The 144179-nt window shown below is 36.3% G+C and overlaps 1 long non-coding RNA gene across 1 annotated transcript; it reads left to right on the forward strand.

Annotated features, from left to right (window-relative positions):
* The first annotated feature begins 27728 nt into the window (after window positions 1-27728).
* On the forward strand, window positions 27729-78962 carry LOC146545520 (uncharacterized). Its single transcript, XR_014881245.1, has 3 exons — window positions 27729-27775; window positions 77446-77591; window positions 78929-78962. It is a non-coding gene; the product is annotated as an uncharacterized LOC146545520 (long non-coding RNA).
* Window positions 78963-144179: the final 65217 nt, after the last annotated feature.

Raw genomic sequence — 144179 nt, forward strand, 5'->3', positions numbered from 1 at the left:
AGACTCTGCTTTCTGACACACTCTCTTCTTTTTGTTAAGTTGTTTACCTCCCTAGCAATTTTCTCTTAACTACTTGTGTTCATTTCTAATTACTAGGAGCAATTAGAGTAATTCTCCTCCTTTCTACAGGTTCTGTTGTTTGACAAGGGAATGTGATCAGGATCTAATTCAGCTGCTGTTGTCTATTTGGCGAACTCTGTGACCTGTTTCCAGGTTGTATTAATATTATTGTTAGAAACAGTATTCAGCATTAAAAATATGCTGCAATATTTCATTAAGAAGTAATGCAATGACTGGAAAATTCACATTTTCACATCCTTTATTTTTGTTTGCGCAAAAACTGCACTAAAAATAACAAATGGTGTCCGGCCACAACACAAAATTTGGAATTGATTTATAGCAAATAATATCTGGAAGAAAAAGCAATTTGCCTTAGAATGATTATTGGAATAGCTGAATTTTAAGACACGGTAACCTTTTCAATTCCAAAGAGGGTATTTTGACAACTAAGCTATGTGTCCTAATGTTTCAAACCAAATACTAAATAATTAAGCCTGTGTGGGCTGCTTATTTCCATTTCAAATAAAATTCAAATCAAATATGACATTTAAAATTTTTCTCTAATGGTTAGAAAGAGTGGTAAGAAGAACTCAAACTTGTAAAAAAAAAAAAAAAAAAAGGCTTGTTCAGTGCTTATCATATTGACCTATCAGTAGTGGCAGTCACTAAGAATATAGATCTTCTATATGATGATTCAGTAGAACATTTGTGGTTTAAAATATTGAAAGGTTAATACTAGCAGTAAAGCTAATGGCTGTCTTGGTTTTTCCTGGCATCCATTCTCCAAATCTCTTTGGCCGGTGAACTCACTTCTGACATAACACCCGCTTGTATTGTTTCTGAGACATTTAACTTGATTATAATATTGTTAGGCCTAGGGGACTTGGATTTGCTGTCCCCATTCGCTGGAATGACAAGTTTCTCTCCTTTCTGTAACAAAAAGGAAATATGTGGTAAGAGTTCTGCTACAGGCCTTTATAACTAATAGAAGTTAATCTGCAATAAAGCAGTCGCTCAGCTTTTCTAGTTTGAGCTTGTTTGAATTGTGAAAAACTGGGAAGTAAGGTATGAGGGATCACATCTAAACACTATCATTGACTCAATGAGCACATATTCTGCATGCACTGTGATAAACAATGCAGATGTTCTGATCTCAACAGGGCTGGTATGAGGCAAGCATCATTTGTGCATTACAGGTTTTATAGAACACCTGGAAAAGTAGGACTACAGACTGCATTTGTACTGTACTAACCTAGATGTTCAGAGTGCCCTCTGGATGAAATTCTGCTGGCACTGGAGTCAGGACAGACTGACACTTTGTCATACCTAAAATAAATATGGCTGTCACAGTGCCTTAATTCTTATTATATAATGCACACACATTTCGTATTTCCAATTCAATTTTATTTTAAAACTTATAAAATTGATTCTTAAGAATATGTTTAACACTAGCTCTATATGCAAAATTTAGCAAAACTGCGATTTACATTTAATTATTATAAATTTATTATTACTTTCATTGAATTGATCAAGTATAGAAAACCACAACCAGTTAGACTAATGTACTGAAACAAGGAGAAAATGTTTTTCTGTTTTCTTCTTGTTTTATTTTATTTTGATTTATTTTTCTTTCTCCAATTTTTTTGTCTCACTTGAATCCCTAACTGCACATTTGTGTTGGATTTTTTTATGCCTAGTTTTTCTCTGCTCAAGCACATGTGCTCTCCATTCAACCCTGCATGAAATATAAATCACTGTAGATCATCTAGCAGGTGTGGCATTATTTTACCAGCTCTATCTGATTACAGCTAAAGAAATTCAACTTTGTTCCCAGTCCTTAGGAATATTTGCAAACCTTCTTTTGCAAAGAGGAAAAGAATAATTTGCTCAACATATCCATGGTGAATAAAATAAGAAGTTAATTAGACCAGATTGCAGAAAAAGAGAAATTAGATTAGATATTATGAAGAACATTGTGATGATAAAGATATTGAAAGTAAAGATAAATTGTTAGGGGAAAACTGCAGCTGTCATCATGGGACACCTTCATTAATGGGTTAGATAAACTTCAGTCAGGAATGACAAAGATAAAATTGACCTTGTCTGAGGCAAGTTGTCCAACTGCATTTTTTGAGTTACTTTTCAGACTGTTTCATGATTCTATCCCAGTAGCTGTATATATGCCATGAGCAGTTTCACATTTGTCAGTTGGGACAACTGAAAAAGCTAACCTCATGTGAAAGACTCTCCACGGTCAGAACATTTACATCTGCAGTATGTCACAATCAAAAAGATGAAAAAGATGAAAAAGTGTATATTTTTGTAACATTCTGTTTTCTGCTTTTTAGATTTCTTACCATCTGTTCTGTAGTATAAATTTCTTAACATGTAGTTTATTCTATGAAGAGAGAAATTATTCTAACTTGATATGGGAAGAAGTCAGATTAACTATACCTTGCAAATTTCTTTTGCTTTTAAAACTGTGTTTTTATAGTTTGAAAGTAATACTCAGGAGAAAGAAAGTATAAAAAATATATATTCTCAATCATTAAATATTATATTCTTGAAAAAAAAAGAAAAGAGAAAAAAGAAAAGAAAAGGAAAAGAAAAGAAAAGGAAAGAAAAGAAAAGAAAAGAAAAGAAAAGAAAAGAAAAGAAAAGAAAAGAAAAGAAAAGAAAAGAAAAGAAAAGAAAAGAAAAGAAAAGAAAAGAAAAGAAAAGAAAAGAAAAGAAAAGAAAAGAAAAAAAGAAAAGAAAAGAAAAGAAAAGAAAATAGAGAGGGCTTTAAAGTTTCTCAGGAATTCTGTTTTATTTTCCTTATACTTCTCTTAACTACTATGGAGCTGAAAGACTAAAACTTTAAAGAGACCCAAGGATTATCCAGCATTCTTGCAGCGTGGAAGGTAGTTCCACTTCATCAGGAAGTGGAGAAAACTGAAAGTTATTTTAACAATTCTAGGAAGCCCCTACTGCACCTGGGATTCCCATAGGCTTTCAACTCCAAAGTTTTCAAATCTAGTGATAAGAAGCCTTGAGATCCCTAGTACTAGCACAGTCCACAGTATTGAATTATTCTAATTGTTCTAATATAACTTAGAGAAAACTTGAAATCTGAGGCTCTGGTACAACATCACACAAAAATAGAGAGCTTGAAATACTGATAGTCTTTTGAGCCACTCTAAGCTGAGTCCTCTGTTCTCCACTCACCTGGTCTGACAAAAGTAGGCTTCTGGAACAACTACTTTCTTGCCTGTTATCACAAGGTTGTTGAATCTGTTTTCGTAATTTTCATAAGTTAGCATTTTTTAGTGAAAATCTGCTTTTACTTGGAAAATAGCCAATTCGGTTTATATTTAATGTTATTTAAAGTTCTGAGTGAAATCTGCTACAAGTAGTTTGTAAGGAAAAGGTGAAACAAAACAAAAAGTGAAATCTGGTTTCTTACAAAATCTAATTACTTCATATACTAGACCTCCATAGTTCTTCAGCTTCTGGGGGCTTGTGGATCTGGAGGTTTCAGATTTTGCTTCTTTGCTGCTGTGTGGAATAGTCATGTCAGCAACACATGAATTGACTAACACACTGAACATGTACTGGAAACAGTTGCTTCATCAATACATAATGTGCTGCCAAATGCAGAAATGTCAAACAAACTGAAAAACAGAAAAGAATTCTTGTGTAATCACTTATAGTATCTGTAGTTTCACTTACTCTGCAGAATTGCAGTTAAATAATTTTAGCAGAAATTAGTTTAATTGGCAGTCTCTCTTCAGTATTAGATAAATTTCAAAATTCAAAGTGGATCTTTATAATAAATAAAATAAAATGACTAGCTTTTTTTTTTTTAGTCCTGATATTTTCATACTAGGATTGTTGTTGTTAGGGCTTTTAATAGTTTGTTATTTGGGAATAATTGGATGGCATGAATATAAACTGCTTAAATATTTATGATGTGGGCCTTGATTAAGTTTAGCTCAGTTCCTTAAAAGTATATAAAATGTGAGAACTTAGTCCACTCTATTTTGTAAAGAGAGACCCCTGCAAAATTCTTTAAGCACCGAAGAAATGTTTTGGATGGGAGACCATCTAGAAACCTGCTCAGAAATAGAAGAGGAAGGAGATACGGAAAGGTCACAAAGCAGAAGACTAATTGTCCATAATTAAAAGAGAGAAAAAGAATCTGAAAATCCTCTACTCTATTGTATTCTAACTGTATGATTTGCAGGCATATTCTTAGTTTTTGCTTACAAAAGTAGCTCCCAGTCATTTCTTACCTCTATACTCAATACAGATCCTTCATTTTCTTCTCTCCAGTTTACACCTCAGTGACAGTGATTGTTAATTTTAGCTACTTTGCCACATTCTCATTGATTTCCTTATTTGCTTTATCTCTTGTGTTACAACTCAGACTTTTAGACCTACCAATTTTTAACTAGAAGCTGTTTGGTGTATGATTCAGGTCTTTTTATATGCACCATGAATTCCCATCTGCTTTTACACTGTTGAGATGATTTTTGAAAAGAGTATGCTTGGTTTCACTTTTAATGAGTTTATCTGCCTCAAAATCCTTATAGGAGGTTTTGCATAATATAGTATTTCTGTTCTCTTGTTCTCAGATTACAGCTACTGTTCTCACATGTTGGGCATTCACATGATGATGCCCATTTGTTCTACATCTTGGTATCTATGAATTTTCATTTTTCACTTAGATGCTTCAGGTGCCATTTTCCTTGATTTCTATTTTCTTTAGTGTTTTATGTTACATAGGTACTGATTTATTCACTAATGATTCATACTTACAGATCCTCTCAAGGGATGTCTACACTGTAATCTAACTGCATTTCAGCACATAATTTTTGGTATACCTATGCGGTCTATACGCACACCATACTTATATATTTCTTCCATGTTTTGACTCTATCTTTGCTTGTAAAAATGAAGAAGGAAAGGGAAATGAAAGGAGTTAAAATGGTTCTTAACATGCACTCAATTTGCAGACATATTAATTTGAATACTTAAATCTTTCTAACACCCTCTCTACAAAGGCATTTAGGGGGACAAGTTGTGGATATGTCCTCTTTTGATGGGCAAGGTTGTTAATGCAAGAGTTCTAGAGACTAAAATGACCCAATTCACAGGTCAGTGCAGAAACAGCCAGAATGTATAGGTACTGAACATTTGAAAAGCTTAGGATTGCTTGGCAGATAAGCCTCTGGTATTATCTTAGTGGCTCAGCTACCAGTTTCATTCCCAAGTCAATGTCTATCAAATTCATAATGTTGTATATGTTCTTGTAATTATTCAATCAATTAAACTCATTGCTCAAATATTTCAACCCAACTTCTTACTTATTTCAGTGGTGATGATCTCTTAATTGTGCGTTTTGTGTTTTTTTTTTTTCTTTGAAGACTCTACATCACCAGTTCTTACTGAGTGGTCTTCACTTAAGCTTGTGATACTGTTGTTTTCTTGGCTTAAATCCATGAATGAGTTTGTGTAAGGCCAAAAGTAGTTTTCTCTTGAAATTTGTTTCCCTTTATTACAGCAATTGAATTCTTCAAACCCTAGAATCTTGTTTTTCCCTTTTCTCCTGCTTGCTGACAGAATTACATGACAGACCTTTACCTCCATTTTAATTCATTGGTCTAAAGAGTATAGTGCTGCGGCCTTACATCCCAGATCAAGTAAGGAAACACTCAGAGAAAATAATCCAAAGGAAATGATTTTTGTAACTGTGTGCAGCAGATTGGAAAGTCTGAAGGAATCCAAGAGAGAATGATAGATTTGGACAATATTTAGAGCATATCCTTCTTATAATTGCTACGCATTCTAATTGTTTCATTATTGAGATAAACAACGTGCCACCTTTCTGTGAACATAGACAGGGTTTATGAAATATTTCTCATTAAAGACATGCTGTACTAATTGCTATACAATAACCACAGAGATTCATTTTTGGGAATGGGGCTGGCTTGGATCGCCACAGGAAATGTGTTGATATTAGTCATTCTTCCAATGTTCACAGCTTTGCTCAATTTATTGATTCTCTGCTGATGAGAAAAAAAAAAAAAAAAAGGCCAATCTATCTGTATTTTATGATGAAAATCAAAGAATAACATGAAAAAAATCTTTTTTTCTTTTTTTTTTTCCCTCTCTTAGTAGATTCATGTTATGCCTTTCTTCCCTGACACTTTTAATGACAAGAAATTCCAGTATGGTTTGACAGCTATAAGAGAAGCTAATTACAGAATCTGAGATCTTAGGTTTCTGTAAGTCAATATTCAGAACAATTTGGAATATATTTGAACAATGTAGACAGAAAGGTCAAGTTACAATATTAATTCTTTCTAGGTAGGCCCAATATATTAAAATATATTTCTCTCCCTGTTTGAAATGTTGGAGCATTCAAATACAATCGAGATACTTTTGTCAATTATCCATTTACATCAAATGAGAAAAGAGATAGATTTGTGCCGTGCAAATTTTCTTGCATTTTAATGATGTCAATTCAGAAATAAGAAATTCAGATAAGTGACCTCTCAGTAGTTTCTTTAAATGATGCTCAGTAATACATAATTTATCTGTAAGAATAAGGACCTTGACAGTCAGCACAGGAGTTTAATAAATAATGTCTGAATACTTTCACAGTACATTCTCATATCTGCTCTGAATGCACAGGCTGATATTTTATATTGAGTTCTAAACTGGGGAAATATTTTTCTATTTTTCCATAAAATTTTGGACATTCATTTGTGGGTTGGGAGGTGGCAAATTCAATTTTTTCTCTTCAAGAAACTGAATGCGGAATAAGATAAATTTCTGATAACAGACGCAAAAACATCTGCAGATATCTTATATCTAGTGTCATTCTTTCACCCATCTCTGCAGAATAATACTTTTATTGTTCTGCGTGTCAGTGTTCTGTTTGACAGCACTGGTGAATTTCCTGCGGTTGTTTGTCAGTTTTAGTACAAAGTAAATGTTGCTTAGATGCTCCAAATTGATTATATTCACCCTCAGGCAATTTCATAATAACCTATTGTGATTAAAAATCACAAAACACTATGTTACCTCCAGTCCTTATTAAGATAATTGACCCTCCTACTGAATTAATAATACAACCTGGTTGTTTAAATATGCTTACTACTAAATAGTTCTCCTAAAGTCTAAATGGTAACATATTTTGGTGAAATAATTGAGCTTGTTTGCCTTCTTATTCAGTTAAACATTGTGGGTGGATGAGAGCATATTGTTTAAAATTGATCCTGACAGAAAAATGTAGAAGACCTCAGATTTACCAAGGATTCTTTTCACAATTTTCTAGTTATTTTACTCATTCCTTTGCTATTCAATTGAAAAGATTACAAGAGAGAAGCTAAGCTATTCAAACTTAAAGTTATCAGTGCATGTAGAATTTCATATTACAAATTTATTGGCTCTGAAAAAACAAATTTTATATGGTAGAAGGAATACTTATATGTTTCTATTATTAATCCAGGTTTAATTGATTTGTTTAATTATTAGAAAAATTGTATAAATATGATTTAAAATTAAGCCATTATTTGACAATTTGTGATTAAAATTAAATTTCTTTCAGTGTTGAAATTCATGCATGTTGCTAACTAGATGTATGGAAAATAGAAGACATTGCTTTTATATTGACTAGTCTCTGTTCCCTTCCCAAATGAGTGCCAATGAAACCAACACATACGGGCAGTAATACATATGAAATCTTTGTTTCTCTCATTAACACAAATATTTGTCATTTTCTGTACCTCATTGTTACTTCCGCATTTTCCCTTCCTACCTACTTCTTTTCATGTTTCCCCTTTTCCCAGCATTTCAATACATACTTCTTTCAGACATTACAAAAAATTGCCTCATTCAAAAAGCTTGTAAAAAGTCTGCTTGAAAATATGATCCTATTCATGTATTACTTTTGTTTTGCTGTTGCTGTAGTTTTGCATTGTATTGTTTGTTTTTTATTTGTGCAGCTTTGTTTTAATTAAGTAGAAATCTTTTTCTTTCTTTTAAATCAATGGCAAACATTCGTAGTTCTTTAGTTCATAATATAGTAAATTGATATTATGAATGAGTTACTATTAACAAACTCACAAAGGTCTAATCAAGTTAGTACTTCTGTGGGAAACCTGAAAGGAGTTTTAGAATAAATATCTCTTTTACTTCATCATTTAAGTGCCAGCAAATACATCAGCATAAGTGCATTTCCACTTATTTAATGAGTAAGAAGAATTCTGGGTACATTCAAGTCCTGAATCTATGTTCCTTCTGTATATGACTAGACTATGTGGAATCGATTAATGAGGAAAGTTGTTGAAATCTGAACTTCAAATTTTAAAAGCTTTATAAGGCATACAGAAAGTAGAATATACAAACAAAACGAAGTAGTCAAGAAAAATATTTTAGATATAGATTTCTTCATTATTTAGTGTTTTTGCATTACTGATGCAGCACTGTGGTTTCTTTATCAGTCAGAGGATGATCTTACATTCCAGACATTGTATATGTTGACACATTGAGTAACTGAGCATATCAGACAATGCCTACTATCAATCTTCATTTCACTGTATTACACTTAGCACCTACACAAAAACATCTGGCTGTTATCATTGCTATTCTAAAGTTGTATCTTGTCAACATACTAAGTTTTATCATCTATACAACTGTACTGCATATTATTAAATTCTTGCACCAAACAGCTATACAGAGAAATTATCAACCAAAATAAACAAAAATGAAAGAACACACAATCAAAATTATATTAAAAAAATCCCTGAAATAGCCAAATTCATTGAAATAACTAAAATTATTTTTCTCAGTATTCAGCTGCTAAGTCCAGTATGCTAGTAACAATTCTTTATTCTTCCTGAATTAAAAACTTAATCTAATCTGGGATTGGTTCTTGAGAACTTTTTACTTTGAGTTCCAAAAGTAGTAATAAACTTAGCCTTCTATATTTGCTCTAATATGTAAAAACAATAATGCAGAAAATAAACAGACTATGAACAGGTCTGATAATGTTTATCTGGCTGAAATAGCTCCTGAAAAACTTCTGGTTTTCCTAAACTCTAGTTAGTGAAAATCACTATCACTTGAAAAAGTAGGAAGCTTTTCAAAGAGAATTTGCAATTAAATATTGGTTACAGTAGAAAACAGGTCAAGAAATCATTGTCCCATTGTAATCAATAGCATAGCTTCCCTTTATTTCACTCTTCGCTGGAGTCCAGAATTGCCATAACTTGTGTTAAATGGATATATATGTATATAAATAGATAGATAGATAGATAGATAGATAGATCCTTATATTTCTTTCCACTGAAGATTTACTACTACTTTTCCACATCTATTTGTCCAATGTAAATTCTTGACCTTAAGAATATGCTTCTACATAGGATAGGGAACTGCAATCTGTACAACCCGTCAACACTTAGGACATCATTTGCAAAATATAACTTTGATAAAGTAAGCAAGGGGATTCATCAGCCCCCTTTTAAATTGTAAACAAAGTGGTCTCAGGATATTTCTTCCTTATTTAAAAGTTATTCCTCAGAAAATTTTAAAATTTTAAACTCATTCCTATACCTATCATTCTTTTTTTTTTTTTTTTTTTTTTTTTAATATGAATCCAGATATATTTTTAACTTGTGTTGTCTCAGTTTTCTAACTGATAGGTTAGCTGTTGGCTTTTATGAAATTTTACCTGGATTCGGGAAGATATTGAGTTTCTAAATAATAGTATTATTTTGCCATTCTCATCAGCTAGCAAAATTCTAGATATCTCAGGCTTGACCCTATTCATGATTAATTCAAGACTGTCATTCCTTCCATGGAAATATATATACAGACAGAGAATGAGAAATTCCACAAGGTTTAGAAAATAAAAAATAAAAATAACAGAAATAATGTATTATTCCAGTCACTGACACCTTCTGTTTTCCTCAGGGTCCTTTTTAATATGTGCCCACAGAGCCTCCTATGTAAAATGTGAAAAGGTTGTGCTGCAAGCAAGATAAAATCCCCAAGGGGTAACTATTATTGTGCTTATTTTGCATATAGGTAAACAAAAGATAAACCTATTCAGTAACTTGCCAGAAATATTCCATGTTGGGACCACTTCTCCACCTGATTGAGAAAGCTGAGGTGCAAATGTCACGCTTACTTTATTATAGCTGTAAGCTCCTGCCAACTGAAGTATCCTCAGTCTTTTTGATCCTATCAATAAATCCACATGCCAAACATACGCTGGCCGTAGCTCAATTTCTTGCACAACAACAATAATTGTATTACCGTGGAATAAATCATTTTTAACACAATGGTCAGGCTGAAAATTAATCAATCTGAATGAATCCAGAAGGAGTTAACGACCTATTGTTACTCCATCACATACCGATCCAAAGATTAAGTAAGGAAGCAATGCCTTGCATGGTATATGACTGGGAGATTTCTAAGACAGAATTGCTCACAAAAATTTCTAATAGTCAAAAATAAGCATAAGTTAATGACAATTTTTTGTCAAAAGGGCTGTTATCTCATTTCTCTGAATGATGTAAATTAAGTTGACAAAGCTCTGTCCAACTGTTGTCTGTCTATAGCAGAATCCCATTTATTCTATCAATATTTCTGGTCCAGAGGTGCTGGCTAAACTGTGTTTTTAACATAATGACTGTAATACAGTTTTGTGAGCTTATTCAGTTAGTGTCATACGGTGTGGATCATGCCTAGTAGAACGAGGCTCAGGATTTCCAGTGGCCTATAGGTTCTGCTGTGAAATTCTGAAAATGATCTTCTAGGTGCCAGGGGACACAGGGAGAGGATCCTCAAAAGCATTCCAACTTCTTCATATTTAATGGTGCCTTTTTAGAGTTGGCATCATTTCAAAGTAATTGTTTGAGTTACACACCAAGTTCTTCTTGTGTAATTACTTTGGCTTCCAGTTAAAAAACAAAAGAAGGATTAATTCTAACACTAAAGATGGAGCAATGCAAACACTTCTTAACAGCAAATTCTGGCAATCCTTTCTCTTAGTCAGCAAGCAAGCAATTTCCCATTAAAATAGCATCTGCTTTGAACACGATTTACAAGCAGTACTACCTAGATACGAGGATATTAATATCCATATAAAAAGAATGCCTGCCGGTAAGAGGATACTTCTTGCTAACTGTTGGTCATTAGAGCCACATGTTATTACACTGAATCCTCATATGAGGAAATGTATGCATAATTCAGTGAAGATCTCAGTACATTAACAGATCTAAGCCCTGTTTTTGATTGTGTTTTGAGACCAGGTATGACTCAATAATAGTGAATTCACTTGATGGGAAATACTTTAGTTGTACTATTACTTCTTCATCAATGAATTATGCCTGTAGTATTTCAACCTACTAAGAAACAGTAGTAGAAATAACAAGAAATTGTTAGGATAGAACTGAATACTAAAATTGAGTATTATCATCTTTCATGTATAGTATCTAGGATGTAACAGAAAATACCTCACAATTTTTGGGTGGCAATAGAAACCCAAATAGAATAAAAGACCTACTGTTGCTATGTAGGTTCATGGATGATTTTCTCTGTGATTTAGATGAAGAATATTGCAGATGCTTAGGTACAGTTTACATCTCTGATAGCCTGTTAAGCTCTGGTTTGTGTAGGTTTCTTCTGAACTCAACCCTCTGAAATATTACAAATAAATAAATAAATGGGTTTCCCAACATAAATATTTAATCTATTCTAATCAATTTAAAAACACAGCTGCAGCATGCCCAAAGATGCAAGCCTTTCATTTTACACCTATGCTAATACAGTGTTATAACTAGAAAGATTGGCATGGATGGGGTGGTGCTACAATCAGAAAGATTAGAACAAATGAGATGGTATTACAAAAGGAAAGGTGGTCGCCCATCTCCAAAGACCTAGGCTCACAGGAAGGACACCAAAAGGGAGGGACCACCAACCAGAGATCCTTCCCCACTGCCAGTCAGCCCTTAAACGGGATCTGAGAGAGATGCAGCCAGGGTCTACCCTTTCTGGTCATACAGCTGAATTGCCTTCACCTGTGCTTCCAGAGCTGACCTGGTCCTTTCCCGAGGTTATCAATCAGTGGTTCAGGCTGTGACTCAGCAGTTCCCACACATACAGGAGTTGTTACGGTTTATTTAATTTGAATATTTTCAAACATTTAGTTCTGAAGGAGCTTTGAAAAATTATGTATTTGCTTTTTTTTCTTATAACATACCATAGATTTTTAACGAAGGACTGTTTTTCCTGTGTATATACACGACTGTATTATTTAGAAATTCAGATAACTGAAGTGCTTTTCTTCATAAGAACGCATTCTCCCTTCCTAAAGGCACCATTTATATTCTTTGGCTGTTTTTTTTCCCCACCAGATAATCTCTACATGGTTTTCAGTGCTGTCATATAAATGCTTCCAAATGTTTATTTCCCGTTATTATTTAAAAGTTTGCTATATAGTGCTAAGCATTTGTTTATTTCTCACTTTACTATGTGTGGAAAATGGAAGAAAAACATTTTAACACTTTTTTTTAAAATGATATGGTTTATGAAACTGAGTTTCTTGTAGGGTTTTGTATATGAGCTAACATTTAAAAAATTCTTTCCATAAGTCAGGTGTAGTCAGTATATAATCAATCTTGAAGTTTGTGTTTCACAAATCTGCTTACACTGAATAATTCAATATTTGAGCTTTAATGGCATTTGAATAGGAATCTATGAAGGCTGTAAAGTAGAGAGGTGAAAGGAGGCAGGTAGACTTGATTTCTGTCTGAATCATGAGCATCTGAGATTCTATGCCTGCTTGCTCCTAGGGTGCCAAGAAGCCAGTAAGCGGAGACCCAGAAGCAAAGCATTAGGAGACCTGGCAATGGGCTGGGTGGAGAGTTGCCTCCTTCCCTGAACAGCCTGTCCTACAATCCCAGAAAGGGGGTGTGCCAGGTTGGCCACAGCCCAGCTCTCCTATGCTGTAGCCACAGTCCCCAGTCCTGACCAGAAAAGCAGCTCCCCAGTCAGGATGTTGTTGGGCTAGCACAATAGATCCTAGGCAGGGAAAGGGCTGAATCTCAGCCAGAAATGATCCAGGGCAATGTATGAGGGCCTCAGGAACAGATCAATCTCCAAGCTGAGCAGAGAAACACTTGCTGAGGCTTCTGTTTCCCTTCTTCTATGTAGCATCTCTTGTAAGCCTGCTGGCTGCAGAAACTCTCTAGATTAGGACATTGAGAGAGCACCCTGGGCTACAGCAGCAGTATTTGCACCCAGGAACACAGACTTCAAGGGCATACTCAGTCCAGGCCCCTGTGTACTTAATAATAATAATAATAACATGGAATACATTGATGGGAATTAGCTGCCTTGAGATCAGACTTAATTGGAACCAGTGTGAGGCAAAAGCCATTTCAATGGTAACAAACAGCAGCAAAGATTTTAAGAATGAAAGGAAAGCATTCTCAGCTCCAAAAGATCTGTCCTCACCACCTCAACATACCTTGTCAGCATGTTTACCAACTCCATATAGAGACTAAGTTCACTTACAGTTCATACATCAGGTCACACTAGCAAATATCCTCAATCGTTCTTTCATAATAAATATTTTTTTCAGGCTGTCATGGGGCTTCAGTCTGGATTAACTTCCTATAAAGGTTCTTCTATTTTCCTTCAGATCTCAAGAGATGTAGATGTTTTTGGCAGAGGCTGTGCTGTGGCCTCAAAGTGTTAACATGAAAATTTTAGCTGGACTTTATCCAATGGGCAGAGGTGAAAAATGAAAGCTTTTCCTCCACTTGGGAAGAAAAATATATAAATTGATGCATTAAGCCTTTTCTCCAAATCTGAAATTTTAGATCAACTGTAAATTAAATAGCGTAATTTGACGGACCAAGATTGTTAAAAATAATACCTCATTCTTTTTATCTATTCTGTTTGCAAGCAGATGATAAATCCAAATTAAAGTTTGGAGGGGAAGAAATTTAGTTTTTTTCACCATACCTTTCCTCTTAAAATAGTTAATTGCTCAAACATAAAGGAAAATTTTTCTCCAATTCTCATAAAAATCTGTTTGTGTTTAAATAATTAAATATTTCTGATGAGCCCTAATGCCAAGATTCACACTTTTCATTCCAATATATATTTTTAAACTTTTAATTGAGTTGGTATTATGTTATCTCCTGGTTATGAAAGATTCAGGAAGAAATAAGAGGAACATAACTCCTGCAAACCAAATTCCTGCATTATCTAAAGTAAACCATACACTGAATTTCTAATGGATTTTCTCACTAAGGGACTTAATACCAGCTTCTTGCTAGAGTAACCTGAGTAGAGTGAGATAGAATCTGCTTATCACCCTTTCTCCTGAAAGTACAGAAAGGTAAACAAGAAAGGCAACTTGTCAGCATTGAGACAATTACTAACATCATAGCCTAAAACTGATAAGGGTTTTTTATGAGGAATTTTTGTACCCAGATTACAAGAAATCCACAAGTGTTTGGGTGTTCTGCTATCTAGATTTCATGTTGTTTCTTGTGCCCTTATTTATCTAAAAGCAAAGTTATTTTGCTTTAATTTCATTTAGCCTAAAAAAAAAAAAAAAACCTGCTGATTTATTCTAGGCTCTGTTATTTCACATAACCAAATGAAACTGTGGGAGGAGGTGCAGAGCTGTACTATTTCAATCCTAGCCATGGATGATAAAAGATTAAAGAAAGAACATCCCTTCTATACATATTCACAGATTGTGCCCATAGACAATTCCTTTGCAGAACACAGCTCTCTTGCACTACCGTGCTTGCAAGCTAGCATGAAAAGGTTAAATAATAGATCTTCTGTTCAGTGATTCTTCCTCAGAACAGAAGTGTGTGCTCTCATGAAGAGAAATCTGTTTTCTTTGGTAGCAGAAAGATAAAAGGAGAAGTAGTTATTAACCTTTTGTCCATAGAATGAACTTTATTTGCTTATTTCAGAAAGAATTTAATTTAATTTATTTTTTTTTTTTTCTGCTGTCATAATCTCCAAAGCATCTTCCTCCCATAGAAATCTAAATCTCACTGGAAGGTGATGGGATTTGGGTTCATAAATTACTCAGCAGTCTTTTCACTTAAGAGATTCCACTTAAGCAAGCATCAAATTAATCCAATATTGACTTTGCTTTTCACTAAGACTTGCTTCCTTTTGGAAGATGAGCATGGACAAAGATAACTCCCCAAAAATCTTGTTTTTCTTTCCCAGAATGAATCATTTGAAGAGCAGAGAAATTCTGGTAGGGATAGAGTGCTTTGCCTAGAAAAGCTAAGCTATTTTGGAATAATAATCCATGTGCAGGATGAAAATTTGAAAGGCAAAAGCCCAGCGTGAATTCCACTTGACCATTGGGATAAAAGTGAAAAAATTTTTTTACAAGTATATTAACAGTAAGAACAAAGCTAAGGAAAATTTCCATCCTATACTGGATAGGGCAGTGAATATGACCACTGAGGATAAGAAAAAGGCTGAGGTTCTCAATGTCTTTTTGACATCTGTCTTTATAAGTCAGACCAGCTATCCTCAGGGTAGTCTACTCACTGTCCTGGAAGTCTCAGGTGAGGAGCAGAATAAACTCCCCATGATTAAGGTGGAAACAGAGAGTTACTACTCCATCTGGAATACCACAATTCCACAAGGCTTGATGAGATCCATGCAAGGGTGCTGAGGGAGCTCATGGAGGTGATAGCCAAACCACTTTCCATCATCTTTCAGCATTCCCGGTCAACTGGAGAGGTCCCAGAGGACTGGAGTCCCCATGTGAGTCCCAGCTATAAGGGTTGTAAAGAGGATCTGGGAAACTACAACTTTGTCATCCTGACCTTGGTGCCAGCGAAGGTTATGGAGGAGATCATCTTGAGGGAGATCAGATGTCATTTGCAAGAAAACCAGGGGTTCAGGCCTAGCCAGCATGGTTACGTGAAAGACAGATCCTGCTTGATCAACCTGATCCCCTTCTATGACTGAGTGACTCACCTGGTAGATGAGGGAAAGGCTATTGACATAGTCTACTTAGACTTCAGCAAAGAATTTGATACTATCTCCCACAATATTCTCCTGGAGAAGCTGGCAGCCCAGGGCTTGGACAGACAGTCACTGCTTGGTTAAGAACTGGCTGAATGGTTGGGCACAGAGAATGGTGGTGAATGGATTTAAATCCAACTGGAGACCAGTTATGAGTGTTGTTCAAGGGGTTGGTATTGGGCTCTATCCTATTCAGTATCTTTGTTGATGACCTGGATGAGGGGATTGAGTACACCCTCTGTAAGTTTGCAGATGACATCAAGTTAGCTGGATGTGTCGATATGACTGGGAGTAGAAAGGCCCTACAGGGCAACGTGGACAGGCTGGATAGCTGGGCTGAGACCAGTGGGGTGATATTCAACAAGACCAAGTGCTGAGTCCTGCACGTTTGCCATAACAACTGCAGGCAACGCTACACTCTTGGGGCAAAGTGCCTGGAAGACTGTGCAGAGAAAACAGACCTGGGTGAAATTTCACTCAGCTAAACATGAGCCAGCAGTGTGCCCAAGTGGCCAAGAATGCCAACGGTAGCATTGCCAGCAGGACCAGGGAAGTGATCCAGGAAACTACAGGGCAGTCAGAACAGTGATTCCAAGAACAGTGATTTTGGAGAGTTTCAATAACAATAGACCATAGTAATACAAAATCACACTATTCTATGTTAGGAATAAAGGATTTGCTTATGTGTTTAAAGACGCATTGATACTACAATGAGACATAAGAAAAACAGAATCACAGAATCACAGAATTGTAGGGGTTGGAAGGGACCTCTAGAGATCATCGAGACCAACCCCCCTGCCAAAGCAGGTTCCCTACACCAGGTCGCACAGGTAGGCGTCCAGGCGAGACTTGAATATAAATTTAAATATAAATTTAAATATAAATTGAATAAGGAGACTCCACAACCTCCCTGGGCAGCCTGTTCCAGTGCTCCGTCACCCTCACCGTGAAGAAGTTCTTACGCACATTCGCGCAAAACTTCCTATGCTGCAACTTATGTCCGTTTCCCCTCGTCCTGTCTCCACGTACCACTGAAAAGAGACTGGCCTCACCACTATGGCCGCCACACCTCAGATATTTATAAACCTGGATCAGGTCCCCTCTCAGTCATCTTTTCTCAAGGCTAAACAGACCCAGTTCACTTAGCCTTTCTTCATAGGGGAGATGCTCCAGGCCCTTCACCATCTTTGTGGCCCTCCGCTGGACTCTTTCCAAGAGATCCCTGTCTTTTTTGTCCTGGGGAGCCCAGAACTGGACACAGTACTCCAGATGAGGCCTTACCAGGGCAGAGTAGAGGGGGAGGATCACCTCCCTCGACCTGCTGGACACGCTCTTCTTAATGCACCCCAGAATGCCATTGGCCTTTTTGGCTATGAGGGCACACTGCTGGCTCATGGCCAACCTGTCGTCCACCAGGACACCCAGGTCCCTCTCTGCAGAGCTCCTCTCCAGCAGCTCATCCCCCAGCCTGTATTGGTGCATGCAATTATTCCTCCCTAGGTGTAAGACCCTGCACTTGCTTTTGTTGAACCTCATCCGGTTTCTTACTGCCCAGCTCTCCAGCCTGTCCAGGTCTCGCTGAATGGCAGCACAGCCTTCAGGCGTGTCAGCCAATCCTCCCAACTTCGTATCGTCAGCAAACTTGCTGAGGGTGGCCACTATCCCCTCATCAAAGTCATTGATGAAGATGTTGAACAAGACCGGATCCAACACAGACCCCTGGGGGACACCACTGGTTACAGGTCTCCAGCCAGACTCTGCACCACCAACGACAACCCTCTGCGCTCTGCCAGTCAGCCAGTTCTCAACCCACCTCACTGTCCACTCGTCTATCCCACACTTCCTCAGCTTTATTATAAGGATGTCGTGGGAGACAGTATCAAATGCCTTTCTAAAATCAAGGTAGACTACATCTACCGCTCTTCCCCCATCCACCCAGCATGTGACAGCATCATAGAAGGCCACCAGGTTGGTCGAGCACGACCTTCCCTTGGTGAACCCATGCTGACTACTCCTGATAACCTCCTTTTCTCCCAGTTGTCTGGAGATGGTATCCAGCACAAGCTGTTCTATCACCTTTCCAGGGACAGAGGTAAGGCTGACAGGCCTATAATTACCCGGATCTTCCTTCTTGCCCTTTTTGAAGACCAGAGTGACATTGGCTATGCTCCAGTCTTCAGGGACCTCCCCTGTTATCCAAGACCTCTCAAAAATGATGGAGAGCGGTTCGGCAATGACCTCCGCCAGCTCCCTCAGCACACGTGGATGCACCCCATCAGGTCCCATGGACTTGTGGACCTTAGTACTACGTAGACTGACACATCAAACTAAATTCTGACTTCTACATTTGATTCCTTTGATACAGACCAGATAATACAACAGAGATAAGTCAGTGTAAGAGGAAATACACTGTAAACACTTAGAGCTATATCATTTTAAAAGACCAGCAATGAGGTTAAATAAAAAATTGTATTGCATGCAAATTATAATTGATACTGTATCTATTTTCCATAAGCTTTTCAAATAATCTTGTTGCTCATTTGTGTGTGCAAGTATGGGTATTCTGTGTGTTCCACATGAAAGTATATCTTACTCAAGCTTTTATTTGCCACCTTCTGTGTCTGCTTCACAAGACATTGCTTTTGTGGAGTGTAATCTACTCTGAATTTTTGTAAAATTTATGAATGCAAAAACAAGTTTCTGTACATTCATGAAAATTACCTGCATAAGGTTCAAGTTTACCTTCAAAGAGATTTCTAAGGAAGTCCATTTAAGCAGCAAAGATTTTTCATATTGAGTCACCAGTAGGCAGTACTTCTGAAAAACCAATCAGCTATTAAGATTTCTAAATTAGGAACGGATTTTTAAATGTCTCTGAAGTATGTTGGCAATCTGGGATGGGAGAGAAGTTTCTACATGTTGTTTGTGGGTGTTTTGATTCTTTGATTTAGGAACACAGTCTGCATTAGGATCAATTTGTATTGTGAAGTAGTTTAGATTTTACACTGAACTTACAAAATGGGGTTTTGAAACCAAAATGGCATTGACATCTGAGCTGAATCTGAGAGCTATGTTCCCCTCTGAGGATACAGATGTCAGACATCTCAGAACAGGGAGCTCCCCGAGATAACAAAAATAACTCACTGAGGACACACAGGGATTTATATCACACTCTGCTCTCTAGAGGCTTTGGTGCCACCTTACATGTAGCAGGAAGCAGCTCTTTATATTTCGGGAATTCTCTGCCCTGAATCCTCTCTTGCAAGCAGGGCCTTCAAAAACGATACAGCTGCTCTTATTTGTTTGTATGTCTGCTTTTATTTTTTTATTTGTATCCCCACCTCAGAGGAGAGGAAACTTACAGAGGATCTTCTCCATCTTCTCCAACCCCCTTTGATGCACCAGTGGTAAGAGCAGTCATCAAGAACATCACGTCTGAGTTCACCTCACTTGTCCATGCTCCAAACTTCTACATTGTTCAGCCTGGAAAGCTACCCTGCCTGTAAGGCATTGGACAGCTTTTGAACTGTGGCAATCTGCAGGTCTGTGAGAAGCTGTTTATTTTCTGTAATATTCAGTGAGCCAGAGAGACAAAAGAATCCAGAGATTAAGTCTGTAGGGAAGTTTCTGTCATCTAACTTAAAGAAGGAAATTATGTATTTTAACAATTCTTCGAGCACATTCTGTTTGTTCTACATTAAGCAGTCACTGGGTAAAATGCTGAAATACTTTTAAGAACACAGACTGGAGCACAGGCTGTATCCATACTATCAAGCAGAAAGGAAGAGTCAAAGGTGTGCCTCATTAGTGCATGTCAGCAATGCTTAGATGTGAAAAATCTGTTGAGCTGCTCAGCCTTGTCAAGTGCTGTTTCTGACCACTCAAGAAGAAAGCTCACAGGATCATGTACCATTTCTAGTATTGTAAATATCATGCACTGTGGTTTAATAACGTAATGTTTTCTATGAATTCTAGAGTTAGATTAAGGGATTTTGAAAATCTCAGCTCGGAACAGAGATGTCCTGTTTCACGGGTTTTGTTAGCAAGCATTTCTGAGAATACTTATGTATTAATATTATGACTTGGGGTTTCCATGTCTGAAAATGCTAGCTTTTGTGTCTTACAGCTCCTTTGCAAAATTTATTTTCCAAACTAACACCTGATCCTTAATGACAATAAGTAGGAAGTTCTATGAATTGCAGGTGGGTGCCTAGTCCCATTCCAAAGGTATTAAAACAAACAAAATTGTTGGCTTTGGATTGTGGGTTTTGTTTGTTTTCTAGTTTGGTCTGGCCAAGATATTTGGTGACAATATTGGCTTATAGCAGTTCAAAGAAATTTTGGTAATGATTTGAAATCAATTTTCTTTAAAACTGTTATTTGAAGCATGTTTGTGAACGTAAGCTGCCATAATGTAGAAACCCTCAAATCTTTGATGACATTAGGTAAGTTATATACACAGTTGTAAACAGTGCCTTAAATGTTAATCAGAGGAAGATAGTTACAAAATTTACAAGGTCATTTCTGCCAGAAAGGGCGACAGGAAAGAAATTATGTATGAAGTTACATTTCCTCACCCACGTGGAGTCAGGAAAGCTTTATCTACATTTGCCAGAAAAGGAGGATCACCTAGTTTCAACCCCCCTGCTATGTGCAGGGTTGCAAACCACTAGACCAGGCTGGATGTGACTCTGAGCAGCCTGGTCTAGAGATTTGCAACCCTGCGCATAGCAGGGGCGTTGAAACTAGAAGATCATTATGGTCCTTTTCAACCCAGGCTATTCTATGATTCTGTAATAATAAAAGCAGAAAAAAATGCTTTGGATGAATTAGGAAGTAATTCTAACTTCTCTTTTACTATGAAAGAGAAATTGCTTTAGGAAAAAAAAAAAAAAAAAGTACTTGAAAATAAATACCCTAACAATTTCTCAAGGAATTTTTAACTCAAAATATGTGATATTTAGGTATAACTTGAAATGAAATGTCATTTGTGAAACCCTTAATTGATTCAGTATATTTTAAAAAGTTCACAAAAATATTTTATCAGTTTTCTTTGTTTCTTTGTTTCTCTTAAATAGCTCTGTGATTAAATAAACTGTTTTGGTGGATTTCTTTAAGTTTGACTATTCTGCATAGAGGGAAGGAGGTACAGTGTGTGTATGAAAGTTTCCTGGAAAAGCCTGACCTGCTGCAGCTAGATCATAGTTTTTATCTGCACAAAGATTAAGGAATCTTTCCATACCACCTATCTGAAGTCATCTATAGAGAGGGAAGAAAATGTTAGGTTCTTCCTACTCACCAATAAGTAGATTAAAATAAAAAAAATCTCAAAGAATCCATCAATTATTCAAAGGAATTGCTGCTTTCACGTACTTAATACTTCCACCTGTGCTATGGGTGAAATTCAGCCTGAGGCAGGTGATCAGCAACAGACCCATGCTCTATCTAAATCCCACGTCAAATCCTCCACATGCATATATATATATATATATATATTCATTATCACTCCTTCTTCATCCCACAGCAGATAATATAGCACAAGTGGGGATAACTGAGTCATTTTCTCATTATAAACTACTTTACAATTCAATGCAAAAAGGAAAAAATATATATATACACATTAATATGTATAAGAGTTTTTAAAGTTGATAGATTTTCCACATAGAAGCTAAATCAATCCCCTTCACATATGTACTATTTTACTACAGAACTGCACTTGCTATTTAGCTTTGTGCTTTTGTATTCTTCCACATGCTTATAACATAGCAGAGATATTGTGGGTGTGGAAAATATATTTGAATTTGATGATCTGGGATACAAAAACTGTTGTTGGGCTGTATTGTTATTGATTTTTACCAATTAGAGACAATAAAACCAGAGATATTTCAATGCTCAATGATTAATTTCACATTCAAATTAAATATACTTAAGATTCAGTGTGAGATTCAAATGCATTTCATGCACAAGTGTATTTATTTCATCCCAGCATCACTACATGCTCAAATGAGCTATGTTCAGCTGCCTACATATCTGATGTAGAACTTGAATCAGTATTTTTGGATTCAGTGGAATTCTTCTACATCTGCAGAATCTGCTGCATTATAATCCAAATACATAACACTCAGGTGAATGCTTGCTTGTTTCCAGAAATCTGCTTTAACCTAAGAAATATTACAAAATATACTAGAAAGAAATAATACACAGTACATATAAAGTAAAATTCTCTCTCTGTTTAATTTGATGTTAAAACTTCAGCTGATTGAAAGGAGCCAGTACTCAACACCAACAGTGCTTTTTCTGTGTTATGTTGCCCTTTGCCAAGACTAGTAGAACAGATATTTTTTTAATTAGTAGTTCATTGTCTACCTTCAATAGTGCACTTAGTCAATAAAGAATCTAGTCTATATATGGCTACTTGTTTAAATTCAGATTACTAATTGTAGGGGAACTGTTGGATCATAGCCTGAACCTCTAATTGACCACCGGAGGCGAGCAGTAAGTCAGCCACAGGAACACAGGTGAAGGCAATTCACCTGTGTGATCAAAAGGGGTGTACCCTGGCTCCACCTCTCCTAGACCCCATTTAAGGGCTGACTGCCCCTGAGGAAGGGTTTCTCTCTGGAGATCACTCTTTGTGGAGTTTCTTGTGCTCTTATAACACTGGTCAGTATTTTCTGCTTATCTTTGATAATTTTTTCCAATGTGATAATCTTACTAATTTCTCTGTATACTTATTGATTATCCAACACTTCACAACATCTATATACCTATTGATCTTACACTAATATATGAGCTAAATGATCTACAAAGCACTAGGGAATGTGTCTTGTATAAAGCGTGAGTGAAGTTCATTCTCTATAGCAAAGCTGCTTGAAATGGTACTAGAAATTTCATAAATTGTTTTGCTCCCAGATAAGATGAAATTGCTGGGAAACCCAAGTGTTACTGTCTTTGTGTTTCAGCTCTGAGATGTCTCAGGCAAAATGTAATTTAGGTTTCCCATGTGCTCATTTCTATTCTCAGCATGACCCTTTAAGGCTAGGTCTCTCTGAGTGTATGAAGAGCACATGATTTCTGATGTACTGTGACTGCAAAGAATGCAGCATGAAACCCAGCCTACGCTTGCAGACAGACATACCTAGGAGGAACTAATCTGCTATAAGCAGGTGCATTATGAGCTCCTTTTAATAAATTGGCAAGCTGCATCTCAGAAGTGGTTACAGTTTTTCAGTCATTTGACAAACTGTGTCCAAATACCAATGCTCAAGTTGTTAGGGACTGTCAATCCCTGAGTTCTAAAGGAACATTACTTTAGGTAAATTTCCACAAGGAAACTGGGTGTCTTGCAGAAGCACTGTGCCTTGCTGCCAGCTGGTATCCTGATGGGCTCACAGGAAGCAGAAGGCCTCAGGAGTACCAGTTTTCAGATGTGCTGTACTCAGTTGCCTGGGATCAAAGTGTCTGTAGTTCTCAAGGAAATATCATAAGGGCTGTCTTGGTGCCAGTGGAGTTTGGGAAACGTGTTTTTGCAAGGGAATATAAAATTTACAAGACCTTGTTCCATGAAAATTAACCAGAATTTTGAAATATTTTACCTGCTATTTGAAAAAGCTATTATTTGTAGCCTGTAGGTATAGTGAAATAGAAACCTACACTTTCTTAAATAGAAAATTGTTTTTAGCTCTTTATGATTACTTTTTGGTAAGGATGTCTCTGGATGTGATAAAATATACTCACAAATTTTAAAAGTAGAGCTCAAACTAGTGGAATGACTACTGCAAAGTAGATAGATGCAGACTGCTCAAAGTGAGAAAGGCTTTTTAGTTTTGCTGTCTAAAGGATCTTAAAAAAACATTCAAGTGATCTCTTAATTTTTTCTGCTATGAGCATCTTTGCTCTGAGAAACACTGTAAGCTCAGGGCCTAGACTTCAGAAACTTGTTTTTTAAAGTATTGATTGCTATTTCTCACCATTAAGGCATATTGCTTCGTTGTTACGATGTTTGCATAGAGCCACACTTTGTCTCCGTACACCTAGATGCTACAGTCTCAAGGACTGAGGTAGGACATGACATGTAGAATCAGAGGATGGTACTGCAGCTTTCTATCAGCTGTTCAGCTCCTTTGGGTTTTCCAACTCTGTGTATCTACTTTATGCAGTGTTCTTGCAGAACACAACACTAGCATGTCATTCAGTGCCTACAAATACCACAAACCACTCCAGTGTTCAGCACTGCATGTATGCTGCTGTTACTTTTCCTCTTATCTCATGTATTTCCTTGTAGTTTTACTTCCAACACACAGTAGCATTTCTGTCAATATTTTGGATACCAGTGATTGGCAGTGGGGATGATTAATGTTTCTTCTATTGAAATGAAATGTGGCCTTTCATGAAAACTGATTAAAATACTTGCCAGCTCATGGCGTTTTTAAAAAGACTAGAACAGTATATCTCCAGCAGAACAATAAGACATGATTGATATGATTCACTGAAAATGTAGAGATATCTTGGCATCCATTTTGTAAATCAAACAGGAAGTTACCTCAGGGACTGATTGCTTGTTCCTTTTGTTCTGTGTTTAAAAACTAAGTATGTAGTGGTGCAGAAGACTAAACCATTTGATATATATTAGTCTGCTATTTGGTTTATTACATTTTATTAAAGCTATTTACTTAATTTTGTTATTTTGTGCTCATTGTTGACCTTTTTGTTAGATGTGCAGGGTAAAAAGCTTTTGAAATATCTGAATGGAGTAGAAATAAACAAAAATAGCATCTAGTATTTCCATAAGACAGACCTTCAAGTATTTAATTCTGGTTTTTATTCTGAATGGTAGAGCCATTGTGTTTTATTATACACAAATTCAGTGACTCTTTTGGAGTATTTGATTCAAAATGAAGTGAAACTGAATAATCCTAGACTGTGTTTTCCAGTGGTAATAATTCAGTTTTTCCATACACTCACGTGGTTTGATTTTTCCCTGCCTTCTTTTTCATAAGAAATCATTAAGAATAATTACTGAAAAAGTTCACTTTCACACTGCAGTGTGTGCCTATCACCGCAGAGACCCATTCTTATTTGTTCTCTGTTAATTTTGATTTTCTTCAGACCTCTCTGTCAGCTATTTGTAGGTAAACGCGTTCATGAGGAGGAGAACGAATCTCTACAGATAATTTCTATAACAAACCTTGATTTGGATGCATCTAAAAAGCAATTTAATCAATATTTAGAACATTTGAGTAATATACATTAATTTCCATTATATTTTTTGACATAACCAGTTAACAATGAGCCAGTACACATTTTTTGTCTCTATACCATTACTTTTAATTAGCTTAACAATCAACTTGTATCTTTCAGTGCATGCCTAGTATTAGTGCCATTCCATTTATAACTTCTTGGCTACCCTTGTGTTTTCTGTGCCAATTATTCTTTCCTCTGAGTGATCAGTAACGGAAATGACCAGGCACTGAGAAAACATGACCTATTGAAGAGTGGAAGATCTGTAGTTATTTTAAGAAGATGGAAGGATTACAGTTGTCTCTAGTCTCAGCTTGCGATCTTTTCAAGTAGTTGCAAACACAAAAGAGAATAAATTGTTGTTGCCTATTGCTTATCCTTAGTCGCTACCAACAAGGAAATTTTAGGTTAAAAATAGGAAAGCTAGCAGTGTTGCATTAGGTTCTCTCAGGAGATAATTGGATGTATATTAGGAGATTTAAGGGATGGACAAATATTGGCCAGAGATCATTTAAATGAAGTTGATCTTGACATTAGCAAAGATACAAAAGCATGTCAGGACACATAAAAGTATAGTTCATTAATTGTAGAGAAATCTATGAGAGGAGCAAGAGTAGTAGCTATTTAACCAAAATTAATAGCACTGATAGATATGAAATAACTTACACCACTGTTAATTTCAGTTTGCTTAAGTGTGTTGCTTCAATAAATGAAACTCAGCCATTTCAAAGCAGGCTAACCATTAAGGCATTTTTATGGGAAGATTCAAGTCCTTGTTATAGATCACAGAATATTAATTGTTCCAGTAAGTACGTCAGTTACTGAGTAATTTGTTTTTACCAGCTCACCCACTTGTTCTGGTTTAACCTGACAAGTAACTAGCTTATCACCTAACAGTCCTTTGCTCACTTCTCCCATCCCAGTGGGATGAGGGGAAGTATCAGGAAAAAAAAAAAAAAAAAAAGTAGAACTCGTGGGTTGCGATAAAACTATTTACTAAGATAGACAGAAGGAAAAGGATGTTATATACATTTGTATATGTATATAGTCATAACAAGTGATGCATAAGCAATTGTTCACCACCTTCCAACCAACACCCAGCTAGCTGCTAGAGCAGTAGAAGAGACAAACACCCATCCCCTTTAAAACTTCTTCCTCATGATGCCTTATGTATGGAATATCCCTTTGGCCAGTTGAAGTCAGCTGCCCTAATTCTGTTCCCTCCCAGCTCCTTGGGCCCTTTACTGCAAATGGCCTTGACTGTCCAACACTAGCAGCTATAAACATTGGTGTGTTATCAACCTTGTCTTTCTCCTAGAACCAAAACATAGCAACACACCAGGCACTCTGAAGAAAACAATTCTGTCCCAGCTGAAACTAAGACACTAGAAGTTACAGAATCAGTCACAGGATGATTTGATTAGAAAGGACCGTTAAAGATCATCTAGTTCCAACTCCTCTTCCCTCCTTGAGAGATGTAGAAAGTGTGATTATCAGAGGAAGCTGCTCATTCTAGAAAGAAGATCATTCCCTAACTGACAATTTAGGGAACTGAAGAGATTAAAAAAAAAAAAAGGCAAGGGTGATGCTTATAGAAGAGGGAATGAGGAAAGGATTGAGCAAGCATTCCTGAAGAACACAAAAATTCAGGTGAGGGCTAATACTGTTTTTGTGTAATGCATTAGTGAAAAATTTACAGTTTGTAGATGCAGAATCTGAGGAAACATAACCTCAAGGCCAATTAGAGTTAACTTAAGAAAAATCAAGACCTGTTCACTAATATCGAATGTATAGTCCTGTAAAAGAAGAAGAGGGGATGAAAACAGCAAATTAGGAATAGAAAAACCAGGCAATATCAGAAACACTAGCTATGAAATTGGCTCTTGTAGGCATGTTTAAAATGCAGGAAAAAAAAAGTAGAGAAGAAATGTCTAGTGTTCTTTGAAACTCTGAAATTTCTAAATTAGCTTAGTTGACATATTAGACACAACAAAGGGAGACACAGGGGCACATGACAGAATTCTGGAAAGACATACCACAGTCTTCAGAGCCTGCTGTGGTTATTGCTGAAGTGAATGTTGTGGGGACATATGGACTGCTGTGACATACAACAGGCTGTGATGTCACTGAGCAATGGATTGTGAACCCACCACCCTTACAGTTTAGCTTTGGGTGCTGGCAAAGCATGGCCCATTCTGTCTTATGCTTGGACTCCTATGAAGCAATGTTATATGCAAAGCTTGAGGGTGCAGAGTTTAATTGGTTTGGGTGCTGGGCTGTTCTTCAGAGTCTGCTGGAAACAGCTATTGGTGTACATCCCTATAGCCATTACCTGCACTTCCCTGGCCTATCTGGCTCAGGCAGCTGGGATCCCACGGGCACATATGCAGCATCAGAGGTGAGTTGTGTGAGAATGTGTCCCCCGGGGTGGCAATTGATGAGCACTGGAGTGCAAGGAGATGCCAGAGCAAAGCAGAACTGTGTCTGTCATGTGCACAATGCTGCTTTCTCTTCCTCTGCCAGTCTATCATCACAAAATCATTGTATTTATACAACTTATTTTGTCCTTAAGGATCAAAGAACATTCAAATGGCTTGGTTTTTCTGGGGAGAGGTTCTGAATACATTAATGGTGAACATTGTCTTCAACAAGAATAAGGAATATAAGCTGATTTTAGAAGTGCTCACAAAGATAGTCATTCTAATTGCAACTATCATTAGATACATATATTTGGACTGGACCCTGCGTTTTAAGATGTTATTCAAAGCACACAAAATGCATGTGAATACCGATTCATTCTGATATCATTCCAAAATGTAATGTAATAACTTTAAGTCAGTGATAGTAAACTTTCAAACAATCATTAAAAAAAAAAAAAAAAAAAAAGAAACATACAGATTTAAGATATGGAATGACACCTCAAATAAGTGTCAATTCTGAAACTGTTTCTGTTAAACAGGCATACTTTGATTTCTAAGAAAAAGAGAACAAGGTGGACAAAAGTGAAGCATTCAATCTTTACATGGACGTAAACAAAAACAAATGATTGTTGGTCAGACTCTGATTGCTTACTCGTATTTAATACTATTCTCTCCATGCAAAGTCCAATTCAGTAGCAGCACTTGTAGAATATGTAATTTATTGTGAGATCATCAAAACTCATTTTGAAAAACAAAACCTTTTGAAAGGTACACAAATTGCCAGTAAGGAAATTCTACTCTGAGCATCTTCTGTAGACTTCTCCCTGTGCACAGGAGCTGTTAATCTGCCAGAAGTATGCTGACACAGCAACAGGCAATACCTAACAAAAGATCAGGAAAGTCAAGAAAATGGCTTTCAACCTGTGAACCTAATTTACTGTGAATCCTGTGTTGACGTGTCTGAGGTGGAAAGAAATAGAGTTCTGGTTGCTTTTTCAACCAACTGCAAACCAGACCTAAAGGTTTGCGTACTACTTTGTGTTGGTTTCTAAACATTATGTATGTTCTTATGGAAGTCCGAATGGCTATCTTATTCTTTTCAGGCTCATCTAAGGAAAGCAAACTTAATATACGACTTAGATTTCTAAACACAGAAACAAGACTTACCTGGACTGTTTTTTCTCTTTTGGGGATTATACCCTACTTTTGCCTAATCTATCTAGAGGCTTTATCATTATATTCTTAGATGATCCTACATTGAATAGGCATGGCACAGTGAGAATTCAGACAAACGAGAAGAGTGCTGCAGCTCTCTGTATCTTGTGCCAGAGTCAGAACAGTAGCTCTGTACCTGGGTAGCCTGCTATGATTAGCCCTGGTTTACCATGTTATACAGAAATATTAAGTCTTCCACACATGCTTCTGTCATCCATCCAGCTCATCGGATGGATGAAGTAACTGAGAATTATTTTCTTACAATTACTGTGCTCTGTCTGATACTGCAGGCATAATAAAAAATTGACCAATTGGAGATTTGAGATCTTAAATGTTAACCTTTTTCCTTAACAATCAGTTCAAACTTTCATGAGATTGTCAGGAACCTCCTGAAAGTAGGTAACTTTGAAGCTTTTGAGGGCCTTAGCACTGCCTGAGTTGCTCCTTCAGTTTTGGAGTACAGTTTCTGGAAGAAATTTTGGCTGATAGACATACAGCAAACTGCTGGGGTAATAACATTTGTAACCCCTTTGTGAATTCAACTTGAGTTTTAGCAAAAGCTTAAAGTCTGGTCTTGTGAGTATGGCTTCGTGAGGAAAGAGCTGTTTAACTGGGAGGCTTGGAAAAGAAATAGGTGCTTACCAGAGTGGAGCAGCCTTATCTGCTAAAAATTACAGCTGAAAAAATGCTAATAATTGAGGAAAAAGTGGAATTGCATATAGTTATATTCAAAGCCCTATTTCATTTGACTTTTTTTTTTTGTTGTCTGGAGGAAAAAAAGGGAATGAAGAGCTCCTAATGGATGCTTCTATTTCAGTTACATTGGGCTGTTGATACACGCAGCATCAGTGACTTGTTTTCAGTTTGCTAAGCTGCCAGGTTCCAAGTCGTCAGGATATCTGAAGAATGATCACACAGATCAAATATTTGTAAATAAGAAAATATATGAATTTGAGAATTTATGACCAAACTGTTCCACTAAAAGTTTTTTAGAAGTTATTTTAGAATCGCCTTTCTTTCATTATAAGTATTTTATTTTCACACTAATTTATTTGTTAACTCAAAGGAATAGAGATTATTCGCACTGAACTCTGGAGAATAAAAATATCCATCATTCTTCTTTACTAGATTTTGTGTGGTTTTTTTTTTTTCTTTTCAGTGCTTTTCATCCTTCCTTCCTTGTTCATTATTGCTGCATTTCACATCACTGCCATATGTCTGCTACTCTCCTAGATACATCCAAGGAATTTTTCTATTTGCATAGCTTAAAACAGTGTCAAGGATTGCCATGCTACTGAAGCTTAGCATTTTCTTAGCAGTTAGAGCTACTTTATACAGCAAGGGACAGCTATGACAACTAACCATAAGCACTTATTGATCCACAAACTCCTATTGCTGTGTTTGGGGTAAAATAAGCATCATGTTGAAAGATTTTGTTATTTGTTACTGATGCACTATTGAAAAATGTATTGGGTATACTGGACCAAAGTAGTTGCTGGAGTATGATTTCGTTAAGGCATAAAAAATTAAAATTTGGTGTTTATGTATTTCCATAAACTTCATTTAACAATTTCACAAATGAGAAGTGATAGTTCTCATGTCAGTCTCACAATTATTTATATGTGGAGACAATAACCAAACCAAATTCTAACTCACTTTGAATTCATGTATAATTCTTGTGGGGATGAGCTGTTGAATTAGAACTGTGTTTAGGCTTGAAAAACAATTTATCTGTAAAGTCTTCTGTACAAGACTGATAGTGATACATATAGTAGAAAATGAGTTGCTTAGGAAAGAAGTATTCATGATTGATAGTATGAACATTAGCTGACTTTACTCGTAAATATTGAGATCTGAAATGCCCTGACCCCAGTAGAAATACACCTTATTAAAAATAATATTTTTATAGATTCTACTTGCAAAAGAGAAAGGAGACAGAAGGGAGTAAAAAACATCCTTCTGGTAGAATGCTTACCTATTTTCCCAGACAGAAGTGAAACAATGATAGGACAATATGCTCCTACTACTTTAGTGTGCTAGTCTGCAAAAAATAACTTCCTTTTTTTCCACTTTTAGCAAAAGTGGCTAAAAAAAAAAAAATGAGTGCTGTAAATATAAAGATGTTTCTTAGCTGACTGTTGCCTATGAAGTATTGACAGGAGCTCTTCTCAGCTGTCTACTGTACAATATAATAGACACCACATTCTTGGAAACAAGTAAAACTTTGACTGTGGCATAGTGCTATAAACATGATCTTCCCTGTTCTGTGAATGGCAGAAAATATCTAGGAAGTAAAATAGAGATACTTATATAATCTTTGTCATTCTGACAGGATCCTTTGTTGTAGTCAGTCTTCATGGTCCTCAGATGTTCCTGAGAAAATGTGAATGCTCAGATAAGAAGGTCAATATCATACATCAGCTCTGCAGTGAAAGGATAGAATACATTGTGTGTGCCTCTTCCTTCTAGTGCTATAAATGCTATAAAGTAGACTCAAACCATACTTGTTGCTCAAACCTTCCAGTTGGGTTATATGAGTCAGCTCACAGTCACATAGAAAAAAAAAAGATGGATTCCATCAAAACAGAATTTAGTGTAATTCATTTGCATGCATCAAGAATAGTGTCAGGAATTTTATTACAAAATTATGTTTGTAAGTGACTGCATTTGTGACTCATTCAAAGAAAAACCTGAAGACAAAGATCTCAATCAGTAGCTTCAGTATACTTTGTCTAAACAATTAGAATTTCAAAGAATAAGGTTATGTGCTAATCAGCATCAGACAAACAGTGGAATTATGTTGAAACATAGTGATCAATAATAAGTATGGTGACAAAATTCACCTTTCTTAGAGTTCTCACAAAAGTACATGCTGGAGATGAAAATATTAAGCTGCATATATAAAAGGTTAGTACTTCACAATGTCATCTGCAGAACTGCTGATATAAGCTTTGCTGTTTTATATTGCATTGTCCTGCTTCCTATGCTCTTCTAAGTTTATGAAGCACACATACAGTTAGTCATAATATGCTAGTCAGATATAAAATAGTTTTAAAAGTGTGTCCTCTCACTTAGGTTTTTACATTCAATATTGTGGTGGCCAGCTAAACTCCACCACACTGCTCTCCCACTCTTCTTTTTCAAAGGAAGGCAGAGGACAGGAAACTGATGAGAGGAGAAAAAAAAAAAAAAGACTTCTGAGTTGAAGTAAGGATAATTTAAAGCTAAAGGAGAGGGGAAAAAAAGAAAATTACCGAAAAAATAATAAAGGCTTTGCAGAAGCAGAGATGAAGAAAAAAAATTCCTTAATTCTTATCAGTAAATGATGTTTGACTGTGTCTTGGGAAGCAGGGTGTAAATACACATAGCAGTTGTTTGGAAAGACAAATGTTTCCATGAGAATCCTCCCTTCTCCTTCTTTCCCAGCTTTTATTGCTGACTGTGACATTATATGGTATGGGATATCGCTTTGGCTAGTTTATATCAACTGCCATGGCAAAGTCCCTTCCTCACCTCTTACCTGCTTGCAGCCTACTGGCTTTGTGGTGTTTGAATAGAGTTATAATACTGTGTTGATGCTGCTCAGCATTACACAAAACTTCGTTGTGATATCAAGGCTGTTATAGCTACAAGTGCAGACAGCCTTGTACAAACAATTGTGGAGAAAGTTAATTCTATCCCAGTAAGACCCAGTACAAATGTCCACCTTCTTATTTAGAGCTGGCAACTGATCTGTTCAGTCTGAGTTTACTAATCTGGTAGTAATAACTACCAGAGATATGCGATGTGGTTGCTTAACAGTGGCTGAGGGGGACAACTCAAAGTGTTTCACATCATCATATTTCAACAACTTGTTCACAAGCTGGATTTCACAGAATTGTAGGGGTTGGAAGGGGCCACAAAAGATCATCAAGTTCAACCCTGATGCTAAAGTAGATTCCATACAATAAGTTGCACAAGTAGGAGACTCAACAACCTCTCTGGGAAATCTGTTCCAGTGCTTTGTCACCCTTATTGTAAAGTTCTTCCACATATTTGTATGACATTTTCTGTGTTCAATTTTTAAACCATTGTTCTTTGTCTTGTCACTGGATGCCACCAAGAATAGCCTGGCCTCATCCATTTGCCTCCCACCTCCCTTTAGATATCTATAAACATTAATGAGATTTCCCCCCTCCCCCCCTCCCCCATCTTCTTTTCCACAGGCTGAACAGACACAGATTACTCAGCCTTTTCTCATACGGGAGATGTTCCAGGCCCTTTATCATCTTTGTGGCCCTCTGTTGGACTCTTCTTTTTTTTGGAATGAGGAGCTCAGAACTGGATTCCATATTCTAAATGTGGCCTCATCAGGGCATAGTAGAAGGGGAGGAGGATCACCTCTCTCCATCTGCTGGCCACATTTTTTTTTAATGCACCCCAGGATACTATTGGCCTTCTTGGCCACAAGGGTGCACTACTAGCTCGTGGCCAACCTAGCGTCCAGCAAGACACTCAGTTCCTTCACTTCCAAACGCTTCTCCAGCAGGTTATCCTCTAACCTGTACTGATGCATGCTGTTATTCCTTCCCAGGTGCAAGACTCTACACTTACTCTTGTCAAACCTCATCAGAATCCCTTCATTTGATGGAAAGTTACATCTAAGTGAGTGTAGAGGAGAGGGTGTTCTTTCTCTATAGTTATATATATATACATATATATAATGCTTTTAATTGACTAAAACTGGAAAACCAAACAAATAGCTAAAGCAAAATACTGTTGGACTTCATACCTGAAAAAAATCCATAAGAAAATGAAAAGACTTTCAGAACTGTGAGCAGATAAAATATTTCTTACAGTGTGAGTTGTATACATTTATGGAAACAGGATTTTAAATATATTTTTATACTTGAACAACAATGAATTACAGAGATTCCTAATTTCCTTAGTAGATAAGCTTTATTATTTGACTGTTAAACTCAGGAAGGGTGATGATAACTGATGTATATTATGAAGAAGCAAAATACAAAAACTGTATTTGTTCTAACGTGATAGTCCAGCAAGTTTATAGGTAACACTAATAAAGAATGGTTGATCATTTTTCTCAGTACGTGAAAAGTGTGAGTGTGATGTCAATATAGGAATGCTGCTTATAGGATATGAAGGATATAAAATGAGAAAAAGAAATAGTTGAAAGGAACTATTGAAAAGACCTTGCAAGCTTGTAGTATGTATTAAGGAGCATAACTGTAGATGCTCGTTATGTCAGATATGAAGAATAATACCTGGACTGTAGATGTTAAAGCTGTCATATTTCACGTTCTCCAAAAGAAAATTCTAATTGTATTTTCTGCAATATTAAGTGATCTAAGGATTATCCTTCTTGTAGACAAATTCTCAGCTATCTAGCTTATGTCTCCTTGCTCTATTAAACAAAATAGGGGCCTAATACATTCAGTCTTTTTTTTTTTTTTTTGTCCATAGTATCCCATTTTTTTTCCTTTGGCTATTTGATATTTATGGTTTTTTTTTCCTGTAATGTGTAGAAACACTTTATTCAAAATCCACAGACAGACAAAAAGCACTTAAGTCTTACCTCACTAAAGGGAAACAGACTAGAAAGAATAAAAATATGCTCAGTAAGTAAAAGAAAAAAAAAAAAGCTATGAAAATAAAGTATATGACAAGTAATTTAACATGGAATGAATAACAGTTGTGTTGGGAGAAATGTACAGCCAGAAGCAGGGGTGTACAAATATGGTTTTAGTTTACAATTTTAATTGTATTAACAATACAATAATACAATTAAATTGTATTAACATTCCTCACTGTAATTATGTGTTGTTTTTCCCCAAAAAGAGTTGGAAGAATGACCAATGACATTTATGTTTTTCTTTAAGAAAATATAAGCCTGATGTGTAAACTAAATAGGAAATGAGCAGGATCAAGAGAGTCTGGATAGACTTCTAGCAATATGAAATCAGCTTCATCAGAAGTAGAGAACTGATTAAAAAACTCCCACTGTTCTTCAGTGTCTGAGGCTAGAAGTAAATGCAATCCTTTTTACCTTCAAGATAGAAAAGTTGAATTTTTTTTAAAGTAATTTAAAAGTTCCATAAATTAAGATATTTGAGCATCACCAGAGAGAAAATAATTCTATTGTTTGTTTTCATTTGGAAGGAGTATTCATTATTAAGCAGCAAAAAAAGTATTTAGACTTTTTGGCAAGGATGAGCCTGAGTATGAACAAATGAGCAGAAAAGATTATCAGAATATATCCTGGAATATGTTAAGAAGATAGATTTTTCTATTATGTACACATGAAATTATGGTTAGTGGGCAGCATTTACCTGTTGAAGTTTGAATAACTATCTTCCAGTGTAGTTATAAATACAGTATATCCATTTAATGGGAGTGAGAAACCTCTCCCGATATATACATTTTCTATATAGTGGAGGCTCCATACTGCAAATAGCAAAGACACAATAACCCTACTGCATGATGCTAACCCTACCTACCACAGCATACAAGGAGTTAGTAATAAGGGGACATCCAAAACCTGTGGGTGAAAACGAGTTTTTTGCTTATGTTGAACCTCTAGGTATTTGTTACTGTTGCTTTATTTACTAGTTTAGAGATACTTAAACATCTTTACTTTAAAATATAATAGAATAGTTGGGAGGCACCTAAAAAAATTCACATTCAAAAGCCTGAACACTTCAGGGCTTAACAAAAATTGAAGTATGTTATTCAGGAAATCATCCATATGCCTCTGGAGCACTGACAGGCATAGGGCATCAACCACCTCATTAGGAAGACTGTTTTACGAAATTTACCCTTGATGGACTTTGTGTCACTGATGATGACACCAATGCTATCTAGATCCCTTTGCAAGGCCTCTTGTTCCTCCAGAGAACCAGTAGCATCTTCCAGTTTAGTATCATCAGCAAACTTTTTATGGATGTATTCAAATTCTGCATCAAGATAATTGATGGATGTCTTAAATAGAACTCACCCTTAGAATTGAGCTCTGGGAAACACTGCTAGTGATCAGCCTCCAGCCAGATGTACTCCTACAACTACAAGCCTTTGAGCCATACTGTTCAGCCAGTTCATCATCCAGTGTGGCATGAACCTGTAGCCAAATATACTCAAGAAGAAAGTTCTAAATACAAAATTAGAAATTAGAAGTTCTTTCCAATCATGAAAAAGAGAAGAATGTATTGCTAATTTTACAAAGCTGGGAGGAGTGGCTGATACACCAGAAGGCTGAGTTGCCATTCAGTGAGGGGCAAATATGGAGCCTGCACCTGGCAGTGAACAACCCTATGCATCAGTACAGATTAGAGATTGATCTGCTGAAGAGAAGCTCTGAAGAGAAGGACTTGCTTGTCCTAGTGGATAACAGGTTGGCTATCAGCCAGCAGTGTTCCTTTTTGGCCAAGAAGCTCTTCTGGGGCGCATTTAAAAAAAGAGTGGCCAGCAAGTCAAGGGAGGTTCTCCTCCCCTTCTACTACGCCCTGATGAGGCCAGATCTGGAGTACTGTGCTCAGTTCTGGTCTCTTTAGTTCCAGAAAGATGAGGAACTGTTGGAGAGAGTCTAGTGGAAGGCCACAAAGATGATTAAGTGTTTGGAGCATCTCCCTTATCAGGAAGAGATCTGGGATTATTTAGTTTGGAGGAGATTGAGAGGGAATTTTATCAAACCTTATGAATATCTAAAGCATGGGTGTCCAACTTTTTGCCTTGCCTGGGCTGTGTTGAGTGAAGAGGAATAGCCTTGGATCACATATAAAATATACAATATAGCTCATATATTGGAAAAAAAAACCAACTTATTAAAGTCACAAGATGGGCTGGGCAAGGCTGCATGTGGCCTGTGGGCCATGAGTTGGGTGTGTCTGACCTACAGTGCATGGGGCCAGGCTCTTTCCAGTTGTGCTGAGGGACAAGCCAAGGAACAATAGGCAGAAATTGAAACGCAGGAAGTTCCATATGGACATGAGAAAGAAAGGTAAAGAAAGTTCTGGCAGGCTGCCCGGAGAGGTTATGGAGTCTCATTCTCTGGAGATATTCAAAACTCTCCTGGATGGTTTTCTGTGCAACCTACTCTAGGGAAACTGCTTTTGCAGGAGATTGAACTAGATGATTTCCAGAGATCCCTTCCAATTCCTACAGTTCTGTAATTCCCTGAAAATGAAGAGAGAAGTGACATGGGGATAAAGGTTGGATTTTACATTAGTAAGCAGATTGCAGTGACATCAATACAAAATGTATGCAAACTGTTAACACTTACGTGATAACTGCTAACCATTTTGCTCTCCTTGCATGAATGTCCTCAAAGCACTCCAGCATCTTTGGTAACAGATAGGTTGCACATCAAAGAGAGCTAGGAAACATTTCCATTTGAATTTTCAAAGAAATAATATCTTAGACCTACTCTATTTGAAATAATGTTAATTCCTAAAAAATTGGCTTTTTTTTTTTTTCCCCTAAAAATTATTCACTTTCGCACTAATCTCAGTTTTTCATCAACGTTCTGGTGCAATGTTCCCAGTTAGATCTGTTGGCCAGTATGTTTCACGCGATGACATCTGTCTGACTAGAAGAAACTGATACGTATTCTATAATGAGTATAACTGAGTTTTTTTTATAGATCATGTAAGAAAAGCACATTAAAATGTATTTTCCATTTATTGAATTTTCTCTTCCTTGTTCAATTCACATCTCAGCTTCCCTGTTTTTTTTTCCTTTTTTTTTTTTCTTTTTTTTTTTCTGAAGGATAAACATGAGTTCTGCTCTGATAATAAATAAAGTACAGTGTGTTTTGGAGGAATGATCTTCAAACTGACAAGATTATTTTACCTACTGGCTGTCTGGGAAGTTTTTCCTGGCTCCCTTTCTGAAAACATGCTATTTACTCCCAGCTGGAGACACTGTCAACTTCACATCTCCTTAGGTTTTTAGAGTTCTGGGAAATGAAGCTGAAACCATGAATTGTTAGTTACCCCACTATGATTTGGAAGGTTGGTAAATGTGAGGCAAATTATATGATATTGGTACACAAGTCACTTTTCTCATATACGGTAAATTGCAGCACAAAGAGTGCATAAAAAGCAATTAAGTGATTTGTGAACCAGGCTCTTGACATATTCAAAAATTACTAAGGTGAATTACTCCTTGGATTGTAAGATAATTATAGTACCAGTCTTCCTCTCATCAACAATGTAGTCCTCATACAGGCACAATTGCAATGGAGTGCTGTATTTTTATATGTGGCCCACACTCTAATTAGCACATTCTAATTTCAAGCTTAAAAGAAAACCACATGAAACATATGGCTTATAGCACTTTATTGTTAACAGCTAAGCTGTATGTCTCACTGTGAGACAAAAAGCCAATCTTTCTTTTCTTTGATTCAGCCTTGCTCCTTGTTTTTTAATTCTATCAGATAATTAAATAACCCAAACAAGATGAAATGAGTTACTTAATTTCTTCAGGAATTAGAAGTAATTTAGGTTTGAGAAACTACTTTTTCTGAGTATTTGAATGTTTTGTTTACAACAGCTTAGTTCAGCTTGTTTATTTACTCATTTCTTTTCATCTGCAAGGTTTAAAATCAACCAGTGATGTCCCAAATTCTGGCTATATTAAATGAAAGAAATTACATTATTTATTTCTGCAGGAAAATGCTCAATACTTTCAATATCTTTTCCCTTTCTCCCTTTTTTTTTTTCTTTCTTTCTTTAAGTACCATGTTAATAGCATAAACTCCCAAGCTGAGAGTGTTGCTAATGGCAGAGACACAGAGCATGCTAATTACTTGCATAGAGGTCATAAAGTCAGTGAGAGACAGGTTCTGATAAGATGGAACAATGGCAATATTCATAGCTTCCTTTTCTTTCTCTTCTCTGTTTTTTTCCAAAATGCTCACAAGTCTGTGTCCATATCTCCAATGAAAGATAAGATGTCTTCATTTTAACAAAGATTTCTTGGTGGATTTTTGTGGTGTAAAGCAGATGGCAGTGCTCCTACCATCTCTTCAGAAAAGAATACATTAAGGGTAGTGCCCCACTAGCTCTTTGATAAGATGGGTCTGAAATCATCAAAGGCTGTCCCTCTTCTTTCCATCAAAAAGTACAAGCAGGGCCTATAGAGACCATTGTCTATGGAAGATTATAACAGTAATTAGCTTTTATGATAGATAAATCTTCATCCTCTGATGATCAAAGACAGCTATAATTATCAAATTATATGTGGCAGTTTTGTAATATGAATAAAATGAAGCAGCTTTATAATATCTGTGATCTTGCTACGTGGAGCATTAACTCTGTTTTAAGTGCGCTTAACATTAGTTTGGTTGCTTGTTTCAAACACAAGAGCTTTTTTTTTATTGTTGTTCAAAATACTTCTCTATTTAATCAATTATTCTTCATGCAATGAAATTATTTGATATAATACACGAGAGAAGAGATCAGCAGAAGGGGAATAGGAAAACTTTATTGTCTTCCCCCTTTTTTCTTTCCTTCCTTTTGTTTTGATGCATGTGTTTCTTCTTCTCCCCTTTCCTTTCTATCCTTGAATGTCCATTATCGTCTTATTAGGAATAGCCTTTCTGGGCACTGAGCAGGAGCCTTGACTTATCTCAAAATCAGTATTATTTGAAGATGAGGAGCCAATCATCCAATAAAATGGTAAAATATCTGTAGTTCTTCACACAGAAGATAGGAACATAATTCCTGTGTTAATGGCAGACTTAAAGGCAAAGAACTAAGGGTCTAAGAGTCTAGAAGTCTGTTGCCATTTAGAAAGTAGAGTTTCTTTTTCCCTTAAGAGTGAAGATCCTTATCCTTGTGGTCTGCCTGGAGAATACTTAAAAGTATTTTTTCATTTAAAATTAAATTATCCATCTTCTAAGTAGAGAGGAATTCTCTCTTTTTACTTCCTCTCTTTCCTTCCTCTTTTTCCTTTCATCATCTCAGCAATGATGATGCATTCCTGAGCATTCTTAAAATATTATTTTTTCTATCTCAAAGTTGGCTGCATTGCCAATGGTAGATAATGCTTTCTTCTGAAAGCACATGTGTAGATGCACTGCAGTCTGTCAGTAGTGTAAGGAATTAATTACTATTAACATGGTGGTACTGAGCTCTGTGATAACTAACTTCAGACAGCTCATTTCTGGAGTTACCAGATCCTGCTGCATAACTAGCATCTAGGCAGGAATCTCAGAGTGGGTTCTCACACAGCCCTGATATTACATGCGCAGTCAAAAGTCAACCTGCTCTGCAGGAAAGCCTTGGCAGACAGGGCTTTGGGAAACCATGACATCTGGAGTAATTTAAAATGACCTCTCTGACTGTGCAATGAACTGTGAGTGCCCTCATGGTCAATTTACAAGTCCCCATTGCAAAGCAATAACTAATAACTGAAGGGTGAGATGGCAGCAAGCAGCTGGAAGGCCGTCACTCCTGAAGCTACCACAGCTACTGCATAGGCAGACGTTGGGCTGCTTTCCAGGTTCACTCCTGGGCCACTGTCACTGCTCGTTTGCCCTTTCATGCACCCAGCAATTACAGAGAGCTGAGCTCTCTCCTCTGGAAAGGGTCAGGCAGGAGGGAAGAATGCATGGCAGAGGGAAAGTGTGGAGGCAGCGTGAAGGCTTGAACAAGGACTGGGAGGCCAAGAGGGCAGCTGAGCTGGGGACATGGACCCTGGCCAGGTGGTAAGAGATGCACAGGCAGATTAGCTGGATTCTGATTTATCTCAGCATTAAAAAATTGCGTACCACAACCAACTTCAGACTTAGGAAATGAAGTCCTTATAGCCTTTAATAACTTTTAACTGGGGACAGATGAGTGGAATGTGAGATTATAGTTTTCGATTTAAGCACCTCATTTCTATTTATGTCTGATGTTAGGCTTTTATTTTGTGTTTTGGATTGGATTCCAAGTTTATATTTAAATAGTTTTAGGATATTTCCAAGTAAAACAATAAAATAACAAGCTTAAAAAAAAGGAACAGACATTGAGAGTTATCATCCTGTTCTGATAATGACCTCAAACATTAAGGCACAGAAGAACCACTTCTCTTGCTGTTTTCAGATACTAACAGCTATTGTTATTACTATACAAAATATGAAAATACAATATGTTCCATATGGGAATAGCTCTAGTTGCCAAGGTGACTGAGTAGAATATATCTCCGATACATAAGTAACTTTCAAAAAGAGAGTGATAAGACAGATGGAGAAAAGAGGTAAATGTATGGTGTAGTGCTAGGAGTTATGTAACAATATATTTCAGTTTTATTATCCAACTAATAGAGTTTTCTTTTGGTCAAATATAATTTCAGGAAAACAATTTGAAGCTCTGAAGTACTATTACTACTTTGGGATTATAGTTTAGTTTGTTTCAGAGCGCTCTTCACTTTGACTAGTCTCATTAAAATCAAAGTTTTTGTTACCTGTTATATACTTCTGTCTAAATAATTTGATGAAAAGGGATATTTTTTCATTTTTCATTTCTTATTATTTTTAGCATAAGTTCTTTTTCTTCTTTTTAAATAGATATAGAAGATGGCTTTGCATGAATCACAAATTTTTTTTTGATGTTTGTGATGTGATGTTGTGTTGTGATGTTTGTGACCTCATCTTTACCAGCTTCTTTTTGAATCATAGTCCTTAGCATATTTCTCTCTCTCATGGACTAGACAAAGATCACATCAAAGTCAACTTAAAGGCAGCAGCAACACAGTGATGAAGCACTGAACTAGCATGACTTTGTGGTTTGGTACTGCTACCATCTGTCTTTGTCTTTCTGATACAGAACTCCAAGTTTGCTGCAGAGGAAGGCCTTTGGATGCTGCTTATGACTGCTAATTTCCCTATGTTGATATATGTGGATGTAATGAGCTGTCTTGTCTTCATATCTTTTGTACCATTGGGATAACAATAATTAAGCAATTGCACAAATGGGCTGGAGTGTGATGGCCTCTAATGCAACATTTGCCCAAGTGAACATGAGGGCGTTAAATGAGCACTTAGTCCTTTATTCCTGATCATTCTTAGTGGAGGAAAAAAAAAAGAAATTTAGCTACATTTGGATTTTGAGACACGTTCTACAGTGGTGAATAATAAGTTTCCCCATTTTAATGTGGCCATGATATATCTATTATTGTCTATCTTGTCTAAGCCAGTAAATGTGAGTGTCCTGAGATATTTGATTGTGAGAAACTTATGATCCAATTAATTGAATATGAACAATTAATGAGCTGCAGCATTCAGAGAGCACATGGTAAGCATAACCTAGGAGTGAACTAGGTTGAATGTTCTAGGTTGAGTAATTCTTGTGGTTGTGACTGACAGTAAATTATTTAAAAGAAGCAGTCATATATAGAATTGTAGAATCAAATCATCAGAGTTGGAAAAGACTTCTAAGATCATCCAGTTCAAACATCCACCTACCAGTATTTCCCTGCTAAATTGTGTCTCCCTTAGTATAACATCTAAATATTTCTTGAACACCTCCAGAAACGATGACTCAACCATCTCCCTGGGCAGCCCATTCCACTACCTAACTGCTCTTCTGAAAACAATTTTTTCCTCACATCAAACCTGAATTTCCGCTGGCGCAACTTGACAGCATTCCCTCTAGTCCCATCACTAGTAATGTGAGAGAAAAGGTCAGCCCCTACCTCATCACCACCTCCTTTTGGGTAGATGTAGAGAGCCGTACATGATATGTTATGCATTTTTAATCAGTGATCTAGTGATAAATCCAGCATCAGAATAATAGTCCAGAAAAAAACTTCTTGTTTCATTGCTAGGCTGTCTGTCTGAGCCAAAAAAACATATTTTTTTTATGCTCTTTGTTGTAACAAGCTGTTTAATGTTGAGATTTTATCCATTCTAAACGTACTCTTGAACTAGCATTCAGGCAGCATGAAAGCACACAGGAGGTTCTTCTCTAGGAAGTAAATAATAAAATAGCTTCCCTTGGAAGCACAGTAGCTATCAGGATAGGTAGTAAATGCAGAAGCAATCTCAAGTCAAAAAGGTTCAAATAAAATGAGTCTTAATCCAGTTTACAGATATTCCAATCAATGTGTTAATTAATGAATCAAGAACTGTAAATACTTCAGATAAACAGAGAAAAGTGTTGCATCAATTTTGCCTATGGAAACAAATTAAATTTACAGCTGCAGCTATGCTTTATAAGGAAGAACATATAACTGGCAATACCAGGTGGCAGGCATATTTTTGGAATCCTGTTACTCTGTGTTTTCTTGAGTACTAGATTGCTTGATCTTTAATAAAGCTAATTAATCTACAGAAATAAATGGATAAAAAATTGCCTTTAAGAAGCTTCTCTTTAGCAGGGAAAACCAGTGGTGCAAAATTCCAATGCTGAATACTGTCTTCATTCGCACATGAGCTGCTTAATCCATAGCAATACAGTATGGTTGGGATCAAAGACACTCATTTACTCCAAATCTAGACGTAAGATGAGCAGAAGTAGCACAAATTTGGAAGCATTCCTCTCTCAAAGACTAAAGAAAAATGAGATCTTCTGCCTTCCAGTCCCGGAGCAGACCTGGTACCTTGGTCTGCACATCAATTGCAGCCTTTCAAGCTCATATCTGGATGATGGCATTTGACACATCTTTCCTGAAGCACAGCTGCTTTGTATTTCTCCCTGGCAGTGAGCTTCAGATGTTTCATATTCTAACATCCACAAACCAGATCTTTGTGCAAGCTGCAGTTTCAAGAACGAGGCAGATCCTTTGCTGCTTCTTACCTCCCTTCCATGTATGATCTGGGAATAAGAGGAAGCATAATGCAAGTTGTAAACTAGCTCTTAGTAAATCTCAAAACAAGCAAACAAAGAAAATAACTCCTTCAGGAGAACAGTAAGGAAGCTGAAATTGTATAGTAAAAATTCTAGAGATTATTCTTCTCCTAGAATATGTTAACCTTAATTTTCCTTTATAAAGAGTTGTGACAATCAAGTACAGTACATGAGCAAGAAGCCAGACATTTCAGTCTCTATCTGGCTTTTGTTTCCTATAGAAAAATAATTAGCTGAAAAGAAGGGGGGTGCTCAGACTGAATTATTTTATAGCAACCTATGTGTTTTCTTCTGAATTGCTGAACAATTTGTAATGTTAACCCCATGATGTGCCCTTCTTCACCTTCTGTGACATTAGCAAGTTAACTGTTCCTCCCTTTCTTTCTTTTTCTGCTAATTTTTCTTGGTTTTGAAAAGATTTTATATTCTATTTAATTTGTTACTTTTTTTTTTTTTTAATTTATTTTCCCCTAAAATCAATCACAAAATTCTTCTTAACATCAGGGGGACCAAAATTTTACTCCAGATAGCTTCAGAAAGCTATTATTTGCAGTTCTGATTGCTTCTTTTCTTCCTGCTCCAGCACGATCAGCTTTTCACACATACATATCCTTTGAGGCCTTTAAAAATGGTTATTAACTCACATAGTTGACTTCTGCTTGGAGAGAGGAAAAAAAAAAACAACAAAAAAAACATTTCTCAGTGGAGCAAGGCAAGACACTATCGGTCAATGAAGTACAATCTCCAGGAGACCCAGGGATCAGCTAATGATAAAAGACTCTCTCCAGTGGAATTTGTATGACACAGATCTGCACAAGAGTGCTCAGCATGCAACAAAACCAGCACTAAGATTCCCGTGCTAGTTCTTATTCCATATTGTATGCAGTGAGACTGTGTGCTTTGTGCGTACATACTTGTGCGTATCTGACAAACACACCTGTGTAGATAATGTTTTAAAAACTAAATATTCAGTGGGTGTGTGGACAGACATATATCATTCTATACTTGTATTCTTTTTGAAAGAAATTTTCCCAAGATGTTTCAGACTTTTAATTTTACCCTTAGATAGCAAACTGGGATTTTTGACTGTTAGGTTAAAACAAACAAACAAAAAAATTAATCTTTCTTGTCTCCTTATAGAAGTTTGACCTTGTGTTATGTTATAATGACTCAGACTTCATTTCTCTAATGTCTCTAGACTAATTTGATGCTATCAGTAGTTACTGGTACAGTCGTCTCCAGAGGTACCAAATGCCGAACCCCTTCATGTGGCATTTTGAATTTTTTATTTTCAGTAAGTGAGTAGGGACAGAAAAATGAAGACCTATCTTCTAATGAAGCTCCTCTGTGTCTTACATTTACTATCTGTCACTGACTGACATTATCATGCAATTAATACCTTATGTTTTTCATCCTCTATGAATTTATATTGGATAATACAATGTCTAAGAGATTCAAGTGGTTGGTTTGTGTTTTGTTGTTGTTGTTGTTGTTGTTGTTTTTCCTATCTTATTTTTGTTTTTGTTAAGCTTCATATTCATATTTTACTTGCTTTCCTGACCTATAATATCTTTAAGCTTTTTATCTTTGAATTATTTTAGTTCCCAAATGACTAAAGCATTTGTATAACTGACATGCTAATGTTTTTCATCACTACAGAGCTCAAATTCAGTTATGATTTTCTTGCTTATGGGGTTGTTTTTTCTTTCATAGTTTGTTAGCAGTTCAAGACTTGTTGGCTTGAATGTCATAGTGCAGCTTTTCTTAACTATTTTGATCCATTAGTTGTGGAATTGAAGAGCATATGATGTGTTCAGCTGTAGACTAAGAATTATAACTGGCACCAAATCTCAAAGTGATTAACTCATACAACTAGTGAAAGTGTCTGTACGGACATACCTTTCTTCTTCCACACATGAAATTCCATTTCCTATAAATTCCAATTGAATGTAACCTTCATTTTAGATACTTAATGAACAGAGGAGACTGTTTTCAGCATGAAGTTTGACTAGCTTTCCTTGTGTCTCAGAAACACAAAATATTTGTGTATGTGCTATTAAAAACTCCTACTAAACAGAAAATTTATGCATATGCTTAAATTTCAGCTATAATAAGGATCTAGTATTTGTGATTTCTCTCAGGTCTGTTTTCTATTGTTATCTTCTGTTTGGTAGTTTAATCCTTCCTCACCAGCCACTGGAGGAAGCTGTGCGTTTTGGTAGAACGGTTTCTACTGAAGTTTATCCTCCTCATATAACTCAACTGTGTGTAGATGCTTTATAGACATGTAATTCTGGATAAGATCTGATAAAATCACAAAGTAGCCTCAAACGCATGGGGAAGAGCAATTTTTTCTTACCTGCTCTTTGTCCACACAGCTAAGACCCAGCCATGGGTGAAGAAAGCTTTACCAGACCTGGAAAGTCCAGCCGGTGTTGACAAATCATAGAATCATAGAATCACTGGCTGGAAAGGACCTACAAGATCATCTAGTCCAACCATCCCCCCATAACCATTACTACCACAAGCCACTAAACTATATCTCGTAGCTCCTCATCCACTAAACTATATCTCGAGACACCTCTTGAACACTGCTGAGGATGGTGACTCCACCACCTCCCTGAGCAGGCCCTTCCAGTGCCTGACCGCTCTCTCAGAGAAAAAGTTTTTCCTTATGTCTAATCTAAACCTCTTCTGGTGCAACTTGTGTCCTCAGGTTCTGTTTGTTGCCTGGGAGAAGAGGCCAAACCCTTCCTCATTACAACCTCCCTTCAGGAAGTTGTAGAGTGCAATAAGGTCTCCCCTGAGCCTCTTCTTCTCCAGATTAAACAATCCCAGCTCCCTCAGCCGCTCCTCATAAGACTTGTGCTCCAAACCCCTCACCAGTTTTGTTGCCCTTCCCTTCCCAGGAGCAGGAAGATAGATACGTGTGCACTGCAAATTCTGACACTGTTCTGGGAAATGGGAAGATTCCTGCTGTTTTTGTCATTCCCTCTTGCATGAAGGGATTCCTGGATGAAACTTCTGGCAGCCCTGTGATTGCATTGGCTCACTTCTGCAAGGTCCTCAACACCTGCTTTTGGGAAAAGTGACTCTCACACTCATTGCGCCCTGTTTTTGGAAAAGAGCTGGACAAAGTCTTCTATTTCTATATGTAATAACACTTACTTCAGGTTTATTCCTGTTCTTCCACAACAAATATCTAGCTGAAATAGAATGTCAGGCTTTTTATATGCATAGGAACCTAGTTAATACAAATAAATTAAGGTAAAGTTAGCAAGCTAAGGTGGAAACGTTGCAACTGTGAATAGTTTGTGCTTTGCCTAAAATGTTTGTTGTTTTTTTTTTTTCCTTTTCTTTGTTCTTGTTTGGTTGCTTTGCTTTTGATGTTGTTTTGTTGTTTTTTGGTGGTTTCTTTTTCCTTTTTTTTTAACTGTAAATATTGCAGCTTGAAAGGTAGCATCCAAGCAAAAACAAAACAAAAGACATATGCATTTTTTCTGTCATAATATATAATAGACTTTAAGTGATGTGACAGAAACCCACAAAACTGTGAATCCTTTGAAGAGAATGAAATGGTGGTAAAGGATTCATGATTTTTTTTCAGAAAATGACTACAATGGGCCACTATACCACTATTATCGCTGAGTCTTCAGCCTAAGGTGAGAGCATTTATATGATTTTGGGAAAATAATGATGGCTTGAGTTCTGAGAGGAAACTTTTCCTCCTTGCTACATCATCATTTAGATTGTTGACTTTTTTTAGTATCCTTTCATTTTGGCAGTACTTGAAGTCAGTGCATTCTGATGTTTGTTAAGTATGTGTGTTGCACACACTACAGACATAAAGTCTCAATAGTTAGTCAAGTAAAAGAAAGCTGGCAAGGAAGTTCACCGCTTTAATTGTCATCACCACTGAATGATATGCCAGCTCCCTGTCTCTGTTTCAAAGTGCCCAATTAGGCTTATATAGAAGAAAAATAGGTGTACTTCTGGGAATAGCTCACAAGGTCTGCTCTCCAGAATGGTGTTAGACTGCACCCTGCTTATCTCTCTTCCTTCCAGACAGTCCTCCGGGACTATACAGGGGTCCTGACTCCCAGAAATATCTTCATGTCATAAAAACACTACGTTGGCGAGTCCAGAATGCCTCATGTTATTTCAGACATAATGGAAACCAAGCCAAAATAACTGTTGAATTACTGGCACATAAAACACTGTAGATCCAAGGCCTAGTGCTGTACAGGATAGATGTGGCCAAAAGGCACTCAAAATTGCAGTTTCTGTTCCGTGTGAGCATAGAATATGGATTGCTATAGCTTGCTTGTCCATAGATTAAGTATCTGCCTGTGGAATTCTTTTATTTAGATGTATGAATGGAGTCAAACATTTTCTAAGGTATTCAAAAGATCTTCCAGTAAGATACCCTTTGTTTACTAAGTTCTAGCTTCATATAATATTAGTGAGAAAAACTAGTTGAAAACTTTTATTTGAAAGAAAAATTCATTTTCTAAAATTCTAATCCACACGTACACACAGGCTGCTCCAAAAGTAATGCCTCTCATTTTATTATGTTTGCCCAGGACATCAGAGGCAGATGTTGGTGGGATAACAGTAGAGGCTGAACTTTCCCAACAATATTTCATTACATGTTGTTGCCGTGTGACAGAGGGTAGCAGAGGGGCAGTCTAAAAAATGGCATCTGAAAATGAAGTGCATTTGAAGAAAAGGTGTGTAATAGAAATTCCCTCCATATATAAGACAGGCTTAACTACAATGTCTAAACTGTTTTTATTTTCACTAGAAGAATGTCTAAGAAATGTCTTAAGAAGTGAAGGTTTATAGCAGTTTTTCAAACGACCAATTTTGGATGGTTCTACAACATGACATGTAGTTGGTCCAGTTGGGGGGTAGGACTATGGACATCAACATAGTTTCCATGGTCCACCAATGCGAATGCTAGAACTCATCCATTTACACTTCTATTGAGAATTATATTCCCAAACAGAAAATGGAGAAATGGAAAAACCCTGAAGTAGATCTACATATAGTAAGAACAAATGAAGTTCAAAATCCAGCATTACAGGAAAGGGGAAAGGGAAATGGAAGGGGACAGGAGAGGAAGGAGAAGTGGAGGGTAGGGGAAGGAGAGGGAATGGAAAATATCTTCAAGCTGCAGTCCTTTGAACTTCTGAAGACTAGCTGTTGCATTAGAGCTAGATATTTGTTTCTTCTTTCTACCATCTCTGGGATAAGTGCTGTAATACATGCCTAAGTATACAATGTCCTGTTTGATATCAGTTTGGCTATGGAGCATATGCAAGGCAGAAGTGTATATACTGTCTATTAAAATGCTTATTAAAAATAGATAAAGCCTTTCAAACTTTAATAACATACTATTTGATTTTGTCAGCAGATAACATTATACACAATAAATTGCATACCTAGGTGTAAGAACCTGAAAGTCATCAGGCTAAGAAAGATTCTTGGAGTTAAAATACAAGAGAGCTAGCTCTAGCAGACAGTGATAAACTGCCAATTTTGAGGGCAAAAATAAGGAAACAAATTCTACATTTTCACTCATGTAAATGGTAAGGAGCTGGATATTCAACATGAGCAGGACAGACCAAACATGGTTGGGACACAGAAAATTACTATATGTACAGTACAGGTTTGTTTATGAAGATCTAGTAAGAGAAACCTTACTAAACATATTTGCCTGTGAGCTTCCTGAGTTGATCTGGAGGCAGCTTTATGCCAAAAGATGCCAAATCACCACTAAAAAACAAAAATTAAAATTAAAAACAAATAAAAACACCTGAAGATTCCTAGAGAAGTTGAATTTCTACTGAGGCCTCTTTGGTTGTCCTTATAGGATATGTAAAAGGAATACTTTCTTTCTTTCCTTCTACTATTCTATGAAAGCTCATAGAAGAATGACTGATCACAGATATTACTGTAGGATTTCACAGTAATTCCAATGCCATCCATTTGTTCACAGCACAGTAATATTGCTCTTGTCCTCTGCCTGCCCCTCACTGCTCCCATGATAACTGGCAGCACAGAGGTGAAGCGATCTATAAATTTTACACATACCTTCTAGCTTCTAGCTAGCCAGCAAGCAGATACCATAGTTTCTCTTCATTACTCTTATTCTTTGTTTTGACCTCAATCTTGGTTACAGTGCCTAATATGATTTATTTATTCATAAGATGCTAAACTAACAATATTGAGTTTAACTTGGGTTGCCCATGAGACATGGAAGAGAAGTGCTGACATTATTGCTAAGGGCAATGGGCAGATTACTCTGCATTAGATTCAGAGGGTGCATTTATTCATCTGTAAGCATTTTTATAGTGACGGTAATTGTAACACCTGGGCAATGTACATGCACTATAAAAATGTTGAGAACCGTCCATTAGGGTAGTTAATCCTCTGTCCAGCTTCTGGTTTAATTGAGACATTGTGCCTTTGACTGTGTTACTGTTTCATATTTAAGCCATGCATTACGGAGAAGCCAAGACTCACAGCTGTTAAAATATGTAAGTAGATACTTCGATGCTGGAGGCCAAATCTGGGTAGGAGGATCATAGAGTATTGTAGCAGACGTGGTTAAAGATAGATTTAAAGATAGTATTGTTTCTTTTTTGTTGTTGTAATAATGCTGGGTAAATTTTATTCTCTGACTAGCATTCCTGTTAGAAATCTAAGAATCAAGGGGCCTGAAACTAATCAAGGTTGAATTTGGTTAATAGTTCTGGTAAGAACAAAGAGGAGAGGAATTTAAGAAATGTCAAAACATATCACTTTGACCTTTCAAAAATGAAATGTTTCATTTCAGAAATGCCAAACCATTTCATTTTGACATTTGTAAAGTGAAACTTTGACTTTTTGATTCAAAATGACATTTTTTTTCCCTAAAAATTGACTTATATTTTTGCTCAAATAATCTGAATCTGAAATAAAATAATTCCTGGATGCTTCAAGTTGAATAATTTTTATTTATTTATTTATTTTCAGAAGAAGTAAAACAAATCCCATTCCCCCCGCCCCCGCCCCCCAATTACTTTTGTAACTTGTTTTCTTATGTGGTTGTTATTGCTATTGTTATTGTATATTCTTATATATTTTATTATGTGGTTTTTCACTCAGGTTTTCCTTCCTTGCTCTCTTTTGCACTAACAGGAAAAATCTATGTGTTGCTTTATTCTAGATTTGTTTGAGATTTTCCCAGAAAGTGTTTTTACCTGCAGGGCTTTTGCTTCTTTTTTTTTTTTTTTTTTTCCCCAGCTTATTTTTAATGGCTACTCAGATTCACTTTGTACTTTCTTTCTCTTGTTTACTGTCTGCTCCTTTTTAACTGCATATGCAAAATCAGCAGAACTGATGTTCTAGTCTTAGGACTGTGTCTGGTTCAACAGAAAGCAGCATGATCTAGTCATGGAATGAACATGCCCATCACTTAGAAAATGCATCAGAAAAAAACTGAAAGACATGCTTGAGCTGATTGATCTCTTGCAATGTGTTTGTTGAATTTGAAATTGATTTCAGGGAATTTTTGACTCAATTAAAAGACCACACCAGCCACAGAGGAAAGGAGAATGTTAAATACTTCTGTCTGCTAAAATTTACTGAGCTAAAGCTCAGTAAATGCACCTGAAATTAAAGGCAATACTACATTTGATATGCAATCTTCTGTAGAATTCAGCGTTAATTTTTATGAGAATGGGGCTCTGACTCTTTAGTTAGGTTTGATATTGTATGGTGTTCTATATATGGTCAGTGGCATACTGCTCTTTTACACAGAGAGTCTACAGTTTAAGCAGCAAGAATTTCCAGGAAATGGGTGCAAAGCTATGAACAAATTTTTCCATGGCAATGTAGCAGGCGAGTGGTGTATTTGGAAATCAAATTCTAGTAAATTCTTTCACATTCATGTAATGAACAAGACTTTGAAAGTTTTGTAGGAAATGGAGGAACATGGATGTGTCCAGTTCTGGGCTCCCCAGTACAAAAAAGACAGGGATCTCTTGGAAAGAGTCCAGCGGAGGGCCACAAAGATGGTGAAGGGCCTGGAGCATTTCCCCTATGAAGAAAGGCTAAGTGAACTGGGTCTGTTTAGCCTTGAGAAAAGATGACTGAGAGGGGACCTGATCCAGGTTTATAAATATCTGAGGTGTGGCGGCCATAGCGGTGAGGCCAGTCTCTTTTCAGTGGTACGTGGAGACAGGACGAGGGGAAACGGACATAAGCTGCAGCATAGGAAGTTTCACACGAATGTGCGTAAGAACTTCTTCACGGTGAGGGTGACGGAGCACTGGAACAGGCTGCCCAGGGAGGTTGTGGAGTCTCCTTCTCTGGAGATACTCAAGTCTCACCTGGATGCCTACCTGTGCGACCTGGTGTAGGGAACCTGCTTTGGCAGGGGGGTTGGTCTCGATGATCTCTAGAGGTCCCTTCCAACCCCTACAATTCTGTCATTCTGTGATTCTATGATTCTGTGACTTTTCTATTCGTGTTAGGTTTGAGGATAGGCCCAACAGAACTGTAGAAACAACAGCAAAGACCAGTGATTAAGGTTGAGAGAGAAAAATGTATCACATAAAAGAATTCAATTTTTGGTCTTAGGATTTATTAATAGATGGAAAAAGGGGAGGGGAGGGAAGAGGAGGGGAGGGGAGGGGAGGGGAGGGGAGGGGAGGGGAGGGGAGGGGAGGGGAGGGGAGGGGAGGGGAGGGGAGGGGAGGGGAGGGGAGGGGAGGGGAGGGAAAGGGAGGGAAGGGAAGGGAAGGGAAGGGAAGGGAAGGGAAGGGAAAAGGGAAGGGAAGGGAAGGAAGGGAAGGGAAGGGAAGGGAAGGAGGAAGGGAAGGGGAAAGGAAGGGAAGGGAAGGGAAGGGAAGGGAAGGGAAGGGAAGGGAAGGGAAGGGAAGGGAAGGTTTATTCCATTAGCTTCACTAATAAAAAATAAATTCTTTGTAGATTCATTTTCATGGCACAATATATTACAGAGCAGTCACATATCTTATTGGTACTCCGGAAGTCTTAATTCTTTATGATAATCTTGATATATAAAAAACAATCTTTGAAATTTAAGGAAAGTTTAGACCACACTGTACTTCTATTGTATTGGTAGGCAGCAAATATTTCAGTAGAAGCTAGAGCTACAGTCTAAGAGCCAGATATGTGGAGACTGTTGGAAATGGTGAGCATTATGTTCCAAACCACTCTAAAAATCAAAATAACTCAAAGATAGCAAGAACTGTTGGCAGATACATGGTATGCAAGCTTCATTTTAGCAACATCACAGATAATGATAACTTCCATCTTCAGATAGACTGTTCATAAACAGTATCTGGACGGATGAGATTCAGATAGATCCATTCAGATATGGATGCTGAGAGATTCTTATAATTAGTTACATACCTGATGAACTCTTGAAATTTAATCACAGTACAGAATACTGATGTGATATGTTTCTGCAGTGGTTTACATATATACATATATACATATATATATACATATATATATTTACATATATAAATAACTGAGGCTTAACCAACAGACTCATAATCCCCAAAGAAAATAAAACTTAGTCAGCCTTTTAGATCTAACAAAATATTTTGTGGAATGATCAATGGAAGAACAATAGAAATTCCCAAAAGTCATTGTCTGATGCTGCAGGTATCCAGAATTAGACAAGAATCTGTTCAAAGTACTTGACTTATAAAAACTTTCACTAGTATGAGTCAGAATTTTTCAAATTCCAGGGATAATTACTTCCAACTTCACATACATTAAAGTGGGAGAAAATAAATATAGATTTTCAAAAGAATGCGGAAACTTTAAAAAAAAATCATGTATTTGTTCTGATCTACAGTACATCATTCTTATAGTAAGCTACAAACATCTTAGATGTTTTTTGTTTGATATATTGCAGTAATGTTGTTGAACCTAAATTTGATCACAAGAGTTTCTGATGCATGAATGATCAAAAGTTGCAGTTCAGGGAGCTTTCAGCTAAGCGAATTTGTCTTGGGTTTACTTAATTTTAAACTAGTAACCTGAATCTTAATGTAACTGAGTGAGAAAAAGGTCTTGTTCTTTGAAGAGTAAAATTAATAAAGTCTTACTTCCATATACTGTGTTTCACAGATGATATCTTTGGGATCTAATCTTTTGACATATCTAAGTCATTTACACTGTTGATATCCTATAGGCTTACTGAAGTATATCATAATGGTTAGGCTGATGTTGCAGTCATTTTCAGTGATGAAACTAATGCAGTCTTTACTCATTTTTAAAACTTAATCTCTTTCATATTCCTAATTTTCTTTCAAACGTGCTTGTAATTTTCTAATAGTTATGTAAAATTTAGTAAAGCAGAATAGACATAATCATAGGAAGGAGAATAAAAATATGGATTCCACTAGAAATAAACACTGGCAAGAAACATATCCTGCCATCCAAAAGGGGTATATTGGAACATATTTAATATAGGAAGAATTAGATACAAGGTGGTACTTCTAAGCAAGGTAAATATCTGTGCAGTCATTGCGTTTGAGCAATATTGAAAGAACTTCTAAATATTTTCCGAGAACATTTTATGTCTGTGGTATTTAGGGATGGTATTTAGGGATATAATAAAAGCAATGCAGTGTATATGCAAAAACCTTTCAACACTTATGGTACAAAGGTGAACAGAAATACTTGAATACAATTTTTGATACATTATAGACACCAAATGTGAAGGAGTATATGAAGGAGGAAAGAGAATAAACATTTTTTTATACAATTATAAATACTTTCACATTCATAAAGTCCATAGTTAATTAAATGGTTAAGCCATATTTCTATTGAATTATCTTTTCTGGTAGCCTTGCCCAGCCATCTAGAACTAGAATTCAGAACAACATGAATTTACTTAGAAATTATCATAGGGGAAAAGAAAGTACTTGTTTGTTTATTTCAGTCTTTCATTAGTAATCTAATATAGAAACTATGAAGGACAGAGGGTAGAGTAAAAAGAGGATCAATAGATTATTAACTCTTAAACTGACATGAAATTACAAGCAACGGCTGATGAATGGTGAAATGACAGTTACCTAAACTACAGTTTCTGAACTTTCTAAACCAACTATTTTGTTAATGCTCAAAGATACAGCCTATTCATATTTACAGTAGTTATTGTTCAGTTATTTGGATTTTATATTCATGAAGTATTACTTATGAAAAAGCATTTTGAAAACTAAAAAAACTATTGATATCTTTTAAAACTACAAGTGAGCAGCAGTACCTCTTTACAATTATTGGCATCTGTTTCCTCTCAAACTCCCCTGAGGCACCATCTAGGAAAGCAGTTAACACATTTATCTGTTTCATTTATTGGTTAGCTCAAAATAGCATAGAAGCTTTTCTTTCTTCTCTGAAGTGCTGAAACTCTTCCTTATGGCTGATTATATACATTTATATATATATACATTTATATATATATATATATATAATTTTATTTATATATTTTATATATTTATATATATATGAGGGTTTTTTCTGCACTTATATATATGTATATATATATAAATTGCATATATTTATACATATACTTACAAATTTATATACTTATGCATTTTATATATATTCATATATATGCATATATATATGTGTTTGTATGTAGGTTTGTGGCTGAGCTGATAACATGTAGGTGACTGTTCTCATTTCAAAAGTGATCATCTGAATGAAGTACAACATCAGCTCCAAACAATACCTAAGGCTGCCTGAGAGTAGCCAGATAAATAAATAAACAAATAAATAAATAATCAGTTTTCCATATAAATATTTTAGATTCAAGTATTTCCTTCTGAGGTCAACAAGCTGTGGAGGCAGTTTGCACTCTGATAGCCATCATCTATATTTGTCTCAAAATGAGAGCACCAAATATTGGTAGACAGAAATCTTTAGTCAGTGTCAGAAATCTTAGGTAATGTCACATACTTAGTCCACTATACACAGAGTGCTGATACCACTTCAGATGCCTAGGGATATCCTCCTGCTCTCCCTTTTAGTCTAATGCACGCTAGCTCCATAGGCACCTGTTAGGGGAAAATTGTGTTATCTGAAGTGGGTGAGGGTATTTCACTGGAGATCCCTGCCTACCTGTGGCATTCCAAAGGTAAGCAGCTCTTTTCCTTCATTTCTGTGCCCATTGCTGCTGTATTTGTTCTTGTCCTCATTTCCTGCAGCCAAAGACTTCTATTCCTGCAGCCACCCTTCTATTATTGCCGTACTTCCCACCATGTTATAGCATTACACCTAGTTATTTTAAAAGAATTAATGGGAAAAAAATATGGAATAAACTAGGAAACAAGCTTGTACAAAGAAGCTTAATTAGAAAACCAGTGAGTAGGGAATGACAACAAAACAGCTTTGCATGGCTACTGAGGGGTCAGTAATACCCCAATTTTATTCATGTGAATTGTTTTTTATTTGATAGTAATGTTGTAGGGGAAAAAATATATATATCAAAATTGTAAGGTATTGCAATTCATTTTGCTTTCCTCCACTTTGTGAATTCTGCCAGCTCAAATCTCAAGGCCAGCTATCTGTGTTCAAATCAGCAGTGTAGCAAACCAAGCTCACTCCTCAGCTGTAACAGACTTCTATAATTGAAGAATGTGCAGCATGTCCACTACTCTGTACTAATTAAGCAGTTGTATATGAAACAGCTTCCTCTCTGTTTCACTAATGAATAATCTTACTTTAGGAATACTTGTCATCAGCACAGTTACCCTAGTCTACTGGCAGCTGCTAACTTTGAGCCTGCAATATCTTTTCTGTGCCCCAAAATACTGTAGTACAGATACTGAGGTACTAGCTGTAGCTTTTAATTTATTTATTTTTTTATTTATTTATTGCTGTGCTTGCTGTGGATATTTAACTTCAAGCAGAAAACTTTGAAAAAGTAATCTAAATGCTGATTCAATGATGTGTGGGGAAAAAAATATTTCTTGTTCAATGTAGTGCTGAAAATGACAGGTCCATAATTTCTCATTAACTCAAGCATAGATAGAAACATCTTGCTCTTGCCTGCCCCTGTGTACAGTGCAGAAGTATTTTTGTTTTCATCTGTATTGGTTCAATTGCTTGATTTTCCCCATGGGAAGTACATGAGCACACCACTTATTTGTATTATACCAAAGCTACAAAGACAAACATAAAGAAACAAAGAAAGACAGTGATCAAATTACTCACACATATTTGTTAATCTGAGGCCTCTAAAAATGTGATTCCACTGTATTTTTGTCTAGCACATCCCTGCCCCATGCAGTGTACAGAGCAGATAGTGTTCTTATTGACAAAGTTGTTTAAATTTTTTTTCTACTATTTTTTTGTTGTTGTCGTTGAAATGTTTTTGAAATTTACCAGAAATGTAGAATGAAGAGGAAGAAAATTACTTTAGTTGAGCCTTGAAACTTGTTTTAAGGAAAATATAATGAGTCTTATTAGCTGTTAGATTTGAATATGAGTACTAAATTTAAGAAATTCTGACAAAGTTGTAACTTATGGGGTTTCCAGATAAAGTAAGTTCTAAAAAACATGAAGTTCAAATCTTTTAGCTGAGAAACTCAAGCACATGTATTTGCCATGTCATTTATTTGCTCCATTGCTTACATGGAAGAATTCTATACTGAAAAACTGTGTATTGCAGACTGCAACTATTTGCCTACAAAATGGAAGAGGAAATAGTTTTAGAGTCTCAGAGTAATGTACAGGCAGATTTCCCACAGTAAGGCTTCACTAGAAAAATTATGAATCTGTATCACACTTCTTAACCACGCGGTCACAGTCCCTTCATGGGAGAAGTAGCTAGGTCACTTACCTTTCATTACCTTTCACAGTTAGTGTAATTGGTATCATTAGCTGCCATTTTGTCATTAGTTGTTTGTTTTTGTTTTTGTTTTTTTTTGCTATGTGTTACTTGTTCTAATTAAAAAATAGAGTTTGGTGAGGTGACACAGCTATGAAAACAGCTATTTGTATACCAACCCTTTCATACAGGCATCTTTTTACCCTTACTCTGTAGCTGTTTCAAGTTTTGTATGTATGTATATATAGCTTATTTATTTCAAGGTTCTTTTTTTTTTCTTTTTTTTTTTTTCTTTTCCCTTGTCTCTTGCTCCACAGTGACTTTCTGAGGTTTTATATTTTTGTTTTGCTCTTTATATGCTGCCTACTTAATCACTACAGCTTCTCTTTTCCTTCCAAACTTCTTTCATGTATCTTCTGTAACTTCCTATTAAAAAAAAACAAACAAACAAACAAAAACCAGATAAAACTAAAACAGTAACATTCAAACATGCCTGAAAGAGTATTAAATATTTTTAAAAAGCCACAAGTTATATTTAGCCATACCACAAAACAAAGTAATACAACTAATTACCATTTTCTACTGCTATCAATAGCAACCTTGAGAACTTCCCTTATACACTAAACAGTTTTTAATTATTTACATTACTGCAAATACAAGAATTCAGTGTCTTGTCTTTGTTTATTACTGTGTCCCAAGGGACCAGGGAAAGGAGAATACAGAATCATTTTTACATTTACATTTTTAATTCTTATAGCTCTCTGAGCAGCCCCTTATGTCCATTTGGAAGAAAAATAAAAGTGACATTATGTACTTTGGGGATCTGATTCAAGTTTGTATCTTGTGTGTTCTTAAGGATCAAAGAAGTCTGAGGGATGGAAAAAGCCTATTAGACTTTATCGTCTTGCCACATCTCTAAATGCAGCAAATCTTTCTCAAACAGGGGCTGTAAACAGAAGGCAATGACAATTGAAGCTTCATCATTAATATATCAGGGAATAATTGCAGAGATAATTTTAAACTGATTTTGGTGGTGCCATGCTATTGTGAGACTCCATGTATCTGTTTACAGGCCACAGTATTCTGACATTTGAAAACTCGAGTGCAAAAGTGAGGGCTCGGAAGAAAACATGACTTAAGCACCTCCTGACACGAGTCCTCTTGCCTACATGGCTCTACTGTCAGCTCCACCCCTTTGCATCCTCCTGTCAGTGTCAAGTCCTGGGCAAAGACAACTACTAAAGAGCAGGTGGGTAACAGAAACAAGGAGCAGCTCACTTCTTATCAGGGCAATGCATGCACCTCCCCTACCAGCAGTCAACTGCATCTGCTCAGGATAGCTTTGCCAGAGTAGCTCTGAGGTATGTTGATTGGGAGTCAAACCACCTGCAACTTACAAGCTGTATTTAAGCTGAAGGTCTGGCCCCCTGCTCTCTGCCTGAGCAATATTGCAGCTGTATGATGACTAAGAACCCCTTTGATCTGAACTCTGATTCACCAAGTGGACTGATTTTCTGGTTTGAGCTGCCTAGTCACTGTGGATTGCCTGGAGATGTGGACTCATGGCTGAGCCTGCCTGCTGTCATTGGGCTTACACTGCCCTTCCTGATCAAGTAGTAATATGGGACAGCCCCCCTGTAAGGCATGACAAGAGTTCAGCCTGTGTTATCAAACAAATAACTTCTGCTGAATGTGCAATCCAAGGAGGATTTTTTGAATGCTTTCAGATTATATATAATGTTTTCCATAACTCCAGAGAATTATGGAGTTATGAATTGCAGTAACTAAAATAACTACTTTTATTCATGTAAACACTCAAAAATTATTCAAATGTTTTCTCCTGTTTACTTAGCTACAAAACTGTAAGGCAGGTTTCCTGGAGATAATCGAAGTGATATAGTTGTTGGGAAGCAAGGCCAGAAACTTGTATGTTCCTTTGTAGATTGAACATTGTTTTATTGCTCAGCAAGGTTTTCTATCTTATTTGTCACACAGGACAACAAAATTCACAGAAATTAGGATTCGTCTTCAGGTAGGTGAAAGTTGACATCAATTCAGAAAGCTTAAAGTATCAATTTAATAAACTTATGCAAGCCTACACCTTGACAGAAGTTCAGTAAGTTAGATGTGTTATAAGTATATTGTTTTGTCACAAAGCTTTTTCTATGGTACTAGCCAAGGAGGTTTGATGTGCTGGCTGCTTAGAAAATTATTTTTTGCAGTTTTTTCCTTTGACATTGCCGTATTCAACTAAGGGTGCTAACCTGCTCGTAGTTTCAGTTGTGCAAATAAGAAATATTTATCCATTGACCACATCAAAGCATTTACATTGATACAGGCCCTGGAAAGTAAAGGTGCTGAATTTGCCCTTATGAATGATTTTGACTTGAAATCAGCCTAGTAAGCAAGAAGTGCCAAGTCAGTAATTTTAAACACTTTAGATTTGCCATCAACAGCTCTAACGAGAAGTGATGCTCGAGTGATCTATCCAAGGTTTTAACTTTGGTTTTGATGCTTTTATAATCCAGCATCTTTTTCTTTGTTATCTATCTGTCTTATAGACTTTTCTTTTGCAGTTAGAGACTTCAGAAATCTAACAGCCATGGGAGAGAGAACCATTGCCCTTTCGTGAACTAGAGAGAAGTTAAAAGAATCGAATGATAATACAGTGGTATCTTAATTCAGATTCTTAATTTTAGATTTCTGTATGCTTCGACTTTTATGTGCTGTTCTTTCACTTACACTTAAAAATATCTTGGAAGTTCCATAGGTATTTGTAAAGTTGTTGGTTTTTTTTTTTTTTTTTTTTCCTGTTGATAATTTACCTGAATGAAAACCAGGCCAAATTTCTGGACTATGTACAAAACACTGCAATATTTTTTCTTCTGCTTTATTTTCTTTTCTTCAGCTTGTAGAAAGAATATAAATAAATGCCAGTACGTGTTTTTATTTGCAGCCTAGCAACAAAGTAAGTTAGTAACTGAGATGTTAGGAATGCTTGGGAATTTTAAACTGGAAGATAGACCCCAGAATTTTGATTTTTCCATTGGAAAAATTCAGCTAGTTATTCTGAAGACTGTTGTCAAATCTATTTTCTCCCCATGTACCACGATCACTCTGATGTACTAAATTTAAGCAACTTGAAAAAGGATTCCAAACAGAAAAGCTGTAGTACTAATTCTTGCTCCTTTGAGATAGTAAAGGGCTTTATCAAATATAGACAAGTTAGAGGATTAGGATTTCTCTGGTCTCACGATGCAGCTGTGGGGTTCTTTTATTGGGTGTTTTGTTTTTTGTTTTTTTCTTTCAGATATCCACATTCAAATGCAGAGGGGGAAAAGCACTGATATTTAACTAAAATCACAGAAATAACTACATAAGCTGTATAAGTCTTTTTTTTTTTTTTTTTTTTTACAAAGTGAGATTGGCATCTCTTCTCTCCATTAGCTAGAAGGGAAATAAATAAATAGTGAAAATAAAGAAACACAGTAGAACAGCTTCACAGCTTTTAAAAATAAAGTTCAGCATCAAAAGTAAAGCCAGTGTAACAGTCATTATTTCACCTCAACACATGGCCAGAGAAAGAAATATTGGAAATAATATCTGAGTAATAATGCAATCCCCTTTGGGATGCTATTATTTATACTATAAATTTTGAAAAGCCCTGAACAGTATGGAATGAGAAGGACAATAGCTTCCCGCTGCTATTCAGGAGAAAAGCCATAGGAATGCACATGATGCTGGCTGTGAATGGGACACGTTTCACATTTGGTGAAATCGGTTTAACCAACTGAATTTGTAATACAATTTCACAGAATCACAGAATGGCCCAGGTTGGAAGGAACCTCAAGGATCATTAATCTTTAACCCCCTGCCATAGGCAGGACCACCAACCTCCCTATTTAATACTGACTAGGCTGCCCAGGGCTCCATCCAACCTGGCCTTGAACACCTTCAGGCATGGGGGCATCCACAACCTTTCTGGGCAGCCTGTTCCAACATCTTACCACTCTCATAGTAAAGAACTTCCCCCTGACATCGAACTTAAATCTTCCCTCTTTCAACTTTATATGAAAAGCTACTTGCTTTTTCTAAAAACAAACAAGCAAACAAAAAAATATAAAGACACCTTTTCTTCTAACGTCATCCATTCTCTCATAAGCAGATAAAAATGTCAACTTGTCTTTTACTTTCCATCTTCCCCTTACTGATTTGGCCCAGAAAATTGGGACTCAATTTTCTTTGGTTTACATCAACTATTATTAGCTCCACTTCAGTGTTATTTGTCCTATAATTTCCTTCCATGTTCACAATCTTTGTCTGAAAACTAAACAGATCTACTGCTGATTTCTATTGGTGGTAGAGCAGCAAGTGCTTGAAGTATCACCACATTCTGCTTCTGTCTTGCTCTCTTTCCCTTAGATGCACTGTTTCAGGAGCACTGCTCCTATCATGTTCGTGGACTGTTGTTTACTGGCTGAACAAAAAGGCATTTATCAAAGTAGTTCTGTCCCCTTTACTTGGTATTTAGCCACCACTTCATTTTCCTTAATGCTTTATGATAAGGATATCACTCTTAGTTTGGTGGGATCAAGGTGACTTGAGCCAGGACCATCTAAAGCCCATGACAATACCATTACTCAGTATGACAGAGGGGCCACATCAGTGATGTCACAAGGGCTTTGACATGGCAGCATGCAATCAAAATAGAGCTGCTTCAGGGCACAGCATCTTTCTATCAGCATAGTCCGCATGAGCACAACAGATCTTTGATCTAAGTCCAATAAGCTAAAGATAATGCTCTAATAAATGATTATTATCTGCAGGATCCAGATTATTATCTGCAGAAGCCTGAAGTCAGAGACTCTGACTAACTTCAGACGCTGATATCAGCAGGCTAAGGATAGTGATCCAATAACTTGAAGAGAAAGTCCAGATATTGATCCTGACAAAAGACCAGCTAGACTAGTAACATAACCAGAGACTATATGTCTGACACTAGCAGTATCTCTACATCTTCTAATCTGAAATCAAGATGCCTTTACATTTAGCCTCTTAAGTAGATTCAATAAGTATGTGTATTGGTCTTCTGTGGCAAGGTTTTGATAGAGGGGGACTGTAGCCCTGCAGCCACCAAGGTCAGTTCAGAAGGTAGGCAGGAGAGGCTCCAGGCACGCAGAGGTTCCCTGCAGCCCAGGGGAGGCCTATGGTGGAGCAGGCTGTCCCTCTGCGGCCCACAGGCCCCAACTGGAGCAGATCCCTGGGCAGCTATAGAGAAGCCTGCAGTGCAGTGGTGGAAGAGGCCTGGAAAAGGTACAGCCCATGGAGAGCCCCCACAAGAGCAATCCACTGGAGCTTCAGCTCATGGAGAGGAGCACATTTTGAGATAGGAGGGCTGGGGGAGCTGCTGCCCATGTGGTCCCATGTAGAGCAGTTTCGTAAATGTGGGACCCATGTTATGGAGACGTGTTGGAGTGGTTCTTGGAGATCTGCAGCCTGTGGGAAGCCTCTGTGGGATCGATTGAGGAAGATGGCATTGTGGAGCAGGGGTAAAGAGTGATCATGAAGGAGCAAGAGAGGAAATATTATGGACTGTCCAGAGCCCCCATCCCCATTTCCCCAGCACTGCTTGCAGGAAGAAAGTAGAAAAGGATGCATGGGAAGAAGAAACTTTTTTTTCTTCCTTTTGCTTATTAGTGATAGTAACAAATTAAAGTAATCTGCCTATGCTGTGACTATTTTGCTGGTGACAATAATTCGTGAGGGATCTCCCTGTCCTTATCTCAACACTTAAGCCCTTTTTCATCATATTTTCTTCCCCATTTCCTTTCATGAGGGAGAGAGAAAATGGCATGATGGATATCAGCTGCCCATCAGAGTGAAACCACCACACAGTATTTTATGCATTATCCTGTAAAGGTGACATGTGCCTTAACTTCTAAGAATGTTTGCCTACGGCTTTCCAGGATGTATCATTGTTATGTTCATTATAACCACAAAAAATTTGCTGCTGCTAGAACTGCTAAGTGATATCTGAGTTAAAATGTACAAGCTTCTAGTGATCTAAAGCCTGAGGAGTCTGTATTTATCATTCACATTTCCTGTTAGTAATTTTTGGGGGAACTGTTGAATTTTCAAGTGAGTATCATATAGCAGTGTCAGAATAGCAGAAAAAGACATTGTGTTATTTCTTTTAGTACTGCAAACTTTTGCATTTCCTTGGATCTACTGCTACATACATGCCAGCTTGCAATGGATTTGAGACATTTCACAGAAGTAAAGGGCTGCCCTGCCAAGAATGAGCAATGCAAGATGTCTCACAGGTCACTTGATGTTCTAAGTCAGAAGTGCCTTAGGAAGATTTTTCTCCAGTGATCTCCAGCAAGTAGGTTTACTGTTCCAAGAGTGACATATTCTCCCACACAGATTTCATGCTGCAAAACCGGTAGAATTTGTTTCTACGTTTTTTTCTTTGGTCATTTCTTCTGTTCTCATGGTTCAATTTGTCCTCTCACCTACTTCCCCCACTGCACAAAATCTGTTCTGTGTTGGATTGAGCAGGAAACTGGATCACCAAACTCAGATAATTAAAAGTGATCTTTTCAAGTAAGAAAATACCAGACCACAATATGCCCAAATCAGTTGTGACAGATGGCATCTGTTTTGCCTGCCCTTGATTTTGTCTCCCTTTAAGAAGCCTCAATGAGGTAAAGTCCTCTGGGAAGAAATAGTTCCTTCCTTCATGGATTCTGTAAGAGATTGTTCTTTTATGCTATTGCCTCAGAGCTTGTTGATGAACAAGTCCAAGCTAGTCCTTGACCAGGGTTGAGAAAACCTTTGTCTGGAGAACACAGATGGACAAGTCCTGGGCAAGAGTTGTGAAATCCTTTGTCTAAGGGACACAGATGGACAAGGCTAGGGGCAACAAGAGAGAGAGATAAACTGCAGATTAATAGTCGGGAAGCAGTCTTTTGTGCGGGCTTATCTCAAGGAAGATGGCAATCTCAGGAGGTGCTGCACATGACTCTTACCCAAGCACCCAGGAATGCCATGCTGGCAGAAGAAGAAGGATATGAAGGGGACCTACACCCATGAGGTTTAGGTTTTCTAGCAACAGATGCCGCATGAAGAAGAACGGGTTTATTGGACATGAGAAGCCCCACATCCTGCCCTTTTGTCTCCTATGCTTGCTACCTGAGGCCTACTGCTGCTCTCCCCTGAAAAGTTTCTGACAACATATTCCTTATGATGTGATGCCTGCATGCTGAAGAAGAAAGATGTCTGCCATCAGATCCCTCACTACAGAATGCCTGCATGCTGACAGACTCTCCTGGGCCTGCTACCTGAGTCCTGCTGCTTCCTCCTGTACTTACCCTGTGGCTTCTTCCTGCTACCTGCTTGCTGCTCAAGGCTGGTCACGCTGCTGCTGCTCTCCCCCTGCGCTTTTGCCTTGGACCTTCGAAACGGCATGCAACAGGACCGCTACTGGATCCTGGTGGTGACTATCCCTGCTTCACGCAATTCCTGCTTCTTTCCTATTTTTTCTATTGCCCTCCTTCCCTTCCCCATCACCTTAATTCTTAATAGTCGCCGTCCTCCCCTTCCCCATCTCCCTGATTAAGATTTGTAATAAACTGGTCAGAACATTTGAACCGTTGCTTCTTAATCTCAAACCGGGTGTACATATGTCAAAGAACCTCTTCTCCCTCCTATAAATTGGAGCACGACAGATTCATTTTAGGGGTGGTCTAGGATACTGCAGTGTGCGGCCGTGTCTCCTGGAGACACTTTGAGACTGTAGGGAGGAACAGAGATGTCTAAACAGGTGTGGCAGCATAGCTCTGCCCTGAGAATCATCAACTAACTGAAGTTTACAAACCAAGCAAGTGGAATTTTGTATTTCTAATCTTTTAACATAGTTGGCTTGAGTTTCTACGTTTAAAAATGAGGTAGTCTGGTCATCTTCTAAAATCCTGGGGCATTCTAGTTCTTTCTCAGAGTTCCCAGTGAGAAGAGAGACTAGGAAGGTGCAGATTCAATTCAAGGCTACAGCCAGCTCTTTTAGAGTGAAACTTCAACCTTACTAAATATTTTGTGTACTATTATTCAAAGCTAAAATCTAGCAGACATTCCCTGACGTGTTTATAAAATCTTTTCTAACATCCTTATATCTCTTGTGTGGAAGTGTTCCTCTCTACTAAAAGCTACATTTGCATATTATTCTTGCTTATCTTTCGGTCAGATACAAATATTTATAATGTAGATGTCTACTATTTTTTCTGATGTAAAGATCCTTGCTGAGAACAGGCTTCAAAAAAAATGGTTGGCAGCAATAAAAATTGTAATTTAAGCCTGCGAAATCCCTAATCGGCATTTGTGAGATAGATTTAAGAATTTGTGGATTACACTAACAACCAAATTATTTTTAGCCATGCTGCAGCATTACCAGCTTGGTTAAAAATTGACTTCAAAAGAGAGTATATTAGAAGTTGAACTGTGGTAGTAGCATCCAAAGCTTACCTGAAAGTATTTCCAGATAAATCTGTTTTCTACTTTTCTCCTACTTTTACCAGTCAGCTATTTTCAATTCATGGGTGATTTCTGTCTTGCAGAAAAAGAGGCATCTGATAGTACTCAGGGTACACTAACGTTTTCACCAGGATTAATTTGGAAAACTGCAATATCCCAACTACTTTTCAGTACCCTTGCCTCTTTTGCATAGGTTTTTTTGTTTAATAAGACCTTTGTGATATCTGTTGGCTTTTTCTTTATATTTCTTCATAATATAGCATGATACAGCATATTGGAAGTTCCAGGCATTGCCCTTATGGAAATAATTAACAGTATTGTTTTGCACTCTCACAGTTTCTAGGTAATTCTTGCTCCTCAGTTTCAAGCTTCTTTTCAAAAAGTATATCTGTTTATACTTCATCTTACCAAAAGAAAAGCAAAGGAAAAAGGTTTATTATGCAGTCACAGTGTGTCAAGGGAAAGAAATGGGCAGAATACATATCACCTGACTCAACAGATCACCCCTTTTAGTTGCACTGTTGATGGCCGGTTTTGCAAAGGCCTTCCTCTACTTCTACAACTCCATGATTAGGGCTCACTTCATTTCCAAATGTTAGATAGGGAGGGGGAGGCTATTGGACTCCCTCTTCTTCTCATAATAACTCACAAAACATTCAAGATACAACATATGTGAGGTGGGATATGTGGTTCCAGACTACTGTAACACCCTGACTGAGAAATTGATAGGATGTCACTTCCTAGGATGTAATTTCCAATAATCATATATCTTCTGTTTACTTCCCTCTTAGTGATTTACTGTGTAAAAATTCCCCACCATATATTTGTAAGCAGCTTCTCTGCTCACCTTGATTTCTGCCTTTCAAGATACTGCACTGCATGATAAGCTTCAGAGAGAAATGACTACTGTCGACAAACCCAGTCATCCATGTTGTACATTGCACTACCTAAATCCCAGGGGAGTGTCTATCTGCAGGTGAATGCTGATGGCAGAACCCATTTAGAGAAATGGCTGGTATTACAGCATTTATTTGCATACAGAAGTATCCGCAAAGAATCCTATTATTCTATTTCCATATTTTTTTCCAGACAGTCATTCTCTGAGGACAAAAATAAAAATGAGTGCTAAAAAGCTTTCAAGTACCATATGGTTTTTATTCTGTTTTTTCCTAAAAAAAAAAAAAAAAAAAAAAAAACCTACCTTGAATCTACTGCATAAGTGATAAAAAAAGGGGAGAGAGACTAGTAATGAAACTAGAGGAAAAAATAATAATTTTTCAGTTAATTTCAATCTTTGTGTTTTATACCATTCTTAATTTGGTATAAATATATTTCTTTTTAATTCTCTGTGAAAGAATATAGCAATGCAGAAATGCAGATTCTGGGAGCTCTCTGTCACTAGCTCAGAAGCAGTCCACTTGATGGATTTCCCTAGAGCTATGAAATACTGAAGCCTCAGAAACAGTTGATCTGTCTTCTAGGACTAAATCCTCAGGAAACTTGTTGCTAACCAGCAACCTCCCTTAGCACTTTTGTAAAGTTGTTTTATCTCTGCATCTCATTTAAAACTCAGGAAAATAGGAAATTCTGTCGAAATAAGAGAGGTCAAGCTTTTTACAAAGAGAAATATGTTTTTATATTTAGATAAGTCTTCAAACTGTCAAAACAAGAAGGAGGCAAATTCTGAAACATTAATGCTTCTTTATAGAGTCTGTACAGTGTAAACAGATATTAATGGGATCACAGACTGCTTCCAGAGAAGTAATCTTAGAGTATATGTATTTTTGATTGATAAGACATCTTCTCTAGGACCTCTAGATCAGTTCTTTCAGTAAAGGATGTGGCAGGGTGTGAGGGAATAATATGATGAAGGGACTGAGCCGGGTCTAGAGAATGTGGTTATTTCCACATACATTCTAGAGACTGAGTTCCTACAGGTTTATGCAACAATGATACTTTTGCTTCTCACTGCTTGGAGCAGAAGGAAAGAATTGAAAGGCATAGTCTTAATTCCCAGTAAACTTATACTGTTTTTAAGGGAAAAAAAAAAAAAAGAAAGAAAGAAAGACATTTTCAAGTCGTTTAGGGCATTCAGGAAGAATATTTAGCTGATACCAAGCCTACCTACCTATTGAAAGTCTAATTTTTAACATGTATGGAAGCAAGAAGATTACAGTTTCAATAAAAGCTTTGGGCTTTTTTTCCCTTCATTTTAGCTTATCTACTTCAGATGTTTCTCCATGACATGAGATTCAATTAATTAATGTCATGCAATTAAGTAAGCCAAACCTTGTTTGCTAGACTGAACTTCAAGCTTGACTTCAGTCATTTCTTCTTTTTAAAGGCTTTAAAGGACACTATTAAGCAATCTGTACAGCTGTTATTGATGTCCATTATTTGCAACAGGTGCTTGAGAAATAAACTTCCTAGTAATATATGTTCCTTTTAGTGGGTCTTCTTTTTCCCTCCTATTAAGGGATGTATTAAGCAGATACATACCTTGTATTTATAATAAAATGTACCATTTTAGTTTAAAAGCTTTGTCTTTTATTTATTTGTTATTTATATTAGGCTGTCATTGTAGCTCTAGGAAGAATACTTGCTATGTGATCCACATGCCTCCAAAAAGTATTCACAACAGCAGTATTTGCCTTTACTGTGCAAATACAGCTGTTTATTATTGCTAGCTGTAGTTAATGGAATACTATATTTAAACAAAAGTTTGGACTATACAGAAATTTACTCTGTATACTAAACATGTTGAGATAGCTCAAAGTAGGTATGAAATAGAATATTAATATAATGTCCAGTTCTTGTTCTGGCTCTCTTTTCACTGAATTGAACAAGACTGTGTGAATACAAGATAATTTGCAAAGCACTGAAAGAATATACTTAATGAATGATAACGTAGAGCAACTCATCACTGCTGGTGGACATGGATATTTAACTCTGAATAGGTTCTAGCTCCTTTGAAGGTCATTTGGTTCTCTCTTGACAAGGAAAATATTTTTGGAACCATCTTTTTAAGGAGCAGATCTGCAGAAGCTGCAGTTTCCAGTTCAGGAGTCCTGGAAGCACCAGAGGCCTGTGGATTGTCACAGTGCACTGAGTCTAATAATTAAAGTTTTCCAACTTCTTACTTCCTTCACATTCCTAGTGTAGAGTTGCTAAGACTTCAAGATGGTGAATCTGCAGCAAATAGGAACCAAGGCTTGCAGCATGCAATTGCATTTAAGGTTTCAAAGAAAAGAAAAACAGAGACTATGAAGAAGAGCTTTCTGTGGACAGTTAATCACCTTATTTAACTCATTCTTCTATGATTCGGCACAATACTTCACTTCAAGATGTTCTTGTGCAATTCTTAGCCAGTAATAGATAACTAGAGGCATTACCTGTTAGCAGTGTCTGCTATCAGTACTTAATATTGCATGTGTTAAGCATATGACAAAATTACATGTGCTAAGGAATAGATGAGATGAACTAGAAGATTTGCTGAGGATAGAATTAATGTTTATATAATTTTATTTTCATTATTTGACCAGCTGTGTGATCATATCCATTTACTGAACAAATGAAACAGTGTATAACCTGTGATCACTAAGTATGTATTCTAGCTCCGCTTTTACAACTGTAATCAAGTTAGTGGTTGCTTGCTCTTCTCATTGTGCTTGCAATTAAAATCAGACTAAAATATGACATGAGTCAAGCAGAACTTCAATTTGTTTCCCTTTTTCATAGCTTCAAATTAGTTAGTTTGAGAGCAAGAACATGCAGTTCTCTTCCTCAGTCATTCTCAAAGCATGTAATACTGTTGGTAAATTTGTGAAGATTGTGAAGAATCACTTTTAGCATGGCTGCAAGTATGCTTGTGAAATACTTTGGTTTTCAGAGTATGAAAAGCATATACAGGGATTATACTGCATTCTGCAGGCGATACAAAAGTTTTGTGGCCAAGTATACATAATAAACCTAGAAGAAGGATCTGTTGATCCAGAAAATGGCTTGGTCTGAAGGAGGTTAATTTCCAGACAGCAGTAGGAGTGTTTGGTGAGGTGCTCCCAGCTGGGAGCTAATTAGATGCTGCTGAGCCTGCTAGGGTCTCCAGGTGGCAAATGCAACACATCTCATGTCACTGTCACACTTCAGCAGTCCCATCACACGTTTCTGCACCTCAGAGGCATCTCTCACATCTGGCTGAGCTGTGGGAAAGCTGAAGGCATTTTTCTTCAGCTGTGTCTTTCAGTCTCAAGGATCAGACGCAGGCCCTGTTAAATATAATGGCTATTTCCTCCTTTATTGCTTCCCTTGCTAGATTACAATGACTGAGGAATAGCTGCTCAGTGAGAGAAGCACACGTTTCTTCAGGGAGGTTGTATATGTGAACATGCAAGCCTACAAACTCACACTGATGAAAAAAAAAAAAAAGAAAGAAAGAAAAAAAAAAGATATATCTACATTTCTGGATCCTGAGCCAGTAGCAAGCTAAAACATGGCTCATGCTCTGTGTCTATACTGCTAGTTCTGAGGTTCCAGCAACCAGTCCTCCTGAAAGATCATTACTGCTTATGATGTGTATGCGTCTTGGATAGAACTTGGCTGAGGCTGAGCACTGGGAAATGTGAAATAGCTATTTAACAGTGCGAACAGTAGCAACGTACCTAGTTGTGTATATGCTGTAAAGTGGGAGGTGGCAAGTGGTGAGAATGCTTGAATAATGCAGCCCTAGTTGAGAGTTAAGAAACCACAGCTATATAGAAGCTGCATTCAAAATAGTAATAATTTTTTTAAAAGATTTGGGGGACACAAGAACTATGCTGGGTACTTTGAGTTTCTAAGTTAAATGAGATGGACCAAGTGAAAAAGTCAGCTAAGCTGCATTCAGTTTGCAGACGTTGCATGCTTAGTCCCAACTTAGAGTTTCAGTGGACATTAATCCTGCTAAAGACATTTGAAAATAAGAAATAAGTTGTTTAAGGGCTGTGAATTTTGAAGTCTGACATAAATTTGAAAATGTAACTCTACAACAGGGCATCTTATGCTTACCAATAACATCCACGAACATTTTCAGTAACAGGCTTGAAATAGCTTTCCTCATTACCTGGACAGTTCTGTAAACAGTTATATGGTATTCACCAAATAAATTATTTAAAATATTCCTTGTCAAATTTCTAGTATATTCTTCGTGTATTTTTTGTAATTATGAATTTGCTAGCTCTAGATGTTTTGGTGGTACAGCTTTTCTTGAGAACTGAGAGAGAGAAGCTTTGTACTAACACCAATGGCCATTGTAACCATTCAGTTTATAGCCAGTCAGTGCTTCTGAAAACTGTAGATTAAAGACAATCTGTTCTTGCATAGCAGGAACAGCAGGAGTCAACTCAATAGGTAGCTGAACAGTTCTGAGCAAACTAAACTGTAATGAATTTGTTTTGCTGAAAAAAGGTGAAGGCTCAGGGCTATACCTACCCAGGACTTTAATGGAATAGAAATTTAAGGGAATACTGCGAACTACCTAGGAATGCAGAGTGGGATTTTTGTGTATGTTGGAGCACTTCCTTCTTTAGAATTCTCGCTTTCTTCCATTAAAAAGTCATTATTTGAGCTGGCTTGTGAACATACTGGTGCCAACATATTTTCCTTAAGTAACCATGGTCCAGGTTTTGTAAAGTCCATTTCAGTTTTTCAGTAAATCCTTTTGAACTTGATATGCTTTACAAACATCTTCCTTTTTCTTGCCCTACATATCCACTGATTTTAACTGGGGTCTTTCCCTGGTTAAGGTATTAAGTTTTACAGAATTTGTACAAGATGATTTGCCTTACCAACTCTTTTTGGAGAAATAGCACTGCATTTTTAAGTGAGAGCTGTTTGAACTTTGTGTGCACACTATGTTCAACATCTTGTTTCTTCAGCAATAACATCTTAATTTTCCTTTATTTTTCTGGTTGCTTTTTTTCTGGCTAATTGTTTTTAGCTGGTTAGGCAAGTATATTTATGCAAAATTAAGTTGAAAAAGCAAAAAACTTCTCCCTTAAGAAAAAGAGCAATGGCTGGGCAACCCTGGAGGAAACCTGGGCCCTCACCAGGGCTTAGATCCACCACATTCTTATTACTGGAGTGGTCAGGGCAAGAACTATGTTCCCATCATAGACAGACAGAACAGTGGGAGAAAAACACTATGTCCCAGTAGTACACCCTACATCTCAGGTAAAACAAGCAATTGCTCCCTCTAAAGGGAGCCCATTGGTTCAAAAGGCCATTAGTCATATTTTCAAGAACTTCTTCACGTTAAAATAAAGAGGGTAAGATTTTGTCTTATTATATGGTTCCTAGCAGTATTACAACAATAGACTGTCTATGAGTTAATTAAACTTTGCTATAGATCCTAACTTAACAGAGAAATAAGCTTCTAGATTTTTTTTTTCTAATTCAGCATAATTATCATATTTTACTTATGCAAACCATATAATCATATGTAAGCAGCTGAGACTGTCTTTCCTTAACTCAAACTATTAACATTTCAGGGATAATAATGCTTTAACTTAGTGAGACTAAATCCCAATCCAGCCATAGTTTTATGCTAATAATTAAGAACTTCTGGGTATTTCACATTATTAGGAGTCCAATGCAGAAAAAATGTTAATATTTTAAGAGTGTTTAGAAGACAAGTGACTATGATATTCTTCTATGAATACTTAATACTATCCTTAACATTAAAGTGTCTTGCAAAAAAAAAGAAATAATTTATTATTATTATAATTTTGCATGGGTATCAGGTCAATTTTATATACCCAATTCAATTTATGTAACACTTGCATTATTTTCATAGCTATGGTCATAAAAAAGTCCCAACTAGTATTTTTCCCATTGGGCTTTGCCAGTGTAGTAATTTTGTATTTCAGTGCAGAGGAAAGGAAGAGTGCCTCCAAAAGGCAGTTGTTAATAAATTTATATGGAACAGGAATGCAAAAATTCATAATCAGGCTGCATTTTGTGATAATCAACAATAGATCATAAAGAATAAGTTTTTTAAATTCCTCATATACCAAGGACTTAATTCTTTCTGACATTAGTATGACAAGGTTATTTTTTGTTTTGTTTTGTTTTCCACTGGGAACAACACAATAAAATAAAGCAGAATCATAGTTGAAAATGGGCAGAGATCCAAAGAAACCAGTTGTCTGCTGAACTGGTACTTTTACAAAGAAATCTACTGTGTTTAGTAGATCAGCAGATTTCAGGGATCTCCATTAAGTAGCTTACGCTAATCATGATCACTTTAAAACACTGAACAGAGATTAAACAGGAATTAATCACATACATTAATGTCTTTACTGGGCTAGTCTATACTGCATTAGTGATCTCTGTCTGATAAAAGCTTTTGGGGAAGAACAGAAAGGCATCAATAAGCATTGGTCTATGAAGAGTGCTTGAAGTTTTTCCCTTAAAACTGCTTCATTAGTAAATATGTGCATATGCTATCTTTTAGCAGAGTGATATTACTCAGCTCGCATTAAAGCTCACAGTAGGAAGCCAGTGACTGTGACTTGAACTCTACTTCCAGTGGGTAGCAGTTGCAGGGATCTGAGTGCAAGGACAATGTGTTTACAGCAAGCCATGTTGCTAAACAGATGAGTTGCTTCATTTTGTAGCAGTTGGCACAGAGGATACTTGCAGCTTGCAGTAAGGCAGAGTCACTGTCAAGCTCAGCAATACCTAAAATAATCCTCAATTCCAGAGGAGGAAGGTAGGATTTGGAATCAATAACACCCAAGGTAGATGTAACAGTAACCAACCCTAATCTTGTTAAAATGAACACTGAAATAAAACAAAATACACTTGATGGAAGTATTGTTACTGGAGATATAGTGAGCTACAGTAATTCAGGTAGCTGGTGAACCATGGTGTTTTTCAGTTCATTTCCACACACGGCCGATAATTACTTCATTTCCAAGCTTTGGTTAGAAAGCCACTGAGGGAATCGATTGCAAGTCTAGTCTCCAGAGAAAGCGTTCATCTTTAAAATGTATTTTAACTATAACCACTGCAAAGTGCTTCATTGCACAAAAACATTTTCACTAGGTGTCAAAATTGTGTGAATGAAAAGCAGAGTAGGCATTGTGAAGGACAAAAGTAACATTATATTACTTACATTTATTGGCATGTTGCCGTTATTTCATTTGTAGCTCTGGGGGGAGGGAATATCTTTTTTTGCATATTTAGATAGAGAACACATTAAAATGTAGGCTAAATAAAAACTTCTGTTTCCTCATTAAACACTAGCTTTGAAGCGTATTTATTGTGAAATGTGAGAGAACGTTATTGAAAACACACATTTATATTCTATGTGTAATTCACACTAATTATGTTGTTAATGGTCAGTTGAAATCTATCTGGTACACACAAGAAATTTCGTACACAGTTAAATTGAATGTGGATTTAAAACTCATTTGAAAATGGCTCAATTTTACATGTAGCTGTATTTGTAAATAAATATTAAGGTTTCTCTAAATCATCTGGGCTCAAGGATATATATAACCTGTTTGACAACTACTTCGTTGAAAAAAGATACAGCGTAATCCTAGGAAAATACTGTGCTGCAGACCATAAAAGTAGCTGGAAAAGCTTCACGATGCAGCCCAATTTTATTCTATTTGAGGAAAGACTCAGTAGTGTAAAAAAAAAAGTTATAGAACAAGTATTACTGCCTGTCTCAGGAAACCTCTTCATAACAGCTTAATTCTAGCTACTTTATGATAACTGGCTCATACAATGTCTAGACAACTGCACTTCATATGACTAGATAGAGAGAAGCAGCATGTTCCACTGTTTATTCTTCCTGGTGCATGCTGCCAGCATCCAAGCAAACAGCTTAATTATGGTAACTTTAGGACTCTGGACTGCTCACTCTTTAATAGCTTAGGGTTTGCCTGGTCACTGAGGTACTCTATTTGAGCATGCGGTCCAAGAGTCAGTTGCCCAAGAGGTGAAAAGGCAGTGATGCTGGAATTGATTGATTCAGAGACTTTGTGACTGCTTTAGCCTTTATCCAGGATGATGGACACAGTGGAGTTATTTTTATTCCCTTGGTTTTACTCCCGGAATAAAAATTAATTGTTCAAAATCTCCCAAACTTGAATCTGGAACCGTAAACGCTTCCTAGTGAGGAAATTTTCATGTAGTTGATGTTTCCTTTTGTACTTAATGCCTCTTAAGTCAGGATAGTTCTATAATATTATGTAGAAATGTTCAATTCTAGAAGATCTAGCACCAAAACTGATTCACTGAATTATCCATTTTCCTGGCTCTGATTAAAAGAACATATTCAATTACATAAGTATATTATTAATGCTCATCTGTAGTGTAGTGGAATTAAAATTGCAATTCCTCCCAATCACAGTTTAAACTGTGCAGTAATCAAGTATGAATTTAGCAAGTTCATTTTTCCATTATGCTGTTTTCAACACAAAGTTACCTTATTAGCATATGCTGCCATAACACTGCAGTTCAAACCAAATGAGCGCCGGGCATAGAAAGCACACAAGAGAGCTTGCAGTAAGTACAAATGGAGGTCACCTTTGAGACGCTGTCATCCATGCTTGAGACTACACTTATCTTTCATCACTTTTAAAATGGTAGATAACAGGATGTGGTTGAAAATCCCTAAACAGTAGCATTTATCAAAATGAACAGTAGAAACAGCATATTTAAAAAGCTCACTATTTGAAACTTCTTATGTTTCCAGTTCTGCCTCCCACTTGAGTCTTCCCCTGATAGATCTTATCAAAACAGAACTAAAATTATACCACTGTATTAAGTTCAAAGCTACAGTAAAGTGTCCTGAAGACTAACTCTGCCCAATTAAAGCTGCTCCTTTAAGTATGTGCCTCCTTGTTTAAAAACCAAATTAGAAGAGAGGAAATAAAGTGAGGGCAGGCTTTTTTTTTTTCTGTTTCTGTATAACAAAGTATTTATAAAATGACAAATCGTACACAAAAAAATAGAAAATCTAGCTTTGGAAAATAAACTGTCCTTTCCATTGTGCCAAGGTTTAAAGGTAATTATCATTATATAATTTCTTTTTTTTTCCCTTTTGTCCTCGACTTGATCAATCTTTTTTTTTTTTTTTTACTTTTTCATTTTTTCTTCATTCATTTAGATAAAAATAGGCAAAACTGAAAATAATCCATCTTCTTTCTGTCATTCAAGTTCTTATGATATGCACTGCATACCTGCAAGTTTGCCTACTCTGAAATCTTTGTTTTTAGCTAAGATTAGCTATGTTCCAGAGTATTTCAAGGCCAGTAATACTGGCTGTCCTTACATAAGCAATCTGCTCATCTGTGAGGAAGTTTTTTACAAGTTTGTGATAACATAAGACTGATTTTCTCTGATGCAGCAGTCTGCACCAATACTATACCATCTCTTCAGAATCTTTTCCATAGCAGCAACTATGCCAAAAGTTGAGAAATGGTCACAATTCAGAACATATATCCATATCCGAGAAAGGAATTATAATCCTCTGTCAGAATCTTTGGCTAAAGTCCAGTACAAAACTAAGCTTGCATTTTTAAAACAAATAAAAAAATGTTTAAAGGACAACTTTTTGTACTTTATGGACTGACTTTCACTTTACTGAAAAAAAAGAAGTTAAAAAAACTGTTTTTACTTCTACCTTGTGCTGGTAGACCATGACTGTTCCATAGAGTTTATTCTCTGTGTCACTTGCTAATGTTGGCTTAAAAAAAACCAACAATTTCAGGCAGGTGCAAACCATCAAATAATAAATGAAGACATGCCAAATTGCATAACTAATGGCACTGTAAATTGAAAATAATAAGTTAGGGAATGAAAGTTTACATTTTGAGCCCTTGCAAATACAGGCTTTGACTTAATAAACACTAATGAGTATTTAAGAGCTCGTGTATAGTTGAGTATTTTTATACCAAGGAATATGCACCTTAAACTGCATACAAGATTCTGTGACTTATTTTTGTTGTTTTGGAAAATAGTAGCTGGATCTGAAAACTGTTTCTAAAATTAAATCATTCATTTCTAACTTTTTCCTTATAATTAAACTCTCAGTAATGCTCCACATTTTCATTAAAATGAGGTGAAACTTTTCATACAAAATGAAAACTATACAAACCTTTTTATATCATATGAAATAAACATTTTCAAGGTTTTTAAATTGCTATGATTTGCTTTTCTGCAGACAAAGTATTGCTCCTCAGATAGAGTGGAAATTGATCCCCCACGCTGTCTATAAGCTACACTTTCCTGTGTAGCAGGATCTCTTCCCACTCTTTGATCACTGGAGAACCACCACCCGGACCATGTCTAGAAGTTTTAGACCTGAAGGTATCATATCTTATCTGAACCTTTTTTTCACTAAAACTTATCTGTTGGACAAATGTAAAAGTCATGTCATACTTGGAGATATTGTGCTGTTTGGAACAATACAGACTTCATTCTCAATGACACGCATAGAATCATAGAATAATAAAATCACCAAAGTTGGAAAAGACCTCCAAGATCATCTAGTCCAACCTTAAACATATTCCAATGACTTTCTGGACAAAGGATTGACGACAGGTCCAGAAGATGACAAAGTTTACCATGCCATGTACATTTTCTGTAGAAGTGATTTTTCCTTATATCTTTTGCCTTGTAATGATTCTGTTCCCACTGTCCAAGCCTACACTACAAGGTGTTGCCAGAAAAGAAGCTAAAACCAGCAGCTAAATCTCTGAGCAGTGTACTTTACTGTATTTCTGTCCGAGTACGTTAAGAAATGGTAGACTTTTTCACTGAGAGTTCTGCTGGGAAGTCCTAAATCCAAAATATATAGTCTGACTTTTGTTCTACATTTAGCGGCTATTATGAATTAAACTGTAGAAGAAAAGGATGGATGAGTAGTAAAAATAGGTGCTTCCTTTGTTTATTAGGAAATGTGAATTCTCCTAGGAGCACTTATCTAGCCAATTGCAGCTGGAAATAAGCAGTTCGTTGACAGTAGTAAATAGGACATGATGATTATAATTGATTCTCATTGTGAGGAATGGACAGCAGATTTATCAGCAGCCATCAGTGTATTTCAGAGTGCTTAAATAATAATGAAGAACTCATATCATTATACATACTTTTTTTATCAAAAGCTTCCTATGGGAACAGTGACTTACAAGGTAGCTGGTTTATTTGGTATACTTGTGGTCTTTTGCTGTTGTTGTTGTTTGTTTGTTGTTGAAAAGTCATACATTCACATATTTTTTACATCTCCCAAGAAGAACCAAAAACATTCAATTAGTTTTTGGTATTTCTTCAGAAATATTTTTTTGACTTGAAACTACTTTTATCCTACTGAGACATACTTTTGTGATCTCAGTGAAACACTGAGAAACTTTTTACATCTCAGATCTCAGAAACACTCCTCTGACTTCAAATCAGAGTCCAGTCCTATTCACATCAGTGAAAATAGACTGTTTCATTTCATTAAAAAAAAACCTGTGATCCTGAAATAGAGATCAAATAGGAGTGTGATATAAAATTGATAACTAAAACCATGTAAAATTCTCACTAAAAGATTGTAACTGTGGATTGTTTTAGCTTTCTTAGTAATTTCAGCACTTCTAACTGATTTCTGAAGAAACTAATGATGAATGAAGTTAATGCCTCATTTTTCACTCATTATACCAAAGAGACCACGAAGAACGTCTTACACTTAGATTCGGCCATGATTAATGTGAAAGTAAAACAATAAAGGAGGTAGCAGGATCCATCACAAGAAAGCCTGCAGTTAAGGCGATGTTTCAGACTCAAAGACCTGACTACCTGAACAAGAATTTGTAAATTCAGGTAAGGTAACTTATCACTTACTTTTTAATTTATTTTAGTACACAATTTTGCATGTGTTCTCATGGTTTATTTGCATTATCTGGAAAGTTTGCAGTACATTTTCAAACCCAACTGATGTGATAGTCATGAAGGTTTAGCTGTGTGCATTTGTTTAACAGTGCACTGATCCTTTTCTTCCTTATTATTCCAGAAAAAAAACAGAAACCCACCAAATATAAGAGCATCAGAATTTATTACATTATTTGCTTCTACTGTTGTCCTTTTCATAGCAGGCTGTCAGGTATACATAAAGAAAATTGTAGAAAATGTGAAAAATGTGAAGATACTCAGATGATCATTGGAACTCTGATGTTCAGGTGTATACACTGGGTCTTGTAATGGTGATACAAAACTTTAATTCACACATTTCTCCAGTCCTGAGTGATACTAACCTGACTTGTCAGACTGAAAATTTGGCACTGCATACATATGCAAACATACATATTTGTTCCAAAAACAGAATACTGGGTAGCTTTACTGCTATAAGTAAGCTAAATCAAAGGATGATGGATAACATTAGAAATTTGTGCATAGAGTTGCACCTATCATATGCTGTCTTCCTTTGTCCCACAGATTCCAATACAGATATAATATGGTTATATTCTTTAATATGAACACTGGAAAGCCTGTCACAAGAAAAGACTGATCATATGATCCCATAAGGAATTCATAACACTACGTTTCATTCACAGGTGAGGATGTTTCTCAGTGAAACAAAGCAAATTTCTCCTGGATGATGAAATTAAATTTGGATAGGATCTACATCTTGTTTTAAACCTGACAAAATCTAACCAGTGGAAATGTTGGATTGTTTGAAGTGTTTAAATGCCTTGTAGAAATAAATGACTGTGTTAAATGCAAGTGGAAGACTTCTTTGTTGCTTTGTTTTTTATTCTTTCCTGTCTTTGTTAATTCCCTAATTTGTTCCCTCCTCTTTTTCTTTTTTCTTCAAAAAAAAAAAAGTTTAAAATATCTGCTGAGTCTGGAGTAATTTCACTTGTGTTCAGTGTCTTCTTTACTTTTCAGTTTTCACCCTTTATGGCCTGAAGCTTGTTTTAGCATTGAAACCTGCGTATCCAGTTATAGTAATTTACAAAGTCACTGACTGCTGTGAAAACATTTTCAAGAGATTAAAAGCTTTCAGGTATTCAATTTTTCATTATTTTTATATATTCTTATATATATTTATATGTACATGTACAAAGCAAGTGGAAAGCTTTTTCTTTACTGCAACTGCCAGGGATACTTGGGAATAATTTTTTTGACAGCTTGTAGTAGAAATGCTAAGTCCCAGCTTGAACCAGTGATTGAGCACCTGGTGGGTAGGCAGTGCCAACCCAGGGGAGCACAGGTGAAAGCAATGCACCTCACTGACCAGAAGGTGTGGAATCAGGATCTGCTCCTTCCCAGACCTCATTTAAGGATTGGCAGTGGAAGTGAGAGCATCTTATGTGGAGATTTTCTCCTACCTGAGGTGCTTGTTGACCTTCTGAAGGTAAGTAGTTTCTCTTATTTTTGTGCCCACTGCTATTACATCTATGCAGATGCTCACTTGCTGTGCAGCTGAAGACCTTGCTGCTCTACTGTCTTGTTATGCTTTCTATTCTGTTACATACTCCAGGATAAGGTTAGTAGCTATCAATCTTCCACGCTTCTCACTCTTGTGGAGGTATTCACAAGAACCTTACTGATAATCTCACTACTGTTTATGCCTGGCCTGTTCTTTCATGGGTGGTAATTATAGAAGGGTTGGGAGAGAAATAATAGAAATAGAAGAACAGGCATCAACTTGAATAGCAGTGCTGGCAAAGTAGCAAGGCAATTTACAGTATAAAAGAGAGAACTGAATCTACTTAATAAGGCCAGAACTGTGCAAAACAATGTAAGGAAAGATAAACACAGAAGAAAAAAGCTAGTAGTGTTATAGGGAGTCATTCTATGTTTTTGAGTTTTAAGCCTTTTCTTTACGTACATCCACTATAGCCTTTATTGCAAGTGTAAATCTGTTGTATAATGAATACATGTGTTTGCATAGTGTGCTGTGGCCTGTAAAGATAGCACAGGCATGGGCTGTTTACAGGCATGTGGAAAAAAACGTTTGCCATGTGAGATGCAAAAACTACCATCTTATGTTTGTCAGGCAGCAGACACTTCTGTATTCGCTAAATTTCTTTACGATTTCTGTTCCAGTAGCATGCATATCCAGACACAACTTACCTTTAGATCTGTGCAGAACAACTTGGTAGATAACTTTATTTCCTGGTTTGTGATCTATTTAAACTTAAAATGAAGCTTTCCACCCCCGCCCCCCCCCCCCCCATACACACACACACACACACACACACACACACACACACACATACCTATGCAATGCAGAAATAGTGGCAAATTAACTTTAACTGTTATGCAAATGCAGTGCATTTTACTTTCACGTTCTGGATTAAAAGTGCTATGCTTTAAGCACACATTTTGCATAACAATTTTAAGGTTCATATATTATCTTAAAATGCAAAATACATAAATCTACATAGCTGCAAAAGCATAAGCAGAAACTCTGATAACAGGAAAACATAGCCTGAGCAGAGTACAACATCAGTACATTAATCAAGTCCACTGGTAGCTTTTTTTTGGGGGGAAAGAAGCTAATTTCAACTGTTTTTCTTTAACTTTTAAAGTATGTGGAAATATTAAGCAATAATGCTCTGTAGAAGACAGCATTTAATACATGAAGGTATTCACGTTTTTATCATTTTAAGCTAAAAGAAATAACGTTTTCCAATTTATAATTCTGCAACTGAGATAAAACTCCTAAAAGGATAATTTAGCTGTTTTCTGATCAGTCAAAAATAGCAGTCACACTTCAGTAATCAGATCCTAATTCTCAATTTGTCCCTCTGGAGAGACAAAAACTCCAAAAAAGTTTTCTTAATTAAGTAGCTGAATTTCTATCAGCATGAGGAAAGCTTCAGAAGACAGGTATCTTATTAGCTATGTACTGAGATGTTCTTGTAGCTCTACTTTGTACAGAACTGGTCAGTGTCAGGCCTGGGGGAGATTCCCAATTGCTGCAGGGTAAAATAACTATTTTGTTCTATGTATCCTAAAGAATGAAAGTTACTTTTTAGCACCCAAAAGGGCAGTAGGATTTGCTAAAGTAAGTGGTGAGAATCTGTGGGAGTGAAGAGCAAAGCAGTGGGTTTCTCTTCTTTTTCCATAGACCCCAAGGTGGAGAACCATCCATGATCTCTTCCTTCAGAGGATGCTAGGACTGGGCTTTGGGAAATGAAGCCTTTTCAGAAGTCTCAATCTTTTTCTCAGTCACATGTTTGTGATAGAGAATGATCATTACCCATCTCTCTTGTTCTAATCTTCTATTACCCAAGAAGATCAGAACAGTGTCCTGGACTGAATTCTGGAGCTGCCTTGGAAAAAAAAAAAAGTACAAAGAAAGGAAGAGAGCGGTAACCTGAACAGTTTCCATATCATCAATTAAAGATTACAACTCAAATCAGGATTATTAAATGCTTGTATGAAATTAACAAAATCAAAAGAAAAATTGTTTTCTTCATTTCTAAATTATTGCATTCAGCAGAATACAGATAAACTACCAGTTATAGAAATAGTTGCTCCCGTTATGGGCAGCCTAGCAGGGAAGTTGACTACATAACTTTATATAATTATGAAATAAAAGAGCTGGAGAATACTGTTTTACGGTACCTGTGAATTATTTTTAATAGATGGATTTTGAAGTTTAATATTATACTGTTTGTACAATGTAGAAATCTTTGTGAACTAATCAATATAAAATAAAATGTAGATTGGATAAGAAAAGGGTTAATTTGAATTAAAAGTTTTAAAAAAAAAAAACAACCTGCTGAAAGAGTATCATGGTTTTGTGTTTTTTGGTTTTCAGTCTTCCTCATCATAAAATCATGTAGTGCACTGGGAGTTAAAGTGCTAATGCTCTAATTCCAGGTACCTGTCCCTATACATTACAGAAGTCATGGGATCTGGCCCTTCCAGATGGGGGATCTCTTACTGCCTGGCAGTGGGTGCTGGAGGTTGCTTGCCTGGCTGTTCCAAGCTTCTCAGGTTTGAATCGGTCTCAGGAACTCTCTCTCTCTCCTATTTTATTTGATTTATTAGTCTCAGTTTCAATTAGATTGTATTATATTGTTATCTTGCATTCCGATATCGTAGTTAGTAAAATAAGTTTTCCTCCATAGATCATTGGTGCTTTTTTTTTTTTCTTCCTTCCCATTTTGTAGAGCTGGGGCTGGGGGGTGGGGGAGGCAGGGGCCTACTGCCCCCCTGTCATGGGCGTAGATTGATCTAGTTAACTCCTTGACGGGGGGGGGAAAAAAAAACACCTGAGCTCTCTTACCTTGTAGGGCTCCAACACTTTTTTAATGCAGTTTTTCTGCAAAAACATTAGAAGTTTGTTTTACATATTCAGGACTTTAATTTTCCAAGGTACTCACACTTTTCTATTGACAAAGGATTGGCAGTATTGTTTTCTGTAGCATCTTTGAAATCCATGGAACTTCACTGCTACTGTTTGAATAATTGTAGAAAATTATCCTGTGAGTTTAACGGTATCTTTGGGTGTCAAAGAAATTTTGAAAATATAATCTTAAATGACTTGTCTGCAGTAACATAAGAACTTATGACAGTCTGATGTAATTTACCTGTACTCACAATCAATCTGTTCCCTACGTGTTAGAACATCCTTTAAAACCTACTGAATGAATCACCTATGACTAAATAAGTAGATGTTCTAGTCGAAAACCATTATGGTCCATTGATTTGTTACGAACCTTTAGAATATGATGCTTTGGTTTTGTAAACGTTCCCAGGCAAATCAAGAAGCACTCCTGGCAGAGAAATAAGGCAGCATAATGGCATTTCCATGGTATTATCTTACTCACCACGTTTTGCAAAATATACATCCACAAGTGTAATGTAGTACTTACTGTTCCTGCTGAAATGAAAACTTTGTTTAGGCATGTTATTGACCTTTTCCCCTTCTTCCAGGTAGGGTAAAAATTAATTATACAGGTATTCTGGTAATAGCAGCATGAAAAGGTGAAAAAAATCTCTATTCTACTCCATCACACAGAGTCCCAGAGTGCCATAAGTAGATGCAAGTTTCTCAAATCAAATGGTAAGAACTTGTTAAGAGCTCATGGATTTTCCAGTTCACTGTGCAGATTCTTTTCGCTGAAAAGCAATTTAGTCCATATTGGCCTTTAGAAAGCTATTATTACTGCCATAAATGGTTTGACTATATTTAAAGTTAAAAGACATCTTTCACAAGTGAACTTTATCTTATAGGAAGGTGGAGTGAAGGGACATAAAATCATGAAGGCTTGTTGGTGGTGGTGTGTTTTTTTTGTTTTTTTGTTTTTGTTTTTTGGAGTGCCATGTTGCAGCTGGCTGGAACCAGTTTCGTTCAGTACAGGGCAGCATTGGCTTTACCTCAAGCAGCAGGCCATTAGACTGGAATCTAACAATCAGCAAAGTATGGGACACTTGGCACTGAAATGTGTGAGGGATTTGCTTTTGTTGCCACCAACTATGGAGAGTGAAGGGATAATATATCATAGAATACAGCAAACATTTTTCCTATACTTCAGACAGCAATGTGTTTGAGAGGTATTGGTTTGAGCAGAACGATAAAGAACTGAAACTCTTCTCTGGCAGTATGTGGTGGAAGAGTGTGTTGACTCCAGCAACATTTTAGGCCTCTTGAGTGCTTTTTTTTCTCCCTCCCTTCATGTTTGCCCAGTGTGGTGAGCAGGCTGCCTGCCTGCTGGGGTGAAGGCTGCAGTGGAGCCACCTTCTGCTTCTGGGTGGCCTCATGCCTGTGTGATAAGTCAGGCCCTGCAGACTTTTTTCTGAGCATGACATGTGTGAAGTGCCTCGCCTAAAATAACTTCTGCATGGTTATTTAATACTTGCAATGCATATGGAAAGTGGGGATAGAGGAGGAGGAATTAAACCCCAAAAATATATCATTTATCCCTTCTGTTTTCCATTGTGTGGAGAATATCATTGTACTGGACACCACATGTAATACAAGAATAGAGCGAGGTTTTGAAATGTTCTTCTGTCGTGCAAGGGGCTCTACAGATCTATTTTTTCCACTGAGACTTTGCTGTTAAAGCTGTAGAATTCATTTTGCAATTCTATCTATTCATTACAGTGCATTAATTCTGAGTCCTTACTGCGCATTAAACAATGTGTCCTTAATTTAGTTGTCGGAGTACACAGGCAAAATAATTAAATTTCTGGATCAGTCTCTTTGCGTTTTTTTCATCAGAATACTTTTTCTACATTAGATTTTACAATGTAGTGACTATAGCTGCAGGAACACTTTTCGGGAAGTCTCACGAATTGAATCTCTTGTTTCTATCCCCAGGTGGTGACTAGCAGTGAAGCAGTCCCTGTACATTAAAATATACTGAACTTCACTTTCAAGTGCAATGGCCAAATGTTTATTCCTTTCCACATTAACAGCTAACCTTTCTCATTCCCCTCAAAGGCATCATCCTCTTATTTGACTCTGATTTAATTTTTATTATTTTAACACACTACTAGTATAGGTCATTGTGAGTTTTGCTTTTTTTTGTTAAATTGTAGGGAGATATCCACGGCCTGTGTGAAAATCAGTTGAAATCCTAGTCTCCCTTGTTAAAAGGCAACGAAGAACACTCCTGTGCAATTTTCATAAATTTGCAATTAGTTTTACAGAGAAAATAAACTTTTCTTAAAAAGTAAAACTTCAAGAATCTTACAGAAGCTGGAATTGTAGAGGAAAGTTTTGCCTTCTACTTTTTTTTTGTGTTGTCATTTTGTGAAGTAGAACTGTAGCAAAAAAAAAAAAAGGTAGTGTGCTCCAACTTTGGAAGAATACGTTATTTGGTTGACAGCAGACCTGCCATTTATAATTAACATCAGAACAGCAGTAAACAAAAATGACTGCTTTTCCACCTGATAAAACTTATCTTCTGTCTTGTCCTCTCTAGAACTCTTTCAGTTTTCTCTATCCATATGCATATCCTTCTGAAATACCTCTCAGTGATGTGCTTTGATCTCTTTAGCCAGTTGATCCTTTTTTTTTTTCCACAGTGTAATTTTATTTAATTGAACAATGTTTTCTTAATTAATAAATAAACTGGAATTTCACTTAAAGTACCTGGATCTTACCTTCTTCTGTCTTTAGCTCTGGAAAATAATCTGTTGGAACAACTGTGTGAACCATAAAACATATCTTGTATTAAGAGGCTAAATTGTTTTAACCATAATAAGTTATCTTAGTACTGCAGATATCCAGAAGATTTCTTCTCACTCTCCTTGTTATTTCCTTTAAATCTCACAGAGAAATGAGAAATCTCTACTCATATTCTCCTGAATCTAATTTACATGCTGTCTGCACTCTTGACTGCTCTCATAAATTGACACATGCAAGAGAATTAAAAGAGAAATAATAATATGAACTAAAAAAGTAAGGAGGGAAAGCAATAGGTAATTTTCAAGAACATGCATAGAGGATATAGTAGAATATATATATGTGTGTGTGAGTTAAGGGCTGTGTGTGTATCCTTTTAATATAGTTACCTAATTATGATTACTATGTCTGAAATAAAGTCAGACATCTGGGAAGAAACTTCTGTCAAGGACTTTCTATCCTATTATTATTTAATATATAAAATGAGTGGAGGAAAAATGGCTTAGTGTAGGACCTGACTATAGATTTGTGTGTGTGTGTGAATATATATATATATATATATGCGCACCTTTGGTACACTAAGTCAGATCATGTTAGTAACAACAGAAAACTAGTTGTAATTTAAATTTTCACTATGTCCCTACTAGTATCCTTTCAACTTCATTTCCTGACAAGCACAAGGGGAAATAATGTGTCACTTTTCATTTCCCAAATATGTCACATTTAATAATGTAAGCAATATATTCAAATATGTTGTTTCAAATGACAACTTTTAAAACAGAACATTTTAAACCAGGATGGGGTGCAGGAAGAGCTGACTAGTTGGATACAGTGCAATAAAAATGAAAGAGAGATTAAAGGTTGTTTTATAAAAAATAAATAGGCAAGCTATATGTATATATATTTTCTTGTCATATTTCTACTGAGTACTGTTGAAAAGCAGTAAATGTTCAGAAATACTTTTTGAAAAAAAAATCCAGGATTTTTGTTGTACATTCTTACAATTCCTAGCAATTGCAAGTTCTGAATTACTGAAGATTGAAAATCTCTTATGTGCGTGTGTTATGAACTCCCTGGAGACAGCATGGCAAATATTAAACCTGTTGTATATGCTTGATCTGAACCATAAAAGCAAGTGTATAACCAAATAAAAAAGGACTATGAAGTGCCCTCACTTCAAAGCTTACTATTAAAATGTCTGTGTTGTGTTCCAAGTTTATGAGAATTCAGTGATTTATACAGTGAACCTGCTAACTTTACCGTAGACTCAATCTGTCCTTTTCTACTAGCCAAGACAAACTTTTTGAAAATCGCATTGTTTGGGTGGAGGGTGGTGGATCTCAATTTCCATGGGTTTACTAGGCCTGCATTACAGGTTGACAGCTGATTTTGGCTGCAAGCAGGGGAGCATTTCAGCTGTTGTGAAATAAGCAGCCAACATCAGCTTCCTATCCAACCATAGTGTTGGTGGTACCCAGCCAGTGGATATAATGGATAGACAAAGGTTCTGAGACTACAGCTATGCATACATGTTGCCACAATATAAGGCAATGTCTGAATTTAGTCAGCATCACCTAGGCTGTAGTAGCTATTTGACTGACCTTTCTCTTCCAGCTTCAAAAATACAGTTTTTGCAGTTGCATGTATACAAGTGCACATGTGGATGATTCCTTTGAAGTTAAGATTATATAAATCCATAACACTTCTTGCTTTGATGTGAATTATACTGCTTTTCTGTAGATACACACATACTTGTTCCTTGTGATTCCAGATACTGGAAAGCACATTCAATTGATAACTCTCAGTAACGTCACAAGGAATCATAGGAGAATTTTGGGGAGAAATCTCCTTTTTTGTTCAATAGATAACAGGAGTGTAAATAATAAATTTAATGGTCAGAATTCTCTGGTTAATAAAATAGAAAGGCAAATATTCACTTCTGTTATCCACAAAGAATAGGGGAGAAGTACAGTTATGGACAAAGGCTTATAGAAGTTTGGATGCAATGGCAGATTTCTGAATGATATGGGAATATTTCTCAGCAATATGTTTCTTGAGTGCAGTCAGATAGCAAAAGGGATGTTTATTCAACAAGTAACCTTTTAAAAAATTATACAAATCTTAAGTGCAACTATAGTAAGGTAATCTTGAATGCAGACTGTATTATGCTATCAGCATCTATTAGTGGCTTTGTCAGTAATTTCCTCTTTTAAAAAAATAATGAAATAACATACAAATGTACTCAATATAGCATGTTGTATAAGAACAACTTGCACATTTTCAGTACCATTTCTAAATTTACATATTTTTATGGTATTTTGATAGCTTTTGTTAACAGCTACATGAAGCTCTTATGGAACCAGTACTAAAAGAATATTATTGCTGTTCTTTTAACTTCTGGTATAAGTTTAGAAATGCAGAACCATATTTTTTATTTTTGTAGTTCTTTACTATGCATAATTATGTTAATCCCTATGTAACAGGTGTCAAACACTTCTACCTGAATAGCCTGTAAATAGGAATTTCTCTGCACCATTAGCACAGTTGTAGATGATTGAATAAATCATGAAGCAGACAAAATGATCTCATAAGATAGTTTAAAGTAGGAAGAAAAAAAAGCAACAGTAAATTCTTCTAAAAGTGGAGAAAATAGTTGGTAAATTCAGAATAAAGTAGCATTTTCTTTTACTTTTTTCCACAGCTGTTTGTCCCCAGTTGCTATTTCACTTTAATTCTTAATTCTTGACTAATGGAGAGAATGTGATTTAATTAAAAAAAAAAAAAGTGATTAAATGAAACCAGATGTTTTTTGAGGTTATCGTTTTGAGTTTGGGTTGTTCTGGAACAGCTTTACAATCTTTGGTTAGATCAGTATTTTTATTATTTCTTAAATCAAATCAATGATGTTTGCTTGTATTACTTGTATTATGTACTCTTTCATTCTCATATTCAACACTCTCTTAAAGTACTAGTAGATTTAAACAAAAGAGAGGTTTTTAAGAATTGATACTAATCCCACATATATTTAAAAAAAAAAAGTCAATGTGAAAAATGCATACTGATGGTAATAATTATTTTTCTCTTCCAGTTTCACAAAAATATTAAACTGTTTTGTGCATTCCACAAATGGTCAATGACACACGTGCATTAATTCAGGAACATCTGCCTGCTTACAGATAAGAGTCTGGGGAGGAAAGCAACTGTGCTGAAACTCCTTCCTGGAGGGAAAAAAAAAAAAAAGTGTTTTCCCATAGTGAAAAAGAAATGCAAAAGTAGTGGTTCAGTAGTGGATTGACATCGTTTCTCAGTTGTCATTATGTGAAAAAATTACTTTAAATCCTTCCTGTCAGTCCCCAGTCTTGAATTATTTTAGGATCGTTGATCTTTGAAACTGCTGATAGTCTAAACTGAAGTTCTAGTCATTTGTCCGATGGGGAAATTAAAATGACCTCTTGTTGTGTTCAGCTTTTTTTCTTCTGTTCTGCTTTGTGTATATTTTTTTATGATTGCATAAAAGCAATGTACTTATATTGAGTTCTTTCAAAAAAAAAAAAAAAAGGAAAGGAGGGTTGAAATATATGTAGTCACAGATGAATGTTTTAATTTCTGTGTTTGAAAGAATCAGCTGTGATTGTTTGCCTCAGATTTTTTTTATTTTTGTTTTTTTTTTTTTTTTGAGCTTAAAATACAGACTATGTTTTGCCTAACTTACTGGATTGGTAAAAACTGGGGTTGATAATACTGGTTAAAACAAATATTAGTGTACATGGGGTGTAATTGTTGTGCATTGTTGTTAAATCAGTCTCATCTCAGATGATCTAGTCAGCACAAATGATCACTGGTAATGACTATATGTTGAATGTATAATTCTCCTCCTTGCAGTACTTGTTATCAGGAGTAGCCAATATAAAAATTTTATTTTCACATGCTATGTATTTCATTAAGTTAATTCGAATAGAAAAAGAAAGATAACTGTGGGAAAGTGTGAATGATTGTCTACAAACATGCGGAGAGACAAAATGGAATTAGTTGAGAAGCCTTTTAATGATTGTCCTTTTTAATAGCTGGGTGGGGTGGTGACTGAGACAGTATTTTCAATTATTCTTCAGGTCATTAATGTTGATTACATTCTTCTTCTAACCATAAGTCTTTATTTAATGGAAATGTATGCCACCCACTAAGCAGGCATGTAGTTAGGGAACAATACAGCAGGATTTGATTGCCCTATTAACAATAATCATCATGAGACTCTGGGAGTAATAATTTAATGACTTCTTCCACTCTCTTGCTATTTTTTGGTGGTGTTCATTTAGCATGTACTACAAAGATATCTCTAATGAAATTAAAACTTGCCAGTAAGCATTATTAGCTAGCAATAAGCAGATACTGAAATAGCAAACATAAGAGGGCTGTGATGACTGACACTAAAATATCTGTGGACAAGGTAATTTGATTTCAGTAGAACTGGGTGGCTTCTCAGGAAGGTAATGAGTCTCAATCTGTTAATAGAGTTCATACTGTAGAGGACTTAAGAGGAATGCTTAGGGAGTGTGTGTTGTTCTGTTTGTTTGGCTTTCTCCCCCTCACACTTCACAGTCATTGGCAGCCTTGTGGAATAAAAAGCACAGGGCTGGAACTGACCCGGTTAGAGAAAAATTGTAGGAGAGCTAAAATGGTTCCCTTTTGTAGATCTTGGTCTTGTTCTCAAGTAACATAACTGTAAAACTCTCACCAGATGAGTGCAGCTCCAGTTATACTTTCTGTTCCCCATTCCCTCAGGAATTTGCTGTTTTGCACTGCGTGTTGACCAGTGGACATTGCTTTGCAGAGGTACAGGGGAGATGTTTTACTCAGTTTTGTGTGCAGAACTACAGCTAGGGAAGATAGCTGTTATTGTTCTTTGTGCCAGAAAGGAGAATTAATTGTACTTCTTTTACCTGGTTGTGTATTTGCTCATATTTTCTCCTTGCTCAAGTAATTCTTTTAGCTTTAATGCATATCATAATGTTAAGGATACTCTTACTGGAAGAATTCTCTGCTTAGTACAAGCTTGTAAGAATAGCAAGTGAAGAAGCAGAGTGTCCTGTGAGAACCTGAAGAAGGTGGGCACATAGAAGCAAACAACACATTGCTTGGTTGTTGACAAGAGATCAGCTGTGTGTGTTGACAGAGCACATGGCTATTCTGTTCATAAGTCTTTCCTGCAGCACAAAGCACACTACAGTTAGTGAATCTCCAAAAGAATTTACTCTTTGTGATACTGCTTGTGATCTTAACTGTTTCATTATTTCAGATCACTAAATGAGATTCCATGAGCAGATGAGTCTGCCTGCCCATTTTAGACAGAAGTTAAACTTTACTGAGATATGCTGACACTATTCTGTGTAATATTGCACTCTCATGAACTTTTACAAGTCCAGTATCCACACCTTGACTAGGAGACAATAGCTAACATACGAAAGGCAGTGAAGAGTTAGCCTCCTAGTCCCTCAATGACCCAACCACTGATCAGTAATCCTAGTGTATGTCAGTGTGAGAGGAAATAAAAGTCGATTTCAGCACTGGCTGGAGGTAAATATTCCTGGTTACATCTGGGGTGGTTTAACAAACTCTTCTTTACTATACCCCACTAGTTTCTAACTAACTAGGAGCCTGATGTTCGTACTTGGTTTGCTGTCAGTCTATCAATGGGCCGTATTGCAGAACAGAGGCATTTCATGCTTTCCAGAAGGACTTATTCATTCCTAAGGAAAACACTGGAGATTTAACCTTGTGATGATTAGCAAATTAGATTTTCAGTTCACAAATGTGTCAGGTCTCACTTGCGAAGGGAGGGAGATTTGAGCAGATTCACAAATCAAATCTCCACTCAAATTAGATAAAGGTAAAACAATATTTAAGGTCCAAGTAAAATCATCAGTTTTAATGAGAATATCTGTACTACAATTATCTTAAAAGTATTGGTATTTTACAGTTATGTCTGTCGAAGCTGTGCAGCTAAACTGTGACTTTATAAAAAATCAAAATAGGACTTGCCTAACTTAACAGCTTTGTGAAAGAAAAGAGAGATGAAGGAATCCAGTCAGAAACTGAAATCTGGTTCTTTGGTAATGCAGAATAAAGTTTGATCTTAAATACATTATGAGCCTTTTTAGGTACAAGGTCCTACATCTGTGCTGGGGCAATGTCTAGCGCAGATAGAAGCTGGGTGGAGAATGAATTGAGTGAGCAGTCCTGAGGAGAAGGGTTTGGGAGTGGCACTTGATGGAAGATTCAAAGTGAGCTAGCAATGTGTGCTTGAAGCCCAGAAGGCCGACTTAATCTAGAGGGAGGTGTCCCTGCCTAGAGTAGGGGGGTTGGAGTTATATGATCTTAAAGGTCACTTCCAACCCAAACCATTCTATGATTTTCTTATGTTTCCTTGTAGGAAACTTGAGGACAAAGCCTAGTATGAAGCAGGTGCAGTGGAGAGCAGAAAGAAGTATCAGACTGCACAGAGTCTGTGCTGCACAGACTACCCACAGTAAAATGTTTCTTTTTGATTAATTCTCTCACAGATTTTGAAGTTAATAAATGTCAGTGTCAAAAACTAGAACTTGTACATGTTTATAGCTTTACAAGAAGGACAATTCAATCTGTTCCACCTTGTGATTGTGGAGTAGGTGTGAGTACAAGCTTATGTGAAATCCAAAAAGTATGAGACTTCTGAGAAAGAAAAGGAAAACATTCTAGTTAGGCTATTTGAGAAGGCAATAGAAAACATTTCAGCAATGGAAGGTGATAACATAACGTGAGTTGTTATGAATATAAATCCCAGAAAATATTTCTATACATCCCATAAATTCACACAGTGTAATCTGACTGGCATACAACAGTGAAGCCAGCTTTAATGGAAGTAGTATTTCACCCTTGATACTCAAACCCAGAGTGATGTTTTCTTTTATTTGCAAAATGCCATTATTTCAGGTCAAACAGAAATTATGATACTTTCGAGTACTTGCCTCATCCAAGAAACCTGCCTTTGAATCTTTTTAAGTGATTTTTGTCTATAAGAAGGGTTCCGGTGATGCATTTGTGTCTGTTAAGGTAGACTAGTGATCACTTTAGAAGAAGTGACTACAGAAGCTTATTGGTTATAGTGGGAGATAAGTAATGAAGTAAATAAGTAACTTACTTTGACAAGCAGGCAAAATTTTCTCAAAGTTTTTTTTCTCCCCACTACCGTTTTCTTTCTCTAAGTGGGATTCTAAGAGGTATGTTCCTTAGCTCAAACTATTGTTGCATGATTTAACTACCTGTGTAAACCTACTCTACGTAGACACAGATCCACATAATATACTTTCAGTACTTGACATACATTTTATCATTATTTGTATCCAGTGAAAGGATGTCAAGAGGTATTTGATCCACTTCAGTGTGGTAGCAGATGGCTATTATAAAAAGTGTATGCTGTATTTCAAGAGTCTTTGTCTTACTTGTCCATGTGGATGGTCTTTATTTTGTTTCAATTCAAGTAGTATTATGAATTAATCTAAACTTTCATAGGAAAAAAAAAAAAAAACCGTACCAATGGATTTCCCATCTGATGCCACATAGAGATGTACAGCTTGAAAGGGTAACATTTCAGTAGTGTCCTGTTAACCTTTCCTAGCTCTTCACTCAAGTGGTTGTTCCTATTGCCATATTCAGCAGAAATACTTTCATCAACCACCAGGAACTTATGTGTATGATTTTTACTAGATTCTTCTCCTGAGAGCCTGATCTACTGATAACTTATATTGGTTACTTGAGAAAGTTTTCGGAGTATCCAATGTACATATCAAATATCTGAATCTCTTCCATGGAAGAACTCTGACATTAAGAAAATTAAAATGTTTTACTCATACAACATTAAAACTGTTATTTGACATTATATGGTGGAGATCGTCTACTAGTTTTAGATTACCTCATAAGTAGCATTTGAAAGGAAAGTAAAATCTGCAAGAGGATTTTGTAAATTTCTTTCAGAAAGTTACAAAAAAAGAAAATGAAGTTTGTCAGGTAATTAGTTAATATGAAGGCTTTGATTGCAATACTCGATACTTCCCAGAACGTCTGAAGTACAAAAATAGAATGAAAGGGCTTGAAAATTTGATATTTTAGGATGATTGTAACATTGTTGATAATGCAAAAAAAAAGTGGGAATCTTGCTAGTCTTGGTAATTTTATGTTGTAATTGATAAAATAAACATTAGAAAGTGTGATTTCTCTTATTCTTTTGTTATATACAAAAACAACAAAGAACAACAAATTTATTTGTATAATTAAGAACAACTCAGGTGATTCTAGGATACTTTCCTCTTTTGTTTTAAAACATAGATCATTATTTGCTTTATCTTTTGTCACATAATGGCAATTCTTATTGAAGTGTAAAGACGCTGTACGTTCTTCAGCTTTCCAACTTCTCTAATTTGTGTTTTAGTTGTATTATATATTATGTTTGGTTTTATCTAAACTAGAATATCACAGGGAGGAGGCAAAAATACAGTGTGAATTTCCTGGTAGTGCTAGTTACCAGAACTTTTTGCAAACCAGAGATATCAACATAGTTCTGTCTACATTAATATCATACTGGTGGTGGTAGAAGGCAAATAATTCCTGTATAATATATATCCAACTAAATATTTTACCAATATTTTTTTAGGGTATAAAGATAGGCAGTTTCCTACAGCTACTCACACAAATGTGTGGTAGTAACAATCACATACACACACACACACACACACACACACACACACACACACCAAAAAAAAAAAAAAAAAAAAAAAAGTAGAAGACAGGAACTTTGAAAATTGTTTAAATAAATATCAGTTATTTAAAAAGCAATTGGACTAAAACCATCTTGAATGTTTTCAATAAATTAATCTGTTTCAGTATTTTATTTATAAAAGTCTTTAATTGTCAGGACAACAGTTTTGCTTAATAACACTTTTTGTAGTATGAACAATTTAAAGACATAATAAAAATATTCAGAATTCATTAATCAAAGTATGGCTCAGGTCATGCAGTTGAGATATCTTGCGGAGCCAAAGAGCACTGTTGTTTTTTGTTTGTTTGTTTTTAATGTAAATTTTATTTATTGCATATAGTAGGCATCTCCTGACATACATCCAGATCTCATTCCAATGCATCCTGATAGTCTCCAAGCCAAATTTTCCTCTGAAAGTATAAGAAGAGTTGTTAGTTTATTTCAGCATGCTCATTAGTTTGAAGAAGCGGGAGATCAGAACTAGACATGTATCTGCTCTGTATTTGGTCATGTCAAATTACAGTTTTCAGTAGTTTACTGTTGAAGTGATACTGAACTACATTGCACTTACTGGTACTTTTTTTTCTCCTCTATACACAATGTTTCTGCCTACTGTTTTAAAGGAATTCATCTGAAAGAAGTTTTGCATTGTCCCCAAACTTTCTATATATGAGGATAAGAAATAGAAATAATAATAGTAAAGCCTATAAAGGCTTAGCTTTACAGGGAGAAAACTGAAGGTGAGATGGAATGGAAATTAATAGGTTTATCAATAGTTTTTCCCTTGTCCATTACGTCCTAGCAGCAGACACTCTTCTTATGGTTTTATCTAGGAACAAAATAGTTATGAGAGGAACAGTGAAGCCCATGCAGTGCTCTCTGAGTCCTCAGGAAGTATTCCTTTATCATTCTCTATCTCTCTGAGGTCTTGTGAGGTGTTCCCTCCCAGCAGTGTTAACATAGGCTGCAGGATCCACATTTCCCTGGCTGCATTCATATACACAGCCTCTTGATCCCATTTTATGTTAAAGGAGCTTTTCCTAGCTGAGAATAGAGTTCTGTTTTAAGGAAGTTTTTCTTAAAAGTTTTTCTACTGGAGATTCCAACAGTCCCGGGAGAAACCTACAACAAGTTGAACTTGTCTTGTAAATACCTCTAGAGAAATACAGCAAGTAAGTTATAAATGGATTCAAAGATGTAGTACACTTGCAGTTTCTGCATTTGAATCAAGCTGGCTGATGTGTTTGCCAAGCCACTCTTCATTGTATTTGAAAAGTTGTGGCTGTCAAGTGAAGTCTCCAGGAAAGGGGAAGATGGATACATTACTCCCATTTACAAAAAAACTGGAAGAACTAGGACCTAAAGAACTACAGACAGATGAGCTTCACCTCTGTGCCTGAAAAGGTCATGGAAAAGATCCTCCTGGAAGATGTGAGGGCATGTGAGGGAGAAGCATGTGATCTGAGACATCCAGCATGTAAAGACCAAAGGAAGGTTGTGCCTGACCAATCTGGTGGCTTTCTATGATAGAGTGATGGTATCAGTGGACAAAGGGATGGCAATTGATGTCATCTACTGGACTTCTGCAAGGCCTTTGACATGGTCCCACTCCACTTCCTTTTCTCTAAATTGGAAAGATATGGATTTGAAGGGTGGAATATTCAGTGGATAAGGAATTGGTTAGAAGTTTGCAGACAGAGGGTTGTGGTCAATGGCTCTGTGTTCAGGTGGAGGTCAGTAGCAAGCAGTGTCCCACAGGGGTCTGTCTTGGGATTGATGCTCTTAAACATCTTTATCAATGATGATGGGACTGAGTGCGCCCTCAACAAGTTTGCTGATGACACCAAGCTGAGTGGTTGATACAGAAGAAAGAAGGGATGCTATCCAGAGGGATCTTGATAAACTTGAAAGGTGGACCCTTGTGAACCTGATGAGGTTCAACAAGGCAAAGTGCAAGGTTTTGCACTTGGGCTGAGGTAATCCCAGATATGTATACAAACTGGGAGAAGAACTCATTGAGAGTTTCCCTGCTGAGTAGGACTTAGGGGTCATGGTGGATGAAAAACTTAACTTGAGCCAGCAGTATGTGTTTACAGCCCAGAAGGACAAAGATATCCTGGGTTCCATCAGAAGAAGGACAGCCAGGAGGACAAGGGAGATGATTGTCCCCCTCTACTCTGCCCTCACGAGGCCCTGGCTGGAGGACTGCATCCAAGTTTGGGGCTTCATGCACAGGAAAGATGTGGAGATTTTGGAGAAGGTCTGGAGGAGAGCCACCTTGAATCAAAGATGATCCAAGGATCACCTGGAGCAGCTCTCCTACAAAGATAGGCTGAAGGAACTGGGCTTGTTCAGCCTCAAAAAGAGAAGGCTGTGGGGAGAACTCATTGCAGCCTTCTGATATTTAAAGGGAGTTTATAAACATGAGAGAAATGAACTTTTTACAAGAGTAGATAGTCATAGGATCAGGGGGAATGGTTTTAAACTGAGGAAGGATTAGATGTCAGGGTAAGTTTTTTACTGAGAGATGAGGTGCTGAAACAAGCTGCCAAAGAGGTTGTAGTTGCCCAGTCACTGATGGTTTTTAAGGCCAGATTGAATGGGGCCCTGGGCAATATCATCTAGTACTTGATCTGGTGGTTGGCAACCTTGCAAGTGGCAATGGAGTTGGAATGTGAAGATCCTTGGGGTCCCTTCCAGTTCAAGCCATTTTACAATTCTATCTCATTCTCACCTGTAAAAGTAAGTACATAATATAAGAATTACTAGAAAATAAGAAAGTCGTAATTTTATTTGTTGTTCTCGTGTCAGATTGTTGGAATGATCCTTGCATACAATTTAAAGGCTTATTCTTTCCTGTTTACTACTAGCTTTGCTTATATATATTGCGTAATCTAAAGTTGACTGGCATATCAGGATTTTGCTAAAGTCGCAACAGGATGTGCTACTGCAATTTTTGTCCTTTACGTTGATGGCTTTTTTCCTGAACAAGAAGTACAGAGTATGTAAGTTGTTTCTTTTCCTACTTCTCTCCTTAGCAAAGTTTACACCCTGAGTTTATTTTCTTCCAAGCCTGTAAGTTTTTTAGAGTTGTGTTATCCTATGGCTCGGAGTGGTAAGGATAATGTGTTGTTATCAAAATAATTATGACATTGCAGAAATGAGTAATTCTGTGATAGCTGCCACATATCCTTTCTAGACAAGAAATTGAAAGTAGAAGAAATAGAGTAGTATGTGTAAAACCCCTAGGGAATGACTGTGGTCACTCCTCCTCAATTTACTTTTCCATTATCATCAACACTTTTGAAAATGAAGCTTTGTTAAAGACTTCTGACTTTTATCAGTGGGCTGGCAAAGTAAGGTGTCCCTGAGGGATAATGCATACAGAAAAAGGGAATTATGTGAAACACTGTAATAATAATGTTGTGATGGTATCTTGCAAGATGAGGCAGACTGTGGAGTAATGTACTGCAGAGGATATTTAAGAGCCAGTGTAATGTCTTTACCCACTTTGGCTTCAAAGGGACTTCCATAAGTGAAGTGCTACTCTGTGAGTAATTCAATTGCCATTTAGAAATAAAATATGACTTTTTAGCTAGGATAGTCAGGCAACATGGACTATGTTATTTGCCTTCTTCTTCTTCTACCTTGGAAAAACACCATAGATGGAAAACTCACAAGAATCTAGTGACTTCTTTGTGCGTTTGTTCTTGTGTGGAAGAATGTGTTTTAGAGAAGATTTGCTTAAGCTTATTCATTTTCTTTTTTTTTTTTTTTTTTTTTTTTTACAATGTTCTTTGATCGGTTCTCAATGCTTTCTCTAACTCATAGATTTTCCTCTCCTAGAATCTTAAATACACCTGAGCTGGAACCAAATCTTAAGTCACTTATTTGTTAAACCTATCAAACTACCCACAAAGTCTTGACTGACTTCTTCACGCTCTAGAGTGTGAAAAGTCTCCAATTTGTATGCAAAATGGCAGTGTCTGGGGGCTCACTCAGCAGCTTTCTTGCCTCTGTGTCTCCATGGGCAAGATAACACAGTCTGTTGATCCATAGCCATCTGGCAATGGCCTCTGCATGGCAGGATCTCAGCAACTCACAGCCGCCTGGAAACAAATCTGTTTGTAACTCAAAGGTGCTGTGATACTTCCCTGTAGACTGCATAAATGGCTTAAAAGAATATGTCCCCAAATTAACTTCTTTGCTGCAAGTCATTGCACCAGCCTCCAGCTGCAGGAGTAGCTTTATGAAATAACTGTAGTCAAAATCAAATCCAGGGTATACTAGAAAAGGTGACCTATGCATAAGTCTTTAATTTTAAATCTTAAATCTTTTTCAGTTTGTGGTAATGTATTTATTTATTACCAGAGATGCTAGCAGTAGAGTGAAACAAAATGAAATCTAATATATCTTCAGAGTCCCAATAGGGTAGGTTTGAATCACAAAATAAAGAATATGTGTGTGTGTGTGTATGTGTGTTTAATGATATGCTCTGGTTTTCCTCCCTGTGGATAGAATTTATGGTAGGAAAGCAAATGCTAGATATTTAAAAAAGTGACCAGCCATCTAATGGATATCACCTATTCAACTGAAGGGGAAATAGTTTTCCTTTTAACTAAACTTCCTCTTTTATTTGTGTTAAACCTATGCATTAACTCAGTAGATTCTGTGCAGCAGGTTATAAATTATATATGAAATAAAAAAAAACCATGCACAGTGCACACAGAATACAGAAAAATCTGTGCAATTACTGCTGTGCTTTCTTATTTGTTATAATATCAACTCAGATGAAACCAAAAATCCTTACTACCCTTTGTCTTCAAAAGTAAATAGGGTGTGAGTTTTTGGTTTTGTTGCCTTTTTTTTTTTCCCCTCAGTCCAGCGGACTGCTTTGTTTTTTTAAAACACCATTATCCATTGCACTTTTTCAAGAAGTCTATTAAAAGCTTAAGGTAGGAAGCCTTGTTCAATGCCATGTATTCAAGGGAATGTTACTATTTTGACCAGTCATGTGTTACCTATCTGTGAGCCATGCAATGGTGTCTGTTTTATCTTGAAAAAGTCTTCAGGCTCTCACTGTCTCTTTTTTTTGTGTGCGCGTGTGTGTTCGTGTCATCCATTACAGTAGAGATTACAATCTTCTGGAGATTCCATTCACCACAGTGCATCTAAGAATGGTGAGATACAGTCAAATATAAAATTCCATGGGAAAGGTGTTAACTCTAATGAAGTGTGTAAAACCACTCGCTTATTTTGGCTCAGGAAGTAATAATGGTTGTTTAATCCTGGATCAGGATGTTTTCTTCCTCAACATTAGAACTGCATTGATGTAATTACTGTCAGCAGAGGGCATTCAGTGGAATGTAAGTAGATTTCCCATGTGTCTTTGCTCTATAGCTGTGGACTTCAGGCTTCATAGAAATTTTCTATGAACTATCTTCATAGTTCTATTTTATCTTCATTTTCTATTAACTAGAGGGCAGAACTCAGCACACTGACAGTCTGCCCACTGTGCAATCTTGGTAACTACTAGGCTGCCTTCAGCTTTGGCTATTTAACTGTGAATTTTTTTTTTAATTTTTATTTTATGTATCATTTTTAAGTTTTGCTATCGAAAGGCATGCAAAGACAGCAGAGGTGGTATGGCAAAATTGTCAGGACAGATGCCTATCTTCCATGCAAAGAAACTCCAGTAATAAAATGGTTAACAGCTATGACCCAAGGTGGCAGAATTTTAGAGGGAGAGTAATAAGATATTTCTCTTGAAACTCAAGCATTCTAGTATCTTCCCACTCAAAAACAGTATCTTCCATTAACACATCATTTAAATTTACTGCCTCATCAGTGTGTATCAGCTTTCATTTCATGAACACCTAGGATCAGAATAGAACTTGGCTGATGATCTTTTATAGCAGAAAATATTGTTAGCTTCTGATGATGCTAGTTTAAAAAGAAAAAAAAAAAAAAGGCATAATTAGCCGACTAGCCAGTCTCATTATTTCAGATAATGAATGATGTGGCTGGATTAAACATGAATCATCCAAACCTTGTAACTGTATCATAAGAAATGTTTAAGATGGACTGGTAGAATTTGCTCAGTATTTCAGTGGTAGGTGTTGGAATCTGTTTTGGAAAAATCTTTTTCTAGTGACAGCTCATTGTGAAGTAGCTAATGAAATAAAAATGGAAACTGTCAAGCAATATTTTCTTAATTCTTTAGTTCCTTTGGCCACATTAAGTTATTTTCAGTATCTATTAAAGTACCTACTGTAAATTTATAAATTTGAAGGAGCTGTTGCTCCTTCATGAAAAATCATTCATGAAAAGTCTGCTACATTTTTTAAAAAAATTTGTTTGTCATGAACTACTTCAAATGGGAACTTCTACATAATAAGGCTAACAGTAGGAAAAATGTTTCAAAAGATTTTGTTTGCTCTAGGTAGCTGTTGAAAGATGCCTAATATTACATAGTAAAAAAGCTGTGTGCTAAACACTGTGTGCTGAACGTGACCTTTTTAACTTCAATTCTGCATCCCAATTTCAAAAGACAGCAATTGCAGGAAGACTGTAGCTGTAATCTCAGAGATCCAATGGAAATTATTTATTTATAAGACTAGGTACTCTGCCTTGCCATCTGGCATTGAACTTAACACATTGGATACAGTCAAGCTTGAACTGTGTTCAAAGGAATTTTATGTAGTGAGAGAACTAGAAGACAGGGAAAATCTGCAGTTGGACACAGGATGCAAGGGTTGAACACAGAACTAGAGGAACCTCCTTGTTTAGAAGCTTGCTGAATGGAAGGCAAAGGAGGTAGAAGGTGGTTTACAGCTACTGCAACAAAGAGTCTCTTTTAATTTTGTTTTTTACAGCCATTGTCCTCAGTTCCCTCAGGAAACTGAATAAGAAATGCCACTTTAACTGTCCCCAGGAGGTTGCAAACCTCAGAACTTGCAGTGGAGGGAGCTCTTTGTTGATTAATATTTCTTATTGACCTGTCTCAGAAGGCATGGCTCCAAGAAGATCTGTGGTACAATTCTCAAAATCTATCATGGCTATTCAGTATCAATTACTTTTCCACAGGATCAGTGTTCCTCAAAGCAGTATTATGTTTCTTAGATTTCCTAAAAAATTACTGACCATGATCAATCCCTTCTCAGCCTTAGTTCATGATACTTTGTTCTGTCACCTGCATTAAAAGTATTTTTTTCCTTCCCTTTTTTTTATGGACAGACTACACTGTGCTTCCTAAGGGAATCTCTCTATTTAGATCCCAGAGAAATAAACTGGACCAGCCTGAGTATAAACAAAACATAAAGTAAAAGAAATAAATAACATCTGAAAGTTGTATTTGCTACTGTAGGTTTCACAGAGACTAGGGTTTGAGGGGTGAGCAAGTTTAATTTCATTGGAGTGTAAAAGAACATCAGAGGAACTCACTGAAGTGGCTTGTAGAAGAGAAAATATTTTCAAACACCAGAAGTCTGAAGCCAGAATTAGGTTTCTTATCCTTTATTGTGTATTGCTTCTTCAGATCAGAATGGTTTTGGTGACTTTTGTGGTTTTATAGCCAATTCACACTGACTGAAAGCAATATGTTTTAGGAAAACAATTACCATAAAGTGAACTGAAAATGAATATTATATTGTTTTTAGTGAGAAGCTGATCAGTCATTGTTTGTGACAGTTTAGAGTGATCATATGATTTAGGCTTGTATTAAGGATTTTTGGCAGAAGTTGGCGAGCTGAAAACTTTTACTTAAAGAATACATATTGCAAATGTTAAATAATACTCAGTGAGTATGAAAATAAAAAAAATAAAAAGAGGAAAAGACCAGTCACATTATCACATCATATCTATGAGTTCTAGCAAGAGTAAATAAAAATCATGTATATAAATGATGTGGACTTTGGTATTTTCAAAGCTATTCCAGCTCCAACTTACCATTGGTAGATACAAGCTAGAGATCGACTGGAAATCAACTATCTTCTCTCTGCCTTAAGTTTTTTCATATTGCTGTCTTTTCTCTCTCAAGGTTTTCTGGATAGGACTAAGTATTTAAGAACTTTGGAAGCAGAAATATGTATATCAAAACTAAGATTAATCTGTATCGCAGTAAAGTTCAGACACTACAGAAATATAGAGTAAATCACTGTCATCAGAGGAGGAACAGGAATCCATTTACTTTGTTCATTTTTTGTAGGCTGCCACTAGATATGGATGAGAAGATTATAAAAGCAGTAAAGACAGACTTTGTGGGAAGTGATTTTACTGAGGAACTCAAGTGATGTGATCAACATCTGATTTAGACATGGAATCAGATGTTGAATCTAGACCTGAGAAGATTCATAGTACCTGTATATGGAAAATTATTTTATAATACTTTTTTCCTTTAATGTCACTTAGGAGGCTTCAGCACACGAAGTAAAAATAGTGTAAAGCCTTAAGTTTGATCTTTCTAATTGCACATCACTGAGATCATTTGTTGTGCACACAAAAAGGTAAGGTATATCAGTCTTGCAAAGCTCAAGAGTAAAGCTATGCTTTCATAAACATCATTTATTGGTATTTCATCTATTAGACAGCTCTCTTTATATAGATACACAGCACTTCTCTAACAAGGAGTATCAGAATGAATTTAAGAATTTGAATGGACATGTCTGGAATTGGAATTGGTTTCCATATGCACAGGTACAAACTGGGAAATACTGTCAGGGTAGTGAGCTGGGGTATCTGTGTGTTTGCAATGAGTGCTGGATGCCTATGCCTTACTCTGCTAAGGAGACCTTTGCTCAAGGAAGCATCTGCTCAACAAAGCCTCTGAGCTGATGTCTCAGTAACAAGACTTCAGTCAGGTAAGTCTTTGTTCCAGTCACAGACATAGCTTCCTTCTTTTTGACTGTCTTGTTCTCAGAAAGATGATAGTACTATAAGTTTGACAAATGATCTGATTGAAGCTGATTTCCAGTGATTATTCCTCTGCTTCAGGCACTAGTATTCCACTATTTTGGCTCTCATGCTACCTAGAGAAAAGAGTCACTGCTCCATGGTATCATATGAACTCTGCCAGAGCTCTGCTGGGGAGCATCTTTGCTGGCTTGGACCTCGAGGTACCAATAATTTAATGGCATAATCAGTTGCTTGCTGAGTTTGAGGTCCTTGCCCCAGCTATGTTCATCTTTCTGACATAGATATAGATTTCCTGTCTGGAAATGCTAGAGGGATGGGCCTGGCTGTAAAAACTCTGCATAAATGAGAGCTTCTCAATGTTTTCTCTAGGATATCATGTCTCTGTATGAACAACAATGTAGAAGTTTATATGAAGTTCACTGCTGTACAAGAATAGAAGAATCATCTGCTCAAACCTGGTGTAAAAGTCACTGGAGCTATGCCATGGGTTTATGTTACCTTTTCTCCTTGTATTTGTAAAACATGGGAATAAAACAGTGGAGTTGTGCCACATCTCATACATATTCCTCACTCCTCTGCAACTCCTCTGTACTAGGCTGGCAGCTGAATCAGGCTCTAGCTTTTCTGGCTTTATGCTAACAGGCAGCATTGTTTTCCCTGCTGGGTAATCAAATGGTGCCTTGGGCTGGAGAATAATGCAGTATCTGACTTGTTTCTTACCCCCAAATCTTCATAGCAAGTGTCTGTGAAATAATGGAAAGTATTTTGGAGCAATTTGATTTGATGATTTGCTCATACTGGTAGCAAAGCATTCCCTAATTATATAATAAACATCTGTTCTACTTGATTAAGTATCCTCAGAATAGACCATTTCAGATAGTTTTCTTTCACTTGTTTAACCAATACAAATATCTTAATCTAGTGTTCTTCTAGTGTTCCCGGCAATGTGTGCTCACTTTCATTTGGCAAAATTGAAATGACAGCAAGGAAAAGAAATTATTGAAAAGAAAAAGCAGTTTATAAAGCCTTTAAACTGCCCATTGAGCTGAAGCACAATAGCTCAGTAAGAGGATTTAGAGGCTACCATGTAGTCTCATGGAAAATTCTTTTGTTCTTGAAAAACTCAGGTTTGATCTGTGTATTTCCCTGAGATCAGTAACCATAGCTAGAATGGCAGCAAACTTCTAGCTGTAAATGCCTCAAAAAGTGAAGGGGTCAATTCTTTGAGTTTTGGCTTTCTTCTTGCAAAGACTGGAGCTGTGAGAGGAAGAAAAAAAATCAGAAACTGTTTATAACATCAGAATACAGCACACACTGTTAGATCAGTGCATTGCAGTGTTAGGGATCTTTTATATGGGAGTTCACAACAGCCCTACTAGGATGTGTTACGGATGCAGTAGGGTTGGGTCATTTATTCTTTTATGTGCATCACCAGGAAAGTCTTAAGTGTCCTGAAAGCAAAGGGCAATCAGTAACTCATCAGACATAATGTAAAATGGAACTAATGTTCTATTAATTAGCTACCATAACCATTACATGAAAGTACTAATTCAAAATAGAAATAGTTTCAGTAATTAAGCAATGTTTTAAAAGCACTTGAGGCTAGGAACTACTGTTTTCACAGGTGATGTATTCTAAGAAGTTCTTGTCAATATTTGCCAGAGATGCATGGCTTCAGATATTAAGCTAGTTTATTTCCATGAACAGTTTTTCAGTATATCAGCTTTAGCATATTGAGCTCATTTAGATACCAGAGTGAAAAATTTGTCATCTTCATGTAAACGTGTGGAGTTCCCGAATCTTTTCTCACATACCTACACATATGAGAAACACAATGAAGACAGAAGGTATGGAAAAGTCTGTTTCATAAAAATAAAATTTCTTATTCTGTATCTTAGGATCAATTTGCTATATGCTTCACCTGTGCAATACCTATGGAAATAAATTACAGTTTTTTAGTGTCTAGCTGAGAGCGATATTGGTCTTTGGTCTTTTCTATTTCCTTTCTTTGTTGTTTTTTTGTTTGTTTGTTTGTTTTTGTTTTTGTTTTTTTTTTTGTCTTTTTTTGTTTTTCCCAACATTACAGCTAAAATTTACCAGTTCATTTTGTTCCTCCCAACTTCCTTTTTTCTTTTGAAGAAAGATCTCTAAGAATCTCTAGGGAACAGAGAATAGAATTTAACTACTTAGTTTGCTCTGTCTCTTGAGCAATTTCTGGCCAAATGTTATTTTCATTTATCATGGTCTAAATCTGTGGTAACACAAAGATATTTATTGTTTCTGTGCAATATCATTTACTGAAAGGTTACTATAGTTGTTCAAAAATTTTTCAAAGTTTTTTGTTTTTCTTAACTCTTTCTGAATAACTTTGATATTTTTTATCAAAAAAGCACAATGATAAACCTGAATGTTTTGCTTTTACAGAAAATTCTTTTTATTTGACTGAGCTGGCATAATGACCTATGACATCCATGACATAGTTGCCTCATATCCCTCATTTCTTTTGACACAAATTGCTTGATGAACATGAAATATTTGAAAATACCCATCCTTCCTCCCTCAGAAATATCAGTTATGTTATCTTGTGTCATTAAGAATACTGATCTTGTCAGGCTATTGTACTGAACAGGTTGTGTGACTTCCACATCCCATAATCTGAAGAATAGACTTTGCTGTTTAGAACTGGAAATCACATGAAAATGCAACTTCCTTGATAGGGCTGCAAATTCACATTTCCTTAGGCCAGCTAAGTCCATCACGAATGGAAAGTTTCTATTAAATAGTACCTGGCAATTTCCATTGCTAAATATTCAATATTTATTACAGCTAACCAACATTAATATAATTACATTTCTGTGTACAATAATTATGATAAATACCAAGCATGAAATAGACTGAGCGATTTGAGTTCTGCAGAGATGTTGCAGTGAGAGAAACAGAAAGCAAGAATGGAAGTAAAACTCTAGATTAACAATCCAGGAACTCCTCAAGGTGTTGTCTCAGAAGGGAGGATAACAAGGTCCTATTTTGTAATTGTCAGAGAGGAAATGCAAGGACAGTAGTAATCATGTTTGCATTTTCTCTTTCTGAGTGAACACCTACATTGTCCACATGAAAGTAAAGTCAGAGCAGAGCAGGAGAATCATTGTACCTTGGGAATAGCTGCTGCTTAAAGGCCATTGCCAAGATGTGAGTGCTAGTGACAAGTATCCCTAGAGCAATTAGGATAAGCTATGATTTTTCACTTCTTCACTGAATGCTTTACTCTGTAAGTTATCAAGACAAACCTTGGTTCCTTTTGGCACATGTGTAGGTGCCTCAAATCTAAGGTATCTGCTTTTCTCTTGTGGACTGCATAAGGAGCCTATATCCCTTAATATCATAAAGGTTGGTTAACTTTCTAGAAGGTCTGCTGTTTCTCAATCAGAAAATACAAGCAGAAAGGAAGATTAAATAACTCCAATGATCTTAAAAAGTACTTAAAAATTATCTTGTATTGATCAGGATGGAGAGATTTTATTTGTATTTTGCAGAGAAAAGGAGGTGTCAAATAACTAGGGGCTCTGATAACTTCTGAACTGTTATTTCTGCTTAATTTTTCTCTAGGCTTAAATGTATATATTTTTTCCCAATGAACCTTCCTTTCACAAGTTACTGCTTATTCAAGAACATAGATTTGGATTATATTTCTGTAAAAAGGGCAAGACGTGATATGTGGGCATATGGCTACTGTTTCATATGTGGAATATTATCCTCAGCAGTGTTAAAATTCCAGCTGCAAAGATCACTCATGTATTTGCATAGTCCTCCAGGAACAGTAATGACAGGATTATGCGTGTGTCTCAAGGTCTTAAATGAGAGATTTTGGCAGGGTAAATGGTAGGTAAAATTTATTACAAACATCACTTCAGTAGCACATCTGTGAAAAGCTAAGTTATGCAAGAGGTGGACTGTATAATTACAGTGGTCTAAAGATTTATGAAAAATGTTATCCCATATTTATTGAATAGAGATACAAAAGTGTTTTTTTGTTGTTGTTGTTGTTGTTTGTTTTGTGTAAGGTGAATAAAGAGCTGCACTGGACTTCAACCTCCCTAATGAGCTTGGATTTTTTATTCTTCTGATACACATGAATGAATGGAGTGAAGAGCAGAAAATATCTGGTTTTTTTTACCAGAAGTGCAGAAAAGCACTTAAATTAAAACACAGAAAATATTAAACCTATGAAAGGAAATAGTTTTTCTAGGCTGAACACAACTTGTTTTCATCACTTCTCAAATGCATTTCATATATAAGTATGCGACCAAGCTACAGTACACAGCTAATCAACAAGTGTATTCATATATTTTGCACTATGTACTAACTGCACTAACTTCTCAAATGCTTGCAAACACCTCACCAGAAGATTATCCTACCGTCTACTGATCTGTAACACCAAAATTGAGCACTGGCAAGTCCATTCCAGACATTATTTTGAAGGCAGCCCTCTTTGCTTAGTTTCTTTTGATCACCCCATATTGCTGTAAAGAGTCCATCTTCAGAACTACCACTGAGAGATCTATCTACTCTGTGTTTGGGGATGTGTAGTGTCCTCTATAGCCCGCAAAGGACCAACCGTAATTAGGGTCTGAGGATATACTTGCAGACATGAGTAGTTATTGTCCTTACCGTTACAAGCAGCGTTTAGACCACAGAAGTGCTTGAACAAGAATACTTTTTTTTTTTTTTTTTTTTTTGAGTGCAAATCATATTGTGGTCTGTTTGGTTTTGTACTTTTTTCTCAATATGATAACTTCTATGGTTTATGTGATGTCTCCCTAAATTATCCCTATGTGTTATTCCTTGTTAAGCAATCCCATGTATAATGAAAGCATCATATCTTCTGTTACTTATGCCTCTATAGCAAGCGACAGCAAGAAACAAAATATCTTGTTTCTCTACCTTTGTGCTGAAAACAGGAAAAGCTATCATTCACTGAAGAACAGGACTTCTTGTCTGATTTTTGCATGTTCTGCTCCCATACAATAACTAGGTGGATTTGGTTTCTTTCTATAGATCAGTTTCTAAAGTTGGGTACCTAGTGCCATGTCTTATTGTGGCAACACACCACATCTGCTAGGCAAGGGGTGCTACACTTATGTGTTTTGATTTATGCTAGTTCCTAATCCGTTTCAGGCTTTTTTTGCATGGTCAGTGCTTCTAAGCTTCATCTTATGAACCCTGTTTGGAGTTTCCCCACAAGTCTTGACTGCCTTCTGCTTACATTTCTTCCTCCAAGGAATTATGACTTGAAGCAAGTCATAAAAGACATTTCAACAGGAACAGCAAGATGAGCAAAGTCCATTTCTCAAGTTCTGATTTATTCCCTGGTAGAAAAAAGCCTGGCTGCTGGCTATTTCTAAAGCTGGCAATAGGCTGTTGAAAGGAGTAATAGACCTTGCCATTTCACTGCCAAAGGTTGCCAGCCAAAATAGGCCATGGTTGTGCCCTGAAGGTTGATATTCTACTGCCAATTAGAGTAGTTCTATATTTTTATTTATTTCACACTCCTTTGTGCAGATAGTAATGTGAAGCCTACAGTTGTGTGGACATGTTGGATGTTTTGTTGGTTTTGTCTCCATCTGGAATACTTGGAGGCCCAAATTCTCCTCTTCTACTTTTTAAAGGTTTTTTTGTCTTACATCTCTCCTTTACTGAGGAAACAGAAATGTGATTTTGTGAAGAAGATCCTGCCAGAAACCTTTCCAAATATATAATTCCAGAGACAGGAGTACTTCCCAATATGTCTTAGTTATTAGTTGTATTTGTTCTTTGACTTGTACTTCAGTGTTATGTGCAGATAATCAAAGGCATAAGAATTTGTCATGAGGGTAGGACAGTGTATATAGGATCGTATGGGCACTGCTGAATCATGGCCTGAACCTCTGATTAATCACCTGAGGTGAGCAGTGAGTCATCCACGGGAGCACAGGTGAAGGCAAATCACCTGTGCTGCAGGAAGGGGTGGAGCCTGGCTCCACCTCTCCTAGACCCATTTCAGAGCTGACTGCCAGTGGGGAAGAATCTCTTTGGGAGATTTGCTCCACTGGAGTTTCCCACGTGAGCTCAGGTTACAGGTGAGTGTATCTATCATTTCTGTTTCCTGCTTTGGTGTAGTAACATCATAGCCAAGCTTTCTGTTATACTTGAACATCTGTATATTCGTTAATTGTATACTGCTATACCATAGCATTGATGTATTCATTAATTGTACAAGGATAGATTATGATTGCCATTAACTATCAAATATATATTTTTATAGACTTATGTTGCATATACAGGGATGTTCTGTCACATGCTGGAAGGTTTTCCTACAATCTAAAGGTTTTCCAATTTAAAGGTGCACGTGAAGATTTCTCTGTCTGCCTTACCTTCCTTTGGGCAGTGCAGGCTGCCATGGATCTATACTGACAGTGACACAGCAACAGCATACATTTCTGAGTACACTGTTTACATCTTTTTTGTATTCTTGCACGTATTTAATGAAAACAGCTTCTTTTTATTAAATTTGGGGTAAAACAGTTTGAAACAGTTTTTCTTTTCTTTCTCTGGCATGTTATTAGAAATCTCTACTTAGTGATGTTCTGTTTGTTGCTTTGCCTTTTTTGAATGAAAAGCATATTCCACATACAGCAATACACAGTTGACTGCTACATTTATCTAGGTTTTGTAGAGGCCTGCTGATGCACCCAGGAGTTCCAAGTATCATGTACTTATGAAAGCATTAGGTCAAGACAAATTGTTTTGAAATGCTGTACAAATAATGATCCTGAAAACTGTATTTCACTGGGTTTATCTGTGTATGTGACAGCTGTGCTAAAATAATCTGAGAGTAGTCCTCCGAGTGAAGTTACTGCTCTCAACATTCCTGACAAACAAAACAATTTCATTCTTTAGTAGCACATACTCCAGTTTTATTGTGTCTCATTCTTGGCAGCAGGAATGGGTTTTGAGGGCATGACACCTCAATGAGATCCTGTAGCGCGTATGACATTGTGACAAACGGCTAAACTGCAGCACAGAATATGATAGAGACTGTAGCACTTTTCCATGGCCAGCAGTGCATTTAAGAATAAAAATAAAACCTTCACTGTAAGTAAACAGTAGTACAGTCTTTTGGGAGACTCCTAGAAATATTCAGGGGAGCTTTCAAATCTTGAATGTCATATGAAATTAATTCCTCACCATCCTGCTTGTACCCATTGCAAGAGGAAATCTCAATCTCTGCACGAAACACATTTCTTTACGTTGGTACAATTGATTTTGAGTTGTCTATTATAAATGTAACAAATAGGAGCATTACTGCTGATGGTTGAAAACAAGAGTCTGCTGATATTTGTTGAACATCACTGCCAACAGGCATGTGTAAAGATTTACTGTTTATAGCAGTGTTAAGCTATGATGCTGTGCCTCCAACTCATGGGAGCCATATATTTTGTTCTTTAATGCTCATTAGTGTTGTTGGAGGCTCAGATTTTAGATGGGTTTTTGTAGGTAGGATGTCAGTTGGTGATGAATATAATTGGTGTAGTGAATCTTTCTGACAGTTCACAATCATAATTATCATATTCTCATAGAATGTCTTAGGTTGGAAGGGACTCTGCTGTAGGCAGTGTTGCCAGCCGCTAGATCAGCCTGCCCAGGATCCCATCCAACCTTGCTTTGAACACCTCCAGGGATAGAGCATTCACAGTGTCTCTGGACAGCCTTTGCCGGTGCCTCATCATCCTCTGAGTAAAGAATTTCTTTCTAACATCTGATCTAAATATCCCTTATTAGTTTAAAACCATCCCCCTTTGTCCTATTGCTCTCTGTCAGTATAGAAAGTTGATTTCCCTCCTGTTTTTAAGCTTTCTTCAACTACTGAAAAGTGGCAATGAGCCTCCCTAGAACCTCCTCTAAGCTGAACAAGCTCCCTAAGCCTGTTTTCATAGGAAAGGTTCTGGAGTCCTCTGGTTGTCTTCATGGCCCTTCTCTGGATCTTTTCCAACAGCTCTATATAATTGTGCTGGGAGCCCCAGGTCTGGATGCAGTGCTCTGGATAGGGCCTCATGAGGGCAGAGTAGAGGGGGACAATCACCTTCATCTCCTTGCTGGCCACCCTTATTTTGATGCTGCCTATGATGTTTTTGGACTTCCAGGCTACAAGTGTACGCTGCTGGCTCATGTCCTATTTTTCATCCATGAGGATCGTCAAGTTCTTCTCCCAGCGCTGCTCTCAGTGAATTCTTCTCCCAGTCCATACATGTATCTGGGATTTCCCTGACCCAAGTGCAATTCCTCGCACGTGGCTTGTTGAATCTTATTAGGTTTACATGGGTCCACTTCTCAAACTTGTTCAGGTCCTCCTGGGTGGCATCCTTTCCTTCTTTTGTTTCAACTATAGCAGTCATTAGCAAACTTTTTGAGAGTATACTTGATCTCATTGTCATTGATAATGATGTTGAAGAGCAATAGTCCTAAGGTAGACCACTCATTACTGGTTTCTACCTGCACGTAGGTCCACTGATCACAGTCCTCTGGCTGTGATCATCCAACCAGTTCTTTATCCACTGAATGGTTCAAAATTCACATATCTCCAATTTAGATATAAGGATGTGGTACAGGATGGTGCCAAAGGCTTTTGCATAAGTCCAGGTAAATAAGATCAGTTGCCCTTTCTTTGTCCACCAATGCTGTCACTTCACCACAGATGGCAATTGGATTGGTCAGAAATGATCTGCCCTTGATGAAGCCTGTATGAATTACTTTTAGAACATCAATAGAAGAGTCGTACTGCATGGTTTATAGCATTTTGCTGGCAGTTCTTCTTGGCTTTGTTTTGCCTAAGTAGTTTTCTATTCTCTCATGTTCTATGGCATACTCCACCCTAACTCCATTTGTATGACATACTGCCAAAGATATGGAAATCATTAATATTTTTATGAACATTCCTAATATCTGCAGTTTGGTGAAAACATATTTAATTATGAATAGCTCTGGTGTCACTGTATACAAACCAAAAGCAAATTTGAAAAAGCAAACACAATCCAGGAATAAAATACTAGGACATGAGGTTAAAGAAATCTAACAGAAAAGAGTTTAATGTGTTAAAATTCTCATTAAGTTGTTCATTTTCCCTTGGTGATCTGTTGTGGGATATGCGTGAACCCACATTAGAAGTGGAAAGAGTTTATAGGCTCATACAGATATGATCCATTCTATTATTTTGCATGAGCACAAAGAGGTCAGGAAATATTAGGAGAATGCAAGTGAGTTTAGATCTCTAATAGCCAAGACATGAGAACACTTTTTTCTTAGGAATAGCATAAGGAATCATTGCTCTCACTGCTGATATATGTCGAGTTCCTGATGAAGCTGTCCACTCCCTATGCAATGGTGGGACAAATGCTTGCACAGAGCATAGCTTTTAATAACTGGTTGCAATAGTTATGGAACTATTATTTCATTAGTAAACAGGGCTAGAATCTGTGTTTAACTTGTTAGCTCTAAGATGAGAGGACATCTAGATATATGCAACCTCAGGTCTCTATAACTGACATCTGGGTCATGAGTGGCTGTTTAAGAGAGACTATGCTGAAATTTACTTCTTTTCAGTAGCCTCCTTAATTCCTGAAGGATTGCTAAGCAGCTATTGATCTTTGCTTGTGAAATTTTTTTTTTTTCCCGGTAAAGTGATTGTTGACTGTGGCACAGTTTCTAACTTGTGAACATTCATATTCACATAAGAAGAATGTAAAAATGTTGAGCTATAGATTGCCCTGAACTTCAGTGACTATAAAAAGTAAGACATAGAAATGGTGAAACTTTGTAGTCAACATGAAAGCAATATACTTTTTACATTTTCACAGTGATTCTGGCAATCCCTCTAAAGTTTTCACACAAGAAGGAAGGCTTCTGTGGAAAAATATAGGGTATGCTTGGAAGCATATTTGTAAAGGACTTCTCCTAGGCAGCAATTATAGCACAAGAGGGAATGCAAATGTAACTGGTGAAAGATGGCAAATGATTCACTTGGTAATTAATGTTAGCTCCTCATTTTCAGTCTAAAAAGAGGTGACAGCAGGTAGCTTATGAAAAGGTTATGGCTATTCTTTAATCTTGTAAAACAATATTATCTTACTGTCTGCAGATTATCTTGTACAGTATGGTTTTACATCTCTGAGTAATATCTGTCTCTGAATAGCTCCAGTGGTCTCCATAATATTGCCTGTTCAGGAGGGTTTTATTCACTGAGAGTTACTGTGTCTGGATTTTTACTGTCAGTAGAAGAGTCAATGAGAAAACTTCAATTGTCATAAACAAAGAGAGAAAGAAACAACAACAAAAATGCTCACTTTTGAAACAAAACTGATGATGGGAATGGACATTAAAAAAAAAAAAAAAGCCACATCCACCCACTTTGTTAACAAACGCCAGTATTGTTTCTACAGTAGAATGACCCAATTAACAAGGGCAGTCACACATCAGGGCATAAGCAATCAAGCTGTATTGGTTGCACAGATACCCACTATCTATCTGCAACTGCTTCTCTCAAAAGTGAAAAGATTTAACCAAGGAAGTCTTTTCATTTTTATGATTCTTTTTTTCTTCTAATAAAAATTTTAAGATATACAGACCTTATACTATAACTGAAATTCCAAGCTTTTTAAATGTGTGTTGATCCTCAGGTTCTATAAAAAGGTATAGTTTTCACTTCTATGTTTAATTGAGGAAAACTGATACCAAATCAGATAGGTGTGTTTCATAAATGGGTTACTTTTTATAGTGATATTGTATACATACTGCTACCATTTTGTGTACCACTATTTCATTCCTTAGAAATGCTATTAAATTGCATACTTAGTTATCACAAAAGCAGTGCAAACAATCTCTTCCCCTTGACTTTGATATACTTCAGGTATCTTATCATTCTGTACATTTATTAACTGTATTGCTAACACATTCTGTGTACAATGCATGACGTGAAAGCATTTTCATATGAAATTGAGTGAATGTTCAGATTTTGTACTTTATATTGTGTTTATATTCTACTAGACTAATTTTTTTAGTATGTTTGCAATCAAGACTGATTTGTTTAAATTCATCTTTTCAATGTCTTTTTACTACTAATTGTTGGATTTTGGTGTTTTTTTGTTTTTGTGCAGTGATTTTTGAGTGTGGAGGTTTTTTTTGGGGGGGGGGAGGGGGTGGAGGGCTGCTGGTTTTCTTGTTTTTCTTTGAGTGGATAAATGATATCAGTGGCTATGATGTAAATTAAAATGAATTACACTATGATCAATGTATTACTCTATGGATGGGAGGAGGTGATTTCACTCTGCTACTCCACAATTAAGAAAATACAATTATGTGGTCACTGAAAGAAATATTCTAATATCTTTTGCTAGAGGGAGGCTGTTTAGAAAGATTTTAATTTAATACTGTTTTTGTTTGGACTTGCTTGGCAGATAATTATTGATTTACTTTCATTTTAGTTTCATCTCTTTCAAATATGTAAGCAATATAAAGTGATATCTATTTTTTTAACAATTTAAAGTATTACCATATGTAGGTCAGAGTTAAAATCACAAATGTTTGAAAAAACTACACAAACAATCTGATTATAGCATAGTTCCAACCATTTCCCACAGGACTCTTCATCAGCAGTATTCATAGAATATGTAAACACTTCACCTTAAGTAGGGAGGAAGCAATAATCCCTGGTCAATTGGTCCACAATCATCACTGCACTATAAACAGCTGGTGGTGAATAACTCATCCTTACTGAGAATTGTACACAATGCTTGCCAGCTGTTTTGTGTATCCCTTTGTTAAAATATAAAATAACCAATTTCAGTTAGAGTAAAATATCGGTATATTTTTAAACACTTTTTTATTAGAGAAAAAGAGAGTCTTAATAATGAAATGGATAATATCAGTAAATACAATTTTAAAGGGAGACATGAAATAATTATTTAAGTAATGAGAGGGAGTAGCAAATCAGAAGTAAGACAATAATGTGGAAGTGGGAAAGCATGAAAGTAAAAATAGCCAGTGGTACCTATAGAACTGGAAAGAAAGAAGGGGGGAAGTGCTACTTACAACAATCAAAATATATTTTCTTACAGGTAATAAATAAGATAAAATTATGATTATAAAATCATTTTATCATAGAAACATAGAGTGGCTTGTGCTGGAAGGAACCTTAAAGATCATCCAGTTCCAACAACTCTGCCACAGACAGGATTGTCAATCACTAGATCATGCTGCCCAGCATCCCATCCAACCTGGCCTTGAATGTCTCCATGAACGGGGCATCCACAGACTCTCTGGGTAATCGGTTCCAGTGCCCCACCACCCTCTGAATAAAAAATTTCCTCCTAATATCCAATCCTCCCTTGCTACCCACACCACCCTATCCTTGAACTCCTTTCGTTTCAGACTAGGACACTAGTCTTGCCCTATTTATGCTGTCCTTGTCGTCTTCTGGTTGAGCCTTGTCCTGATCTCTTGCTTTACTGTCAGCACATTGCTCTCTCTGCCTTACTCAAGTACTTTAAAGATGTGCTTCACAGTGGAGGTACTGCTTGTGCTGGGAACGCTTTTGGCTTCTTACTTCCTTGTGGCACAGCCTTGTTCTTGTTACGCCCTGGCAGAATTTTCAAGTTTCTGCTTGACCCATGCAACTGTTTGTGATGTGATAACAGAAATGCAGGTGATCTGTGCATTTCACAGTGTTATCTGGATACAAGAAAGGATAACCTGTGGTATTTCAAGTAGTACCAGATGCCACTGGGGAAACTGTTTATTTGTTCCCTAACTGTATGTGTTCCCAGAGATGTTTGCTTTGAGACAGGTAACTGTTGTTAATGAATGCCCTTAGGCAAAAATTTAGTCTTCATTAGAACATAGCTATTAACAGAAAGTTAACTTCATTATTTTGCACTTATGGCTTTTTGCAGTTGTCACATTTGCTATGTAAGTGTTTCTTCTCTTTATTAGGTCTGTGTCATGTCTTTTGTTGTTGGTTTTATTACTGTTGTTGTTTTAGTTGATTCAGAACAAACAAGGAAGAACATGACAGTTTTGAATTAAACAATAGAATATACTTAATCAGATGCAAAATGTAGTTAAGGACAAAGTTCGCTTAACATATATATACTCTGGACTTGAAACACTTTTCATATTATTTTTTTTATCCAGGAGATTATATCTTCAAGAGTAAAATTCCATGGCACTTGTACAAGCCAGTGGTTTGTTCTATTTTTTTTTCTCTGAACGGAAGAAAAGTTGAACAAAGATGAATTTGTGATTCACTTCTTGTTCATGTTCTTTGTGGGCAATGAATGTGATAAGCAGGTCTCAGACTCCCGCAGTGCTACCTTTTCTTCATTTACTGAAGCAATTTTTGTAAAGTGATTGATTCAAGATGGGAAACAGAAAGATGATAAGCTTCCCCCTGTTATTGTTACAGTTATTAGCCTTCTTTCTGTTCTTGACTTTTTTCTAGGATGTATATGCATTGTTTATGTAGTGGCGATGAACAGGAATTTCTAAAGCATTTTCATGTTCAGTTGGATTTGAGGAGATTAGTTATCAGTAAGTACAAGTGCAATTATATATACATTTTTACCAGCTTCAATTAAGTGAAAAAATATCTTGGGAAGGAATCATTATTTCCCTCTTTTGTATAATTACATTTAATAGGTTGCTTTTCTTAGTTGTATGTGGTCCTGATGAGCAGTAAAATCACCTTCAAATATGCTTTTCTTGTTCAAGTCCATTTTTCAAAGAAGGGGAAATGAGTCCTAGATTTTTCCTTCAGGCTAGTGTTACACAGTGTTTATCTGTAGTAGATTTGTAGTAGATCTCATAAGTCTAAACTCATTGAAGAGTTTTTATTTCTCACCTATTCCAGGTTACTAATTTTTATGCTCATATGTTTGAAAGATTGTTTTTATATCTGATCATCATTCCCTGATCAAACCTCCCTGAATGTGAAGGAAAAACTATTCATTCCCATTTATATTTAAAAAATAAATAAATAATTATTCACTGAAAGGGTAAGCTTTTCCCTCCACTGTTTATCGCTGCAGTCCTCAAAGACAACAGTAGAATAGTATTCAAGAATAAATGTGTATATGTTTTAACCTTTTATAATGCAATATCTTTAAAAATTCATCTTTCAGTATGTTCCATCCAGTTTGTCTACACTTTTAAAGTACAGTGCTCAAAAGATGGATAAGCTAAAGTGCCATGGTAGGTAAATACAGCAGAACAGCAAACTCATGCATCTTATACATGTCATAACCACTTATAGGTCACAGAATAAGATTTTGTTTGCAAAACACTCATGCTGCATAAATGATGTAATTTGTACATCAGGAAATCTGGTCTGTACTTTGAGTCAAGGCTATATTAGTAGCTATTGGCAAGGACTGAAACTAGAATAGACTTCTGCAGAACCCCATCTGATATTAAACTGAGAAGTAACATCAACGTATTGATCAAAGTATTGTGTATGCCTAAAGCTTTAATTAGGTTTGGGGATGTTGTTGTTTAGTTTTTTTTTTTTTTTTTTTTTAATAGTTGTATCTGCTGCACAAAATAACTTCCCTTTGACATTGTTTTTCTGAATGACCACGTTTTTCTGAACATCATGTAGAAAAGTTTATGGCTTCTCACAGTTATCCCCTTAGCCTTCTTTAATTCAGTTTTGTTTTTGTTTTGTTTTTTTTTTTCATTTTGTTACGTAATGCTTTATAATGGGTTGTTTAATTTGCCCAGCAACTTTCTGGATACTTCAATGAAGCTGGCAGACATGATTTGCTAGTACTATTTTTCCATCTTTTAAAAGTTACAAACTAAATTTTATTTTCTACTGGTCTTTCAGATATTACCTACATCTCAGATGTGGAAAATAATCACTAATAACTTGGAGATAGCTTTTATGATGACTCTGAAACTCTGGTTATTTAGGTACTTTTACCTTATTTCAATATTGTATAATATTTCCACAAATTTTTCAGTGCTGGTTTATCAATAAACATTAAAATTTTAATTCCAGTACTACTAATAATAAGAATATTAATAAGGAGCAGAGTCTGAATATTAAAAAGGATTACTTTAGAAATTAAGGAGTTATTAGCTCAATTAAATCCTACCAAAAGAATTACTTTCGAAGAAATTCTAAGCTAAGAACATATGCAAGAAATTTTCTTAAACAAAATGAAAAAAAAAAATCGTTGAATTTCTTTAAAAATTATATGTTCCTTGAATTCTTTTCCAGTTCTTTTAATTTCAGTGATAGATACAGAGCTTTGACTGTCCAGCTTGCCTCTGTATGGAGTCAAGATTTTGGACATGAATTTTTAGAATCACTTTTCACAATACAGTCTAGAAAACATTTAGAAAGTATTCTTACATAATTAACTGAGAATTAAATAACATCTTGCAATTTGAACAGAATTTATTTAAGGAATTAATTTCTGTAGTCTTTTTCCTACTTTTGTAATGATTTCAAATCTGAAAGGATGTTTAGTTTGAAATTCCAATTAAAGGAATTCTGTATTTTATTGCTTTCCTGCCAGAACTGAGTAATTTAATTGCAAGTAAGATTACACTAGGGAAGCAGTAACTCTTAGCATTTTTGATAGCGTACGTGAGCATTTGGCTTTAAGAGTTTTATGATTTAACTAATGTGTCATACTTCTGTTTTATCTAGGATCCCACTGCCATATAAAGTTAAAAGTAACAGGAACAAAACAAAATTTGCATGCACAAATGAAAATCTTGTACAGAGTTAAAAATAGAATAAATAACAAATTATATGTCCTACTCAAGTTAACATCTTCTAAACACATGACCATAATCTTAAAGGTTGCAAGTTGTCTCAAAACTCAGGTCGCATTCAGATGGGAATATTGATTAAAATGAAAATGATTGTAAAAGTAATTAAAATTGTTCTTTCTTTCATTTGGAAGTTTTCTTCTGCTCTCTCCTCTGTCCTGTTTATTATTGTGTCTGCAGAAGCCTCTTCTACTGCTGTATTGCAGTTTGTTTAAGCGGTAGTGAAATCTCTTTTATCTTATATTTCCATATACTTTAAAAATAGGCTTCACATGGCCAAATACAGGTTTGACTCACATTTTTGCAATGAAAATATATTATAGATCAGCCACAGGTTCTCTGTAATCTGCATGTTTTGAAGATATTTATGAGAAGATGCTAATTTTGGTATCTAGTAAAATATGATTATGAAAGGCAGTCAGACATACACTTTTTGCATCTGTTCTCTAAAATAAAGCTTACAGAAAGTAAACTAAGTTTAGAATGTGGGACTAATGGATTGTATACCACAGCTCTATTAAGTAATATTAACATTTATGGATGTTTCATATCAATTATTCATGAGACTTCATTCCAACCTAAAGAAAGTGATAATTTATTACTAATGAGGCTTCCTGAAGTTTCTTCAGATAGGGCTGAGATCAGAATTAATAATTGTCTTGTTTTCATTTCTCTGCATGGAAATACTGAAGAACATTCAGATATGAAGAGAATTTGTTCTTTTTTATTATTAATAAAAAATAAAAATTAAATCAAGTACCCCCTAGTACTAATGCTTAAGAGTTAATAGCTGAGTTCCACACTGAGCTGTGGCCTTCTTGATGCACCCTGCAATATTTGTTTCATTTTACATGTGAGGCTGCATCTTAGCTATGGGAAAGGGATGATGTACACTGCATCTTATGGTCATGATGTACTAGATAGTTGTCTTCGTAAAAGGAATGAAACCATAGCTTCTACTCTTGGAGAGAAAATCTGAAGCATGGAGAAATTGTATGCAATCTAGTTGCATTGGAAGCCTTGCAGAAGGCATTATATTCATCTTCTAGAGTTGGTGATCTGGGTCTGCTCTTCTGGGCTGTGTGCTTAGCGCACAAGAAGCCTGAATGCTACTGCAAATAGCCACTGCAAGGGAATCTGCTGGAGCATGCTGTGCAAGCCTGTGCTGTGCATTTGTGGACAGTATAAAAGAAAACATTGTAACTAATCAGGAGAAGATCTTCAGCTTGGTTTTGCTATGCGTATATGTACACACAGATGCATGGGAGGGAAAAGGGACCTTTCTATGGACCAAATCTGTGCGATGTCCTATAGGAAAATCCATCCAGGATCCATTCAGTGCTGCATAAAATCAGAATTCCCAGCTTCTGAAGGGACATAGGATATACTCAGTATCTGTATTCCTCACTTTATTCTATTTTATTAAAACAAGCATTTTATTCTATCATTTGTTTTCAGGCCTTTCCTACTGAGGAAGAAACCTTCTCAATGTCTTACATTTTTCCCCTCCTACTGGTTCAGATTATGTTTCCACTTCAAATGAGGCCTAAGTGCTACAAGTTTATGGCTGGATATGAGGTCTATACTTGATGTATTTACTGAGGGGTCTTAATCTAGTGACTATTTTGCTAAGAAAATATTAAGACTTGATAGTCAAAGTAAGGCAAACACATACAAATAACTGAGGAGTTCATTGCCAAAAGCACTGAGTTTTGTAAGGATTTAGAAACTCTAAATTCTAGAGAACAGCGATGAATTGAATTCTGTTCAGTGCATGGGATTTTGGTGCATAAAGATCTTCCAAAAGACTTTAAAATAAATGTCAGCTCATCTCACCTAAATAACCAAATCGTATTTCTACTATTTCTACTAAAATGAATAGCTAAGTAGCTGTAAATAAAGGTAGTTTAAAAAAAAAAAAATCTTCCTTAGAAGAAATGTATTTCAAAAACGTGATTGCTAAAAACTAATTTAAGATGCCAAGTTCGTGTTTCTGTTTTACATTATTTTGCATTGTATTTTTTTTAAATTAAGCAATCAATGAAGGATTCAGCCAATATGTTGTTTCTGTAAAAACAAAAATCTCATCTGTACGATAATTAGAATATAGATAGATGTTCCAGATGGTACACATGCAAAAAGAAGGCTAGCTTTATACCAGATGGTATTATGACCATACATAAAGCAACTGGATAATCATCGTAATATTGTGACATGTCATACTATATGAATGAATACTGTGCTTTCCTGAACAAAAAAGTAAAACCGCCAATAAATTAAACAACATAGAGCAGATGTGGCATTTGTCCAGGGATAACAGTCCTAGAAGAATGGAAATATTGGAACTGAAACTTATTTTTTCTTTTACTACTTTTTCTTAAGATGAATGAATTCTAATTTGTGTGAGATATCATTTCTGTAATTAACTTAAGCACAGACAACTTTAAATAATTAGAATACTATGTGTTGTTGAAAAAGAATCAATATTCCCCCACCAAGAATCAACTTTTAGAAACAACATGAACTTTTCTATTTTCAAGATTGTTTAAAAAGGCAATAGGTATAGATAATACTTTGCAGTGAAACTTTAAAAATAATTGCTGATAAAGCACAACAGATTTCATGATCAGTGTTAGTTTCAAAATTCACAAAAAATTTTGCGTTATTGTCTCTATTAATAGTCTGCTATCTATAAGAGTGGTCGGCACTGAAGCTGGAAAAAAACCTTCTATTACAACGCAAGCAATTCTTGTACATCTCCAAACTTCCTGAAGATCATCTTCCATCCAAGAAACTCTAAATCATTTAGTAAATATCTAAAGCAATATCAGCTGTTGATAACGCATTATCCCCAAAATACTAGCCAGCCGTTTGTCTTCCTTGTGTTTGAACTGAGCTGTTTCTGAGCACTATTATGGCCAAATCTACAAGATAGAGCTTTCAGGCATGATTTTGATGTTGCACCACTTTATGCTGAAGTATGAGTTATTTGATTTTGAATAAACAAATTATTGTCAGTTTTTGCTCTGAAATGATGAGACTTGCATTTTGTCATATGAAGGAGTTTTAAACTGCACTGACACTGTAGTCTTCTAACAGAAGTGTGCAGAAGCACAATCATTAATAAGCAACAGTGAGGATGACATACATTTTTATTTGCAAAATTGCAAGTTTTGTATAACTCCTTGCAGTTGTCATGTACCATCTGGAGTATTGCATCCAGACCTGGGGCCCCCAACCCTAGAAAGATATGAAGTTGTTGAAGTGGGTTCAGAGAAGGCCATGAAGATGCTCAAAGGGCTGGAGCACTTCTTCCATGAAGAAATTCTGAGGGACTTGAACTTATTTAGGCTGAAGAAGCTAGTGGGTGTACTACAAGTAGGCTTGTAGTACACTTGCTGATTCATGGCAGGACGGTCGGATCCAGATGATCTTTAAAGTCCCTTCCAAACCAAGAAATTCTCTGATTTTGTGATAGTTTTGTAGTTGCTGTTGTGGTCTGAGGAAATAATTTTAGTTGTCAAATATTCCCCATGTAAACATACTTTCAGACTTAGCTGAACAGAGTCCCCTAGTTGAAAAGATAGATTGCATGTTCCTTGTTTGAACTAAGCCATGCTGGCTCTATGAATATGATGGTCTAATGTTGGCCTATGTTGAACATTTTAAAACTTTTGAATGTTCATATACTCTAAGTAATAGGGAAATATTGTTTGTTAGTGTGTTGTTGTTTTTTTTTGTTTCCCCCCCCCCAGCATCTAGATCCTCTAATGGCTAGACACAGCATTTATGGCCACATCTGATATGCTTTTCAGCAGTTAAAACACTAGCAAAGATACTACAAATTCCAGTAATAGTTCCACTCTTTTTATACAAGCTGAGCATGGTGGTCAAAGATGAATTTCATAAACAGTAGAAATACTTCATTCTGGGTTTTAATCTGTAATTTCATGTTGATTTTATGTTCAGATATTTTACATACTGAGAAGTAGGTTTCAAAGTCAAAATCTCCTTCCTTCTCCCCTGAAAAAAAAAAAAAAAAACAAAACAAAAAAACAAAAAAACAGAAGCAGAAATCGTTAATAATATAGGTCAATAGATCTATTTGCATAGAGACAATTTTCACTACAACTAATTGTAATAATTTTCGAAATTTTAGAAGTAGGAATGATACAGTTAGTAAGATATGAGGACAACACATCTGTCTACTGTCATTTCCAGGAACCTGGGTCAACAGAAAGGCTCGAAGTACACTTGCTGATTCATTATCTGATATTTCAGAGATGATCTACAATTGATCTACACAGGCATGTAAATTGTACTGAAAACTTTTTTTGATATTTTGAATGATTAGAAATAGGAAAAGATTATAAACAATCTAGATCTAGAAGAGAAAATATGAGTTCTCAGGTTCCAGAATAGAAACAAAATATAACTGCAACCTCTCAGAATGGAGTTAGGAATCACTTAATTTGTTATGATTTTACCGTAGCTGAATGTGAATTCTTTATTCTTTTTTGACTGAAATGAAACTAGAAAATTCCTGGTTAATTGTTTTATAGCTAAATGGCTTGAGCGCACAACTTAATTCAATGCCAATCTTTCACTAAAGATTGGGTGAACCATAGATTTAAAAGAAAAAGATAATTTGTCAGAAAAATAATGTAAATAAAAGATTAAATGTATAAAGGATTTACTTAGCAAGAGTTTTCCAGTACCAGTAGGGGGGGAAAAAAAAAAATCTACAGAAATGGGCATTAAAAGATACTTTAGAAAAAGATTTTAATATTGAACAAACCTCTAGAGAATGACTAGCAAAATGAATCTGGTATTAAGTGGCGGGAGGGAGACCAATCTGAATATTGCTCAGAGTCCATTATCTCTGGAGGCATAGGTCACTTGATCTTCTTTATTGCAGAGAAAAATGAACTAGTAATTTAGCAGAGAATATTCAAGCTGAACTACTACACATCACAGTTATTTTGCTAATATCTTATGAAAAATATCCATTTCGAGTTTTGGTTGTCTTTGTGAACTTGACAACAGTGCCAAAATGGATGATTTGTTCCACTTCAAGTGAAGATATTGCGCATCAGAGAGAAGACGCTTTTACATCATGAATTAATTAATGCTATTACTGTTCCACCAGCACCTCTTCAACCCTTTAGTGAATGCTGTCCTTTTCTTGTAAGTAGCTGGTAAACTTGTGCTGAGCTTAACATAGCTGGGATTTAGTGGCCTATGAAGAAGGGAGCTGATTTCCAAACTGAGCAGCTATAGGCCTGAAATACTTAGACTGAGGGAAGATCTAATTTCTGTGTATATGGACACATATCAAACAATTTAGGACACTTGATTCCGAACGAAAAAATGCCAATGCCAGTTTGAGAACAATGAGCGCAGCACACTGTTGGTGTGAGATAACCAGGCAGACACTTACTATAATAATGAGGTGTGGTCTCTATGATTAGTACAATAGGGACAGAATTATATTAGTCTGTTTTAAAGGAGACAATGATCTATGAGACAGTGAGAATGTGTTTGGGTTTGTTTTTAGTGTTGTGGGTTTTTTTTGTTTTGTTTTGTTGTTTTTTTTTTTAACTCTTGATAATTGATAGAATCTTAGAATGGTTGGGTTGGAAGGGATGTTGAAGATCACCTAGTTCCAACCCCTCTGCTATAGGCAGGGTCACCTTCCTCTAGACCAGATTGCTCAAAACTCATCCAGGCGGGCCTTGAATGCTTACAGGGAGAGGGCATCCACAATCTCACTGGGCAAAATATTCCAGAGTCTCACCACTTTCACAGTGAAGAATTTCTTCCTAATATCTAGTCTAAACGTACCCTCTTCCAGTTTAAAAACGTTGTCTTTACCCTTGTCTTGTCACTGAATTCCAGTATTTTTCTTTGTCAAATGTTAGGCTAAAGATAAAACATACCTACTTTTTCCTACCTGGATCACTACCAATAAATGCATATTTAATTTAAGGTGTAAGGTATTTAAAGAGCTTTCAAAAGAGAGAGAAACATTCTCTTTTCCCTTTCCCCTTTTTTCCCCTTTTTTCCCCTTTTTTGCCCTTTTTTGCCCTTTTTTGCCCTTTTTTGCCCTTTTTTCCCCTTTTTTCCCCTTTTTTCCCCTTTTTTCCCCTTTTTTCCCCCTTTTTTCCCCTTTTTTTCCCTTCTCCCTTCTCCCTTCTCCCTTTTCTCTTTTTTTTTTAAGAAAGAAAGTCTTGTAAAGATTGTGAGCCTTATCTGGGTGATGTGTTTTTGTATGAGTAATTTATTTCAATTAACTGGTTTGCTCTTGTCAACCCAATGGTTTTATTTCTTTACCAAGATTAAGGTTGCTTTCTCAGATGTAAACTGGTGATGTAGACATTTATGAAAAGCCCAGTTTCTATAGCATTCTGTTTATTTCTGACAACCGATCTGGTTTGTCTGTCATGAAACACAGTTATTCTGCTCTCAGCCAAGGCCTAAATCTACTTGTTCTTTGTCACTGATGACAGAATGTGGAATGTGTATCAGCACATCTTATCAATCAAAATGTATACCTGTGTCTTCTTGTCAATTTACTAATCTGTGGTAAGATAATTGAACAAATTTTTTTTTTTTTTGCAATTATTGAAAATAATATGCTCTTAAAAAGAAAAACAGCGAGATTCTTGCAGTATTTACAAAATCTCATTAGCTAAAGACAAGAAATTCAATTCAACTCTCTGTAAACATCAAGCATAGCTGTGAAATGTATCAGAAGAAAGAAACAAAAAACCCTTTATTTTAAAGCAGTATTTTAATAATTTTAAAAATGCACCAGTAGAAGACAATCTTCTGTATTTTCCTACTATTTAATTTTTTTATTACCGTTACAGTCTATCACAGTACAGCAGTTCTTGGGTGGCTATATAGGAATTGCTATAAGTACAGAAGTATGGTATATTGTTGAACCAAATGTATCTGCTCTTGAAGGTATCGTCTGGGTAACCCTTGGTATAGTTTGTGAGACTGTGTGATTCAGAGGTCTTTTCATACAGATGTGTATTACAGTGAACATCCCACAAGATTAGATAGTCTTTCAAACGGTGCACCTGCTAGATCTGAGAGCAAGCTTCTTCTTTTCTTTTGAAGTCTGTTCAGATTTTTTTTTTTTCTTTTTTGCGTGAGGAAAGAACACAGGAAATCTGACATATCTTTTCATAATGTGTTTCTCTATATGGGTGATAATAGCAAGTTCTGCACTTTGCTGTTTTGATGTGAATAGCTTATATTAAAAAAAAAAACCTGCATAAATGTGTATGGATTGATGAGGGGCAGGGAAAAGCATATTATTTACTGGCTTTTAAGATATAGGTTAATTATTACAGATTTCTTAGCTGTTATAATCACAGTTACAAAAACTTGTGTACATCCCCAGGAAATATTAATTTATCCTCTTTACCTTAGAATGATAAATATTCAAGTGTAATTTTGGTTGGCAATTAGGTTTTACTAATTTCTCGTTGCTGCAGTAAGCATCCAATATGTGTGCTCATGCATAATTATACAGGAACAACCGTTTAATTTTGAATGTGCATTAGCCAGTTGTTGCTCTACAAAACAAAATCCAATTGATTGTATTCTTAAGGTAGGCAAGGAGTAATTTTCATGATCTTTTACAAGATATTAGTTCTTATCAGTTCCTTCTGTACAGTTAATATTAATCTGAAAGCTTCTGCAAAAGTTCTTAGATGAGTGAGTCATAAAGATTCAATCTCTTTCAAGCCTCTAGAAGAACAGAGAGGAAATATAGAAGCAGCATGATCTTACAAAACATCCGTATATATATAAAAGAAAAAAATGAGCTTTACTAAGCCAATGTTTTTTAACTTTCTAAACTGCAGACAAGAACAGGATTACTTCAGAAGGAGAATTTGTACTGCATGCATGCAAAAGGCAGGGCTGAGGATAAACATCTTTATTTTTACTTTAGATACATTAAGTGTCTCATTCTATCACGATTTACAATCACGTTGAGTTTCTGATTAGGCTTTGAGACACAAACATAATGCCTCCTTGAAAATAAACATACAGTAATTTTGGATTTTGATTAAAACTGCAGATTTCATCTTAAATGTCAATGCAATAGGTCAAGTATTAGATGAGGGTGAGTGAAAGCAAATGTAGACTTTTTAAATCTACTTTTTAACTACAAGGTAACCTCAAAATATTTGTAGAATTCACAAAAAATCTTTTAGTGCAAATGCTTCTCCAGATGCACCATCCATAGTTCTCATTCTACCTGAGCACCTTTAAAAAATGATATTTTTCTGAAAAAAATAGTAACATCATAACTCTTCTTTGCAAGAATTAAGGAGGTGGAAAAGGGAGCCTAGGAAATAACATAATCTCTTTAAAAGTTTTTAAAAATTGCATGTAAATGCTTCTCTGAACATTTGAAAAATCTCATAATCAGTTACTTACTCTTCCAAATCTCAAAGATTTAGGGTTGCAATCTCTTTTGAGCAATTCTCACTCTTTTCTGTGCCCATTTCCCCTTTGTTATTTTGTTTCAATATTGGACAACCTAAATATTATATTTCACTGCTGAATATCTTTTAACACAACATTTAACCAGGAAAACTCATTAAATTCTACCTTATTACTTTTGTTACAGAGAATCTGTCTGTTTGTTTGTTTGTTTTTAACAACAAAAATTAGAGTGGCCTATCTGTATTCCAACAATCACATGAAATAAATTCAGTATCAGGGGATGGCAGAGCAATCACCAACATTTTTACTTGATCTTTCTGACAAAGAAAAAAATATTAAGTTTTTCACAATGCAACAGAAAAGTGTTCTGTTCAATGACTTCCTTCTTTGACAAGAATCCAGCTCCTCAGAGCAGGAAATGAGACTTCACTAACTAGAATATGTCTCTGAGGCAGAGGACAGCTAACACTGCTGTCCTCTCTGTATTCCTACCTGCTCAGTATTCTTTAGGTTAACACATTATTGTTTTTAGTTCTTTTGGACGCTGAAACAGTAGGCAAGTTTCCAGGAAAGCTAAGGAAAGTTAATTTGCTGGTTTTATGCTGAATTAGACTTCTTTGCAATAGGCATGCAGTGGCTGGTTTTTCCAATTACACTGCACTACAGTTGATTTATTACTGTCATATACAGTGATGGGGCTAGGAGGGAAATGGTTCGTTCCAGTCAGAGCTAACTGCTGCCAGCAACTTCCTTCTAACTCCTTCCTTTCTTCTGGGAGCTTTACCAACTGCTTGGTGAAGATCCTGCTGTTTCCCGTCCAGGCAAGAGGGTCCCACGTCCATGGGAAAGAGGCACGATGCTTCTTCCACCAACTCTATGGCTGCCTCTTAAGCCAATTGTTTTAATATTTTAACAGCTCACCACTGCATAACAGTAACTAGGTTTTACGATGAAATATTTATGAAGTCTGAAAAATAGACTGCTTTGTACACTCACATTTTCTTGATCATTGTTTTGATGGCTGTCTCTTAGCATTAAAAATCTGTGTTTATTTACACTGATGTGAATTCAAGGTGATGCCTCTGAGATACATTATGTGTATATTCATGCAATCCATGGCACTATTTATTTGAAAGGTTGAAACAAAAAGCTGTATATATTTGGTTAGTTGGACTAGTGCATGCCTTGTTATTAGATGATTCTTTCTCTTCTTTGGAATGCATGTAATGCATAATGAGGTGAAAAGGGAAGACGTGGCAACAATTCTCAAGGGATTTATGTAAATAAGAAGTATTGGCACATTTCTCAGCAATGTTAAGTTTCTCAGCAAAACTTAAAAAAAAAATCAAGGAAATGGTGCATAAAATATGCATGAATCAGATCTTAACTGCAGTCTAATTCTTGAGGAACAATGATGGCATTACAAAGTCTCAAGGCATTTAACTGTCATCCTTCTGGGATAAGAGAACTTGAGCAGGGGGAAACACACAGCAACAAGGAAAAAAAAAGAAAAACACTAATGGAAATCTTAATTATACATACCTAATTATGAAAATTTCACAAAGCAGAAGTGCAGAAATTGTAAGCTTCCTTAAGCTAATAATGCTGCATATAAACTACCAAAAACAAAGCTGAGAGCTAGGAAGGACCCATGTTAGAATCCTTCCCTAATCCTAAGAAGAGGAAGCATAATAGTAAGAAAAATTAGAACAGTCACAACTCTGCAAGGAGAGTGTTTTTAAGAAGTAAATGTATTTTACTGTAATGGAATCAAACACAATATATCTTTCTATAATTGCAGGAATTTAAGTGTCTATATTATGCATTTGCAAGGAACAGTAGTAGCAAATTACAATATTTACACGCTACATAGTATAAGAACTTGCCTCAGCAGTAATCATAATCATTAATTATGCAGCCACCATTATATGATTATTCTGACAGCCTTTGTTTTTAACTCATCTGTATAATCCAAAAGGTACTGAGGTTGAAAGCGGTGTCCTCGGAGGAAATGCATATCTTGTGGCCTGCGAATACAGAAAATGATGTCCAGTCCTGTGAGTGCTGGCTAGAGAATATCTGCTAGCCATGTGGTCAAAAGATGTGATTCTCCTGCTATACTTAGTGCTGTTATAGCCTCACCTTGAATACTGTATACAGTTTTGGTCTTCACAATACGAAAATGTTGTTAAGGTCTTTGAAAGTATCCAGAGGAGGGCAACACATCTGGTAATAGGGTTGGAATGTCCCATGAGGAGAGGCTGAGGGCTCTTGGGCTGTCCAATCAGGAGGAGGCTGAGGGGTGACCTCACTTCTCCCTGCAGCTCTCCATGGAGGGGAGGCAGAGATGTACTGGGCTTTGCTCCTGGGAACTGATGACAGGATGGGAATTGCACAGAGCTGGGTAGGCTCAGGCTGGGTATTAGGAAAAGTTTATTTGCTGTGAGAGTGGTCAAACACTGTAACAGCTTCCTAGGGAGGCGTTTGAGCCTCGTGCTTGTCAGTATTCAAGAGCTATTCAGATAATACTCTCATGAATGTGATTTAATTTTTGATTAGCATTGAAATAGTCAGGCAGGTGGACTCAATCGTCTTTGAAGGTCTCTTCCAATTGAACTGCTGTATTCTATTCTTATTCACACTTAGATATACAAAGGGTGGCAGTGGATGGTGGGTTGGCTTACTGACTGTTTGGGACAGGAGCAGCATTCATGACAGTGCAGCCTGGGCTGCTCTGGATATTGTCTAGGAGAAGACATGCCTGGATTTGTCTGGGCTTGGGGTTGATTATTGTTGTTTTTTTTTTTTTTCTGGGTAAGTCAATAGAGACAGCTGAGTTCATCCTTTCTAGTCTACAAAGCATGAATACACTGTGCTTTTGAACAGCAAAGAGCTGAGAAGAATACTGTAAAATCCTGGTCTTGGCACATTGATTCCATTTTCAGTAGAATAAATAAATAAATAATAAATAAATTACAGTGGCACATGCATTGGCAGTCCTCTGTAGATAACAGTTTCACTATGGACCTCATTCTACCCAGGAAGCCAAGTAGGAATAATTAATGTACATGGGATATTTTTATTTAAGCATTAGATGTGCTTACTGCACAGATGGGGCTGATAAATGCCATTTCTGCTACCATCAGCAGTGCTCTTCCTGGACTGGAAGCACTGGCTCTCTGGCTTTCTGCAGTCCCTTCAAGCCCTGTTCTTGTGAGTCCTGCCAGCCCTGGGCATCCATTTGGCAATCAGCAGTGACGCTGAGGTGAGAAAGCAGAGAGAAAGCCTTCAGACCTACACCCTACCTTGGGCAGTTTATCATGGGCACCTTGTCCTTTGGACCCAGTTCACATGGGAGGGTGAGATTGATACGGGAGAATAAGGTGCTTCTGGAGAAGGGCTCTTTTGCTTTCGCAGTTTTCTGGGGATTTTTGAGGGGTAGGGATGATAAAATAGAGAAGGAGGAAGGAGTCCCAGAATGCCACATTTTTAAGAGGAGTTTGTGGTCTGGTATACAAAATCACAGAGTGATTTGGCCTTTTTTAGTCTAGGGTGCTGACTAAGCTTTTAACTCATACACTGAAATTGGAGGAAGATTCAGAATTTCATTTTTTTCTGAAATGGGTAGGGTTGCAGTGATTCATTGCTCCAGTAGGTATGCAGACTGTGGGAGCGTATGGCTCTGAATATCTTAAAGTTAATTCAGTGTCACCTAACCTCTCTGGCTCCTAAATGGAAAGGCTACCAAGTCTTTACCTGGCAATACTTAAATATGAAACACGTAACAAGCATTTCAAAAAACTCATAAAATACTTTTCTAGATGAACTTTAAGTCTAGTAAAATCCATTTAATAGTGTATATATCTGAGAACAAAAAATCTTCTGATAAAGCACTGACTTAATAAACAAATTTAATATCTCTCCTAGAAGAATTGGATAAACAGTTATCCTTTCTACAATGGTCTGTGACACAAAACTTTTATCACATCAAACAGTGATGAAGGATGACATATAAATCCTCAACCATTCTAAATGGTGGATGAAGCATTACTGATATCTTTGACAAGGAAAATACATGAGGTAAAAAGAGATGTAGGACACAGATAAGCTATTTATCTTTACCTCTCTCAATCTTGTCCTTGTTCTTAATAGTTTTAACCAGTCTACATGCTACAGAATATGGCATTCACTAGATCTATCAGAAAGAGCAAATTGAGAAAATAGATGTGAAGATTTAACAGAACTCTATGAAGGGCAGAAAGGGTAGTAATGCTACAGGAATTGTTGCAATGGTATCTAAAATTTGCATTTTTCCACTGTGCCAGAGATGTAAGAGACACTGTAACTTGAGACAGTTTCAAATTCATATAGAGCAGGCTATTCTAATCAGGACATTAAATACCATTTGCTTTGTTTAAGTACACTTTTTTTTCTGTTGAAAAAAATTTCCTGTCTTTATGTAAAATATATATTTTGGAATGAAAATGCCAAGCTCTACTTAGATAGTGAGGGAAAAATATAAAGGAATTGTGGCAACAGGAGAAATAACTGCTTATTGCAGAGTTGCATGGATTTCAGGCCTTGGTAACATAATATTCAACTCAATACATTGAATTTTCATGTACTTCTTCCACAGATGGCAAGTAAATCTATTGACATCAAACAGTGATGATAACAACATGAAGAAAGTGAAATACGTCAATTAAAATTTTCGTTACTAACCTGTCTGCTTTTAAAATTCAAACATTGTTATTTTTCTATGTTTTGAATATTGCTGAAAAATACACTGAGCAAATTATCATCAACATGTATGGCTGTTCTGGCAAGAAAAGCTCAATCGCATCATATAAGTACACTTAATAGAAACCATCAAATATTATATCTGTTTCCATTTCTTCAGGCTATACTAACAGGGGCTTGTGAAGCAGAGACACATTAAATTCAGTTCGTGAACTCAAGAAACTTGTCAGTAGGACTGAGATGAAATTTTAAACCCCCAAATTGGTGTCCTTCATAACAGAGATTACGTTTCAATTCTCAGTGTTTGCACAAAAAAGTGGAAGCTCAGTTCAGCATTCAGTAATATCTGAAAAAGAGGCCTATGTTATCTGCTGCAACCTGAAAAATCTTTTAATGCAGAAGGTGCATGATCATGCACTCTTTGCTCAGGACAACAGAAGAAAACTGGTTGCTCAGGAGGCTCGCTTGCTGCTGCACTGATTCTGAGGTAAAATCTAGCTCATACCCTCTTCCATTACAGCTTCTTGTTGGGAATATTCATTAGAGTGTTTCTAAAGATTAGGTGAGTGGCTTTTTACTCATGTTTATTTACATATACTTGTATTTATCTACCATTGTTAATATTTAAAGTAAGTGCATATCAGAATATGGAAAAATTAAATTAAATGATCCTTTACTACAAAGCTAGAGTAAAATATTTCCATGCTTATGGAGAAACATGGAAACTGACAAACTGACAAACTGTAGTCAGTGTTAGGGGTCACACTACTAAGGATACACCTTTAATTCCCTTTGTTCATTTGGGTGTGGGCTAGTCTATGCTAAAAATCATTATTTTTTCCTAATACAATCCTACCAGTTGAAAAAAAATCTGTAAGATGTAAACAATAATGTGCCTTACCAGACTGACTGGAAAAGTTTTTAGAGAACATCTCCTTATTAAGCATTTGAAATGTATGATGTTTTAAAAAGACTTTCTTTGCAGCAACGTGCTCTTGTAGCCTGGAAAGCCAACACTATGCTGGGCTGCATCAAAAGAGAGGTGGCCAGTAGGGCGATGGAGTCTGTCCACCTCTACTCTGCCACTGTGAGGCCCCATCTGGAGTACTGTGTCCAGGCCTGGGGCCCCCAGCACAAGAAAGATGTAGAGCTATTGGACTGCTTCTAGAGGAGGCCACAAGTTAGTTCGGAGGGCTGTGTATGAAGTGTTACAGTATGCAAGAATCTGCTCTGTTGAGACCTCAGAAAATTAGCATACAACAAAAATTACCTACATGATAGAATGCAATTTTTATATCATATTCAGAAGTAACTCCACTCCTGTTTCTTTGTCATGAGGAGCAATAGGTAGGGGAAGAAAGACCATAAGTATTGAAACTATTTGCAGCTGAAAGTGTAGGCATATTGTAGGAACAGCTGGAGACAGGTTCAATTGCACAAATAACTTAGATTTCAAGGAAGAAAAAAAAAAATGAAGGAGTAAAATATTAACTAATACAGCAAATAGATCTACAGTAAGAACTGGAGCCTGAGTGCATACATTCATGCAGGCAAAGTTAAATATCTAGGATACCTTTCTTGCTCTCAATTTCTGACTTAAGTTGCAGATAGTTCTCCTCTTAGTTGGGCAAACTGTGATTGAATGGCTTCCTGCTGATCCAGTTTATCAACTATAAAATAGATAAGATGCTAACTTATTTTTAAAGCAATTGAGGGATTACTTATATATTTTTTACCTTGCCATTTTTTGCAATAGCATTCTATCACATACTCAAGAATGTTGAAGTCTCTATCAGATGTGTGAGAGAAAGAGAAACATGGATGTTATTCTGAACATTCAGGAAACACCTCTATCCCTTTAGAACAAATATTTTATTTTCTTCAAAGTACATATTTTAATATTCACTTTGCATTAATATTTTACTACATTTTTTAAAAACTTATTTGAATGAATTTGTAAGATCCTGCATACTGAATACACAACCTAATAAATGATAGCATTTTTCTGGCTTTGATCGATAACTGTTCCCCCTTCATTTGAGGATGAGAAGCCAATATAGTGCTTTGGAAATTTTCCTATTAACAGGATAATTTCTCTTGTAAACTAAGTTGTATTTAATTTCTGATTCTTCTCCTGCAGAGACTTATTTTTATAGCCTGAGATAAATATGAACTTTGAAATTTACCTCAGGATCAGACCCAGCTTTTTGTTATTTCATTTAAACTTTCTTGATGTTATTTTTATATTCTAGTAATCAAAAATAACATATTAATACCTACTATTTGGAGATCAATCTGAGTTTGCAATTCTCTTCTTTTTGACTCTGTGGCACACGAACACAGTGGCAATTACCCCAGTGCTTTTAAACAAATGCAGTCAGTGCCATAATACAAAATATCTCTAATTTCTTGCCAACTGCAGCAATGTAATAAAAATGTTTTATGATTTCCATTTATTGTTAGTGTCTTTAAAAGGCCATTAAAAATAACAGTCCAAATGTTTCTACCCTATGTGGGAATCTATATGTGTCTGGAGTAATATCACAATTCTGGTAGATTATTGGCATTTTATTCCAACCCAGAAAGTGTGGCTTGTTTGAGCTATTTTCTTCTCTCTTCTGGTAGCTTCTTCATCCTACACGATAGCGTAATGGAATCATAGAATGGCTTGGGTTGGAAGGGACCCTAAGGATCATTGAGTTCCAACCTCCAGATCTGGGACTAGAACCAGTTGCTCAGGGCACCATACAACCTGGTATTGAACACCTACAGGAATGGAGTATCCACAACCTGTCTGGGCAGCCTGTTTGAACAACTCACCATTCCCTGTAAAGTACTTCCTCCTGACATCCAACCTAAACCTTCCCTCCTTGAGCAACAAACAAAACACTATCAACACCACATCCTTCTCTCTAAAGAACTTAGGGTGTTGAAAACTTACTCTCAGATCCCTACTGCCCACAGTTTGCCATTAACCTTACAACTCAATTTGACAGAGCACTAGAACAGGCTGCCCAGGGAGGTTGTGGAGTCTCCTTCTCTGAAGATATTCAAGACCCACCTGGACACCTACTTGTGCAACTTGGTGTAGGGAACCTGCTCTGGGGGTTGGACTCGATGATCTCTGGAGGTCCCTTCCAACCCCTACGATTCTGTGATTCAATACAGTGGAAGAGTAAACCATAAGAGTGGGGACTAGGAAAGATACTAGGAATTGTCTATATAAAAAGTTTAACTCTACTATTATTGAAATAATTTCCTGTAATGATTTTTTTTTCTTTTTTCTTTCCTGTAGTGATCAGGTTTGAAAAATAATTATTGTTTGACTAGATGATTAGGACTTCAGTTACATTAGAAATAAATTCTTGACCCAGCTCAGTACAAGTGTTTCCTTTTGCCCATAAGTTTCTGAAGATAGCAACATCTACTTGGCTCCTGTGCTGTTTTTATGGCTCATCATAATATACTAAGATAGTCAATATATGTTGTACTGAATGAAAAATAGCTCTAATTATTCTTTAAGTGTAATGGCATTATTGAAAAGGAAGTGAAGTAATATTTCTGTCTTTCAGTAACACATGCAGCATTAACTTCCAAACAAAAGTTTAAACTTGTGAATTCCAGGTCATATTGGTCATTTTCAAGTTCTTCTAGATGAACAAAATAAAAACAAACAAAAAGTTGAACTCATTTCACTTCTAAGAACCGTGAATCTTCTTCAGAAGAATACTTAATTATGTGTACTTTCTTCATATATTTAAAGGTTTTTCTGGGAACTTACTGTACCAGAGTAACATCTTGAGAGATGTAGAAACACAACCAGCATTTGATGTTTAATGAATTAGTGGGTACATTAAACAGAATAAAGCTATGTTATCAGGGATAACCCAGCTTAACATATCCTTTCCATTAATTTACTGCAAGTTGCAGATCTATGAACTCTAGTTCCTAGCTTTCTTCTACTGTAGAGGGCAAAGATATTTCTGAAACTTTAGAGCATAATCTAGAAGAAAAGAAAGGAGGTAATGCACTGACTGAAAACATTGTGATGATCTTGATGTTTGTAGTATATCCAGATTGAAGTTAGATCTCAGCTATTTTTCATTTTTTCATTATTAAGTGAAAAAATGTATCTCATAGAGCTGGTAGTGATATTGATGTCTGTTCTATTTTAGCATGAAAACTGTCACATATAGATAATAATACATGTATATACCTGTGAAAAAATGCTTTTTTGCTTTATGGTGTAAGTCTATTGAATTATATAATAATTGAGAATAATTAGAGTTATTTTACCTTATCAGTACATCAGTCTGGTTTCATTGCAAACTACAATACGTATATACTCTACAATGCATATATAATATCCTTTAATTCATGTTTATTTTTTCTCTTGACTTATCCCTGAATTGAGTTGTGTTTTATTTAATACTTGAAATAGAAGGGATGTTGTTAAACTTTGATATGATGTTGACATTTATTTGGAAACTAATAACAAAATTAGAGATAAAGAAGACTCTGAAGAGTTATGGTCCATGCAGCTATTAAGATAATTTAGGATAGTATGAGCTTGATTTCTGTAGATACACCAGTCAGAAAACAGACTCAGACTGTGCAATTTGATAGTGAATTCATCAAGTGGATGAAAGATTTTTTTTAAAGAGTATCTTTTAATCCTGTCTTGAATATCTACAATTAAAAACTTTCTACCAATAAAACATTTATTTCACTTAAGAAATGTTACAAAAGAAACTTGTTAGAGTTCCAGACTTGTGTGTGTAAGACAATTATATCTCTTTGGTCACGTAACTTCAGAGCTCGTGTGAAACTCCTATTGCTCTGGAGAGCAAGAAAAATACCCAGTGTCTGTGTAATGGCCTAATGGAGACTCCCATTTTACTCCTGACAATTTAAGGAGTCGTGTTCACTAACAGGCCACATACTTAGCTGTTGCATACAAACTGTTGGCTTTCTACTGTGAAGTTGGCAGGCTCCTGAGAGGCACTGTAGAATCTATAGCATTATATGCTATACAATTATTATGTGGCATGCTGCTACAAGTTCTTCTGATGTACCACAAGGTAATTTGTGTTAATGAATGTCAGAACTGTAGATGCTTTGCTGCTGAGCATTTTACAGACCACACATAGAGACTTCAAGCAATTGGCATGCATTTGTCTCCCTTGTCAACTAAGAGTGTTATATTCTAACTTACACCTAATCCACAATTTTTCTTCCTGCATAGCTGTGAACCACACGTTGCATTAAATCAGGAATATTGCTAACAGCATGAGCATTGAGTTCTGTTCTATGTACCATTCTGTAGTACGTTTGCATTTATCAAATTTGGATTCTTAGCTAATGAATGATTCCCGAGATAAAGTAGGAATTTTTTGCTTCTCTTATAGTATTGTAAATTAGGAGTTATCTTTCAACAATAAATAAAATTATAGATAGTAAATAATAGCAAAAAACAGCATTGCTCAGACACCTATTCTGCAGGATAATTTCCTATCAGTAATTGGCTTTTCTTTTCTAGCAGTTCTCTGGTATATCACTGAAGGGATTGTCAATCTTGTTCTTTATATAGAAGTCCTTCAATATAGAAGAATTTGAACTGCTGAGCTTGTAAAGGTATTTTCCAGTACATGTTTTAGTCAAAATCTAATCCATACACCAATATCAATAACTTTTGCCCTGTGATCTTCAAGAATACTTGTGTATATGGAAAGCAATTTTTAAAATCAAGACTGTGTTCACGTGGCTTGGATGTGTAATACAGCATCCTTATCATCAGTGAATATTTTAATTTGAGAACATTAAGAAATTAAGGAAAAAGGTGAAAAAACTGTCTTACTGCAGAGATATGTTTTCCTGCTGTCCAAAAATTTGAATTAAAAAATAATAATAATAATAATAATTAGTAGAATTAAGAAATATAAACTATGAAGAGGTTACCAAATAGCAACTTGAAAAACATAAATTTAGAGTAGAAAAAAATGCAATAAAGTTCCCTGTAAGAGGAGGAAAGTTTTATTTTCCATTTATATTGTAATACATTGTGTATTACAGATTTCTCATAGGTTCTCTGAAAACACGTTAGAAGATATTGCTCCTCTAAAGAGCTAATTTCTCCGTTAACCACATACTGTATATTCAAGTTGCTATTTCCTTTTTGCTCTGTAATGTCTACCAACTACTCTGTACTGCAGGAGTAAGGTCTAATTTCAGATCAAATACAGTTAGAAAATATAATTTCAATTTTACAGGAGACCAGACAGAGGATGATTAAGTGGCTTGCCAAAAATTCACCCTACAGAGCAGAACAGCAAACTGAACAGCAGTGGTAAGCTCTTTAAATGCTAACTTTATAAAACATGCTGCAAGTGCCCATCATTGAGTGTACCCAAAATGCTCGAACATTCATGATGATTGATTGCATTAAGCACTGCCTGCTGTGATCACAGTGGACTTCTCTGATTTATATCACTTTAGGATCTGCTCTGTTCTAGAAAACATTTAGTAGAAACATCAGCCTGTAAACTTCATCTCTCTTCTGGAATAAAGCATTGTGAAAGTCCCTTACAGAACTATTTATCTGTTTCTGAATAGTGCAGTGAGGTCATTTTTTATATCAGCTTTGCAGGAATATGCCAGAAATTTCAAGTCTGTCAAATGGAAAACTGATTTCTGAACTGGTTTTATTATGATTCTTCGAAAAGATAATGCTGATTTCAGTCCAAATATCCAATTTCAATAAAACTAGTTTTTAATGTGTAGGGTTTTTTTTGTTTTGTTTTGTTTTTAATACTCTTAAATTAAAATCATATTAAAATAAAATTCTTAATGATTCATAATGATACCAAAAGGTAATTCTCTCTCTCTCCCTCTCTCTCTCTCTCTCTCTCTCCCTCTCTCTCTTTCTCTCTCTCTCTCTCTATATGTTCAGTTAATCAAAATCAGTACATTGCTGCAGGATGTTTTTATTTTGGTGAAATGATATTTTCTGACAAGAAAAGAAGGCTTTTGACCAGCTCAGGTTGTTTCTGAGTGTACTTACTATGAAACCAAGACACTGTGGAATAGTTTCTTACTTGTCCTAATATGTATCCTAGCAGAGATAAAAGAAACTCTTAATTGCTAAGGCAAATCTAAAGCTAGTGCTGTGGAGGCATTGTTCAATTAATACAATTATTTGATTTTCAGTGCAGCTTATTTTAATGGCTTCTGCAATGGCAAATCAGTGTCTGTTCTTGCTGTCATGCATAACACCAGCAGATGTACCATTAGTGCCATAGGCACAGGCCACATAATCCTGAATTTGGAAAGAAAAGAATGTCATGCAATTATTTTGCAGCCTAACATAATGTAGTTGTTTGGGAGCCAAAAATATGCTAAGCACATCTTTCTGTCGTTGTTTTACAATAAAGTTGTCAGCCAGATAGCAATAGGGTTAGGGAGGCAGATCTCTGTCAGAATGTATGTGTTCTATAATGACAACCTACAGAACAGCTTACAGGAGTAGTACAGAGGAGGAGCACAAAATAGCTCTTCAAAGTAAATATGTTAAGTCAATGGTATTAATGCGTAATTGAATGATGAACAACAATGAAGAAGGCAAAGAACTGACTGAAGGTGAAGACTGGAAGATTCTTCTCCTTAGAGGAATTCCAAGTTGGCACTGGTACATGTGAATACTGAAATTTTTGGAGGAATTACTCCAAATACCAATTTTAATATTTGTAGGCTGAGATTATTGTCATTTTGCCTTACCTTCTACTCCAGAGTCTTCATCAATACATTTATGTCTACTATATAGTACCATCATCTTTCTCTTTCCCAGCCATCTCTCCAACCTGTATCTTATGTTCTGCTTAATTCCAATTTGTTTACACAAGGTTCTATTCCATCACCCTACTGCTCACCTGTTGCTTTGTGTACATCACCTTTAAATGATTTCTTGCCAAGGAGATTAATGTATCAACCAAAATATTTAAAGAAACTGACATATATTTAACTGTATATTGTTTGTGTCTTACTGATTTATACACAACTAACTCAGTAATATTTCAGTCTACTCTCTAGTCAAGATCATATTTAAGTATGTGCAGAAGCTTTACTTTTATGGACCACATCTTGAATTCTCATATTTCCTCCATGCTATTTCTCTTGATCCTTTTTTAGAGTGAAGGATGAAATATGTACTTATATTTTTGGAGGAAGACTTTCATTCTTTTCATATTGTGAACCATACTTCTGAGTCTTTTTGTTGAGTAAAATGAGGTAGCATAGAAGTTCTCATATAAATGATAGAGATTCCAGCTGAATGACCAACATCATTGTTCTGAATCTTACCTACGTTCTTCATTTAAATTAAACGACACTTAAAATCTTTTATGCATATGGTGGTGATGATGTTGATAATGGCAATGACTAGCATTAACAATAGCCATATTAGTTGCCTAAGTGCTATTTTTCAACCACAAATGGGAGAAATGAGAAGAAATGTCAAGAACAATTATTCAGGAAAGAACTTTTCTGAGGCATCCTCTAAGTTATGAAAATAAATGAGACTTTTTCTTGAGCTGTACATATATTCAAGTATGGGTCCAAATTGAATTCTGGATTTTTCACCTCACTACAGTAGAAAATGACTGATTAGTCGTCACAGAGGCTTGTATCAGAGCCCAGAATACAGGATCTCTTGAAAGCATATTGTATGAAAAATAAGAGTATCAGGCCAACAGAAATTATAAAAAAGAACCCAAAAATCTACAGTGTAAAATATCAGTTTTTGTCTTAATGAAATAAAGTTGTTGCTTGCATATTGGCACTTGTTAATCTGCTGCTATCAAATTTTACTTCAGGTCTGTATTTCAGGAAAGGAAAGTTTTTAACATAGTTTCACTTTTCAAAACTTCTGCAAAAAGAAACTAATTTCTTACTTATATGAGTCACAGTGAGAAAAGTGGTAGATTACACATTACAAATCAATAGTAGAGTTCAGATGTTATTACAGAACCACTCAAGCTAGACTCCTTTGGTTAATGATGTCATCTGGACTCTGCAATGACTGAGAACAGTAATCTATTCTTTCTCATTCATTACCTTACAGATAATAACCACGTATTTGATTACATTTGATTACATTACAAGCTTATCATGTATACAAAAAAGCAGAGAAAAGATTTTTGAATGTAATTAAGACGTGAAAGGAAGTTCTATTTAACAGTATATATATATATATATGTGTGTGTGTGTGTGTGTATATATATATATAAAATTCATAAGTTCTAGCATTTCTTGTCATAGGAAACAAAGGAAAGCCAACTTCTTACCAAAAAAATAGTTATTTTTTAATATAGGTATGGGATATATGATATAGGAAAATCACATAAAAACATATAGGCTTCTTTACCTATTTATTGCTTATTTATTGCAACTTACATTTCATTTTAGTACAGCACAGAAATGTATTGACTCAGAAATTTTTCCTTTAGCTTGTAAGCAGCAGACTTGCTGATTCACCACCGTTTTGGCTTTATTTCCCAGCGTTTTTCTGAAGTGTATTTGAATAGGTGGAGTAGTTTGTAGCTGGTTTTCTCTACTTGTTATGCAAATTATGAACAGACTCTGACAACAGAGGAGGGAGAAAGTCCTGAGAGCTACATATGCCCACTGCTTCTTAATAAGCAATTCCCTTGGTATTTACGCATTCTAGACATCTGTCTCACTTTGTCTTCAGTTTTCAGAGAGGCAATATCACAGTGCAGAGTCAAGGGAAAAACAAAATGTGAGACTTTAAACAAGAACAATAACAACTGGAAAAATGCTGGGAAATGGTTGAAACTCATTAGTTAACAGCAATAGTGTTTTCATTATATTGTCTCTGCATTTGTCATCTTCCATCCTGGGGTTTAAGATACAAAGAGATGAAATTTGTAAGAATTGAAAGAGATTCTTGAAAAGCTTCTCTGAAATGGATTAGTGTTCTCTATTAGCTGGTATTTGGTGGCTGGGCAAATGGGTTTTGGAATTAAACAGTGGCAGGGGATTTAAAGACACTGAAATTTTTCTGTGAGACTGTTTAGAAACAAAGCTAAGAAGATCTACCATGCTTCAACAAGGTTATTCCATTAGTCTTAGAACTTCACAGAATCAAATCAACCTCCCCTTTTAATACTAGACCAGGCTGCCCAGGGCCCCATCCAATCGGCCTTGAACACCTCCAGAGATGGGGGCATCCACAACCTCTCTGGGCAGCCTGTTCCAGCACCTCACCGCACTCTCTGTTAAAGAACTTCCCCCTGACATCCAACTTAAATCTTCCCTCCCCCAACTTAAAACCATTTCCCCTTGTCCTGCTGTTGTCTACCCTTTCAAAGAGTTGACTCCCCTCCTGTTTGTAGGCTCCCTTTAGCTACTGAAAGGCTGCAATGAGGTCACCCCGCAGCCTTCTTTTCTCCAGGCTGAACAAGCCCAGCTCCCTCAGCCTGTCTTTGTAGGGGAGGTGCTCCAGCCTCCTGATCATCTTTGTGGACCTCCTCTGAACCCTCTCAAACAGCTCTCTGTCTTTCTTGTACTGGGGGGATCCAGACCAGGACACAGTACTCCAGATGGAGCCTCACAAAAGCACAGTAGAGAGGGACACTCACCTCCCTGTCCCTGCTGGCTACCCCAGGGAGCCCAGGATACCATTTGCTTTCCAAGCTGCAAGGGCACACTGCTGGCTCATGTTAAGTTTTTCATCCATCTGGACCTCCGTCCTCTGCTTGGCAACTTAGTGCACTTTAAAAAAACCTGATTTGACAGGGACACATTGGCTATAATGATATTTTAACTGGAAAGGAACACTATAACATGACTTTCAAAGAAAATACAGATCAAGCTCTGGTATCTGTACATGTAATATTTATATTGTGTGTGTCATTATAGTATCTAAATACAGTTCAAGGATTGAAAATACAAGTTATGTCTAACCCAGAAGCATTTGCCAGGTCCTGCACTTTGGCCACAATAACTCCATGCAGTGCTATAGGCTTGAGGA

Source organism: Meleagris gallopavo, chromosome 1, assembly GCF_905368555.1.
Source record: "Meleagris gallopavo chromosome 1, MGAL_WU_HG_1.1, whole genome shotgun sequence".
Taxonomy (NCBI): domain Eukaryota; kingdom Metazoa; phylum Chordata; class Aves; order Galliformes; family Phasianidae; genus Meleagris; species Meleagris gallopavo.